The 104,510-nt window shown below is 39.7% G+C and overlaps 6 protein-coding genes, 1 long non-coding RNA gene and 1 pseudogene across 14 annotated transcripts in view; 4 read left to right on the top strand and 4 right to left on the bottom strand.

Annotated features, from left to right (window-relative positions):
- Nucleotides 1-9,157: 9,157 nt before the first annotated feature.
- gcnt4a (glucosaminyl (N-acetyl) transferase 4a) lies at nucleotides 9,158-12,527 on the top strand. 2 transcript variants are annotated; one of them, XM_088336212.1, is made up of 3 exons: nucleotides 9,158-9,300; nucleotides 9,383-10,414; nucleotides 10,504-12,527. In XM_088336212.1, the coding sequence occupies exons 1-3, from the start codon at nucleotides 9,269-9,271 to the stop codon at nucleotides 10,562-10,564; spliced, it is 1,125 nt and encodes a 374-aa protein (XP_088192338.1). In that variant the 5' UTR covers nucleotides 9,158-9,268; the 3' UTR covers nucleotides 10,565-12,527. The 2 variants fall into 2 exon arrangements, with proteins under 2 accessions (XP_088192338.1, XP_088192337.1); XM_088336211.1 differs by having other exon boundaries at nucleotides 9,383-12,527.
- An 11,729-nt stretch (nucleotides 12,528-24,256) lies between these two features.
- Nucleotides 24,257-30,726, bottom strand: LOC148365779 (perforin-1-like). Of its 3 annotated transcripts, none has more exons than XM_088336219.1 (3): nucleotides 30,424-30,726; nucleotides 25,010-25,189; nucleotides 24,257-24,805 (listed from the first exon to the last, which is right to left on the bottom strand). In XM_088336219.1, exons 2-3 carry the CDS (start codon nucleotides 25,017-25,019, stop codon nucleotides 24,405-24,407), a joined length of 411 nt encoding a protein of 136 aa, XP_088192345.1. In that variant the 5' UTR covers nucleotides 25,020-25,189; nucleotides 30,424-30,726; the 3' UTR covers nucleotides 24,257-24,404. The 3 variants fall into 3 exon arrangements, with proteins under 3 accessions (XP_088192345.1, XP_088192346.1, XP_088192347.1); XM_088336220.1 differs by lacking the exon at nucleotides 30,424-30,726 and adding an exon at nucleotides 25,753-25,884; XM_088336221.1 differs by lacking the exons at nucleotides 25,010-25,189; nucleotides 30,424-30,726 and adding an exon at nucleotides 25,753-25,777.
- Nucleotides 30,354-32,455, top strand: LOC148365778 (myosin light polypeptide 6 pseudogene; annotated as a pseudogene).
- Nucleotides 32,456-32,616: 161 nt separating this feature from the next.
- On the top strand, nucleotides 32,617-51,600 carry LOC148365777 (protein FAM151B-like). 3 transcript variants are annotated; one of them, XM_088336218.1, is made up of 5 exons: nucleotides 32,617-33,199; nucleotides 44,638-44,797; nucleotides 44,857-45,074; nucleotides 46,560-46,695; nucleotides 50,680-51,600. In XM_088336218.1, exons 2-5 carry the CDS (start codon nucleotides 44,649-44,651, stop codon nucleotides 50,831-50,833), a joined length of 657 nt encoding a protein of 218 aa, XP_088192344.1. In that variant the 5' UTR covers nucleotides 32,617-33,199; nucleotides 44,638-44,648; the 3' UTR covers nucleotides 50,834-51,600. The 3 variants fall into 3 exon arrangements, with proteins under 3 accessions (XP_088192344.1, XP_088192342.1, XP_088192343.1); XM_088336217.1 differs by lacking the exon at nucleotides 32,617-33,199 and adding an exon at nucleotides 35,772-36,052; XM_088336216.1 differs by lacking the exons at nucleotides 32,617-33,199; nucleotides 44,638-44,797; nucleotides 44,857-45,074; nucleotides 46,560-46,695; nucleotides 50,680-51,600 and adding exons at nucleotides 35,693-36,052; nucleotides 38,166-38,298; nucleotides 38,458-41,170.
- A 2,018-nt stretch (nucleotides 51,601-53,618) lies between these two features.
- Nucleotides 53,619-61,354, bottom strand: LOC148365776 (ankyrin repeat domain-containing protein 34B-like). The gene is made up of 3 exons (XM_088335096.1): nucleotides 61,245-61,354; nucleotides 57,729-57,938; nucleotides 53,619-57,649 (listed from the first exon to the last, which is right to left on the bottom strand). Exons 2-3 carry the CDS (start codon nucleotides 57,932-57,934, stop codon nucleotides 56,272-56,274), a joined length of 1,584 nt encoding a protein of 527 aa, XP_088191222.1. The 5' UTR covers nucleotides 57,935-57,938; nucleotides 61,245-61,354; the 3' UTR covers nucleotides 53,619-56,271.
- A 3,303-nt stretch (nucleotides 61,355-64,657) lies between these two features.
- Nucleotides 64,658-93,057, bottom strand: zfr (zinc finger RNA binding protein). Of its 2 annotated transcripts, XM_088336204.1 has the most exons (20): nucleotides 92,954-93,057; nucleotides 92,724-92,805; nucleotides 90,011-90,296; nucleotides 88,474-88,615; nucleotides 85,968-86,183; nucleotides 83,846-84,081; nucleotides 83,432-83,638; nucleotides 82,910-83,198; nucleotides 82,082-82,254; nucleotides 80,923-81,042; nucleotides 79,075-79,220; nucleotides 78,419-78,581; nucleotides 76,209-76,429; nucleotides 74,099-74,249; nucleotides 73,767-73,908; nucleotides 71,520-71,617; nucleotides 70,716-70,811; nucleotides 68,920-69,031; nucleotides 68,488-68,585; nucleotides 64,658-66,030 (listed from the first exon to the last, which is right to left on the bottom strand). In XM_088336204.1, exons 1-20 carry the CDS (start codon nucleotides 92,988-92,990, stop codon nucleotides 65,848-65,850), a joined length of 3,198 nt encoding a protein of 1,065 aa, XP_088192330.1. In that variant the 5' UTR covers nucleotides 92,991-93,057; the 3' UTR covers nucleotides 64,658-65,847. The 2 variants fall into 2 exon arrangements, 1 of the variants encoding a protein (XP_088192330.1); XR_015850507.1 differs by lacking the exons at nucleotides 64,658-66,030; nucleotides 68,488-68,585; nucleotides 71,520-71,617 and having other exon boundaries at nucleotides 68,980-69,031.
- A 4,825-nt stretch (nucleotides 93,058-97,882) lies between these two features.
- Nucleotides 97,883-100,849, top strand: gpx8 (glutathione peroxidase 8 (putative)). 2 transcript variants are annotated; one of them, XM_088335095.1, is made up of 3 exons: nucleotides 97,883-98,138; nucleotides 98,411-98,546; nucleotides 100,402-100,849. In XM_088335095.1, exons 1-3 carry the CDS (start codon nucleotides 97,932-97,934, stop codon nucleotides 100,563-100,565), a joined length of 507 nt encoding a protein of 168 aa, XP_088191221.1. In that variant the 5' UTR covers nucleotides 97,883-97,931; the 3' UTR covers nucleotides 100,566-100,849. The 2 variants fall into 2 exon arrangements, with proteins under 2 accessions (XP_088191221.1, XP_088191220.1); XM_088335094.1 differs by having other exon boundaries at nucleotides 97,885-98,138; nucleotides 98,285-98,546.
- A 3,356-nt stretch (nucleotides 100,850-104,205) lies between these two features.
- Nucleotides 104,206-104,510, bottom strand: part of LOC148365773 (uncharacterized) — a 2,561-nt gene continuing 2,256 nt past the window's right edge. Inside the window, exon 2 of the long non-coding RNA XR_015850426.1 lies at nucleotides 104,206-104,510. This exon is cut by the window's right edge and continues 388 nt beyond it. This is a non-coding gene — a long non-coding RNA (uncharacterized LOC148365773).

The raw sequence follows: 104,510 nt of genomic DNA, 5'->3' as shown, positions 1-104,510 counted from the left end.
TTCACAAATAAAAGGACAACAACACAGAATCCATATTGACCAATGTTTTGAAGGGAGCCGGCTCCTGTTCGTCACTTCAAAGAGCCGTCTCATAGAGCCTTTGCGTTCGTGAACGACACTACAATACTGATAAGTCAAGTCAAGTCAAGTCATTTTTATTTGTATAGCACTAAATCACGAAGAGTCTCAAAGGGCTTCACAGATTATTACACTATATTACACAGACTGTTTTTGGACCAATGACTAACATTTCGGTCTTTTCAGAGTTAAGACGCAAGAAATTGAGTGACATCCACTCTTTTATCTCAATGAGGCAGGCCTCCAAATTTCCACATTTTAGTGTGGGAGATTCCTCCAACGGAAGATATAGTTGAGTGTCGTCTGCGTAGCAGTGGAAGCTGATATTGTACTTGCGAATAATATCACCTAATGAAGCATGTAAATGCTGAAAAGAAGGGGGCCAAGCACTGAACCCTGCGGAACACCACAGGTAACATTAAAGGGCTCAGATGTCATTTCGCCATATTTATCACAGTGCGTCCTATCTGAGAGGTAGGATCTGAACCACGAGAGGACGGTTCCTGAAAGACCAATCCATTTTTCCAACCGTTCTAGTAGGAAATTGTGGTGCACTGTGTCAAAAGCAGCACTAAGATCCAGCAGCAGCAAAAGTGATGAAGCGCCAGAATCCATTGCCAGTAGGAGATCATTTGTTACCTTGATCAGAGCTGTCTCAGTAGAGTGGTTAGCCTTGAATCCTGATTGCATGGATTCAAAAAGGTTATTCTCGGATATGAAATCATTCAGCTGCTGTGCCACTACTTTTTCAAGTACTTTAGAAAGGAAAGATAGGTTTGACACAGGTCTATAATTACATAAGATTTCTGGATCAAGGTTGGGTCGTTTCAGTGTGGGTTTAATAACGGGGGACTTAAAAGCTGCTGGAACTACACCTGAGGAGAGTGATATGTTTATAATATTTAGAACTGAAGGTCCAAGGACGCCAAAAAGACTTTGAATAAGTGAACCTGGGAGCGGGTCGAACTGGCAAGTTGTCGGTTTGGCCGCATTCACCACCTGTTTGAGATCATCAAGTGACAGTTCACTAAAACTGGACAAATTCCCTGGACAGCCACCCTGTCGTGCATCTGTAGATTTCAGCCCTTTAATATGTGTGGTATTAATAATGTCTTTAGCAATTTCTTCCTTTATGCATTGAATCTTCTTAGTAAAGAAGACCATTAAGTCATGAGCAGAGTGTGTCGAACTATCTGCGACAGTCTGTTGCCTTGTAAGCGATGCTACAGTGTAAAAAAGGACTTTGGGATTGTTCTTTTGTGACGCAATCACCTTCGAAATGTAGGCCGATTTTGCAGAGGCAAGGGCCACTTTATACTTTAACAAGCTGTCACACCAGGTTTGATGGAAAACCTCAAGCTTGGTTGCGCGCCATTTTCTTTCCAATTTCCTGCATTCTTGCTAAGGGTTCTAGTTTCATCAGTAAACCAAGGCGTGCGTCTTATAGGACGTGATTTAAGCTTGATGGGCGCTATTGAATCCAGGACACTAGCCAGGGTAGTATTGAACTCATTCATGAGTGAGTCAATCGAGCCATTGTATGAAGGAAAGGACGCAACTGCTCCAGGAAGGAGTTCAAAGAGCTCAGAAACTGTGCCAGTGCTTTTATTGCGTCTGCTAAATCCTTCAGCTTTTTTAGTACTACATTTAGCTAGCACCTCAAATGTAACTGAGTAATGATCCGAGATAACGGTAGTACACGGCAACACCATAATGTTTGAGGTTAAAACTCCTCGAGTCAGAACCAAGTCGAGCGTGTTTCCATCTTTATGGGTTGGCAAATCAACCAGTTGATGAAAACCAAATACATCAATTAGAGACCGAAAGAGGCGCGCATGGATGCTGCGGCTAGTTGCTCTCCAGCTATTCTTCTATTTATTACCGTTCTCTTGTCTTTTTTGCTTTCTTTTTTGGACACATGCGTGGCAAAAAATACTTACAGTAGGGACGAACTTATTCGGTTGGGTGGGCGTCTAAATTTCGACTTTTCGGGCACTTTTTACACCGCCTATGATATACCGAATGAGCTTCAAAGAGATCTGGCATCCTTGTGGACAACTATTCCTCCTAATAAACGACGACAACGGCGCCGTAAAGACAGAAAACAGAAGCGTGGTTGCCGTGCGGGTAAATGTGTGAAGCGTGCGAAGTCGAAGGAGTAAGAAGGAAGCGAGGATGAAATGAAATGAAATGAAATGAAATGATCTGCATTTTATATAGCGCTTTTCAAGTCAATGACTTCTCAAAGCGCTTTACAATGTGCTCCACATTTCCCAATAGCGGCCTTGCAGCCATGTAAGGCGCTAACCTGCTTATTGGGGGTATCAGGGGTTCAGTGTCTTACCCAAGGACACTTCGACATGTAACACGGACGAGCCGGGATTCGAACTGGGATCCCTTGATCCCAAGACGAGCGCTCTACCTCCTGAGCTACTGCCGCCCCGTGACTAATTCCACCATTCATTCCTCGCCGGACAACCGACGCTTTAAACTCAACGCTCACGAACGGCGACATCTTGTGACGATCTCTACAAAGACTACAAAGACTTCAGCTAAGTCAAATGATTCAGCAAAGCTAAAATTTGGTCTTTTAAATATTAGATCGCTTGCTCCTAAAGCTTTACTTGTTGATAACATTATTCGTGATTATAAACTTAACTGTGTCGGTTACCAGACGTCTCAATCTTGCCCAACTTCCAACAGGGGGCCCGTTAGGGCCTGCGATCACGTTTTTACTCATTAAATTAAATCAACAAAATGTAATGTTAACCGCAGTATAGGCAATATTTGTAGCGAGAAAAAAAAAAAATCACCATTTCACCAGATAATGGCAGTAGCCCTATGGGCACCTTCCCCTTATCTTTCTGTGAGAATGTGAGCCCACCCCATTTCGACTGTAAATAAAAAAGGAAAGTTAACTGTGAGAGTTGCCCCCTCCAGGATGAGTGGATGTTGCTTTAAGATCAGATAATGGTGTGATTGTAATCTTGTGCAGTCCTTTGAGACATTTTTGTGATTAAGAGCTATATAAATGTGACTTGACTTGATATTGGAGATTTGTTTTCCCTAAAATCCGAAACAACTGCCTGTGGCTCTTTTCAAAGAATATAATATGAAGAGGCACTGCCAGATAAAACATGCTGACTACAAAAAACTAACTTGAAACAAATCCTGTGAAAAGGTGAAGCAAGTGGAAGCTGTTTAACTACGCTTTTTCACGAGATTCCGCAAGTCAAATGAAAATACTACAAGGACGAGCTCCGAGGACGCGACGCTGATCTCCAAGCATTGCAAACCTTTCACAGAAGGTGAATTTTTAAAAGACTTTTAAAAGAATGCCAGGCCCTCACACATTTTCAGCTTACCAAATCTGGCCCACCTTCTCAAATTAGCCAAATTAATGGGGGGAAATCCAATACCTTAGCAATACATGAGAAAAAATATAAAAATATAAATAGGCCAAAGCATTTTTCTTGTTTCCATTTACCAGCACATGTTTATTCAAAGATGTCTTTGCTGACTCTAAAAACACCTATCTCCATTTATACAGTGGTGGGCCATGAGGGCCTGAAAGGCCTTCTCTTCTGGTCTAAAATATATCATATGTGAAGGTAATTATGTTTTGTCCATGGATACTTATTAAATAATTCCAATAATAATAATAATTCCACACTGCAACCGCCAGGTAGTTAGTAACTGTATCCGATTACATGTTTTAAATTAACCCTCCTGATGCTGCTTATCAGTAATTCTACCATAAAGGAAATACTGTAAATACATAGGATTCACCTCAAAGGCTAAAGGATTTATTTTTTTTTATTTCATTTTTTTATTAAGTATGAAGGATATTGTAAATCTTTTTGGGCAGTCTTCAGTGACTTGAAAAGCGCTATATAAATGCAGACAGTTACCATTACTATTAATCACCCTCAAAATGGGAACTGTCTGATTATCTGTCCTCAAACGTCAGCCCAGCATTTTTGGACGGATGACACTAAGACCAACCTGTACAAGAATAATAAGAGGAATGGCATTTGGAGAAGTACTCAAACAGCTCATGTTTGAATGGATGAATGAATGAATGATATTTTTTTTTCTAACATGATGAAAACAAAAACAATGTTAACAAACATATCTGAAAATGAATAGGATGAAGCATATGCTTATTTAATCCTACCCCCTGTCTTCCTTAATAATTATGTTTTACAGCTAAATCTCTCGTGTATTTACAGTGGCTTGTGAAACTATTTGCCCCCTTTGAAATCTGTGATCTTTTGCCACATTGCAGACTTCAAACATAAATATATAAAACTGCAATTTCTTGTGAATCAACAATAAGTGGGACACGATCATGAAGTGGAACACACTTTATTGGATATTTTAAACTTTTTTACCAAATAAAAAACGAAAAAGTGGGTGTGCGAAATTATTCAGCCCCTTTACTTTCAGTGCAGCAAACTCTGTCCAGAAGTTCAGTGAGGATCTCTGAATGATTCAATGTTGATCTTAATGACTAACGATGATAAATGGAATCCACCTGTGTGTAATCAAGTATCTGTATGAATGCACCTGCACTGTGATAGTCTCATAGGTCTATTTAAAGCGCGGAGAGCATCATGAAGAACGAGGAACACACCAGGCAGGTCCGAGATACTGTTCTGGAGAAGTTTAAAGCTGGATTTGCATATAAAAAAAGACTTCCCAAGCTTTAAATATCCCAAGGAGCACTGTGCAAGCAATAATATTGAAATGGAAGGAGTATCAGACCACTAAAAAAAGGCAAGGCGAGGCATTCTGGTACCGTGTTGTGGGAAAGCGCCATTCGTGAACTGGTGACTGTTTCCATTTTTAAATAAAAGAATGATCTTGACAATTTTCATAAGTTCAGAAAATTGTCCCGTGGTAAATGATAAATTACAGATGAAGGTTGTCCAATTACTTTTGAACCCCTAAAATTGGGCATACTTGCAATGAATACTTGAATAAAAACAACTCATACATGCTCAATAATATGCTTCTGTGGAACCCCCCAAATGAAACCTCAAAGTCTGTTTATTAAATCCTGTTTTACTCATTTATTTTAAATGCAATCTGGTGGCGTGCTAAGTCCAGATCACACAGAGTGTGTCATTGTCCAAATATTTGGGAACCTAACTCTCCAAAAAAGGGCTCAATCAAGATGCTGGGTGGCTGTCTAAATATACAGTTCTAGTTCTGCTCAGGAAATGCTGACAGCAAGTCTGCAATCCTTATCTGCTGACATGTTAGATTTTGATTGCTTCACTCACTAACTGTCGCTGCTTCCTTTTTAGGACTCCAAAGATTGAGATATTAATATTCTTAGTGTTAAAGGAAGTCTGCCCTGTGCAGAACAACTGAAGCATCTGTACGCCGGGTAGAGTTCCACTGACGCGCTCGAGTAATTACCTGAAGTAACTGGAGAGATAATAATTGGCGGCATCGAGTAATCTAAAGTAAGGACGCCTGGAGCAGCCTTCTGGTTAATTAAACAGTTGTCTTTAGTCTGTCTTAATCTCCTAAAAATGCAGAATACAACAGAAATACGAGTCCAAGAAATAAGGCAAGGCAAGGCAAGGCAAGTTTATTTGTATAGCACAATTCATAAACAAGGCAATTCAAAGTGCTTTACAGAAATGGCAGACAGGTTAAAAACACACAATAAAAGATATTGAAAATTTAAAATGTGTTTTTTAAAATGCATTAAACCACAGATAAAACATAATAAAATCAACAAATTAAAATAAGGTAAAAGTGAAGAGTGCAGATAGAACCCTTTCGGTTGTATGCACAGTTGAACAGAGCTGTTTTCAGCCTGGACTTAAACATTGTCAGAGTAGACGCCTGTCTGATGTCATCAGAAAGACTATTCCAGAGTTTAGCTGCATGGAACTGAAACGCAGCTTCACCCTGTTTAGTCCTGGCCATGAGCACCAGCAGAAGGCCTGTCCCTGAGATTCTCAGGGTCCGAGATGGTTCGTATGGGACCAACATGTCACAGATATAGCTAGACCATGAAGAGACTTATACACCAGCAGAGCTGTTTTAAAGTATATTCTCTGAGCGACAGGAAGCCAGTGCAGAGACTTGAGCACAAGACTAATATGGTCGTACTTCCTGGTTCTGGTCAGGACCCGAGCAGCAGCGTTCTGGATGTTCTGCAGCTGTCTTACAGCTCGTTTAGAAAGTCCAGTCAGAAGGCCGTTACAGTAGTCTAACCTGCTAGAGATAAATGCATGGATAAGTTTCTCTAAGTCTGGTTTAGACAACAACAAACTAACTTAACGATGTAGCCTCGCGTAAGGTAGCATAAGGTGGCGAAAGGTAGTGTAAGGAAGCGAGTGTAAGGTAGCATAAAGAAGCGCAAGGTACTGTAAGGTAGCATAAGGTAGCATAAGGTAGCATAAGGTAGTGTAAGGTAGCGCAAGGTAGCAAAAGGTAGCGTAAGGTAGCGTAAGGTAGCATAAGGTAGCGTAAGGTACCTCAAGGTGGCGTAAGGTAGCAAGGTAGCGTAAGGTAGTGCAAGGTAGCGTATCGTAGCATGAGGTAGCGTGAGGTAGCGTAAGGTAGCAAGGTAGCGTAAGGTAGAGTAAGGTAGGCCGAGCGGTCAAAACAATTAGCCCTTCCGGGGTCAGATACCTGACTGACAACAGAAACGTTCCTACCTTTATACCTACAGCAATTAATGTGCGCCACCCTGTGGACAAAATAGACTAACAATGAATGACAAAAATGCATACATTTTAGCTCCTACACATAATAATATACTAAGACACAGGTGTCAAACAGGCGGCCCGCGGGCCGGATCAGGCCCGCTAAGGGGTTGAACACGGCCCGCAAGACAACACTCAGAGAAGCACAACAGAAAAACAAGCTGCAGGTTGAAATACTTCAACTTGATGTTGCCAAAGCCAGGTGCCTCTCACAAAGACACTGTACTTGTATTAATTTCTCTGTCTCTGTCTCTGTCTCTGTCTCTGTCTCTGTCTCTGTCTCTGTCTCTGTCTCTGTCTCTGTCTCTCTCTCTCGCTCTCTCTCTCTTCCACTCTCTGTGTCTTTTTAACTTCTTTTGCTCTAACTTCTTTTTTTCTTTTTCTCTCTTTTCTCTTTCTCTCTTCCTACCCTTTGCACTTTCTTTTCTCTTTTCTCTGCTTCTGTCTTTCTATTTCTCTTTGGATTTCTTTGTTCTTCTCCCTTTCTCTCCCCCTCTCTCACGAATTATCTTTTTATCTTTTGTTTCTCATGCTCTCTCCCTCTCTCTTTCTTTTTCCCGCTCTCTCTCTTCTCCCCCCCTCTTTATCTTATTTCTTTATCTTTTTTTTATTTTTCTTTAATCTACTAGTCCGACCCCCGAAAGAATGTTTGTTCTATCGTGTGGCCCCCGAGTTAAAATGAGTTTGACACCCCTGTACTAAGATAACAGTTAAGGATTTCTGTTGTTATCATTGCAACATAAATCGGATTTCAGTATCGCACATCTTATTCATGTTAATCTTGTAAAAGTTGGATAAGTTGTGACAATTTCAATTCATAGTTATGAATGTCTCTTGTGTTTTGTGCTATCAAGCAGTAATTCTGGAAACAATGTAAACCAAGACAATTTATTTAGTAGCAGATGAAGAACTGGTACCAAAACTGTACTTGATACCTTCAGATGAAGGTTTATACAGAACAATTCAGTGATATGAATGATAGTTTTTACTGTGTCCACATTTGAATTTGAGGTTTCTTATTGAATCTGCGTGACTTTGGATTTGTTCTCCACCTCTTATTTTTTATTACTACTTAATATTTGAGATTCTGCTAGGTTTGTGTCTCTAATCTATCTAATCTGTCCATGCATTTTCTGTATCGCTTATCCTCACTAGGGTTACAGGGAAGCAGTCATCTTCTGGCAGTGGACACGCTGACCTGGTTGCCAGCCAGTCGCAAGGCACACAGAGACAGACAACCATTCAGGCGTTCACTCATGCCAAGGGGACAATTTACATGTGCCAATCAACCCGCCATGCATGTTTTTGGAATGTGGGAGGAAACCGGTGTGCCCGGAGGAAACCGGCGGGGGATGCCGGTAGCTGATAATGAACCCTGGACATCTGCACCATGGAGCAGCGCTCTAACCACCCATCCACCCCCATGCCGCCCTATTGATAATACAAATATTAGATACAGTGTTTTTGCCAACTGTGGAAATTAAACAATATCTATTCCCAACTACTTTTGGAATTGTATTTTTAACTTGTCCTACACGGGTGTACCTAATGCTTTCTAGTCTTGCCTCTACAGCAACATCTAAATGGACACTTGGATCAGTGACATAAATAATCGATGTGCAGTTGATAATAATGAAAGACTTAAAGGGACGTTGTGTATTATTTAGTGCCCCCTAGTTGTTAAAAAAAAACTTTATTCATTAAAACTATATGTGTATATATATATATATTTAGCAAAAATACATGAACTTTGATATTTTTTTTTCGTATATAAACAATACTCATAGGTCAAGCAAATTATATCAATTTTACATAACATGAGGTTCCCCTAAAATGTCCCATTTTGCAGCTATGGGTACACCCAAAAACCAAAAACCTTGTGAAAGGCGGGGCAAAAAAAATGAAAAGAAAAGAAAATGTTCAAAAATTTGATCACTTTGCGTCTCTTTGTTTTGTATTCTTCCTGGCAGCACTTGTTTTCGCTCGCACCACACAATACAACGACGTATATTGGTCAAATATCACACAATGTCCCTATAAGCCAGCAGAATCTTATAATACTAGATTTTCACTTGGATCAATACACAAATACACTTTTGAAATCTAATAAATGACTGCAGTAAAAAGGAAACTAAATAACTGTCAGTTAACAACACACACCAAACCCAAATTGGTTGTGGGATGGGACGTACTTTTTGTAGTTTACTTGGGTAGAATCTGCGTGGTGAATGTGGAGTAATAGTGTGATTTTGTGAGTCAGTGGGCGGATTCTTCTCGGACTTCTTTCCACCTCCCCCGACTCAGTTCCCCAACCCTCGTAACCCCATCACTCTGCCCTAGAGAGCCTCCAGGCAACAATGGAGCTGCAAGCGTAGGGGACAGGACAGGACACACACTAGGCCAGTCCTGTGTGAAACTTCTTTGCAGATGGGGAACTATTTCTGCTGGTTCACCTACCAATGTGCTGTCATGCCAATAGACATCGTTTAAGGTAACAGTACAAGATCTTTCAGTAAGTTTGCTTACCTGCCTCTTAAAGTTTCTGACTTTTTCGCTCTTTTATTTTTTTCTAGGATGACAATAAGATGTGGCTGCTACATATATAGATTGAGACACAAGTGCTTCCTGTTTCTTGTGTCTCTAGTGGCAGTGTGCTTGCTAAAGCTGGTGTACCTCAAAGTGACAGTGTGGCAAAGCATCTTCATCAACCCCAGTGGAACTTCAGGGAAGTCCACCGGAGATGGCAGATATGATGTCAACTGCACCGCTATCTATGAGCTTGATCCAGTGGAAATAAGCAAAGCTCTTGATCTTAAACAAAAAGCTCTTGTTACTGAAGATGACGAAAGCACTGTGAGACTGACCTTGGATTGTGCGACTTACATGAAAACAAGACGTTACGATCGAATTGTTATATCGGAATCGGAGCGTAATTTTCCACTGGCGTACTCCATGGTGGTGCATAAAAATGCACCGATGGTGGAGCGCATTCTTAACGCCATCTACGCACCTAACAACATCTACTGCATTCACTATGACCAAAAGTCTTCTCCTGCATTTATCAAGGCCATGGATAACCTTGCACGATGTGTGCCGAATGTGTTCCTTTCCTCCACTCTGGAATCCGTCAAATATGCACATATCAGCAGACTTTATGCTGATATCAACTGCCTTGCTGACCTCCTGAAGTCAGAGGTAAAGTGGAAATATGTCGTTAATCTCTGCGGGCAAGACTTTCCTCTCAAGTCCAACCATGACCTAGTGAGAGAGCTGAGGCAACTAAATGGCAGCAACATGCTGGAGTCCAGTCGCCCCAGTGTACTTAAGAAACAACGCTTTAGCTTTCATCACGAACTGAAGAATGTACCTTATGAGTACCACAGTATTCCCGTCAAAACCGCTATTGCCAAAGACGCCCCTCCGCATGGAATCATGGTGTTTATTGGCAGTGCCTATTTTGTCCTTTCACGGGAGTTTGTGAATCACATAAGCAGCAGCAAAGTGGTGAAGGACTTTCTGTCATGGTCGATCGATACTTACTCACCAGATGAACACTTCTGGGCCACCCTTGTAAGGATGCCAGGAGTACCAGGGCATATTTCCAGGTCAGAACCCGATGTTACAGACTTAAAGAGTAAGACAAGGCTTGTCAAATGGAACTATTTAGAAGGACGTTTATATCCCCCTTGCACAGGTACACACATGAGAAGTGTTTGCATCTACGGAGCTCCAGAACTCCGTTGGCTCCTCAATGATGGTCACTGGTTCGCAAACAAATTTGATCCTAAGGTTGACCCAGTCTTGATAAATTGTTTGGAGGAGAAGCTGATGGAAAGGCGGCACTATAAAAAATAACACTGAACTTGACGGCTCAGTGGAGGTGTACCTTTTAGAAATACTTTAACTATGGTATTAATTTATCATTGTCATATGAGGTAAAATAAATAAATAGGCATTGCAAAATAAGAGTTTCTAATGCAGGCTTCTGCGTGTTGTTTAGTAAATATTTCATTGACGAAAACATGCAACAAGTCATATGCAGGACATTTCGAATCTGGGCAACCATTTTAATAGAACGCTCCCCCCCTTTTCACAGTGTCAGTCAAATATCATCAGATCCTCCTCTCTTTCCATCTTCTTTTATTCTTTTGTCATGTTTTATCAATTATTTTTGAGTGTGTCTCTATTGAACTACAAACGACCTCTATACTGGAGAGAATATCCCAGTTTGAATTGTGTGTGTATAGCCAAATTTTAGATTATGAGATGGATTACGAGGTTTGTCAGCTGTTTTCCTGATAAAAATATCTAAAAACTGCTATGGTGCTTGAATAGGTGCGAAATACTTTGTACAAACTCTTCCAATTAATTAGTCAATGTATTATTTATTAAAATAATGTATTGGCCACATAAATACACTGTATACTTTAACTTAAATCTGAAAGAGAAACATTTTGTTATTGTTGGCCCTAATTTTAGCCGGATATCCCGTTTAGATATTATAAAATCCAAATTAGCAAAAAGTATTGATAAGATGCAGATAATACATTTGACAATTGGATTACAGTGGAAAGATTTCAGGATTGTGCATAATGCCGGGTATGAAGAACATACGAACAAAAAATTGTTAAAATCCAACAATTGTAAACCTCAAGATTTAGTTAAACTTAGATCTAAATTTTCGTTATACAAAGCAAGTAAACATCAACTCCCAACAAATATTCAGGAGTTGTTTCTCTACAGGGAAGACAATCATCATCTAAAGGGAATCCTTAACCTCAAAGTCCAGTATAAAGGGTAGACCCAAACGCGTAACGTTTCTCAAAAATTTATTGAGATATAGAAAGAGTAAGGGCAGCGCCTGCAATCCGGCGCTCACTGGACGCGGGAAGCAAGTCGCTCTCGCAATCGGATCGTGATCCGAACACGGAAGTGGGTCTTCCGTGGCGGGAGATGGCGGTGTCAGAGACGGAAAAAAAGGGTCGACAGCCGGGACAGGAGAGCAAAAACGTGGTCAGGATCAGAAACGGGGCGTAAACCGGGACGGGAGAGCAGACGTGGTCAGGATCAAAACGGGTCATAGCCGGAGACAAACGGGCAGATCAGGAAAGGACAGGTGGAAAAACGGGAGCAAAAACGGGACAGGCGGGAGTCAGGGTCAAAAAGGCTTGTCTTGTAACAACACAGGTTCGCAGACGGACTGACAACAGGAGATTGACAGGACCGGGCTTAAAAAGGGACAGGGAGCCAATCAGATAGCCCGCAGTGGTTGCTGGCGCCAAATGAGCGGGCACAGGTGAAATCAATGAGTAATCATGACACAAAGTCCATTATTCACGTACCATACTGAAAAGCCATTGCGCCACCTGAAAAGGAGTTAATTTATGAAATAATTTAGAAACCTTAGAAATATCCCTAATTTATAACTGTACATATTTTAGATAAATATAATAATGAGGATTAATATATTGAGAGTTTATTTGGGCATTATTTGTTCACGGAGTCAGTAACGGTTTTGTATAGTAGGTTTGAAATGTCATTACTTCGTTTTCTAATTTCCCTTTTGGGGTGTAGGGTTCTTTTTTCTTTTTGATTTTGAATATGTCTTCCCCACAAGGAAAACATAGAATAGGGGTAGGCACTTAAAAGCTTTAGCTTCAGCCTACTCTTTTTAGGCATTATATTATTGGTTATTAAAGCTGTTTTGTGCAAATATTCTATTGTTTCCTTTTGTTAATTAGTGCTCGTCTTTTTTAAGGAGTGCGCTCCAGTAAAAAGCCACAAACAATTCTGGAAGTACTTGGTAATGAGAGCTTTATGCCACAGCTCATGAATTGAGAGGGATTTTAATAAATGATGTTGAGCGGTGGAATACAAGGAACGGTTTGTGTTGGGTGGCTACTCAAATAGACGCGTTCTCCCATCCTGACTCCTGGGCCACTCATAAACCAGCTCATATTTCTACAGCCAGTAAAGAAGTTGCACCCTGTGCCCTAAACAGCTTTAAAGTTCTCACTTGTACTTGGATTTATTCTTGCAATATAATTTAGACTCATCAAAAAGAATGACTGAGCAGAATGATTACATCATGAATGAATCATCTCAGTAGACGTGAAGCTTGCCACCTATTGAGTCTTGTTTTGAAAATTGTTCTTACAATAAACTCAATTCATGGGCATGATGGGGGTAATGGAAAAGCAAGTGAAATCTGAATACATTTGACCCAACCCTACCCCCACCCCGGCCACTTTTTTTCCCCCCGCAGGTATAAAATGAACAATCACCATCATTCATTCGCTGTAGTCTGGTATTTTGGAACACTTCCTAGCTTTTTTTCTTTCATATTGGATGAAGTGTTTTAAAGTTGGTAAATATAATTTGTAATTATTCCAATGGGACCCCAAGGGGCAGTGTGAATTATTTGACCACTACATGTCGCTTTATTGTGTAGTGAAACCAAAAAAGAGTGCTAAAAAGCATAAAAAGAATGCAAACTATGAACACACAAAGTGACCAAAACACACTTAATCACTTCTTGTATTTTTTCGCAGCCTTTTTGAGGTTTTTCCGTATCCGTAGCAGCAAGATGGCGGACAATAAAGTAAACTCCCACCAAGTGAGGTTGATGTTATGTAAAATAAAAAAAGTTTCTCGACCTGCAAAATAATTTAAAAAATGTGCATTTGTGTGAAAGCTCATGAGTTTTTTTTAATCTTTCTTTGTGTATGGGTTGGCGTTTGGCCTCAACTTGAAGCAGGCCTTTCCTTACTTTCACTATTTCCATGCAACGCAGGGACGAGCATGACGTCATTTGCAGCACTCCCCCCACCTACTGTGTTCTACCTCAAACAGATTTGCTAAAAGATAAAAGCAGATAGGCGCAGTGCAAAATAAAGCATAATGACTTTTACACATAATTATTATATTCTATCCTCAACATTGAAAAGATTGTCGTTACAACACGTAAAATACAATATGATTTTCTATACTTTATCGATATCACTGGTTGTCCAGTGGGGAGAGTTTAGTGCTCTTACTGCTGCAACATGGGTTCAAAACCGACCCCAAAAGATGCAACAAGAGTTATTTTTAAGGTAAAAAGAACCTCATAAAAACACTCTCGGGTATTTTACCGGGGACCAAGGGGAAGGCCGCGATTGACGTGGATGGATGGTGTTATGAGTGCACTGCAAGAAAGAGGTCTAAATATAGTGGAAGCTAGATATCTTGTTGGTGATTGGAATGAGTGGAGAGGTGTTGTGAAAGGATAGTTGGATATTTGGACGCGTTCTAAGGGATGTGCAGGGCACCTGTATGATGCGGCAGGGGTAAACCAGTGAAAGCTGTTGGGCCCTGCTGTTGAACAGAAGAGTGTGTTGTGTTACCTTGACGCAAGTGACACGGCCGCTTTCTTGTGTACCGTTTCATCTGGAGGGACGAAAGCATGACCAAATTGGGTGCCGAGGTTATTAACTTGTTTGGGTATTTGGGTCACCCATGGTCCCAAAAAATTTGTGAGTGTTTTTAGCTACATTTTCCCTTTTTTATTTTCTTTGTTTTGGTATGTGTTTGTCTAGCTGTCAGTCACCCCTCTCAAGGGATATGACCAGGTTAGGTAGATTGATAGATTTTACCAGGGGCTGCTCAAAAAGGCCTGAGAGAAATCATATGTTGAAAAGGGGTTCTTAAAACTAATAGAACTGCAGATCAACAATTATGATGATTAAATGATTTTAACAAAATATATTACAAGTTATTTTCACAAAATGGCATTTTTGCTGTTTCTGCACATGAATTGACAGTCAACCCATCTTGGGTCTATAGTAGCACCTATCACCCAGAGCAAACTGACTGCCAGCAGATCGCACGTGACTTAAGTGACGATAAGAAAATAAACAGACTATGAACATTGGTAAGTTTCATACTAAAAAGACCCAAGACATATGAGTGTCATGTTTACATGAGCAAGATTAGCAACCTTAATAAATGAGTAAAAAAGTGCCCATGAACTTGTACTGTCAAAGCACGAAGGTGGCTTTGTCTTTGCAGACAGCTCCTTTTACCAACCAGTGTCTCACTAGATTAGCTAACAGACGGCAATCACAAAACACTCTACTGTTGTTGATCATTTCCTACATTTCTCCTTTGGATTAATATTACATGTAAAAATGACACACTGTGCAAAATTGATCAGTCAGGGTAGAGAATGAATGATCATTTAAGTCTAACGACAAAAATATAATCACAGCAAGTCAAACTTTGGACCTAAAGTACATCTGCAAATTTTGTGAAATAAGAACTAATTATTGGGAGGTAGAAACCTTTCTATTTGAAGAATTGTTATACAATTAATATTCCATCATTTATATTCTATAGGCTATGAATGACCTATATTTCATGTTGACAATATCTGTGTATTGTTTGTTATTGCAACATCCATTGCAGCCTGGTCCTCCTGGAAGGGGGATTACCTCATGTGCGGTACCTTCGCAAGTTTTCTTCATTTACCTCATGTTAAAAGTTTGAGTTTTTCCTTGCCCTCACGTAGGTTTTAGATTAGGGGATGGTTTAACAATAGTCTGTAGTTTGCAATAGTTTGTGGTCATTGCAGCCCTTTGAAACTCCTTGTGATAAAAGGCTTTACAAATAAACATTATGTCACGACCGGTACAAGCAGGGGACCCAATTGCTTAACGTTTCATACAATGCTTTATTAAGGGATATTCAAAGTCAAGGTGAGAGGAAAATGATAGCAATCTGGTGCTCAATGGGCAGGAGGAACGGGAAGCACTCGCGAACGAAGCGTGGTCGGAGATCAGAACAAGTCGGGCAGCCGGGGCAGGAGACAGAGCTTGGTCGGAGATCGGAACAAGTCGGGCAGCCGGGATGGGAGACAGAACCTGGTCGGAGATCGGATAGTCAGGTAGCCGGGATGAGCGGGAAGCCAGGGATCGGGGATCGATACAGGAAACGGGTGGCCGGGACAGGAAAACGGAGCTTAGATCGGGCAAGAGAGAGAGAGAGAGAGAGAGAGAGACAGAGAGAGAGAGAGAGAGAGATACTTTATTCATCCCCGCAGGGTAATTCACAAGAGAGTAAAAGGGCAAGAGAGAAAGACAGAGAGAGCGAGAGCGAAACAGAGAGAGGGAGGACGAAAGAGAGAAGGAGAGGGGTAGAGAGCAAGGAAGATGGAAGGGGAGAAAGAGCAAGAGAAAGACAGAGAGTCAGAAAGAGCGCAAAAAGGGTGAGAGAAGGAAGATCGAGAGCAGGGAGAAGGGGGTTCAGGCGAGGGAGAGAAAGGGCAATCCTTTGGAGCAAGGAGGAAATGACCCCAGTGCTTCTTAGATTATGGTCATTTCATCAATTTTATTTTATACAAAAAAATACAACTTGTAAGTATTGTAAAAACATTCAAGGTACTGTGCTACAGAAATTATCCTCTGCCCAGAAAAAACCCAAACCCCATGAATGGCTGTGCAAAAATATGTGAAGAAAAATTGCATGGTTGATCACTTTTTTTTCAATCATCCTCATTTTCAGTTGTATTACACAATACAACGACATCTAGTGGTCACGTATGACACAGGAGTAAATTGTTCTAAGAGGGGAAAGACTCTCCCTACAAAAATATATCACAAAGCTCACACAAACACACAACTGACTCAGAAAGTTAGTGTACATTTATAAAGTTCTTTGTTTTCTGTAATGTCATTAAAAAAAACACACAAATGTAAAACATTGTAAATTAATTACAAATTAACTGTAATATTGCAAGTTTTTTATTGCTTGTATATGCTAATTATGTTTAAAACTCATATATCCATCTCAAAATATCAGAATGTCATGAAATATTATCCTAGGAAAGCTGTAAACCATTCTCTTTTTATTGTGAAGCCACCCCTAGGGCAGAAAACCCTGCATCATTCAGCCTGCCAACCACATCCTCCCACCAGTGTGGAGGGGACAAACTTGTGTCTCTTAGCTTTGACCTTACTTGGACTTTTAGACATCAATATTAGCTGGAACAAGGTTTCTCGCCAGTGTGGGTGGTTATGTATTTTTTATTTTTAAGTATAACATGTCTGAGAACTTTTGACCACACACAGTCCGGGAAGAAGTTTCTCACCAGTGTGTGTGGGCCAGCACTGTGACTGGCTGGCAACCAATTCAGGGTGTCTCCTGCCCACTGAAGATGCCTGGGATGGGCTCCAGCACTCCCAAACCCTACTAAGGGGCCGGTCACACAGACATTTGCGGCTGAATCACGGCCAGAAATTTCTGCCTTTGAGGCGGACGCTATAGGACGCATTGAGATCGCAATTCAGACGAGATACGGCAGTGCATAACACGGAGTCGGAAATTCGCGCGCGGGTGGCAGCGCGAAAAAATTTTGCGCTGTTCAATTCTTGAGAGCGCGGGAGCACAGTCTTTCACGAGTTTATCGAGGCTGGACCACGGCCGTAAACTTCAGGCCATGGAGCAGATGTCGTTGGGCGCTGTTGGACGTTTAGAGACCGCCATATACACGAGATAGAGCAGTGCTTTACTCGCGGTCGGAAATTTTCACGTGGTTGGCCGCTTTCAAAACTTTTGAGCTGCTCAAAAGTTTGAGCACGTGTTAAACCGCGTGCCGCACACGTGGTCAACACTAGGTAATGACGCGGAAATGACGCGGAACGACGTGCTCTGGCCGCGGCCAGGGCGTAGTTACACATGGGTAGGACGGGAAATTTCAGCGGGTAATCGTGGGTGGAGCATGGTAATAGCATGTTCTGCGCCTGTATCGCGGTGTTATTACGTGAAATTAGCGTGTTACGCGTGTGACAGTCAAACGCCTTTCTCCGCGTATATACAGCGCGATTTGCCGAGCACACAGTTGTGCTCGTGACGTCAAGGGGGTGAACATGGATCACCGTCAGCGTAGTTTCTCTTCATTTCGAATAAATCTTTCGGTGAATTCTCAATGGTCACAGCAAGGCTTTGATGCTAGGTCCTTAGCTTCGCCTTTTGGCCGAGAGTAAGAGTCCCAGCTCCTAAGCTTTGCAAATTATTATGATCTGATCGATAATGGATAATGAGTAAAAACGATAAAACAAATACCCTCAACAAACCCCTCTCCCCTCCCCGTCAGCGTAGTGATCTCGTTTTAACTCAAATTATTTCTTGACATTTCTTTTCAAGATAATAAAATAAAAATGATGCCATAGCTTGAAATCTAGATTTTCACGGGACTGAATCCAGAGCGTTTATGATTTCTACAACCCGCGAAATGCATCCCTGCCGAGATTTGCATCTCCTCGCTTCTCCAACCACTTCTACCTCGTTTTATCTCACTTTTAAGGAATGTAATGGCGAGCATATAACCAAATCCACTTCGTCTTGCATTCGTTGTGAATGTACTACATCATAATCCATTCCGTCTTTGTTTTTGTTGTGAACGTAATCGAACGGTAAATCCTCCCCCCCTCGCGTCAACGCGCATTCTGCTGCGCTTCCATCAAAAGCGATCGTATTCTATATAAAACGCTTATTAAAACAATAAAGCGAGCTAATTATAATAATTGGGAGATACTAGTCTATATAACGCGTTTATTTAAACAATAAAGTGCAATAAAGTGCGATCGTATTTTACAAAATGCGTTTGTTAACGCGGATGAAAAGGTCAAAAGCGATCGCAGCAGAATGCGCGTTCACGCGAGGGTGTGGGGGGGAGGTTGTGTTGCGTAGGAGTCGGATTTGGGCACAACACCGGCTCAGGAGCTTTTATACCCATGTTCCACACGAGAAAATGACGCAGAAATGACGCGATGAGGAAGCGGAACAGTCGCCGGCGTGTTTTGCGGGCATACCACCGATGAACAGCGGGTTAGCCAATTTTGCGCATTTTCCATAGCGGGCAACCACGGGCAAAAAAAAAACGCAAAATTTTAGCCGTGATTCAGCCGCAAATGTCTGGGTGACCGGCCCCTAAGGATAAGCGGTGCAGATAATGGATGGATGGATGGGTGTGTGGGTCATTATGTGGCTTTTAAGGCTTTCTTTGCGTCCATACTTCTTACCGCAAACTGAGCAGGAAAAACGTTTGACACCAGTATGTGTTGTGGTATGTTTTTTTAAGCTTCCCGCGTTTACAAACAGTTCACTGCAAACTGAGCAAGCAAAAGGTTTCTCACTGGTGTGGGTCTTTACATGTTTTTTTAGGCTACCGTTTTCTGAAAATTTCTGACCGCAAAGTAAGCAGGAAAAGGGTTTTTCCCCAGTGTGGGTCCGAATGTGGTTTTTCAAGTGCCACTTCCGAGAAAACTTTTGACCACAAAATGAGCAGGCAAAGGGTTTATCACCAGTGTGTGTTCTTGTGTGGTGTTTTAGGCTTCCCTTATCTGAGAACCGTAGGCCGCAAACTGAGCAAGCAAACGGTTTCTCTCCAGTGTGGGTTCTTCCATGCTTTTCTAAATTTCCCTTTTGAGAAAATTTTTGACCACAAACTATGCAGGCAAAAGGTTTCTCACCTGTGTGAGTTCTGGTATGTATGTTTAGGTGTCCCATCCGAGCAAATTTTTGACCACAAATTGAGCAAGCCAAAGCTTTCTTACCAGTGTGGACAATCATATGCTGCTTTAAAAAAGAGATGAATTGAAATGTTTTTCCACACTTGGAACATTTCCAGCAATTCCTGTCAGTGTTACTTGCCGTATCCTCATCGGACTGTCCGCCGCCTTCAGTGCAATGAGAGTGGGAGGTTTCTATACAATCTGACATTGGCGCTAACCGGCTTTCTTCACAGTATTCACCATCACCTTTTACCATTATGATATTTTTTGGACTGCTGCTTGAAGGCTCCGTCCATGTTTTTCCTTCATATTCACTTTGCTCTTCATTCTTTACATGAGGTCTTGTCACAAGCAACTCTGTGAACTCTTCCTCCTCTTGAATGGTTGGTGGAAGCTGCTGCTCCTCTTTGATTCTATAAAGCTCCAAGTCCTTCTCCTCCTTAATGCAAGACATTTCTGCCTTCAGCCAACCATGAGGATGAAATTTTTCAGTGACGTCTGCAGGCACAAAACACACATGGCTTTGTCAAAGGTATTTCCCAATTCCTAAACATGCAAAATGTGAGAAAAACATGTGTTTTGCATTAAATCGATGCACATTTCATCAGTATATTCCAATTATTTTCACAGATAATGCATTTTGAAGACAGCATGTTTCGGCTTTGTCATCCTGAGTTGTGACGTCATCGGAGGAACACCAGCACCCTAACTAGCCACTCGCTATATTGTTTTACGTGTCTAGTATTTTCACGACCATAGGGCGTAGCTTCTTCTGTTTCTATTTCTCCATTTAACACGTACACGTGGCGCGTGCACGAAAGGGCACGGGTTCCCTCTTGCTGCCGCTGCTGTTGGGCCTAAATCAGACTTCCCTTCGAATGAACTATGCTTCTCAGCCCTGCGGTGTTGGTGACATTTGCATACGTCCTAATAAACTCATTATATAGACTACGATCACTCATCATCATTAATCATTGTCAGACAATATTTTGCCAGCCCAAGAACGCCATTAATCATGTTTATGATTTTTCTAAATTTAATACCAATATAAAAAATAATAATGAGTGTAAATTTAGAGGCCCTTGTGACCTCACACCAAGATCACATTCCTTCATTTTCCGAACTGCTTATCCTAACGAAGGTCGGAGGCAATGTTCCCTCTAATTTTCCGCGGGTCTGAGCGTTCACACAAAGTCGGTTACCGACGCTCGAAACAACAGTGAGCAACCATAATCCCAAGTGTGGCAACTAAATCATTATCAAACATATCCGAAACTTTACATCAAGTTACATTTTGCTGAGTTTCCGGCAATGCAAAATTATTTTTCATTTTGAATGAATTGACTCATGTTCTATTTCAAAGGTTGTACGGCCTACAAACGTCGTTTGTTTTTACAATTCATGTTATATGGTCTCTGTTGCATCGTCTTGACTTTGGGATCCATGTGTCCTTCAACTCCATCCATCCATCCATTATCTGTACCGCTTATCCTCAGTAGGGTCGCAGGGGTACTGAAGCCCATCCCAGCTATCTTCGGGCAGTGGGCAGGGGACACCCTGAACTGGTTGCCAGCCAGTCGCAGGGCACACAGGGACAGACAATTCGCCCGCTCAGTCACCTAAGGACAATTTGGACCGTCCCATTAACCTGGCATGCATGTTTTTGGAAAGTGGGAGGAAACCGGAGTCCGCGGAAACCCACGCAAGCACGGGGAGAACATGCAAACTCCACACAGGAGGTTTGATCTCACGACCTCAGAACTGTGCCGCACACGCGTTAACCACTGCGCCGCCGTGCTGCCCCGTCCTTTAACTCCATTACCAAAAATGTTTCCACAGCGACAAGGTTGTTTACAATCTTTCTAGCATGATGTAGGCGGCTGCAGTTTACTATTTTCCACGATTATTGGCCATAAGCACAAAAGTTTGATTTGAAGTTATTTAACAAAAAAATGGACAATGTTAGGTTGTTTTATCGTGACTATAGAGTAACTCAAGGGGGAAATGTTCAATTATTCAATGATCATGACATTTCAAATATATGTATCAGATTGGTATCGGTTGATACTACTATAGATCTACTGTACTTGTATTGGATCGATACTACAATTCTCGCCTACCCCAAAGGAGGGCGCTATCCTCTGTGAGTCACGTCACCATGACATCGAGCTGACTTAAAATTCTTCTGCTTAAGTTTTCAAGACAGTCATTCTGGAGTCCAAGATCATGTCAGGGGTTTGCATTTGTCATTTATTTTGTTCTTTATGACTTCATATTTAACTGACGCAGTATTATATTTGGTATTTGTTATTTCGTCGTTGGGAGTTAATAAGGAAGTGGACTCGCTTCCGGAGGGGGAAAAATGAATAGTATAAATATTCAATATAACTTCACACAGAGTTTGAACAAAAATACAAATGACAAACCTGATCTGTTCAACACAACTCGAGGCTGCTTGTTGAGCAGTTGTTGTTGTAGCAGGGTCTTATCTTGCATCGACCAAAGGTCCTCTTCGTACTTGACTTTAGTTCTTGCTGCACACATTTTTACGCGATGAGTAGGCCCAGATAGAATAAAATAAGAAGTAGAAAAGTTTTGAAACTTTCCATAAATAGTTTATCCTGGAAAGGATACCATAAATATGTTTGTCTGAGAGTGGGCGGAATGGCGACTGACGGGGGGGGGGGGGGGGAAGTACTACGCATGCGCAGAGGTCATTCCTCTCGCTGAAAAAATACTATTCGAAGGTAAGATAACTACAGTACTGCATACCTGTCAATATACTGTATACGTTTTCCTCCTATTTAATGTTTTTGATTATTTTGTTTACGCCATATAACAACTTTTTTACGAAAATTAAAGAAAAAAACTCACTCTGAAGCAGTCTCCTTTGTTCTTGCCTTTTATTGTATTAGGAACGCCCTAGTTTACATAAGGTCTCTTCTGCTAAAGGGGGGAGTAAAAAAAAAACAGTTGAAACCTGTTTTCACTCACAACAACATGTTATCGTATCAACAATATTACTACTATTGAACTAGGCGAGAATGGCACACTAAGCAAGAATAGCACACAGTATGCAAAGAAGATAAGCAACAGTAGAATAACATATTTACAGTATAAATCCATCAGACCGATCCCATCTTGCCTATTTTGGCTCTAATCCGGATCGTCTCGGTCACTGTAAGCAGATGACAATATCGTCGCAGTGTTTTAATAGAGTTTGAATAGTTTAATAAAGTAAATATTTGCTGTATTGTTTGTAGGGTTTATTTTCGCTTAATGAGGGGAATTGCAATCATTAATAAGGGAAGCTAGAGGCTCTGAGATTGCTATTTACTCCCAGCAAGACAGACCATGTACAATAAAAACAAAGGCAATCTGTGTAAACAAGTTTATATACCAAGTAAACAACACAAACAATTTTAGAATGTTTCTTATTTCCAGTGGCGGGCTGTGCGTTTCACACCTAGGCCTTCAGTTGTGTAAAATTTAAAAAAAAAATCGTCACTATTGAAGTTATCATGTTTAAAGCACGTTACATTCACTCACACAGTCAGATTAGGAGAGTAGAAAAAGAGTTCAGTCATGCATTCGTAATATTTATTCGTTGATGTTTTTATTGATTCATTTTACAGGAAAAAAAACAAACTAAATTCCAATTTATAGGTTTTATGAAACGAATGAGCAAAAATGAGCTGTTTTTCTTAGCTATCTGGCTACCTTTTTAGCTTTGCAGCCAGCTACCTTCCTACCCTTTTTAGCTATTTAGTAAGCTGTTTAGCTACCTTTTTACTTTTTGGCATGCTATCTAGCTAACATTTTACCCTTTTTGTCAGTTATCGAGCTAAAATTTGGCCTACTTTTTAGCTAGCTATCTAGCTTTTTTTGCCTTCTATCTGGGTATTTAGATGGCTTTTTACTATTTTAGAAAGCTATCCAGCTGCCGTTTAGTTTTTTTTTTTTACCTGTTTACTTTTCTAGCTAACGGTCGCACTTCGTGTTAGTTATTTAGCTAGCATTCTAGCTAAGTTGCTATTTTAGAAATGTATATCAAAGTGGGTGCCCTTTGCGCTAATTAGTAACAAAAGGTAGCTTGATGCTTAAGAAAGGTTGGAGACCCCTGATCTACAGCAATGGTTGGCAACTTTTCTGTACCACAGACAAGTTTAATGTCTGACTAGATTCTCGCCCAATAATAACATTGCTAATAATAACAATAATTATAATGATAAGCTCAAATCCACTGTGTAATATTAGACCAATAGCAATCAAAATGAAAAAGTAAAAAGCATTAGATTTGATTTGTACTTGTACGACATGGAAACGTGAGTAAAAATTGAGTGATGATGTAATAAAATCGAATGCCTTTTCCTTTGTCATCTACAATCCCAGTGGCGTAGTGGTTAAGATTAGGCGCTCTCTGGATTCTGGATTCTGGATTCGACTGCTCTCACCGCCACAATCTGCATCTAATGCTGACCAAATGAGATCAGTGATATTTGTCGACTGTACTGAAAAAACAATGCCATTATGTAACGGCATTAATCATAGAGGTGTTATTTTCAACACTGTTAAGCACAGAGCCAAAGAGAAAGAGTGTTAAAATAGTGACACTCTTGTGACTGTAGCTGTGAAGAGGAAAATTGAACCTTGCCAAATTACATACTACCTTAATACCTCGGTATCACACGCACCCAAACTTTGAGTTTATGCAACGTTATAGGCAGAAAATAAGGCTTTTTTTCCCGTGCGGCCCGCTACCAAATGACTCACGGTCCGGTATCGTGACGGGACCTTGCGTTTGCCGACCACTCATCTACAGTACCTCTCAAATTGTGTTGCTCCTAATTTCATAATATCTCATATGGTTTGAAACATTCATTTTGCGCCATTGAATAATTGTATGGTTGGATCAGGTTTTATTTGGTCTTGACAGCATTTAAAACAGCAAAACAAGCAATATTATAGTCTATCTTTGAGAACCAAATGATTGGATTCAAAAGTATATCACATGATCATTTCTTAACAGAAAAAGAGGAAACATTTATTGCTTTTGTTGGCCAAGAGTGTAGACATAATGAAGAGTGCCGCCTTTTTTCAAAAAGCAGTCATGCTCGTGGGTACCGTATCGGATCTGTCTCTGACAGACTCCCAGCAGGTCATCAAATATCAAATCGCTGTCATAAACCTCCAGCCTCAACACATCACCTTCCTGGGCCTTGAAATAGGAGAATCTCTCCTCCCACCAAGGGTTGATGGTGTTTTTGCGGACTGCTGTTTTTCCCAGACTGCCGGAGCCACAGAACACTTTGACGTAACCATCAGTGGTCCCCAAAATGTCAGAGGGAAGATGGCTGGCACGCAAATTAAACACATTGATCTGGGATTGGGCTACGGGCAGCGCACACAGCACCAGAAGAATGAGCGACAAACTTGAGGCCATGACTGTGAAGACAAACAGAAAAAAACAGGAGAGGTATTTGGGAATTATTGTTTTATATAACATTGTTTTTGAGCATGATAAAATATTGTCTATGTACTAAGGCCAACTGGTTTGTTTCATTAACAAGCAGTACAAGCAAGTTATAATACTCAAAACAAACACTATGAAGCGGGGCATAGTTTAGCAAGGGAATACTTCATTCTTACCTGTGTTCATAGTGTCCTGTGTCTAATGTCTCTGAGACCTTCAGTGTATTTAAACGCCAGGCGGGCTCCCTATCAGTTTGATAACGCTGTTCCTAAAATTTCCAGGCGGCGCAACCTGCTTGATTCTCAGCATTTCGTAACACAAAGCATGATGTATCGGAGCCAGTGTTTGGCGCATAACTGAAAACATAATAAAAAATAGACAAAAATTTGAACACCAACTTGTGGAAGCAGTGCACCCTTCACATTTCTTGGCTTGTACAATCTCGACGGCTTGCAAACCAACACTAAGCCGAGACGCTCCATATCCATTTTGTCTCTGGGTTTAAAATCTGGGCATGTAGTATTGCAAAATTATTCTTACTAAAACTATTTACCAGGATTCAGCATATTTTTACTGTAGATTTTGTGCTTACGTTCGCCCCATTGTTGTTCCTGTTTAAACCATACACCACTCCGCATGCACTGCCTACCATTGCTCCTGGTGACACACTACCAAATATGTGCTTACTCCATGATTTCAGAATTTTAGAGTTGTAAATTTGGCTTAGGTGTGAGTACGAATTTTACAGGTTCTACTACACTGGAAACTGTGTGGATGTGAAAGAATTCCTCACTATTGAATTTATCATGTTTAAAGCACGTTATATTCGCTCACACAGTCAGATTCCCGGTTGAAACAAGAGGTTGTCTGTTTACTTTAGCAGAAATTATCATGTGTAAAGCACGTTATATTCACTCACACAGTCAGATGTCTCGTCGAAACAAGAGGTTGTCTGTTTACTTTAGCGAAAATGAAACTAGACTGACACTTAACGCAGCTGCATCTGAAAACTCTGTAAAATTCCATTGTGACGTATTTTCGCTTGCTTTGCAATAAAAGGCTTACGAGGGGGAGTGCACTTGGGCAGTTTGCGAGAGCGCGCACTTGGGTGGGTTGCTCTGCTACCCCTCACGGGTGACAAAGACAATCTTGGTTGGTCTGAATTCACTTTAATCACAGTCCTCGGGCTTGTCACAGTTGTTTTGAAGAAACTTCTTTGACATTGGACAAGCAAGGCAAGAGTTTAATTGTGCAGGGAATCGTGGTTCTTTACTGTGCATATGACAATAAACACTTTGAATTGAATTGAAATTCAGCACTTTGTACTCTGAGACAACCATTATACCTGTATTTAGTTGTATGTTGTAGGTAAATATTAACACCCTTTTTGTCATGATTACCAATGTGAATCACCTGTGCCCGCTCCTTTGGCGCAAACTGCCTCGGACTCTGATTGGCTCCCTGTCCCTGTTTAAACCCACTCCTATCTGCCCCCTCTGGTCAGTCTGTCTGCGAACCTCAGTGTCCTAGGCAAGTCTTTTTAGACCCTGACTCCCACCTGTCCTGTGGGGAGCACCCGTCTGTCTCCAGCTACGACCCTCTTTGATTTTGACCACGTCTGCTCTCCCGTCCCAACTTACGACCCATTTTTGACCCCGACCACGTTTTTGCTCTCCTGTCCCGGCTATCGACCTGTTTTTCCGTCCTTGACACCGCCATCTCTCGCTACGGAAGATCCCCTTTCGTGTTTGGATCACAAACTGAGTACGAGAGTGACTTGCTTCCCGTGCCTAGCGAACGCTGGATAATGGGTCCAGCCCTTCCTCTTTCCCTTAATAAAGCTGGTGAGAAACGTAACGCAATTGGATTCTGTTTCCGTTCTGGTCCTTACGCTTTTACTGGATTTAGGTATGTATGTAACAATGTTAGTGAAGCAAGATTATTCAACAATCAGAGGACACTATAACTAATGATTTGCATATATAAAGTATCCGGATAATGCTGTAACGCACCATGGAGTAACGAAAGTGGAGTTACAAAGTTTTATTAGTAACGCATTACAGTGCTCCTTTGTAGCGCATTAGTCCCAACACTGACCAGGTCTGACGCCAATAGTGGAATACCACAAAGAACAAGTACTTCCTCTCAATACATATAAGTTATTGTTCATGAATCTGTACCTGGTTAATAAGGTATACCTTTTACGTTTTATTTCACCAACAGTGAAATGAAGGCACAGCACAAAAAAAATCAACACTGACCACAATAAAGACTCAAAAGGAAACAACAAAATATTTGCAAAAAAAAACAAACAGCTGTACTGTACAATCCAATAATATGATGAATAAACGTGCCCAAACTAAAGGGAGTAAGCTAAAGACGAAGCTTTTCAGTCTTGGACACAGTATTTTGAACAAAAAGATAAAACTGATGGGAAAATATGACACTGGATTGTATGAAGTGTGTCATAAGGAAGAGTCAGTAGCATATCATATTGAACTGCAGGTAGACGCTGCCCTACTTACAAACGAGACGATTGTTCGTAATGTGAATTTGTTTGTAAGTTGCTTCAGTGTTATCTTTTGTATGTTTAAGGATTATATAAGTATGTTTTAGGCTTGTATAAGTCAGCTCTTATCTTATCACACAACCTTCAAAATACAGCTGCATCCAGTTTAACAAAGGTCTCCTGTGAACATGTGACTTCCTAACTTTGTTAGAAAAATCCCATCCTAGTAAGTTTAATTTTCCATGCTGTCAAATCCATGCCTTTTTTTAGTATCAAAGGGAGAGACATTTTCTTGCTTTTTGGAAGGAGAACACTCTCCTGAACTATTGGTCCAGAGAGCACTCTGTTTTATTTTACTTTGTATCCTTGTAATAAAAGTTCTCAACTGAACTGCTCTTTTCTGCCTTATTTTTTCTTTGTCCAAATACTCGGTCTGGTCCCGGAAGTTGAACACGCAACGAGACATGGAATTTTTGAGGAGTAAAGTAAGACTTTTTAAAAAAAATTGAGAAGTGGAACAGTGACGAGAATCCGTGATGATAGGTAAGGGGTGTGTGGATCGATCCAAATTTCGATATTATTGATACTAAGCAACGATTTTGATCAGATTGATACTATTGAAGCGCCACCCCTCCTCCAATTTCCTCAAAGTGACGCGTATATATTTGGATAAAAAAGTCCTCTCACCCAGCGCCCTCTGCCCCTCTGGTTTTTTGACTTACAGGTTTGTAGCGTATTATGAACTGACCGATAACGGATAATGGATAATGAATAACGAAGATAGATCAATAACCCTTAAAAAAAACCCTCTCTGGATTCTGGATTCTGGATTCGACTGCTCTCACCGCCACAATCTGCATCTAATGCTGACCAAATGAGATCAGTGATATTTGTCGACTGTACTGAAAAAACAATGCCATTATGTACGGCATTAATCATAGAGGTGTTATTTTCAACACTGTTAAGCACAGAGCCAAAGAGAAAGAGTGTTAAAATAGTGACACTCTTGTGACTGTAGCTGTGAAGAGGAAAATTGAACCTTGCCAAATTACATACTACCTTAATACCTCGGTGTTCTGAGACAGTATAATTTTTATACTATTGAAGTTTGAATTGTAGTTACAAAAATAAAACATTTTTAGTGCCTAAAATATTTGTGTTGTGTTTATCATGAATATAATCTAACTCAAGGGGGAATGTTCAATTATTCATAGATCATGACATTTTCAAGCAAATAGTATTGCTATTGGATCTGTGTTGATTGATACTTCCATGTTAAGACCCTAGGCTTCTTGACTGATATGCATTGATGTCCACGCATGTGTATGCCAGGTCTTATGGATCAATACTAAAATTCCCAGTTTTACCCATACCTAGTAATAATGGACTGCAGGAAGTACAACGTGTAGAGGGAGGAGATGAAGAAGGGCTTGGTAGAAGAAGGAATAAAGGAGTTATCACCAAAAGGATTGCTGGACTCAGAGGATGGACCTCAATGAAGGATTCTATTACAATTTTGAGGAGTAACAGATCCCCTGGCCACCTGGGTCGTCGGGGCACTACGTCCTGTGGTGTGTCTTGAGCAGGTAAAGCATGGCGGCACTCAGACCGTTTTTTTGGGGTTGGGGTTTGATCGTCCAAATTAAACACATGGTTTCACACTGGTTCCCATGGTTACTAGAAGCAGGAAAAGCATACTGATCTGACTCAGATACAGCATCATGTCAAGTCAAGTCATGTTTATTTGTATAGCCCTTTATCACAAAGAGTCTCAAAGGGCTCCACAGACCACAGTTTATTGCAAACGACAGACTACCATAACACCATCCCCTGATCTAAAACCTACATGAGACCAAGGAAAAACTCAAAAACATGTAGTTGCCCTTTTTTTGGGTGTAAATAACGACGGGCGGCGACATGTGGTTTGAACAAATTTATTGACACTAATAACAGCAAACAAACAATGTGAGGTTTTAACAACCCTTCTCGGCAATCTTAACAGCAATCAAGCATATTCACAATTTCGTTATGTAACATCTTTGATAGTGTCAATAGATCCGTCCGGTTTGAACAAATTCATTGAGACTAATAACAGCAAACAAACAATGTGAGGTTTGAACAACCCTTCTCGACAATCTTAACAGCAATCAAGCATATTCAAAATTTCGTGAGGGTACTAATACTATATCCTAATTCCCTGGGGAAAAAACTTTTGAGTATCATATTGTGCAAGACGTGGCTTTCATATTTTTGTTCAAAAACAAACGTTGTGGCGATGACATTACATACTTTTGTTTTAGTGACACATTAAAGGCTTTTTATTCTTTGATTTTAGGCTTTCGAAAAACACACTTTGTGACGATGACGTTACGTCCTTATGCTTTTGTGGCGATTACGTTACGTCCTTATGCTTTTGTGACATAGTACTGACACCAGATCTTAAATTACTTTGGCAAAAAACTATTTCGTTCCGAAATTTAGATGAGGCTTGTTTTGTTTAAAAAAACGTTGTAAAATTCATAATGCATTGTTTTCTGTTATTAGTGTCAATAAATTTGTTCAAACCAAAAAAACATTCATATTTTTCTTGAAAAACAAACTTTGTGGGGCTGACGGTCCTTTGCTTTTGTAACAAATTAAAGGCTTAAAGGTTCTTAGTAAAGGACTCTCATGTTTTTTCTATCTATATTCACATAATTTATGTATTTAAATATAACTAGATGAATAAAAAATGAAATCGCTCTTTCAAAAAAAAATTAAATGATGGATGTTACATCATATAAAAAGGTAAAATTACAATACTATTTGAAATATTTTTAAAGCGATAAATCACACAAATATTAAATCACTTTGTCAAGTTGTCAGGATTGTGGCCAAAAGTAAGCCCTTTCTCAGCCATTACAGGACATTTTAATAGAATTTGAGAGGTGAAATAATGACGAGAATCTGTGATGATAGGGGGCGGTATTGCACGGAAATCGTGGTGACAACCGCCGTTAACTTGAGGTAGAAGTAGAAGAAGAAGTAGTAGAAGAAGAAAAAGAAGACGAAAAATAAAAAACGAAGGGGAAGAAACAGCACCTCAGCCTTCGACATGACGGACTTCTCGGACGACCAAATCCAGGAGTTTAAGGAGGTCTTCCTTCTGTTTGATAAAACGGGGGAAGGGATGATCCACTACAGCCAGTGTGGGGACGTCATGCGTTCTTTGGGACAGAACCCGGTCACATCCGAAGTCCTCAAAGTCTTGGGGAACCCCAAAGCTGAGGACATGAACACCAAGATGCTGGACTTCGAGAGGTTCTTGCCCATGCTCCAAACCATCGCCAAGAATAAAGATCAGGATTCCGTGGAAGACTTTGTGGAGGGACTCCGCGTCTTCGACAAGGAAGGCGACGGCACCGTCATGGGGGCCGAGCTGCGTCATGTCCTCACCACGCTCGGTGAGAAAATGACGGAGGAAGAAGTGGAGACTCTCCTGGCGGGACACGAAGACGCCAACGGATCCATCAACTACGAAGAACTGGTCAAGATGGTCCTGAACGGTTGAGGAGTCACTCCGATTTTTGCCGTGGTTCCTCTTTTTGCTATCGACTTTCTTCATCCCACAACTGTGGAGGCCTAATTCTTCCATGAATAGAAATAAATGTGTATAGATAGTTCAGGGTGTCCCCTGCCCATTGCCTGAAGTTGGCTGGGGATGGGCTCCAGCACCCCGCGGCCCTCCTGAGGATAAGTGGTCCAGAACATACATGAATTAAATAATACCCACAAATAGATGAACACATACATAAAAAACCTTAAACCAAAATATCCGACATAAATGCACTGTCATTATTTATATATTTGTTTGGTTGTAGTATTTTTTTTAGTCTTGGTTATACTTTGCAGGCATAAAATCTCTCACAGTTAAGAGAAAATCACCGTTTTGGTGGCCTATGCGAATGATGTAGATCCAAGGAGAAAATAGGGAATAATGTGAGATTTCCCAGAGTAAATCAATGTCTAAGGTTGTGGATTTGAATTCAAATCTGTGTCGTTCGCACAGGCGCTAGTCCTGTATTTGTGTGTAACGAGCATTTGATTTGATCTCATCGCACTATTTAAAATCACATTACCAGAGATGAATGCTAGAGATTGGAGAAACAGAAAATTGTCCTGAAAGATATAAATACACACAACAAAGGAAACAACTCTTTGTGGTATCTGATGATGAGTCAGATTTGAAGGACATTAAATGAATACATTTTAAATATTGTGTTAGTATTGTGTTCTCCGCTTCGAGATCGTGTAGAAACATTTGTGGGCCTGCAGAGGGAAGGGCGCCACCAGGTTGTACTCTCCCAAGACACACCACGGTTAAATGGTGTCCCTGCAACCGTCAAGGTTAAGGGAGCCATTGTGTTCAAAGTTAACAAGTCATTTTAAACATAGCCGCATGTATTTAGCAAAGTCGAACACATTTTTTTACTGTTTTATAATAAGAAAATTAAGGGTGCGGGTTATTCACAAATGAATACGGTGTTTTCTCCACACTTTTTGAGCCCTAACCCATTTTCATCACTCTATTTTGTCGTCATTGAATTTTGTTATGGTAGTTTGTCTTCGCAGTATTTTATCGTTAATGTAATTTGTCGTCAACGTATTTTGTGGTTTACCTATTATCACCTTGTTGAATTTTGTCACAACAAAATGTTATTCAAACGAGGGAGCTGTTACACTGGCTAAGCTTTTCTGCCCCCTCATTTGAACACCATTTTTCGTGACAAAAGACAACAAAGTACTACGAAAAAATATACAGCGAAATAAATGACAAAATGCATAAATAAATGAATGAATTGCACTTTTGAATTATTTAGGTATTTCGTGATTTATTTGTTCATTTATTTGCATGTCATAATTGTGGATAAAATAGTGAGATCAAATCTAACGTCTTTTCTTATGTCATATCACTTGTTGTGGTTTGGGTTTCTATAAATTCTACTCCCGGCAGGATCGGTCCTCCATACACAACGTCCTCGCAGTGAATTGGATTTAAAGACTTTTTGACTGAGAATGAGACTTTAAACTTGCTTTGGCACATTCCATCCAATAAATATCATATTCTGTCTCACCAGGGGCCACAATTGTCATAATTGCTGCTATTCGTGTGTCAGTTTACGATGAGGAATACTATTTATGATGTCATCAACCGTAAGCTATTCCTTATGATATTTCAGATCAAAGCAATAGTAGAGGTATATGCTTTTATTTTCACTCTTTTTTTGCATTTGAATAAAAGTGTCCAAAACAAAGGAAATCAAAGACAAAAAAAGACTTCAAAGTTCGGTAGCAACGTTTTAAACGCGCGGTCGTCCTGGCGTTTAATTATGGTCTCAGGCAATAGATGGTTCGTTCGCGAACGAAATGGCTTTGTGAACCATCTCTTTGAACGGTTCTACGAGAGCCCGGCTTTCTTTCGAATCCCCCTCCACCATCTTTTTATCTATATTTCACTGTTTTTCATTCTCTGTCTCTCTTTACCTTTATCTCTTTCTAAATATCTCCTTTTAGTTTATTTCTCTATATTTCTTTATATGTATTTTTCTCTTTCTCTCTGTTTTCCTCTATCTTTCTCTACCTCTCGCTTTCTCATTTTTGCTCCCCATCCATTTCTCTCCTTATCACTCTCTCTTACTTTCATTTGATCTTATCTTTCTTTCTATCTCCCTTCCCCTGGGTTTCTTTCTCCTTCCATTCTCTCTCACTCTCTTGAAGGCGCCCGCCCGTCACTGGCCAATGAGTAATATAATCTCTGCAGGGTTTGTAAGGGTGCTTGAAATCCTTGAGAATGCTTGAAGAACTTCCAAGTGAAAATGTAAGCTACATATTGTTTTTTACACCCAACACATAAAACTTATAAAGATATACACATGTATTGTTCAGATCATTCAGCCAATGGGAGTGGGCGCGGATGAGAAGCTTGTCCCATTGGCCAGACAGTGAGAGGACAGACAACTTGATTGAAAAATCCACCTCAGACAATGACACCGATGACCTGAGAGAAATCCCTAGAGTAAATTAAAAGATATACTTTTACTTGAGTGCTTCTCAAAGCAAGGGCTGGGGATCCCTAAGGGTCTATCATTGTAACTCTAAAATACTTTGTAACTAGTCATAAAGTACTGCATTTATTTGTGTATAACGCGCACCTCCAACTTTGTATCCAAAATGGGTATATTTTTTGGTTTCGCTCTTTCTAAGCACAAATTAAGCATTGTCAACGTTGTTGAATTTATGCATTCATGATTAAAATAATGGCAACGTAAAGAACACAATACCATCATAAAATTCACAGTGTAGTCATTTAATGTCCTCCAAAGTCAGATTCACCATTTAAGACACCAGAGTTGTTTTTCTTCCCTTGCATTTTCTTGCGTTTATATCTTTCAAGACCACTTTGTTTTTTTTCTATTCTCTCATATTCGTCTCTGCAACCTTGAATAAAAATAAGGTGTAAATGAGATCAAGTCTAATGCCTTTTCATATGTCATTTATATCATTTGTCATCTAGTGGTTTGGCGCTTCGACCACTGCCACCCGGGTTCAATTCCCATTGCATCTAATCTTTTGCGATGAGAGTTGACAAGATTTCTCATCTTATCAATCTTTGCACAAATTACTATAATACTACTGTAAAACTTCATGTATAACGCGGCCCCAAATTTTGGAGTTATTTTTTAGGTACATTTTTTAAAAACTAATTGCACATAATACACAAGTAAATATGCTAAAACTACATACAGGAATAGCCACACCAATGAAATATTGTATTATGATTACTAACTTACATTTACTTCTTTTTATTTTATTTGTATGAGATTAGGTAGAGGGTGTTTTGTTTTAAGACAAAGGGGTGAAGTGTTATATAAAATGTTCAATTCTTTTAAATAAATATACATATATATTTTTTTCAAAGACTATTGTGCGATTTTAATTTATACAAGCATCCTTTTCACAGTAAAATGAATACTAATTTAATAGATTTGGCATTTTGTGACCATTGTGATTTTATATAATGTATACATCTCACAAATCTGATTTTATCATTGTAACACTGAGACTTTTTGTCCCAAATCTTGTTTTTTTTTGCACGGATGGCTCCTTCAAATAACCATAGGACTTATGGAAAAAAATCTGAACAAATAGTGTGTGAGTGTATGACACTGTATGTGAATGTGTCGTGAACCAGAACAGGATCAGGACCCAAACGCGTGACGTTACTCACACAAGCCTTTTATTTTACGGGAAATGGGGAGTCATGCATGTTAGGCAGCAGTCTGGCGTGGAATGATTGGAAGCCAGAGGCCGACGAAATTGAAACCAATTGCCCGGATGATGTCGGACAGATGGGGTCGATACCGGACAGGATGGGACAGACAGGATAGGTAATGAAACAGGATATCGAAAATAAACAGAACAAACTAGACGGGAACAAAAACTGGAGAGAATAATAAACAGGACAAAAATAGACAGGAACGAAACTGGAAACCGGTATTAAACAGGACAAAAATAAACGGGAAAAATACCAGACAAGGAATACCAACAGGAAACAGGAAGTCAAAACTCACATCTTGCGGGGCAGAGGTTCGTTGACGGACTAACAAAGGAAAAATAAGAGTATTGAGCTTAAATAGACGGAAAGCCAATCTGTCAATGAGCCGCAGCTGGTGCCATACGGGCCAATTGGGCGCCATGGCAACCGTGACATAATGGGTAAGTATGAAGCACATTGTAAAGCACTTAGGGAGGTCTTCAGTGACTTGAAAAGCCCTGCATATATGCAGACCATTTATCCACAAATATAATTGCGGTTTACTCAAGATCTGACAATCATGTGTCTAGATAAATACACACGAGAAAATAAAGATTGCTTATGTAAATCACAGATTTATTTGTGGCTCTGCAAAATACATGATTAACACCGGATATTTTATTTTAAAAAGTGCTTAAATCTGGCCATGAAAGGTGCACGAACCCTGTCCTCGTTGTTGTTGTTAGTATTAACAATTGTAAAGTATAAATAAGGTAAAAGTTCACTGTACTGAATCAATAAGGGCTATAATAATAATAATATAATATAATAATACATTTTCAAAATTGATTAATTTGGTTCATAATGTTTCATTATTATTAGTAATGTAAACAACAAACCTTAAGAGCCGTTTGGAAGACAAAAGAGCCAGCTCTTTTCAGGGAGCCGAGCTTAAAGATTCGATTCTATAAAAAGAGTTGGAATTCCCATCACTATCAGGCACTTGTCGCTAATCTATTTCCGTATCCGTCAGGACAGATCCATTCCGTTCAGCGAAAGGGGTGAAGTGTAATCAGAATATTTCTTTATTATTAGTTGTTAAACGAACCAAAACAAAGATACCAATTCAACGTCTAGATAATAATTGCGCTGGATGCTCTTGTAAATGCCACCTAAATACTTCTTTCCGTGTTTGTTAAGTTAAACCCGTCAATCATTTGTAGCCATTGGAATAGCCCGGGACGCACTTCTTGCTCAGCGCCATTTTAATGGATTTTTTATTATCTCATTTGTTAAAAGATATGTGTGAACAGGTGGTTGAGTATTTTCGGGGTCAAATCGGGAAAAGGGATGCCGCTGAAATTAAATGGTCACACGCGGTGAACAGTCGGAGCAAACTGGCTAAGGCTCTCCAAGGTGGGACACTTTTTTGAAAAAATACTCATATCGCAGACAATATAAGTGAATGTACACATATTCGGATTAGACGCCAATTTAACCCTCATGTCACATTGTATACATTTTCGGCAATATTTTATCTTTAAACCAAAGGAAAAAAATATCTTTTAGAAAAAAAAACAGAATGCTCTCATTTTAAAAAATCTCCTGAATTTCAAAATGCCACCTGTTCTCCATTCTTGTACCCTAGGCACTCGTTATAATTCAGATTTTTTAATAAATCAAAAACCGATGGAGCAAAACGAGTATTTCCTTAAATTACTACGTCGATTGCTTTACTTGTACAGACGTTTGCGTGCCAATTTTTTGTGATGAGAGCATTTACACCTCTTCGCCGTTAGGCAGCGCCAGAGGCTCACTGATTCATACTCCTGACAGCGTTCGTTAACCACGCTTACCTTAGTTACTGTATCCATGTTTTAGAACCGGAGCAAATATGGCGCCTGAATCTTTGGTCGATATTCCAGATAGCACAGCTGTATCATTTCTTCCTTATTATGCAAACTTATCTAAAGGTTAGTAGAAAAGGGTCTCCATCAATGTTCCCTCTATTTTTCCACGGGTCTGAGCGTTCACACAAAGTCGGTGAGCAACGCTTGAAACAACAGTGAGCCACCATAATCCCAAGTGTGGCAAGATAATTAATTATCAAACATGTCCAAAACTTGACATCAAGTTACATTTTGCTGAGTTTTCGGCAACGCAATTTTTTTTTCCACTTTTGAATGAATTGACTAATGTACGATTGCAAAGGTTGTAAGGCCTACAAACGTCATTTGTTTTTACATCAATTCTTTCACAGGATTTCCATTTCTTTTTTTTCCTGGTATCTTTTGTCGCATAACACTAACATTTTTGGGGGCCTATTTAGTCGGTTGCACGATGCACAACTGTATTTAATCACATTTTTGAGTGGAAGTGCAATGTTGGCAACAAGATTGACTTGGTATAATTGGAAATTATTTGAATGCAACACAAACTTTTTATTATTTTTTCGGTGTTTTTTTTCTACTTTTTTTTTTAAATTCCTTTAAAAAATCTCATTGTGTTTATTTTTTCCGAGCTGTTACTTTTTTCTTTTTGTTCTCTATTTACTTTTTCCTACATTTCTTTCTTTGCTTTTTTTCTGGCTTTTTTCTAAATTTTTGCTTCTTTTTTCTCTTCCTTTTGTTTCTTTTTTTCTCAGCTTTTCAGTACTTTTTCATTTTGGTATTTTTTTCTTTTTTGTTCTATTCCCCCCCTTCCTTTAAGTCATTTTGTGCATAATTTTACTTAATATTTGGTCATGTTGGAATTAAAGAAGCAAAAACAACCTGAAGAGCCGTTTAGGACCCGAAACAGCCGGTTCTTTAGTGAGCCGAGCCGAAGAAGCCGGTTCTCGACATACTCTACTAACTTTACTCAACTTCGTTCGACTTCAAAATACCGCATTTAGGACACAACGTCAGGGGAACGCGTGTATTTTTACCTTCATGCACTGTAACTTTGACTTAAGTCGCTTCTTAATTAGTAATTTTGAGCCCTCATTTTTGTGCGCTGGCTAGATTTTCTTGTGCGCTGAGAATGTGCGAGCAGTGCGCAATTGCGCACGCGCGCCGCTTAGAGGGAACACTGGTCTCCATTATTGTATGCAGAATTATATTACTGTAATGACATCAAGGTGTTAAAGGCGATAACCTTGTAAGGGGTTTTAACAAACTTTATTCACACAAACACACTCCAACAACTTGGCCCAATTTAGAGATTACAAACATTGCTTATTCAAACATCAGTACTAATGTTTCAATGAAAGAAATAATTGTGGCAGGATAACAAGGTTACCATGACAAATGAACAAGTAAGAGGGGGGAGACAAAATCGCAGGCAGAGAAAAACGATCCGGAAATGGAACCCGCTGGAAAATAAAAACAACCAATGTGTACAAGAACAGATTTTTCTTGGCTTGCACAACCCTCACTGACACCTCCAACAGCAATCAAACACACCCACAACCCCACCACATCACACTCCAACAACATGTTGGAAAATAAGAAAAAAAGACCAATGTGTACAGGGCAATACTATTGTGCAGGGCCACAGCTCTGTCTTCTCAAGTGGGATTTCAAGCAGCGGCAGTGGCTCAGGAGGTAGAGCGCTCGTCTTGGGATCAAGAGTTCGGCGTTCGAATCCCGGCTCCTCTGTGTTACATGTCGAAGTGTACTTTGGTAAGACACTGAATCCCTAATACCCCCAATATGCAGGTTAGCGCCTTACATGGCTGCACGGCCGCTATTGGGAAATGTGAAGCACATTGTAAAGCGCTTTGGGAAGTCTTGACTTGAAAAGCACTATATAAATGCAGATCATTTCATTTCATCCTCCAGTTCTCTGCCCGGGATGCTCAGATGGGTCCTCTCCCTTCTTGCTTCTACTTTCCACAACCACCCGAATAGCCAGGCCGTTGCTGCCGGGACTCCCACAGTGTGCTCCGGTTCCCTCCTCCGGGTGGGCGCAGACGACTCTTCTTTATGGCTGCGTCCTAGGCTTGTGGCTCGCAGATTGTATGGTATTTGCAGCCATTCGGAGCACAGCCACGGGGGGATCTGTCTGCACCTCCTTACCAACAGGTTTATGGAGGTCCAGATGGCGTCTTTGATGGCGGCGAGAGTGAGCCAGTCCTTGGCAAAGTCGTTCTTTGACCTTTTTGACCGACTCACCCCGTAAAGCACGTACTGTGTGTCCGGGAATTTTCCTAGGTGGCAGGCCATTGCCCACAGGTCCTCGACAGCGCTGCACTCCCAAAAAAGGTGCCTCACCGACTCCTGGGCGCCACAGCCAGGTCGAGGGCAGGTCGAAATCGCTGACATTCCTCGGTATTGCATGACGACTCTGACTGGGAGAACCTCATGAGCCACCATCCATGAAAGGTCCCGTAATCTGTTTGGGAGGGCAGGATGATTGGATGCAAAATGTTGGCGATCTATGAGGAAATCATAAGCCCTGTACCAACTACACATATAAATAGATTCATATTTGTGAGAGATAATGGTAAATAGAGGTTATACAATGAGTGATACAATATTTTAAATCTATGAAACGCATGGTTAAATTTCCATTTGTTTTGGCATGAAAAATAGCTGCACAACTGCAACACTGCTATACCCCTGCACACCTGATGCCGTTTTCAGTTCTGCTCAAAGTCTTTTACATCATGTGACCATTTAAGATGGCGATTATAGAGACACGTACATATTTACTACGGCGCTGAAAGAGAACGCGAATGAGGGCCTCTTCGCCCATTACAGGGGTCAGCAATAAATGATTGGTGAAAAATTAATGCCATTAATTGCGAAAAATTAATGGAATGGTTGCTTAAATTCATAAATCCATTTATTGCAAAATTTAAATAATTAGCAATTATTGCGAGTTTGCGACCCATTAATTGCGAAAATATTCGGGTTTTTTGTTAGTCGATTGCGTCAACAAACGTGCAAATTTTCTCGCCGCGCGAGCATTTCGTATGCGGTCAAGGGCACATACACGCACAATCGGGACAGTGCATGCATACGCGTAAGCTACCGTGTTTCCCCCATTATAAGGCCCAGCTTTTTATGAGAAATGAAATTCAACCTTCCTGCAAATAAGAGGCTCATATTACCTATGAAAACCGTAGATATCAACGTTATTTAACAACGGCAATGCTTTTCTAAGAAATTTTTAGCGAAAATTTATTACTTTTGCACATATTTTTATTTCAAAACCTCAATTTTTGACGATGATTTTGAAGTAAGGCCGGCCTTATATTCGGGGAAACACGGTAGCTGTACGTACATAGTGTGGTTGCAAAGCAGCTTTTTATTGGTCGGGACAAAATCGGGCTTGTTGATTAGCTCACGTTTTGCCTCAAGCACGTACGTCGTGGATGCACATACGCACATGTTGTACACCACTACTATTACGCTGTATTAATTGTAATCTTCGCACGGTTATGGGACCGAAGGAAAAAATGGTTAGAGAGTACTTCACACAGATTGATGTCGTCAACGGCAAATGGCGCTGCTCATGTGGCGCCGAGCGCATCCAACGGCGCAACACCGGTTGGAGCAATTTGGAAAGCCACATTAAAAGTCAGCACTTGCAGAAAGAAAGTGATGCAAAGAAGCAGGAGTCATCCAATCCTGGATCGATAGAAAATTTCCTGTCGTCACCTTCAACCGTTTGCCGAAAAGGAATACGAATCTTCAAGTGGCTGCGGTTGGTTTGTATCGACCTGGAGCCTTTCAATGTTGTTGATCGGCCTACCATCAGGGACATCAGCAATACGGAGCCAATCTGCACAAACACCTTAAAGAAGTATTTGGCCTTGGTGACACAGGGTGTGCGACAGAAAATCACCTTCGATCTGCCATCCCGATTCGCGGTGGTATTCGACGGATGGACTTGTTCTTCCGATTATTACGTTGGCGTTTTCGCCTCGTATATAAGCCCACGCGGTCGGGAAAGTGCTCTCCTCGGCTTCTCAACACTTTTGGATCCCAAGGCACAGACGGCTGAAAACCACCTGGTGTTCATCGAAGACATCCTTAGCAGGTACGGCAAGTCTATGGCCAACGTGGTGGCGCTTTGTGGCGACAACTGCAAGGTGAACAAAGCCATTGCAAAGCAGTGCAATGTTCCTCTGGTCGGCTGCACCTCCCATCGCTTCAACCTCGCTGTCAAAGAACTCTTGAAGCCCTACGAAAAGGTGAACTTCTTTTCTATGCTGCTTACTTATATCTCACAATATCTATATTGAAGACAGAGTGCACTCTGTCACAGCGGTTCCACAATATTTTTTTCACATACCCCACGCGGCCACGCCTTCTATCAAAGGAATTTTACGCAAGGCGATTTTAAGCTGCTCAAATTTAGCATATTTCTTATTTCCTGCTTTTACTTTTTTAAGGTACTCTGTAAGTTGAACTCCTTGATGGCTCGCCTGAGATACAGCACGCTTAGTGCACTACTGGATGAGTACACAGACCTTCGACCGTTGACGAGAAATGAGACACGGTGGTCAAGCACGGCAAAGATGGTGCGCAGGTTCTTCGAGCTGCAGAAAATTCTTGCAAAAGAAGTTTTCACCACCGACCCAAGGGTGATGGATTTACTTCTCAACGCAGCGGATGTTCATAAACTCACTCAACTCAACGGTGATTTGGCCAAGTTGGATTCTTTGACGCTTACTTTGCAGCAAGAAGATCTGACAGTCGCAGAGGCGAGGTACCTCTTTGATGTTGCAATGTCGTCCCATCCTGCCATGGCCCATCACCTCAGCCCCGACGGCAAAATCGTTCAAGCGCCTATGTTTGAGAGGGCTATTGTGAAAATTCAAAACCAAAAACATGGTCAACTTACGACAAAAGAGCGTCAAGCAGTGGAGGCTCTCAAAGTCACCGAAACTGCACCGGTCGATGAAAGTCCAATAGATGAGTCATCGGATATGGCCTTCGGCCAAAATTTGATAAAACGGCGCCGCCTGAACATGATGCTGCCCACCTCTGATCAATTTATCGATACAACATTTATACTGCCAACTTCCAACATAGTAGAACGCTTTTTCAGTGCTGCCGGACGTGCCTATGCGGATGAACGGTACAACTTGTCAACAAATTGCCTAGAAGCCCAACTTTTTTTGTTTTCTAACAACCGCTTCTGGGACAGCGAATTTGTTTCCCACATCGTTTCATCTAATGAAAATCTCTAACATTTTCACTATCTCCGATGTTTCTATGTTGTACACATTTTTGTTCATAAATGAATGTGTAATAAATAGCAAAACCTCTTATTACTAAGGTGTCTTACTGCGCATGATAATGTTGGCGTGAATGTTCTATCATTCACTGTTCATCTAACCTCAGTTAGTGTTCCGACAATTCGCATATTAACTTAGGAGGAATCGACAAATTATAATTATAAAACAAGCCCCAACATGACGGTAGCTGATGTGATCACCAATAACTCAGAAGATATTTTTTGTACTAAAAGTAAAGATTAAAGGGACCAGTTTGTTCGACCATATTGACACGGCTAGTATACCATTAAATTACCAATTAATGGCTAGAAATCCAATAAATACCCATTAATTGGCCTTGCCGCAAAAAAATTAATTTTAATTTTTTCGCACTTAAATATTAATTTTTTTTCCAAAAATCAATTAATGATGACCCCTGCTTGAGCTCTATATTTTTGGACGACAGCTCCAGGGCAACCATATTGCGGAGAATAGTGCCAGATTGCAACACGAACGTGGAAGACGTGTTATTGTATTGGAATTGTTGGTTTCTGTGGTACCGGACTTGATTGCATTTGCTTGTAATTGTTCCTTGGGGATTAAAAGGAACGTTAGCGACCTGACACCAATAAGACATAAATAAAACTGTGGCATTTTTGATTGGTAACTTCAACTGCTGTTTAATTCGGATGTATAAATTGAGGACTTGATTTGTGGGTGAAAAAGTTGAATTATGAGTGTGTTGTAAGTATTGAACAAAGTACTGTCACACCTCCCCTATTGCTCCTGTTGTGTATTTTATGAATAATGTTGTCAAAACCATGGATTAATTTTTTGGGAGAAGATTCATAAATGTTTTCAAACGTCACTGAAGAATTTTGTGTTTAAAGCACATGTTTTGTGGAAACCAGTAGCTCGCCGTTTTTTCGATGCTGCCACAAAAGAGAAAAAAACACTCCATATTTGAATCTGTATGTTTAAAATGTCGCAAAAAATTAGTGGGTTGTATCCAGAATTTATTGTAGTTGGTAACTTATTATTATTCGATTAGGTATATGACTGCAACAACTAATCAATAAAATCAATTCTTACAATCGTTGGCCACAAATTTTATCATTGTTTTTTCAAGCGATTTAAGATCCACTTAGCACGTTAAATCGATGCAATAAGAGTGCATTGGATTTCGTTGTGACGATGAGGGTTGTAGTACTACTTTAGTCCAGCAGAGACAGGTTTGTTTTTCCAAAAAGCCATTTATTGACCATTTCATCATTACAAATGTAGAGCAAATAAGCCCGGGACAAAATTGACTCCCACATTTTTTGTTTCAGGTAATTTAGAACTTTGGAATAGATGGAACGACTGCGTCCCTTTTTGGACGGTTTCCGGTCGTACTAATTCACCATGTGCCATAATAAAATCTGATAACATGAAGTTTTGAATGTAATTAAAACATCCAAGCCTATGTATTGATAAAATAATGTTCTCAGCGTATTTAATTATTTCGACTGGAGGGGCATTCTCAAGTACAGAACATTACGCAAATTTCTCACCTCTTTGGCTTTCAAACAAGTTTAGCAAGTTCAAACACCGTCATCCGATCCAGGTGGTCTCAATTATCTGAGGCAACGCCCAAAGAGTCATGATCTGGTCAAGCGTCCCTGGTCCATGTAAAAAAAGCAGTTGATCAATAGCTCGCGCTCTTTTTTACTACCTCGCATGACGGCAGTTTGAGGCGGCCGTGCGGGCCTGCACTGCGGAAGTTCAGCACATGGGCCACACATTGAGACCACATAAAACATGGGACAAAATCTCTCAGAAACAACAAGTATGAGGACGGTTTCAGATTTAATGCCATGTTTGCTGGTTCTTGGGAATTAGCTTTTTTTCTGTATAGGGGAATTTCCCCAAATCAACAGGCATTATAGCAGGAAACTTTCTTTTTGTGCTAGTAACTTTGACTCTTAGCGGTCGAAAACTCCCCTAATCTCCGGCGCCTTCCCCTCCCCATTTCCCCCATCATTAATTCTCTGTGTTAATAAATTGTTTGTTCTATTTCAATCAACCTGGTTCATTGAATCAATTTTCTTGGGATTAGTAATTCATATCAGAACTCAAAGTAAAAATGCAATTTACATTTTTAACCAAAAGATAAATTCATTGACAAAATTATGGGGAATGGGTTTATGTTTTTTACATTTTAGTGGATATTTGCTCCATATCAAATTTAATGTATTGTTCTTTTTTGTTTCGTATAAGTCCAAATGAAATGATCTGCATTTATATAGCGCTTTTCAAGTCAATGAAGACTTCCCAAAGCGCTTTACAATGTGCTACAGATTTACCCATTCACACACACACTCACACACCAATAGCAGCCATGCAAGGCGCCAACCTGCTTATTGGGGGCATTAAGCGTTCAGTGTCTTACCCAAGGACACTTCGACATGTAACACGGAGGAGCCGGGATTCAAACTGCGATCACTTGATCCTAAGATGAGCGCTCTACCTATAGAGTATCTTACATATTTACAGGTTTACAGCATATATTTGTATGTATTTTTCTTCATTGTTGAGTTAATTGACAAACGTTTTATCTTTTGTATTGTTTTATATCCTAGAGTATTATTCTGGTCACTACTTTGATATCTGTCCAAGACTTCAATATTCAAATAAAGAGGGAAAAAAAATTACAAATGTGTTTTTAAAAAATCTCAACCAATTGATTGATTATTCAAATAATCCTGAGTTGGAGCCCTAAAATTCTGACCTTACGTATTTTCGATGAAAGATTCCACTCATATGCTTGAGGCTGATGTCATCGTGAGAGGCCATCAGCCCAAGGAGCCAATCATGGGCCATCCTCCCGAGACGGACAGTGACATCACACTGAAGGAGTGGCTCCAAGGCGTCAAGGTGCACAAAAAGGGGATCAAGCTTGACTTCAAGAGGTGAGATTGGGTGCGTCGGATTCGCTCAAGCTTTCAACTGACGCGGTGCGTCCTTCCAGCCTGGAGGCCGCTTCTCTCTCTGTGCCCGTCTTGAGGGAGGTGCTGCCTAAAATGAGCGCCCCCGTGTGGGTCAATGCTGATGTCCTTCCGGGACCTGAGAGTCAGGACCTACCGCTGGGGCATCAAGCTTTCTTGGGCCTCGCGAAGACGCTTCCCAATACTGTCGTTCTCTCCCTTGGCTGGACCACAAAGTGGACGGCTGGGACGGATAATCCGGGTGAGGTATCGTCGCCCGCTCTAGTTTACGTACTTTCTCTCTGTCTTTGCAGCAGTTTTTTTTAAATACTTTTCAGTACTATGTTGGCATTCTTTGAATGTTTCTGTACTTTTCAGTACTTTTTTGCACCTTTCTTCTTTTCACTACTTTTCTTGTCCTTTTCGTATTTTCCAGTGCTTTTTTTATACTTTTCAGTACTTTTTCAAGCGTTTTAGTACCTTTTTCCGAAATTATCACTAGTTTTCATAATTTTTACTACTTTTCACTACTTTTCTGTACTTTTGAATATTTTTAACCGCCTTATTTGTAATTTTTGTATTTTCCAGTTCTTTTTGTTATACTTTTCAGTACTTTTTCAAGCGTTTCAGTACATTTTCCAAAAATATCACTTTTTTTTCATCATTTGTACCACTTTTCATACTTTTCAGTACTTTTGTATATTTAACCGCCTTATTTGAAATTTTTTAGTACTTTTTTATACTTTTCAGTATTTTTTCAAACGTTTCAGTACCTTATTCGAAATTATCAATTTTTTTTATAATTTTTACTACTTTTCATTCTTTTCTGTACTTTTGAATACTTTTAACCGCTTTATTTGTCATTTTTTTTGTCAGTACTTTTTTATACTTTTCAGTACATTTTGTACTTTGTTATAGTTTTTAGAATCTTTTTCCTTCATTTTTTGTTACTCTTTATATCTTTCATTACTTTATCACCATTTCTTTGTATTTTTTAATACATGCCAGGACCTTTTCCCACCTTTCAGTACTTTTTACTAGTTTCTCTACTTTTCCTACTTTTCACTAGTTTTTCCATACTTTTTACTACTTGTCAGTACATTTTGATAAAAATGTTTATCGAACAATTTCATACTTTTTCAGTATATGTTGTATTTTTTATATTTCCAGTAAACCTTCCTTCTCTTCAGTACATTGTCATACTTTTCATTGCTTCTTCATATGTTTCTTCATTTTTAGTGTTTTTCAATACTTTTTCTAAATTTTCAGTACACTTTTCTGCTTTTCAGTACTTTTTAGTTTTGATACTTTTTAATACTTTTTTTGTACTTTTACATACTTTTTTTTTAGTACACTACTTCTTTTGTAATTGTTTTGTATTTATTTTAAATCTGTATTCATAAGTTTCACCACTTTCAATACTTTATGGTACTTTTCACTTATTTATTTTTTTACTTTTCAGTACGTTTTGTATATTTTCAGTACTGCTCAATAGTTCTTTTTAGTCCTTTTAATACATTCAGTACACCTTACAGTACATATTTTGTACTTTTTTGTATCTTTAAAATATGTATGAACTTTTTTTGTCTTGCTGAAATTATATTTCAATTTTCTTTCTTTAAGTCTTTTGTGTAAAATCCTCAACTTCTTCCAAATAATTCCACTTCATTCCCAACAATTCCAACACTTCATTTGAAATATTTCAGCCTTTTTGCCTGCTTAGTGTGTGACTTACGGTATTTTTTAGGTTACAGTTGGGACATGGTGCATGCGATGCAGGACATTTGTGGAGGTCTGAAACATCATGTCACTTTCCCGGTCCGGGCAGTTCTTTTGGCCCAGTCTGTTTCGCAGCTTACGTGGCTGCTGCAACAGTCGGACAGGTGAGGCAGGCACACCACAATTCTATCATTTCCAATAACCACCAGGGACCTAAAGAGAGATTAATACAGACGCTCCCCTACTTACGACCATTCGACTTACGAAAAATGGTTGATACGAACATGTGAGAGGTCACCCAACATCCACCTCGAAGAAGAAATCCCCTTCCTCTTCCTAGTTCGTGTGTAAACATGCGTGCTGGAGATTCAGTACAATAAAAACTTTGACGTTTTTATTGTTTAATACCATTCAAAATTGTTTGGTGTGAATCGTAAAGAAGAGGCAAGCCGTTTCTTTTGAAATAAAAGTGGAGTAAGAAAGCATGATAGGGTGGAGAAAATTGTTGGATCGCTTTTTTTTTCCGTCCATGCTCTACCACAGAGAAGGACCTCTTGAAGCCCATCTTCCAAAAGTGAGTTAAACTCAACTTTATGTTTATAGAGCATATTATTTTAGGAAATGTTTATTTTTTAGTACAAAACAATAAAGGTTACTTATACAAGCCTTAAACATACTTATTTAAACCTTAAACATACAAAATCTAGCACTGAAGCAATTTACGAACAAATTAAATTTAGGAACGATCGTCCGTAGTCTGTAATCTGATATTTGACTTTGGAATAAATACCAAACATATTTCTTAGTGCCTGTTTTATTCTATTGATGATTAAAATGTAGATCTCGGTTCTAGAACACACCTGCTTAACTAGAGGCAGCCAGTGCCTGAAAAAGTATTATTTAATTCTGATAAGAGAAGTTGTCAACCGTTACTATGAATGTTTCTATAAATTCCAGACTACCTGCCGCTACTTTTTAGCCTACATTTTAAACACTCTGGTTTTAAAATAAGGTGTCGTTTATTCTTTTTTTTCTGTGGCAGTACCGGAAAAAGTGGCTGGCTGCTCTTTTCCACAATGCATGCCCTCGAAAAACAAAACGCCGTGGTGACGTGTGGAAACATTTATGACGCCCTTCTTGAGGAGAAATCAGTCGATGGTCTTGCCAAAATTATTTATATAAATCATCACAGGAGCAAAGCGGGATGTGTGAATGTAGTTTATTGAATATTTACACTGTACTTAAAATTTACAACATATTTGAAAAATTTAAAACCATTTATCCATGAAACAAGTCCTCAATTTATACATCCGAGTTGAACAGTATACTGTCCACTATAGTGGAAATTACCTATCAAAAACACTACACTTCCCTTTCTGGAACTCTAACATTGATGTCAAGTCGCTAGAGTTTCCTTTCATCCTCGAGGACCGATAACAAGCAAATGGAATTTAGTCCTTTACTGCGAAATCCACTAAGGACAAAGACACGAAAAGATCCGATTGTGTTGCAATCTGGCACTATTCTCCAGATTACGGTATCTCTGGCGCTGTCGTCTAGAAATATAGGGCTAACATCTTGCCCAATGTAGCCATCATTCGCTTTTTCTTTCGGCGGAATCGTAAATGTGTTCTTGTCTTCGTATTCGCCATATCGAAAGGTCACATTATCCGAAAACACATGAAAACGACGCAGCTGAAAATTATGTTAGGTGTCATGACGCCAAAATCCTCACGCGGTTGGGCACCAGGCTTATAATGTTGGAGATGGACGTGAATAAGTTCATTTTATGGCTGTTTAAGCCTGAATCTTAAAATCCCATGCAGCCTGTACAAAAACAAAAATGAGTTTCGTTCCTTTAATAGAGCATGCGGCTTTTAATCAGGTGTCCTCTGCAGCTATTTTTTTATTATTTAGTGTGTAAAGCACTCAGCAAAGACACTTTTACCCACACGAAGCCTTTACAAACGTCAAGTGAGCAAGTAGGACAACATGGCCCCCACAGAATGTGTGGGCGACAAACTTGAATTGCGCCTCTCTTTGTGATGTGCAGCAGCATTACGTGCTGAAGGTGAATAAAGAGAAGAGGCTGCCATGATTCATTCAATCAGTCACCGTTTACAAGCAGCTCATTTTTTCCATTCAAACTCCACGGGAACACGGCTCATCATAGGCACACCGAGGGACGGGTGTTAAATCATCCTGCCGCCATCCAAAACAGAAGGGCATTTGTTGCCCTTCGCGGGGCCCATTATACCAAAAGGGAATCTAAAGCCCCCCGCACACTCAGCGATGACACTGGCGATCTGCTTTTTGGCTTCAGATGTGCAGGGGGGCTCTATTTGCAGCGCCTATAGTGTAGAGCAGGGGTCTCCAACGTGGTGCCTGCGGGAACCAGCGTGCCCCCTAAGGACAGCTCTGGTGCCCGCGGACCTGTTCTGAAAATAACTCACCAGTGCTGGGTCGTTATTATGTGGTTTTTAGGGGTTTTGGAGAACAAGTGTTTGAGGAGTATGTTAGGAGTGACAAGATTGGATAGATTGAGAAATGAAGTTGTGAGAGACAGAACTGGAGTAGTTCTAGAACTGAGCAAGTGTGTGGATAAGAGAGTACTCGGTTGGTTTGGACACATGAAGAGGATGGATGAGGAGCGAATGTTGAAGAGGATCTACAGAGCAGAAGTAAATAGAAGGAGACCAAGAGGAAGGCCGCGATTGACGTGGATGGATGGTGTTATGAGTGCACTGTAAGAAAGAGGTCTAAATATAGTGGAAGCTCAAGCTCTTGTTGGTGTTAGCAATTAGTGGAGAGGTGTTGTGAAAGGATAGTGGGATGTTTGGACGCGTTCTTAAGGACGGGCAGGGCACCTGTATGATGCGGCAGCGGTAAACCAGTGAAAGCTGTCGGGCCCTGCTGTCGAACAGAAGGGTGTGTTGTGTCACCCTGACCCGAGTGGCACGGCCGCTTTCTTTTGTCCTGTTTCATCTGGAGGGACGAAAGCATGACCAACTTGGGTGCCGAGGTGCTTAACTTGTTTGGGTGTTCGAGCATTTGGTTGGCCATGGTCCAAAAAATTTTGGTTATGTTTTTTGCTCCTTTTAACCTTTTTATTTTCTTTGTTTTTGTATGTGTTTGTCTTGCTGTTGGTCACCCCTCCCAAGGGATATGACCAGGGTAGATGTTTTTTTTGTTTGTTTTAGTGGTTGACTTCGTCTATTTAACTCCATCATCCTGAGGGCCAGTATTGGCCCCTTGGCTGCGAGTTTGACAACCCTCTTTAAAAGTCATGACACTCACAGTTCTCTCTTGTAGTCTACAGCAGTGTTTCTCAACTGGTCTGACTTGAGGACCCACCATTTAAGTCTAATTACAATCAGCAACCAGAATTAAATATATGACGAATAAAACGATTGTGCAGTTCAAGGCAGAGATCGTACAACACATTCACATTCTTTTTTTAAACTGTTTCCTTTGAAAAAAATGACCGACGCAACCAAAACAACTTCAAGTACAGTATATACAGTACTCGCATATAAACCTACATTGCATATAAGCAACTCCCTGAAACTGCATTAAAATAGCCACATATTAAAAAAAGTTGGTGCACAAAATATCACAAAATTGTGTACCTCAACGACGATAATTACTTCATTGTGTAGATAGTAAAGATCACAGGTATAAAAAAAAGCTAGAAATATAAGAATTTACTGTACCTTTAAGCAGTGCTTCAAACAGCAGACACTTTTCATATGTTGCAATTATTTCCTTCGTCAACTCGCTTGTTTTTCTCATGGTTTTCCACTCTTCCCTCCCCTTATCATTAACTTTTTGGGACCCATTGTTATGGACAGAGAATAAAATAAAACCAACCAAATGACATTAAAAAAAAGATGTGGTCTCTCTCAAACACAATTGGGACAGCGCCAATTGACTGAACAGGAAGAAGAGATCGAGCAGGCCATTAGACAGCTACTATGTAATTGACCCTCTGTTTTTCTTCTTAGCATTCATTTGCTATGGCATTGGCCTGCGGCCCACTGAAAACTGGTCCAGTTGAGAAACACTGGTCTACAGCATGCGGTCTAAACTCAAGATCTTGGAAAAAACTCTAAGGTCTGAAAGCCATTTTACACTTGTGTCATGTGCAGATATTCTTTAACGGTGTGGACCGGCCAGACTGACGAATTCAACGTGAAGGAGCTGCTTCCTTACAGAACACTTGTTGACGTCTGCAGAATCTGCTACGATCTGCCAGAAGCGCTTCGGACACAGCTGACAAAAAATACACAAGATAACACGTGAACAAATATTTGTCATGCTAAGAACCTTCGGATGCTTACTGGTTCATGTACAGTTCTTCCTCGTTTTTTGCGGGGGATCGCGTTCTAAAAAGGCCCTGCAACAGTCAAGACCTGGGAAGTAGAAACATTTATTTATTGAATACATATTCTTTGAAATCAAAGAACAAACACAAATTACATGCTCAAGCATTTGCTTTACCAATAAAAGTACTGTACTTTTTTTTTTTTACTAATAAACTTCTATACTGTCAAATTATTATTTAAAAGAAAAGCTTTTGGTGCTTTTTGGAGCGTTTTGTTGACTTTTAGAGAAACTTAAAAATCAAAAAAGATTTGCATGTCCCTAATCTAAGATAGTTCAGCTTTGTTACCTATATGTACAACTTAGCCTCCAATGGTATTGACACACAGGAAACAAAGGAGCGGGGCGACTGTTTAGCCCAGTAGTCGGGTTACAAGCCATATAAGGCTTTTTTGATGAGTACATATGGCTCGGAGATAAAATTGAGTTTGTGCTATACTTGTATATTTGTCATAAGCAGGCCTGATGGTTGCACAAGCGAAGCCGATACAAGGTTGTTGCAAAAAGGGTCCAGTCCAGTATATATAGGAGACAATTTTAATACAGTTTACAGTCAAGGTGTCACACCAACAAACCCCGTTTTGGCTGTCAATTGCTAAATAATCATTTACACGGACGCTCATTAAACAATCTATGTTCATTAGTGAGACACTTTATGATGAAAAACCACAGAATAAACTTTAACACAAACGCTGATCGGAGCTGTGGCCGCAAGGTAGTCGGTGCCTGCCGCGGTGGCAACCCTCAGACCCGTTGGTGGTCACCGGCGGTGAGGGATGCCGTCAAGCTGAAGAAGGAGTCTTATCGGGCCTTCCTGACCTGTGGGACTCTGGAAGCAGCTGGCAGGTATCGGCTGGCCAAGCGGAATGCGGCTTTGGCGGTTGCCGAGGCAAAAACTCGGGCATGGGAGGAGTTTGGCGAGGCCATGGAAGCCGACTTCCGAACGGCTTCGAGGAAATTCTGGTCCACCATCCGACGTCTTGGGGGGAGGAAGCGGTGTGCCATCGACACTGTGTATAGTGCCGATGGGGCGCTGCTGACCTCGACCCGGGACGTTGTGAATCGGTGGGCGGAGTACTTCGAAGACCTCCTCAATTCCACCGGCACGTCTTCCTCTGGGGAAGCAGAGCCTGAGGACTCTGGGTTGGGCTCTCGTATCACTGGGGTTGAAGTCACCGAGGTTGTCAAAAAACTCCTCGGTGGCAGGGCCCCGGGGGTCGATGAGATCCGCCCAGACTTCATTAAGGCTCTGGATGTTGTGGGCGTGTCATGGTTGACGCGCCTCTGCAACATCGCGTGGACATCGGGGACAGTGCCTCTGGACTGGCAGACTGGGGTGGTGGTTCCCGTCTTTAAGAAGGGGGACCGGAGAGTGTGTTCCAACTACAGGGGAATCACACTTCTCAGCCTCCCTGGTAAGGTCTATTCAGGGGTACTGGAGAGGAGGGTCCGCCAGGAAGTCGAATCTCGGATTCAGGAGGAACAGTGTGGTTTTCGTCCTGGCCGTGGAACACTGGACCAGCTCTATACACTCTTCAGGGTCCTTGAGGGTGCATGGGAATTTGCCTGTCCGGTCTACATGTGTTTTGTGGACTTGGAGAAGGCATTCGACCGTGTTCCTCGGGAGGCCCTGTGGGGGGTGCTTCGGGAGTATGGGGTACCGCACAGTCTTATCCGGGCTGTGCGGTCCCTGTATGCCCGGTGCCAGAGTCTGGTCCGCATTGCCGGCAATAAGTCGGATTCGTTCCCGGTGAGGGTTGGGCTCCACCAGGGCTGCCCTTTGTCACCGATTCTGTTCATAACTTTTATGGACAGAATTTCTAGGCGCAGCCTTGGCGGGGATGGAGTCCGGTTTGGGGGCCTCAGTATTGCGTCACTGCTTTTTGCAGATGACGTGGTGCTGTTGGCTTCCTCAGCCCGTGATCTTCAGCTCTCGCTGGAGCGATTCGCAACCGAGTGTGAAGCGGCCGGGATGGGGATCAGCACCTCCAAGTCCGAGGCCATGGTTCTCAGTCGGAAAAGGGTGGTATGCTCCCTCCGTGTCTGGGAGGAGGTCTTGCCCCAAGTGGAGGAGTTCAAGTATCTTGGGGTCTTGTTCACGAGTGAGGGTAGGATGGAACGGGAGATCGACAGACGGGTCGGTGCAGCGTCTGCCGTCATTCGGACCTTGTACCGGTCTGTCGTGGTGAAGAGGGAGCTGAGCCGAAAGGCAAAGCTCTCGATCTACCAGTCCATCTACGTTCCTACCCTCACCTATGGTCATGAACTTTGGGTCATGACCGAAAGAACTCGATCCCGGATACAAGCGGCCGAAATGAGTTTCCTCCGCAGGGTGGCTGGGTTCTCCCTTAGAGATAGGGTGAGAAGCTCAGTCATCCGGGAGGGACTCGGAGTAGAGCCACTGCTCCTCCGCGTTGAGAGGAGCCAGTTGAGGTGGCTCGGGCATCTAATAAGGATGCCTCCTGGACGCCTCCCTCGGGAGGTGTTCCGGGCATGTCCCACCGGCAGGAGGCCCCGGGGGCGGCCCAGGACACGTTGGAGAGACTATGTCTCTCGGCTGGCTTGGGAACGCCTCGGGGTCCCGTCGGATGAGCTGGAGGAAGTGGCTGGGGATAGGGACGTCTGGGCTTCCCTTTTAACGCTGCTGCCCCCGCGACCCGACCTCGGATAAGCGGAAGACAATGGATGGATGGATGGACAAACGTTTTACCCAAAAGCTCTAGCAAAGCACCTAGAGCAATTTGACTGGGTGAGTGGTAGGAATGGGTGGAGCTATACTCTTTCCTCTAGCCCAGTGCCGTCTGCACTGAAGGTAATAACATTAGTAACTTCGTTTACAGTATTTTGTAATATTTATCCAAGTGAAGTCATGTTTTTTTGTATAGTCCAAGAGATTCCCAATTATCAAAGACCACTACAGACTGTATTACACCACCTGATCTAAAACCTACATGAGAAAAATGAAGGAATCTTGAGAAAGGAGTGAAAGGTATATAAATGGACTTTTACCAAAATTGTGGTTTTTATTCGTATTTAAATAGTTAGACTAAACCTCAAATGTATCGGTAACTGCTCACGAAACTAGTATGAAGGTCTCTAGAATTGATTTGATCCATTTAGGCCATTGTTGTTTTACGATGCGAAAAAAGAACAAAACTGGTTCAAAAAGGTTCCTGAACCCTACATTAGCCAAACAGCATTCAGATCACAATGCATGATGAAAATCGCGAAGTAGCGAAAAGTAAACCGCAATACAGCGAGGGATTATAAAATAAATACATTTACAACAAACGTGTTGAAGAAATATACAATATTTGAATATTCGAGTCCTGTTGCTTTGACGGCATTCATGGTATTCGTTTTGGCACCGCAAAAGAACTTGATTAGAAAAATACCTGTAAGGTCTGGTGCACCTTCTTCCACCAGGTGGCGCTGAGGGGGTTTGAAACTGGACAAAGGTGTGTTCAGTGTCAATACACCTGTCCTTAATTATCCTCACCCCTTATAAGGATATTTTAGACAGACCGATTTATTTTCATTCCACTGCCATGCCAGGTTTGTTTTTCTTTGTTTTTAGCTTCTTCTTTGAATAATTTGTTAGTGTTTTAGTGCAGTTTGTTACTTTATTCCTTGCATTTTTAATTTCCGGTTGCAGTCTTTGTTTCTGGTTTGGACTTTGTCAGGTTTGGTTTTGTTTGGTTGTTTTGTGAATCCTTGTTTGTTTCTTTTTCATTTTTGTATTAAACACCACCCCTCTTTTAGAGGACCCTGCTTCCCCCACATGGGTCCATCACTCCAAAAACTTAACAGTACTCATAATTGTTATGTGTCAGTTGTTGTTTTGCTTGATAATTTTGCACATTTTCATTATTTTTTTCTAATTTTACCTATTTTATTCCTTTTCCTCAATGTTTATACTCGGTAAGAATCCAGATTATAATTTTAGGAAAATAATGAAAAAGATGAGAATTATAATAAATGAGAAAAAGTAATTAGAAAAAGGATATGCCAAAGAACAGTTTTTTTAAACAGTTTTGCAGTGTGTGTAAAGGAGTCAAACTGTACAAACTTCTCTTCAAGATCATCCCAATTTCGGGGGCAATTCTACAAATGTAGACCAATTCGGTTGAGATAGAACAGTTTTGAGTATTCGGTTTGTGCTCAGGCCACTAAATTGTCTGTTGAATACAATGTTTGTTGACTTTTTAATGTTTTTTTTTTACTTGTGATAAGTTTATTCTGTTTTTAGCATTGGAGGATGCCAGTTTAAGTTTTTGACTATTATTCACTGTTGAAATCTTTGATTTCCCTACGCTCTAGGCCGGATCGGCCTTTTGTGACCTTAATAAAAAGAAAGTGCTTTTAGAAAATGTTGGAATATCCGATCTGAGGTCCGGGTTCTCCCCTGTTCGCCTTGCCAGTTCAAAATCCAGTGATGTCTTTTGTCCATTTTTTGGAGTGTATACTAAACTATAAAGCTAATAACTTGCTTCATACGTTCTTTTCCTCTTCAATTGTTATTCAAATCTTCACACAGCGAAATCTTACAAAGAGCTGTGTTTTCGATTTTCGGACTTCAGTAAAACTATACCTAAAACCAATTCGCCATCAGATAATTGGCCTGGCCTCCCGTTTATCAGAAGCACATTACTCTCTTCAGACGGCTTTTTATTCAAATTGCCGATTCGTAAGCATGTGTGCTTGAAGTAAGAACTGTACTGTGTGTTCAGAAGGAAAACGGGTTGCCGCTAGCAACGGTAGCACTCAACCTTGACCCCTTAACCATATTAAGTATTGTACCACTTTAATTTGAAGAAAGTAGCTATTGAGAAAAAAACAATGTTCAGTATGACTAAAGTGGGAACATAGTCCGGATGATAAAACCAATCTTTGACTGATATTTTAAAACACATAATCCATTCGGCCTGAAATAATAACGGACTGGTATTCATTTTCTGAGTAAAATGAATGGTCCACATTAGAGGCGGGCAACCCGGTCCTTTCTAGGTTTCTCTTTTTCTACTCTGGTGATTCAAATGATCAGCTCATGAGCAAACTGGTAGGGGCTTTTAACAATCCTGATGATTTGAAATCAACAGTAAAGGAAATGAAAACCCCAAAACATGCGGGTTGGCCACTTCTGGCCTGCACGATGTAAAGTAGGTCATCTCCAAGTCATGCTAGAAATGTTTTCATGTTTGATACATTTTGTTTTCATACAGATGCCCAAATCGTGAGGAGTCAGTTACCCACGCCGCATACCTTTAATACCTAAAATTCCCTTCCATCTCAGGAGAAGACCAAGGAAAACAAGGAATTACTGAAGTCAAAAAAGGAAAACGAAGCCAAAAAAAAGACTAGTTAGTCAACTTCTCTTCAAAGTTGGAAAGCTGCTTTATCTGTTCACTCTGCATAGAGTGGCGCCTCCAGAGCATCTTACCAGTTTCCGCAACCTTGGGGAAAACTGGTGCACAGGGCAGTACGGGTTTGGTTCCTTGACCAAAAATATTAAGTGTTTTATGACTAGAGCTAAGCGGGCACTGAGAGTCACCGATAGCTGGAATTGGGGCATACAGGTTCAGAGGTGGGAGATATCCTGGCCGAGTGGAAGAGATATGATCCTGGAGAAGGGCCCCCGAGCCTCTTCGTTCCAGTCCAAGGCCAACCCGTCCCCTGAGAAAACTCTCCAGTGACTCCCTGGAGCCTGACAGAGTAGATTGGCTGTTTGCCAGCTTGGGCCTATGTGTCTTTTTTTCCAGGCAGCGTGAGTTTTGGTCTTTGCTGCCAATCTGTGTTAACTGAGAATCGGAACTGTAATGTTCAACGCCGATCTTACGTCGACGGATAACTTCTTGCAGATTGGAACTGTTTAACTCGCCAAGACTGTCGGCTGCGTCCCTGTTGGGAGGACTATATCCATCGTGAAAGATCAGATTGTTTTCGTGATGAAGATTTGAGTCACTGTCGTTTGACATATTTTGGGCAAAGGCTCCTCCATCCTGTCTCCTGTTGTCATTTCCTGCTATATTGTCTGATGCCTTGAGGAGCCCTTCTTTCATGCCTATATGATGGTGTCGCAAACCACCCGCAGGCCGATTTTCAAAACCGTCAGTTTTCTCCTCAGCCAACGGTGAGTTCTGGCCCTTGTGGAGAAGCAGGCGCGGAGATTTGAACCACTTCTGTGTGGAGAATTTCGGGAGATTACGTTGCTTATCCCCATTTGGATGTCGAATCGGAGATCCTGACTCAGAAAGATTGGAGCTAACCCATAAACCAGGACTCTTAATGTTTCTGAGATGGAGAAGGGGGCTTTCAGGTCGAGGATTCCCACTCGTCAAGGAACACTGCAGGGGGACTTGTTGTTTGTCGTACATGAGAGATGAGCTGGTTGGTGTGCGACATGACCGCTCTTCAAAGTCCAGGGGTGGGGGGACATTGTGGTACTGCTTCGTGGTCTGATGTCCAGACGGGAGCCTGTTTGTGGTGATGATAATGACCTCTTTCCCTTTAGCTTTACAAGCATCCAGGAGGATCTTGAGGATGCCCCTGTTTCCCGAATTGACGGCATAAGCGAGAGCAGACAAGCCCTTGTGATCCTCCAGGGTTGGATCGGCACCACTGCTTAAAAGCACGGATGCCATTTCCGTTCCGTCCTGTCCGTGGCATGCATGCATCAAGGCGGTTTTCCCGCTCTTGTCTTGGATGTTTGGATCTGCGCCGTTTTCCAACAGATATCTGGTACAATCCAGGCAACAAGTGGAATATGCGTAATGAAGCAATGAGTACTCAGCATTTAGAGATAAGCGGTACTTACTGGATTATTTTGTGTTTGGGGACACTCTGTGTATCGGAGTGACGTGTCTTGCAGGCCACCATAAGCGGCGTCTCGCCGTTTTCGTTGCTCTCGTTGACGTAGGCCCCGCCCTGGAGAAGCAGACGAATCAGGCGCAGACGACTCCAGTAGACAGCCTTCAGCAGGGAATTGCCGTCTGTTCGAACCTCGTTTGGCTCCTCCATCATGTTGCTGGCAAAAATAGGCAGTTTTACCGCAAAGCTTCCACTTGTGTTAGAATACTGTAAAACATTACTGCATATATAGTCTTAATTAATCGGACCTCCTGTGTGGAATTTGCATGTTCTCCCCGTGCTTGCATGGGTTTCCTCCGGGCACTCCGGTTTCCTCCCACATTGCAAAAACATGCATGTCAGGTTAATTGGCCGGTTCAAATTGTCCCTAAGTGTGAATGAGCGGGTGAGTTGTCTGTCCCTGTGTGCCCTGCGACTGGCTGGCAACCAGTTCAGAGTGTCCCCTGCCCACTGCCCGAAGATAGCTGGGATGGGCTCCAGCACACCCGCGACCCTACTGAGGATAAGCAGTGCAGATAATGGATGGATAGTCTTACTTATAGGAGTTTTCCAGTTATATCCGTTTGAATATTTACATTATTACATTATCTGGTTGTAGTTAATTATATAAATAACTTTGAAGTGTATTTACTAAAATATTTACTTTTGGATGTGTTTTGAGTGAAACATTTACTTATGAGTCTGGACCCTTGCCAGCCAAAACACTTTCAAATTCTAATGAGTCATCTTATCCGGCCCGCAACTGAATCAAAGCTTTCTTGGAAAAGTTCCACTACACACAGAGACTCATCTTTCAAACCACACCAACGTCTCGTGAGTTTTTTGAGGCTTTTTTTTCTGGAAAACATGCCCTTTTTAACAAGCCCAGGGTATGAGAAAATATTCCGTCTTTTTTTGTTTAATTTGTACTTTGTTTGATTTTAATAAATGATTTTAACTGAACTACTGTTTTAGCGTCAGCATGTGTTTCAACACGTATGTAGATGAGGGATGCACGTAGGACAAAAATGTCCACTTGCTTCAAAATAGTTGAACACGCTGAGAAAAATACTAGTTACCTTTACTTCTCAAACATCTTGGCCTGCATTGTTTTAGATAAGATTGATGTGAATAATGTGAATTAACTGTGAATGATGTTGTTTTTATGCCTCACATTCACTGTAAATGCAGCCGTTAATGGAACACTGTTCTGCTGCAGTATGCTCCAGACTGCATTGATGACAAGGATGCAATACAAAAACCGGCAAAATTAAGGACAAACCTAAAATAAATTTATAAAATGTGAATCAAGTTTTACTATGTTGTAATCCATTTAAAATGATTTGAAATGTAGCCAATATTTGATTGGTTAGAATTGTTAAGAGATTGGTAAACTACAGCAAAATACGGCTTTTTAGTCAATGACAAACTTTCCAAAAATAAGTATATTAAAAAAATGCATATTTGAAGTGTCATTATTTCCCAAACCTTGTGGTATCAATCGTTCTTGGATAGTGTTGTAAATTTTGGAAGCTGTGGTGGAAGAAAAACAAAGTGATAATACCATTTCTAGAACCTATGAAGTTATCTTAGGTACCAATAGATTAAGTCATTTGGCATAATCTGTATTTAAACAGCAAGACTATTGTTGAGGTATTTAAAACATCACCTGAAAATTCATCTTTCTCAACCTTCTAGCACAGGGATAGGCAAACTATGCCCCGCGGGGCACATGCAGCCCACCAGGTTTTTTTAATTTAGCCCACCCAAAGACTAAAAATAAAATGGGAACATGTATAAAATGATTAAACAAAAAGCGCTATTAATACAAATGTGTCAATTTGGTGTCAAGCTTGTCCCCGGAGTCCCAACATTCAATTAGGGGGCTACATTTTTCTTTAATTGCTATTCTTTTTTTTTTATTCATGTATTGATTATAATTACCAAGATATTTATCTAATTTAATGAAAGACCTTCTGAATTAGCTGAGCTAGCTAGTTTTTCAATGCATATTATCAATGTTCGAAATGAATGTTTGAAAACAAACATGGGTTAAATTGTCTGTTTGTACATCGCTTTCTCATATAATTGCTGCTTATTCTAAAGAAAATAATTTTTTGCATGAATGTTTGCACGGGAAAAAAGGGCAAAAATTATTTTATATTTTTGGGGCCAGCAAAGAAGGCCTTGCAGGCCCTCGTGGTCCACGACTATTTTATATTCATTCATGCAGTAAATATATTGCTGTCAGGCCATGTATTATGTTATTTTTATCAAAAATTACCTACTACTCAGTATTTCCGACGTATCAAATTTGAGAACGTATCAGCAAATCAAAAACAATATCAAAATTGATTTAAATGAATGAAAATGGAATAATTTGTTTTCCTCCTGCCAAATATGCAGCCCACAAATCAGTTTTCCCACCCTTGTTCAAGCAGAAAGTCCTTATTTTCCCAACCTTTCATGCGGAAAGGGTGAATGATGAGACGTGTGGAAAATGTATCCTGTGTAGGTCACTTAAAAGGACGGGGTGTATTAATTAGCGCCCCTAGTGGTGACATATTTCATTCATCAAAATTTTATTGATGAGAATAATAAGAAAAAAATCATGAACTATCACATGAGCATGTATTTTTTAAAAATATTTTTAGGTCGATAATTCTGGATTCATTTGCTACACCATGAGCCTTACCTAGAGAAAACTAACATCATTGGCCGCCAACTTGCTGCTACGGCTACCTCAAACCATCAAAAAGGTTCAGCAAGAAAAAGGCGATGTAAAATGGTGCTGTTTGGTCACTCTAAGTCTACGTCGTTTGCATTCTTTCTTGTGCTTTTTAGCTCTCGTTTTCAGTTGCGTGGCACAATGCAGCGACATCTAGTGGGCAAATAATATGCATTGTCCCTTCATATAGCTTCAGTGTGAAGAAGGTAAATGGGTAAAAATACACTTTTTTAACACAAATATTCCCTTGAAAAAGAGGACACACTGTATATGAGCTGATGCCTGATTCAAATTAGTCTCATCTCATTTGCTGCACCGCTTATCCTCAGTAGGGTCGCGGGGGTGCTGGAGCCTATCCCAGCAATCATCGGGCAGTGGGCAGGGGACACCCTGAACTGGTTGCCAGCCAATCGCAGGGCACACGGGGACAGACAACTCGCTCGCTCATTCACACCTAGGGATAATTTGGACTGGCCAATCCACCTGAAACGCATGTGTTTGGAATGTGGGAGCAAACCGGAGTGCTCGGAGGAAACCCACTTAAGCACGGGGAGAACATACAAACTCCGCACAGGAAGTCCTGTAGCTGGATTTGAACCCACACAGGAGGTCCCTGAGACCTTAGAACTGTGCTGCACACGCGCTAACCACTGCCCCGCCGTGCTGCGATTCAGATTAGTAGTTAAAAAAAAAAAAGAAAAGAAAAAAAAAATAGACACACAAATAGTGGAAGCCCGTCAGCCGGCCGGGACCTACCTCAAAAAATGATCCTGATCCTTTTTTTTGGGATGGGGTCAGCATCAAGAGGCAGGAGAATCCAGCCGGTAGAGCGTCAATCCATGCATAGGGAGAACTGCAGAATTGAGGCAGTCAAACACTCATATATTCTTCTATGAAGCATGTGAGTGTCGGCAGTGGGAGGCACGTAGCCAATGACAGCACTTTGCATAGTGCGCTCACTCTTGGTAAAGATTATGCGCAGGTACCAATTCTTTCCTTTGTGAGTTACAACAAAAGGGACCTCAACGTCATGCGGAGGTTCGAGGTGGCAGGCAGGTATTGTTTTAGTCCAGGCTTAGTCATTCTCAAGTGTTAGCTTAGTGCGACAAAAGCAATTTCTTTTGAAAACATCCTCTCGAGTGATGTTCGCATATTCCACACGTGCCAAAGTCAAGGTCCCCACGCCGCATCCTGCTCCAAGAAAGTTGTCTCCGGCCCCTAAGATGATCTTGATTCATTATTGGAGGGCTGCAACAAACGATTGTTTTCATCATCGATGAATGGGGTCAATCATTTTCGATGAATCGGATTTCTTGAAGACATTTTGAATTTACTCCTCTTGATTCATTTGTTGAGGTTTTGGACGGATGGGAAAAAAAGTTCACAAAACAACTGAATATTTTCTAACATAAAACAATAGAATCTATTCCAAGTGTTAGTCAATTAACTTGACAAAAAAAAATACATCATATGTATGCAATCGACCTGATGCAGAAGATGCAGTATTCTTTTCCTACTACCTTTTCCAAACACATATATATTTCATCTTATCATACAAAACAAGAGAAATACATTTAATTTAATGTGTAGCAAAAAAAATGTAACTACAAAAAAATGTTGTTTTACATTTTTTATATTTTTCAAAATCTGGTCAACAAATTTGTTGGTTGAATATTTGTATATGATCAACATTCCTTTTATGAAAATGATATGTGATATGCTTAAGAATCTGGCCCTTGTGTAAAGCTAAACGTGACATTATTATTCTTATTTTGATTTACCTATTTACTTCGACAGCCCTTTCTGTTCCCTTGAAAATTGTTCACTTTGTTTCATGATGAAACAATCACTACGAAGGTGACATTTTCACGCCAATTTTGTTCAAAAAAGAGAAAGAAAAAATGTGAGCTAACTTTTTATAAAAACGGTCTTGCCACTCTCTGCCAGACCAAAGAGGTACTAAAACTCTCAACGTGTCAACAGAATTGTGCGCATTCTTATTTGCATTGATTTAACGTACTTAGCAGCTCGTAAATCACATAATACAACAAATCGATTATCTAATTAGTTTCCAACGCGTTTCATATTTGATTAGTTGTTGCAGCCCTGCGTTACTGTATCATACACCGGGTGGGTATTCCACAAAAGTGGAATAAAAAAACACAGATTAACCGAACAGTCGTTTTGAAATCAAAATGAGTGACCAATGTGAATCATGTAGATCCAAGGAGAAAACTTTGTGCAGGGGATCAGTGGAGCAGCAACAATTACTTGCAGTTTTAAATATGTCCGCTTGATGTCTCCCCAAGCTGTATTTGCTACCATTAATCAACCTAACTCAGTAGTTCTAAAATACAACGGGAACTTCGACAACCTGGACGAGTTTGACCTCGTGTGTTCATCTTGGGGGCGCGAGAGGATTTCTTCTTCCGAGGAGGGACGCAACAAAAAGTAATTGAGAAACACTGACCTAACTGAACAAGTGCTGAATGCAACTATGTTCTATTTGTGTCTGCTCTCAGTGGTTAAATGATAGCCTTTTTGCTTGCTGTGCGGGAGACTCCGGTTCGATACCCGGCCAATATAACAAACACGAATGTTTGCCTATTTAACTGGATATTGTGTTTCATTTTGTTTTTTTTTCTTTTAAGGCTTTTATCATTTATCCTGGGGTGCCGCTTATTAACTACTTCACTATGTTGTTATGACAATAAGTACAATTTAAATTAATTTCCATTTAACAATTTCTATTTTTTACTATATTTCATATATCCCTTATACAGAACAAGCTTTTCTTTAACGAGGGACCAGATGACAGAGTTCACCGATAGGCTACTGCATTATCTTAGTCAAAGATTTCCCTTTTGGTCACCTTTTAGAATCTCAAAAACAATACTAAACATATTTAACAAAACTGACAAGCATTGGTATAATAATGAAACACAATTATTCACTTGGAAAGAGGGAAGTTATACGTTAAAGGGCTGTAGTAAATTCAAAATCCCATCGGAGAGAACCACCAGGAAATGTATGTGTGTGTCCATGTGCTGAGTCAAACTTTGGAACAATTTACAATACGAGATCAAACGATGTCCCAATATTCGCCTGTTCAAATCCAGATACAAAGAAACACTATTGCAGAATACAGAGATGAAGAAAATGGGGTATGAGTGATACTAGAGATTAGAAATACTGCTTTTACGAACTATAGTTCACCTTGTTGTTATTGTTACTATTGTTATATCATAACAGTTATATTATTATTGCTATTGTTATTATCATTGGTGTCGTAATGATGTTTGGTGACTAGTGGCATTAGATAGAGATAGATAATTCATTATGACATTGAGGGAGGGTACTACGATTAGTGTATAAAATATGTGACTATTGTTATGATTATTGATATCAGACTTATGTAATATGTATATCCGTGAGATTTTGTTATATTTAGACACAAAAGAGGAGCTAGCTGTAAAATGTAACTAATAGGGAAGATGAAGGGGTAGGGAAAATAAGTGTCTGCTTCTTACTACCCTTTTTCGAACATGTTAACATTATTTTGTTGCTTGTTGAGTCATTGTTTTTGTCCTGTTTTTATTTATAATGTTCGAAATAAAGTTTTCATTCATTCATATGACCTGACAGCAATAGATTTACTACATGAGTGATAATAAAACAGAGGTGGGCCGTCAGGGCCGGCAAGGCCTTCTCTGCTGGCCCAAAAAAGATCTGGAACATGGATTAAATGTAATTAACATGACATCAAAATGTATTAAATAGTTCCAAATTTTCTGTCAGCTTCCTTTCATAGCTACTCCCTGGTTGAGCTGCTTCCAGACGTGTGCTTTCATATTCAATTATTTCACCCATCTCATCTCGGCACAACCTACTTGCAGGTGGACTGCTGATGAAAGGATGCAGACTTTTGCAGGTGGAGGTGCTGAAAAGGGTTCATGAAGGTCACTAGGGCATCTCAAAGGGCATCTCAAAGTGCATCACCAGAGCACAAGAGTCCAAGTCCAGGTCTATCAAAGCAGATAACGGTAAAAGTGGAACATTGTGCAAATCGTGCCAAGGAGGCGCATAACTTCCCAGAACCGCTGATGACGACACGGCTGCCCGCTAATTTTAAAAGACAATAAAAACATAAAAATAAAAACACACATCTCTTTTTTTAGTTTGGAAATGAAGTTTATTCTGCTACTGGAATTAAACGACAGAAAGCATGTAAACAAGAATTGAGAAACAGAGCAGTAAGTGACTGCTTCCCTATCCCAGCAGAATATGCATTACAGGATAGCACCTGGCCAAAAATGTCCAATGTAAAAAAACATTTCCAATTTCAATATGGGATGCATTCCAAATCTAACCATGCTTTTCTCAAACTAAATCCTAGTTTATCCATTTCAAGATTATAATTTTCAATATCAACACCCTTATTAGGAGTAATTTAGCTAAATTTAACCATCTCAGTAGCAGAATCGCAGTCATGGAATATTAGAACGGAACTATACAGATTAATGAACGCGCGGACATTGATCACTGCTTGCTTCCTGGTCTAGAATAGAACAAGTGATTATTTTCCTACCACGTCAAAGCAAGCAAGGAAAACAGTAGCGGGTTGTTAAGGAAGCCAATATCACAAACACTTAATAATATCACAGAACATATTCATATAACTGCAGGCATGTCAAAGATACGGCCCGCGGGTCGGATCCGGTCAAAAAAAAGCAAGACTAAGTCATTATCGTCAAAAATTAGGATTTTTTTTTCTTAAAAGAAATGCAAACAAAATGTTCCCTTAAGCCTTTAGAGGGTAGTGTAGAGTTTTTATAGCATGGTGAGTTGGTTCAGGTGAAAAACTGTATTCAGTGAACTGTTAAAATGAATCAGTGAACACATTTAATGCCAAACAAGAAAATCTTTTTCCCCATTGTTTGTGAATAAATGTGATGTGTTTATAAGAGATCCATTGTAATTATAGTACGTAGGGAAGGTTACTAATGATAAAGCATAATAATGAAAAACAGCTAAAAACTTGGAGTTTACATAATATTTACTGACCCGGCCCAAATCAGAACAGAAAATCTGGATCCGGCCTAAGAGCCTAACTGAGTTTGACATCCCTGGCTAGGCGGTTTTAAAAAAAAAAATGCTTCAACTTGTACTGATGGATCCCAACAATTTAGAAATCTACAACTAAAACACAGCTTCTTTTACTAGTGAAGCGACGATAAACTTCAAAACTACATCTAGGTTTAAAAAAACAAAGAAAAACTTAAGATTGACTTTGGAGCTAAGCCAGTACACACAAGTGATGGTGGACCCCATTTCAAACACGTTAGTACATTGTGGTTGGTTACAAAACTTCATAATCTTTCTTATCCTTTTTGCCTTCGCCTTCGAAGTTGTCTGCCCCGTCAGTGTTCTCGTGGCGGCGTTTGCGGCTGCTGTTGACACCGAAACGAGGGTTCGTCTGTGGCAGGGGGTCCATACCCAAAACCTTGTAAATATGACGGAATGCCAACAGCCTCAGCGCAAACTGAAAGGGCAAGAGAGAACACATCCAACCATAGTTAGTATTTGGTTTGATTCATGTTCAAAGTCAAACCCCAAATTCCCGTCGGGAAACTAGGCCGATGGTTAAAAGGTGAGAAATGTGTGGAGAAGATCTGTTCTGGTACATTATAGAACCAAACAAAATATCGAGCTATGTCAACCCACACTGTGTTTCAGTTAAGTTTTTGACAAGGGTAATATATCTAGTTCCAATTGCCATGCATCTGTTCCCTTGACAAGAGAGAGAAGTTAGCTCTTTAAGAAGGGTCACTTGAATACAACTAAAAGAAAAATAACAAGAACTCAAATTAGAATTTGCAAACATCAACCGATGAAGCCAAAATACGCTGGTCTAAGTAGTTTCAGTTAGCCTGGATTTCTTTATTCCAATTTAGTGCAATGCCCCGTAAACTCCACACCAAGTCCCTGCAACATCTCGTGGTTGCTATTGAAATCCACGTGTGGAGAAAAAAAAAATACTAAATAATCAAAAAAAATCAAAGTGTGTATGTGTTAGAGGTAAGACTTTGGGCACGAAATGTTAATCATTAAGTCAGGCCAGGCCGGGCTTTTCACTCGCCTTTTTTTTTTTTTTTTTTTTTTTTTTTTTTTTTTTTTTTTTTTTTAGATGACTGCTTTTTACTTCGACTTGAGTAATGTTTCTGAAGTAACACTAATTTTGCTGCAGGTCGATGCCGAAATATACACTAAGGTGCCAAAGCTATATTATTAAGGGAAATATCTGTGTATTATTTGTTATTGCAACATCCATCGCAGCCTGGTCATCCTGGAAGGGGGATTAACTCATGTGCTGTCCCTTCTCGAAGTTTCTTCATTTTCCTTATGTTGAGGATTTTTCTTGCCCTCATATAGGTTTTAGATCAGGGGATGGTGTAATAAAAGTCTGTAATAATAGTCTGTGGTTTGCAATAATCTGTGCAGCCCTTTGAGACTCTTTGTGATTAAGGGCCATACAAATAAACTTAAAATTTGACTTGCCTTGACATAACTATCATAACGAACATGCTTACCAAACCATCAGTTTAACTCCAAACCACTAAATCACCTTTAAGGAAGTTTCATCCTCGATGCCACGGTACATGGCTTCCTCTTTCCACCGCTACGTCCCTTACGTCAGACGTCTTTTTCACTTCTCGCCAATAGCTTAAAAGCCTAACATAATTTCTTTCTGCTTTCCAGCCAAATGTTTCACTATTTGCATCTTGTGATCAGCAGAATACGATTTCTTTTTGGTGCCATTTTGTTCAGTTTTTTTCCGCTGCACTTCGCCGCCTAAGTTTTCATTTTGGCGTTGCACTTTGAAGTGCACACTTGATTTGAGGGGCTCGGCCTGAGGTAAACCCGGATTTGCGTCCTTCGGCCAAAGCGGGCAATTTAGTGTCCGCTTCAGATCATCCAGCATATCCAGGAACCTGAACTACCGTATTTATTCAAGAGTAAGGCGGACCCAGTTATTTTAGATTTTAAATAGGTATAAAATTCCGTTTCATCTTTTATTGGCTCAAATTAAGCATTGTAAGTGACAAACGTTGAAAACATGCGGGTGTTATAAAAAAATTGACGACTTACACTATGAACACAAAACCAAAATAAAATTTATATTTATTAAAAGGCCCTTCAAACTCTATCATCCTATGGTGTGCTTTCAGGGCCTAAAAGGCCTTCTCTGCTGGCCTAAAATATTTAAATCATGTCATGTCATTTGTAATTTGTCCATCAATACTTATCAAATGATTCCAAATAGTCTAACAGGTCCTTGTCATTGAGTCTTTCTGTTTATGCTGCTTCCAAATGTGTGCATTCACATTTCAGCCATTACTTGTTGCTTTGTTCAGTAATCCACTCAGAGGTATACAACATCAGTGTTCGGGAAGGCTGTTGGTTTAGCCAATCAGATTCCAAGTTGGCACCTGAGGGTCTGCTAGCGGGCTTTGCGGGTCAGGCCAAACTTCTCTCTCGCTGAGCATGCAACTTTTGTTTAGATGAATACCCAAATAAATCAAATGTGCTCTATAGTCTGGAATTCACAGTATTTCATATTTTGGGGGGAGTTATTTTCTGGGTTTTTTTCATAAAGATTTATAACAGTGGATTGTGAAATAAGAACTCTTCTTAAGAAAAATCTTATCATGGCCACCTCACTCGGACCCTGGGTCCATAAGCCCCCAGGTAAATTGAGTCTGAAGGCCCCTAAAGTATTTTACTGTCAGAAGTGAGGCCACATAAACATTCTGGTATGCCAAACTGTGAGCTAGCTTTGTCCAGCATTGACGGCATATGCAAATTTGATTATCTCTGAAACCTGCCCCCCTTCGCACCCTGCAGCTGCATCAATGTCATGTACATCTTTATTGCAAGTGTTTTAATGTATTTAATTTCACAATTTAAAAATGCAAAAAAAAAAAAAAAAAAGTCGTACTTGGGCACTATGGGTTATGTCCTCTCTCTCTTGCGCTCCAAGAGTTGTCAGGGTATCAACAGGAATCTTTTCACAAGGATCCATCAATCCCGGCCCAACTGTTAAAACACAAATACATCATAAGTCATCTTCTCAAACATGTTATTGGAAAAGCATGCCTAATAAAATGTTTGCATTTGAAGGTAACTCAAAGTGTAAGGACTTAAACAGCGATGAGAAGTACATTAGCAAAAGTGGGTCTCTACTTTTTGGGTACGTGACAATATTGTTAATGTGTTGATGACTGTATAGAATTTAGCCTTGAACGCCGTCAAACAGGGAAGGCCAAAAGATACTATAAACATAATGTCTGTAATCTCAACAATAACGACTCAAAAAAAAAAAAAAAAAAAAAAAAAAAGTGTCATGGAATGAAAAATAGTAAAATCTTACCAGAGTGTAAAATCCCGGAGGAAATGCATTCGAACACACGCCTCAGTGCATCACCTGGGCTTAGGGGTACAGAAGCACTACTGATGGCTTTTTCAACAAGCAGCTCCATGGCCTAGAAGGTGATAAGGATTAGCAGATTTAGAATTTTGACTGTTTATTGTTTAAACAATGGGCATGCAGTGTTAAATATAGTAATCAAGCAACTTGCCCCTAGCCAAGGCACTTCACTTAAAATAGGTGTTTGCAATTCTGATCCAGACACAAATAAATTCAATAAATGATTATAATTTAAAACTGCAGTTAAAAGAAAATGTTCTTGTCTGAATTAAATATTAATGTCTTGAAGTCTCCTTTAACTTCCTAGAATGCAAATTTACTTTTCTCACTAACGAGGACTGTAACGTGTTAATAAATGTTTTGTGGCTTATACAGGAGCGACAAACCAACAGAAATAAATGGGGCAAATGTAAGCACAGAATTTACAGTAAACGTGTTCTGAATTTTGGTCTCGAATTTGTAAAATTATTTTTGGAATACATCATCCCTGGAAAAAAAGAAAACATCCTGGACAGTACTCAGCAATGGAGGAGGAAATCTTTGAGTGATTTTAAACCCATTGACAAAATGTATACGCGGTGTCTGTGCTAAGTGTTCGTTTTGCAAGCTTTCAAGATTACACAACAAATATGAAGGCTTCACCGCTTCCACAGGTTGGTGTACTTCTTTTTTCCTTTTATTATGTCGCTATTTTTAGCAGTTTAGGTGGTTGGCTTCAATGCGAGTATTTACTGTTACTCTGAAAGTAACTAACAAATCAAAAAGTAACATGCTACTTTTGGGTTTTTGTAGTCTGTGGGTTTACACAATTAATTTTTAAATGTAGTCACTAAATTGTTTTATTTTGCCCAACACTGATAACAAAAAAGCAGCTGGTGTTGAGAAAAGTGTAGGGGTGCTCAGATTCTATCCACTACTGTTGTTGAGAAGCCGGCTGAGATGGCCATGCATTTGTGGGTCCATCTCCCAGTCAGGATGCGTCATGCTATGGACACAAAGGGAAATTCTTGCCCTTGCTCTAGCGGCATGAGACAAACAAAGAGGGGTTCCAGCTACCCGCTGACATAACAAGTACAGTGCACAAACAATCCGAATAAGTCTCCTCTCTTGACAATCGTTTTGGTGCTACATATGGTGGTGCTTATTTGACAGTACTTGTTTCCCACTTCAATAAACAAACTAGCCAGATAGACTGCCATTGCTGTACTTGTATGATCCAAATACACGACGCAGTGCTCCACAAACCGCAATGGTCAATCTTTTTTCATTGCTGCATATTTGTTTTCATGATTGTGTCTTGCATCCACCTCCTCTCGTTTCAGAAATGGGACGTAGGTGGGTGATGTTTTACCCTTCTCTACACTGATTGACTTTTGCCTCTAGAAAAGCACAACAAGCTTATTTTAATGCTCCCGCAGAACAGGACTCTTGGATGCCCCACACGAGCTATGCAACCATTCGTGCTAACCAACACAAAACACAATGACAATTCAAACGTGGTACCCCAAACACCTAAAAGGCATTTGGTGTGTCTGAAGCATAAGGGACCACCTATCACAATCTGGAGGGACTACGTCTCCAGGCAAACAGAAGATAGCTTTGGATTCTGCCAGAGCATCGAGACACAGCAGCTACGTGCTGGCAGCAGAACCTGACTAACTTTATGGATGGATTCAAAATGAGAAATCGGTCTATACACTTTTTATACATGTCATCTTGTTACTTAAGTTGACACTCACCCATCCTGGGAAAGCCGACCAGGTTGGAGCTCGCTGACAGAGGTCTCGTAGTATCCTAATGATGATCACGCAAGACTGCAGTCCATTTGCTCTAGCCTTGTGACATAATAAAAGTTAAATGTATATGACAAAATCAAGGGTGAAAAATGGGCAGTCAATCAATTCTTAGAGGTCCAACAACTACTGTACATAATGGAAGCTTTTAAGCCTTTAATATGCCATCAAACTTTGCCATCAGCTGCCATTGGCAGTAGTCTTGTACCTCAGAGTTAGTATGAGAGTTCAAAGTTTGCAAGATGCACAAGAAATGAGGACTTTCCTTGCCATCTTCTAAACCCTGACCCAAGATTTATCAAAGGTACAAACAAACATATTTCAAAGTACAAGAGTTCGACTTGAAAAGAATAGAGACTGAAGGAGCACAGGAAATCTGCAATAATGTACCTTTGATTTAAACAGAAAGCAGCATCATAGGTAGTTATCAGCTTTTCCTTTGTCTCTCAATCTCCATTTAATAAATGTGTATGTAGAAAAAATACAAACTCTGTTGCACAACTTAGTGCATGTTATCATGCAGCCTTATGGAATCCTTTGCAAATAAATTGATAAGAACAAAAAATATAATGCCAATTTTGAGAAATTATGTTTAGTACTACATGAAATCCTCAATCATTGAATTATTTAACACTCTCCTTTTTTGTGCATAATGTCCTCAATAGTAGATTAAATAAGTACAAACTAAATAAATTACAAAAAAATGCATCTCATAAGGCTACAATAATCAAGTAAAATGATGTTCCGAACCTGGAACCACTTAGCGTGGCGCAGAGCAGCCAGAGCGTCAAGGCATTTTTGCCTGTCCAAGACGTCCGCTGGGTCTTTCACCAAACCCGAAGTTACATCTAAAAATGAATTTGAATTGTCAAAATGTTGTCGAGGAATGGGTGTTTGACCAGGTCAGAAGGGCTGGCAAAGACGACAAACACATTGCCACACATACCAAGAATTCTTTACAAAGCAACCCACATTTTGTTTTTCCTTTTGATTCCTCAACAAAGGGGCAGTGCAAATATAAGTATACAACATTGAAGCTAACTTTTTGGATAGATACACACTGGCAATGTATTGTTTGACGTAGTTTCTTGTTGACTTTATATTGTAGATTGCTTTATATGGAAACCACCCTAGTCTAGTCCACTACTAGTTTAGGATGACACTATTTACAGCCTTTACCATTTTATCAGGCAATAGATTTATTAGGAGGGAAAAACTAAGTATCATGATAACTTTAGAACTTTAACAAAACGCAGAAAAATATTATAGATTTGGATGACCATTAAAAGGTTTTGTACAGGCATGGAAATTGGTCGATGGGTAAAAAGGTGAGAAGGGTGTCGTGGAGATGTTTTCCCGTAACACCGTACAACCAAACAAAATATTGATGTTATCTTGGCTAAATTTAGCTTTAAGTCGGTTGCATAAAAGCAAGTTTAAGTTAGCTCGTTTCAGTTACTGTGGTGATTTATTCTCTACTGCTAACCTACTCCTGACCAGGCTAACCGCCAGGCAAAGATTATCCCGAAAGATACAACTGGCACCTCTACTGTCTGACAACAGTTCCCAACAAATAATTTTCTCTTGGATTTACACAATTTACCTAGGTCATCCTTTTTTACTTCAAAATTGTGCATTTCTCAGAAAGGTGAGATATTTCCATGCCTGTTTGTAAGACAAAGTAAAAAACAAGACCTATAACAGCCTCCTGATAAAAAAAGCGGGGTGGCAATGGTAGGTGTGGCAATATTTTTGGGCTGTGGGAAAACCTTGGTCAAAAATCCTTCCGGGAAATGTTGGACTACTAAATCACTGATGGGAGAAATAAAAAAAATGTTTTAATTTTGGTTAAAGCAGTAAATTGGGTCCATTTGTTGAAAACATCACAAATACAATAAAATAAAGGCGCAATGAGTGCTGAAAAGGAGGAAAAGAATGTCAGCAGTCAAAAAGGTTAGGACATCACTGCATGCATAACTGGCATCAGTGGGCTGGAATAAGACCTCAACAGACAATGCATGTCAAAGGCTGTACTCGGGTCCAACCAACCAGTCTACTAAAGCCTTTATACCTTAGCATAATTATACTCCCCCAAGAAAACAGTTCATGTATCTAATTTCAAATATTGTTTAGCTCATGGCTGCGGTCACAAGGCATAGTTGCATACATCTTGCATTACTGCACGTATCCTTATATATATTGAGCCATATGTTAAATTCAAAATATGTCTATCTACTCAGGGGAGCATGTTTGATCAAGAGGTTGCATGGTGAACGAAATAATATTATTTCTTTCCTCTTCAGAAAAGAACATAATTTTATAGTTTGCTGTGGTGGGGATTCTGATCTACCATAGGCCAAATGGTAATTTAAATACCGGGTTGTAAAACTGCAACCCAAGAAGCAAAGTAATAAACAAAGCTAATAAACAAAACAAAAAAACATTTAAGCTTTTATTTCTTGAAAATAAACAAAAAAAACTTTTTGGGGGATATTAATGTCTTTTCAAATACCAAAATTTTAAAGTTTAACTATGAAACACCACCAGAATCCCTGAAATCACAGGAAACACGTTTTCATCAGGGTATAACTGGACTTATCACAATGCAAACACTGATCATGCTTTGCTTTAAGGGATAGCATCCGAGAAGAGTTATAGTGGAAAAACTAAAGAGTAATACTGCTGGCACCCTTAATTGCTTAACAATCCAAATCATGTTTTTAACATGTGTCAATTTTTTTAAATCACGTAGTGCAAATTATGTAAACCATCATTGTGCTTTCCCAAGTGTTTTGTATAAACAAAGCCTAAGAGAAATGATTTAATCCTTTAGCCTGACATGAGAGAACATGTTGCGATAATGCTTCTTTCATGCCCCAAATCATATTTGAATATGCCAGCAGCACAGAACTCTCAATGTAAACCAATGTATTTGAAATGGTTTCATCAGGAGACAATAGAACGGGCTATAACATAAGCTTTTATAGCTTTCCCAACCTCCATCTCGGACATTTTCCTCCCTGATGACAGGTGAAGTCAAAGTGATGGTCACTTGCATCTTTGGCTCAGTGCAGGATGTAAGAATGATGGCTGCATCTTGTAGAGAACCTTTAACATCATATTTTTCCAGCGCTACTATCTAGAAATAAAATAGTGCATGTGAAATAATCATAACAAAGATAGCATAATATATAATCAATCACATTTGTTTCCAGAAAATGAAACAAATATATTATGGGGAAGTGCATAAAGCAAAGTTAAACTAAATTTATTATTTAATTCAAATTAAGATAAGAAATAAATAAAATGGAAATTGTAAAAGACAGTACTTTTAGTTGTTTAGGCAGCAGCTCCAAAATTCGTGAAAGGAGACTTTTGGTGGGAGTTTCAGAGCAGAGCAGGACTAAGTCTACATTTTTGTCACCGCGAAGAAGCAACCCTTTTGCCAGGACTCCGACTCTCATCACACCTTTCAAGGACCTAAAGGAAAGCAAAAGGAGGACTGTAGTTGTAACAACAACGACATAATATTTAGGACTGTATGTGCGATTAAGAGTGTTGGGAGTAAATTGTTACAAAGGAACACGTTACTGGAACAAAATTTATTTTCTCCGTGATGAGTAGTGTAACATGTTATTGATAAAATGTTGTAACTCAACTGTCGTTACAACATGGTGCCTTACTACACTACTTTCTACAATCAGATCATATTTTTCTGCTGTCGGAACTGTTACTTTAATCGCTCTCAAAGTGTCATACGATCCTGAAGCCGCCAGAAACACAACACTGAACACGACTAACAGAAAGGGTGCGCGGTTTTTATCTCTACAGAATACAATAAATATAGTTATGGTGGTGCCGTTTCAAGCAGAATACACAGATGCGTAATTTAGCCATACAGATATTCTCCTTACTGTATATACTCACATCCAAGCTGTGCTTACAACTATAAAATAATAAAAAACTGAAATTAGGGGGTCAGTTTATATGTGCATATGAAGTAGGAGGTCACCAGTAGCAAATAGTAAGCACGCAGGGAGGGGGCGTGGCAAAATAATGAGGCAAAGGTGGGCGCAGTATTTACGGTAAGAGAGTGCTGAATATAGGTATTTTTCTTTATAAAATTTTCAAAATACACTATGCCTGGAGAAAGCAAATACTATTAAAATGGAGCAACTAGTAACTGTAACCATTTTATTTTCAGAAACATGCCAAACAATATTAATGATCAATAACTTTCAAAAACAATCATCAAAAACTGTAAAAGATATTTCACAATCATTCCAAACTGCCTTGAAAGTTGCCTCTGCACCATAGAAAGATGGCAACCAGGAGCAAAAGATGCACGCTCATCGGCTGGAGGTAGGAGTGGGAAATGACTACACAGAATTCACGCATCTGAGCACATATTTGACAGTGCTGGTTTGTTGCTATACATTGCATTCAATTGAGAGAATTTTAATACTCTGGTAACTTGCTTTTGTGATATTTTTGCTCAAAAATAAACAGTTAAAAGTGCAAACACGAAGAAAAAAAAAAGATCTGCTTTAAGGGTAATTGAACTCAATTTTAAGGCCTCAATTACGCATGCGTGGGCACACACACAAACACAATTGACTGAAACGACATGCGATTTAAGCTATAAATAGCCCTCACATTTGGCTGTTGGAGGAAACTATACATTTGGAATGGAAACTACAGATGCTTCCCTACTTACGACCATTCGACCTATTTAAAACGGTAGATACGAACATTTTTTTCGGGATATCGAAAAATATCCGGACATTGCTGTAAGTTAGATTTTGTATTGTGTGCACCTTTTTCCGAGTACACGACATTACTGTAGTGCTTCTTTCCGCCGCTACTGGCGAGTGGTGGCACTTTGAGAGCTCACCCAGCATCCACCCTAAAGAAATCTGGCTTCCTCTTCCTAGTTCATGTGTAAACATTCTATACTGTATCTCCAGCGCGCTAAGAACTTTGACAAGTTTATTGTATAATATCTTGTGCATAAATTCGATATGGTTGGCGTGAAGTGTAAAAAAAGAGGCATGCCGTTTAATTTGAAATGAATGTGGAATAAGAAAACTGCAGTTGAGGAAATGGTTGCATCGTTTTTTGGCCACTTTTTAGCTTGGAGGAGGAAGTCGCCTAACTCTTGAAGCCTATCTTCCACAAGTAAGTTAAACTTCACTTTATTTATCTTTATAGAGCACATTATTTTATTAAATGTTTATTTTTTTAGTATGAAACAATACAGGTTACTTATACAAGCGTTAAACATACTTATATAAACCTTAAACATACAAAATATAGCACTGAAGCAACTTACGAAACAATTTTAACTTACGAACGATTGTCCAGAAACTATCTTGTTCGTAAGTTGGGCAGCGTCTGTATTTGAATCACACCATTACGTCTCATATCATAAAAACATACCTGTCAATGTCAGACACATCTTTCGATGGTTCTTTCTTTTCTTTCTCATCATCTTCCTTCCCCTTATCTTCGTCTGTTATTATGTCCGATACCAGTTTAAGGGCACGCTCTGTGATTGACACAATTTTCTGAATTGACTGCAACTCCTCCTCCGAGGGATAGATCGAAGCATGCTTAGTCATGACGTAGCGGTCATCTGAAGAGTCCGGTCGGCGTGGAGGCTGCAGAGCACAAAAAATCTTAAATTCAATACAATGATGTCAAGTTTGGTATTTTGCCGCCAAGCAAGTCAAGGCAGGACACCCCTGGTTAATCCAGGTAAAAATACTATTGCTCCACAAAGTCAATAATATAATATTTTCATAATTGGATATTTAATGCACACCTGAGGCACAGAGAATTTAAATTCTTAACAGTAAGTTCTGCATTGACTTTCTCTACTGCTCCGTAAAGCACCGCTGCACTTATCAAAGTCGAACGTGTCATGCTTGGATACCTTTTAAACTTATTAGACATACAGAGTTGTTTCATACAACAAACAATTTGATTGTGTGTGCATTACAAACATGGTTTGTGGCAAGACAAGACGGGAGGGTATACTGGACGGATTTAAATCGTGTAAATGCATAACATAGTCCTCGTCTCCTGGGATGTATGTGGTGCTTGCAGGTAAAAATTCGATTTAGAACTTCTATTAACAATAAAAACAGACATCTGTATTATACAAGAAACTGATCTTCATTATGCAGCAGTTGACCGGTAGGTGTTGCAAGGAGGTTCTTCCCATTACAATTTACCAGAGGGGAAACACTACCTTTATTATATTGCATGGCCCAAAATAAATGTCCATAACTTATACATAATCCTTGCACTAATACACATTTCATAGAACAATGTTTAGGTGTACCATGCACTTGTCCTCTTGGGTACGAGCCAGTAGGGGGAGATGACGCTCTATTGGACAATGCCATACAAACTAATGTCAGTTGATCACAAGGGAAGGAGAAATGCAATGCCACCAGAGAGTGGTGTTGGAGTCATTTTTAAGCAGACTTGCTGAGAAACATGACAACAATTTCAAGCACTTTTCAATGTGAGACAATAGCTTGAAGCCTTACCTGGTACCTTGACAAAAATTATCACAATTTTAAAAACTAAACAATGTATTTTACACATTTTTCCAAGTGTATGTTTAGGCATTTCCAAAAGTAGCCATTTGGAGACGACAAGTTTTCAACACTAAACCATTTGCAAACGCATATTTTACTTTGGTAATTTTTCTAAACATTGTGAAAGAGTTGTAAATGCTTGAATTCTCTTTCCACTCCTGTATAGCCACTGTGCACACTTGCGCATAAAAATGTATCACAAGTGGCGTTTTGCACACTTATTTCAGGGTGTAATTTGAATACAATAGTGACATTTTCATACTGATTTATTCAGAACTGTATTAGCTAACCAATGAGTCAGTCATCATTTGAGACGGTCACTATTGGCTAAAGTAATTCAATGGTAAAGGAGGCGGGTCCTTTTTAGCAATACAGGTCCATATAGGCTAATGCAGGGCTTGGACTGTGAAACAAAGCCTGCAATTGGACGAAAACGATGTCAATCAAAATATCAGAGGCTAACAGGAAAATAATTTTACTAGTCAGTCCATTTGTAAATGAGAATTATGGGACTAACCAGACAGCTAGCAACGAGGAACGTCCATCGATGGAGAGATGCTATACGGCGGACTTTTTTTTATCCGTCGGCGTCATCGTGTGCTTTGTAGTACATTATTTACATGGTTGGGCTCCCTGGACTCTCGCGGATGTAAGGTGGCCATAGTTGCGTACTATCATTGATTGTGATGGCTGCAAGACTACGTCTTTTGTGAGCTACCCCATCTTTATAGTTTTCGGGTGTCTTGTTTCAGATTGATCGGGATGTTTCTGTGATTACATTTCTAAATGGTCATCATCTTGAATTCTAAGAAGTTAAGTTTTCCAATGATTTGTGGAATGACACATTTCAGTGACTGGTGACATCGCACAGACATGTGTTTGCTTCTGAACAGTTAAGGGGTTAAACCCACTCACTGTTAATTGGCCACATTTGAGTGATTTGGTTGCAATGTTAAGCTCTGCCTGAAATAAAGTTATAGCACAAATTAAAAATCAATACATAGACAATTTTTTTTTTTTCTGAAATTTCTTTGACCTTACCAGCGGACCCTGTGGTTGTAAACCTGGGATACCAGGTCGGACACCAAGCAGCCCTGGTGGGCCAGGCGGGCCTTGAGGATACCCTCCATCTGGTCCATGTCGACGCTCATCCCAGTGGTGTTCTTCCTCCATGCGTCTCCAGTACATGTCCTCTTCATATCGCCTGAAGTATCAGTTTAAATTAAATGCATGCGTCCTTTAGGGAGTACATATATTAGGGCAATCGTATTTGCGCTCACTACTTAAGTTCGTATTTTATAGGTGCACACACTTGTGGGGTTAGTCGCCGCAAAACGATTAACCATGACCTCATATACTGTACCCAAGTTAAATTTGACAGTGCAACGTGAAATACAGGAATGCCAAAATGTATCGAAACTAAGTACAGGCTTTTCAATGCAGTATGCCACTGTATGTTGCAGGAAAAGCGACATGTGAAAAAGTACTGCTGTATGCAACATCTGAAAATTATGGAAGCTCTGAATCAAGTTGAGGATTTTGCCCCTCTTTATCAGCCCTCTAAAGTTAAGCAATATTTTCTTAAGTATCTATGCTATTGAATTTGGCACCGTTCTTGGAGAATAATAGTAGGTTTAGTGCTGTAAAGATCTTATTGTATTCTCCAAATTATAGATCTAGAAAATTTTAGGTCATACCGCATTTCCATTCTCCAACGTTCCTCTTCCTCCCGTCTTCTCCAATATTCCTCTTTTTGCATCTGCTTTCTCATCTTTTCTTCTTGAATCTTTCTTGCTCTAATGCTTGGTTTCACCTCTACTTGCAGATCAGGGTTCACCTTTTTCTAATTGTTTGAAAATACATAGCAGAAAGAGTATCATGACTTTTTTTATTCAATGAAATACAATTCTATTTTTGTTGCAGGACAGATTCGAGCATAATTTATCCAGTGCATAATTCTGGGGAAAAGAGGTGGTAGTAGAGTGATCAACAGCTTAAATACTTGTACAAAAGTGTTACAAATTATTAAATATATGTTTTGACATTATGAAGCTCCAGCCTCATCTGAAATGTTGTCCCCAGCACAATAATGTTTGTCCTTACACCATCTGATCCAGCCAGATTATTTATTCTACATATGCGTGTGTTAAAAACAAAAATTAAAAAACACATTTATCTCTGAGATATGTTATTATACTGGTAAATGAAATGATCTGCATTTATATAGCGCTTTTCAAGTCCAGACTTGCCAAAGCGCTTTACAGTGTGCTTCACATTTCCCAATAGCGGCCGTGCTGCCATGTAAGGCGCTAACCTGCATATTGGGGGTATTAGGGGTTCAGTGTCTTGCCCAAGGACCCTTCGACATGTAACACAGAGGAGCCGGGATTCGAACTTGAAGATGAGAACACAACTGGATTCTTTTTAAAAGCAATCTTGCCTAGAATCAACACAGTAGAGTTGGTGAAAGGTTTATTCTGTTTTCAATTGTGGACACCTGGCATAAGATGTCAGTTCGTTATTTTGACTATTATTGAGCTCTGTTTGTTGTTTTGACTATTACGTATTTCTTACATCATTGTCACTATTGGCCAATAATGTTGATGGTTTTTTTTTTTTCAACACCCTTCAGGGTGGATGTGCTTTTGTAACCTAGGTGATTTGATAAAAGGAAAGGACGCAGGGGAGGGCTTTAGAAACAGGTTGGGAGATCTTAACGAAGGTTTGGTGTCTCTCCCCTGTCCTCCCTGCAAGTTCAAATTCCATTAATGTCTTCTCTCCTTATTTTTATTTGAGTGTCTACTAAACTTGGAACTCAACAGTTAGCCTAATATATGAAGTTAGCGGCCTTAATGCTTGGCGTTAATGTTCGGGAATGCTAATGGATAATGGTACCATCTGCAGTGCTAGTAGCTAATCTAGCAATCGAGCTGGCGAGAATATGCGCTGAACCTATGACGGCGACTGCCGGGAACTCAAGGAAGAAATAACCATTAATACCAATAGCCTGACTGTGCTATTGCTAGTAACTGGGGGGAGTAGCATCTACAGAAATACATGAGGGCCAAGCTAAAGAGCCAATGACAAAATTTTCATAAAATAAAAAATATGATGTGTGGGGTAGGTATTGTGGCCAATGGGAGTTTGTTTGAATGAAACATTTCATAAATTTGCATCTTAATGCTTTAATTATAATTCCTTAACACTGTGACATTGTGGTATATTGCTTGTGATTTTTAAAAGTCAAAATCTTCTACTGGCTAACATCTATGAAGTCAATAACTTTTCATACTTTTTCACCTTAACATAATCGCTACACTAGCGCCAAGTATTAATATATTTCAATCAATACAAAATGTTTTATTGCTTTTGAGAATGCATGTTAGTGTACAAAAAGAGTTGGGACAAAACAATGTAAAATGAGCCAGCTGTGTAATCTTATCCAGCATGTGTATTCACTTAATTAAATTAGTTGCCCCATAAATGTACAGGTTTTGAAGAGAGTGTAACAAAAAAAAAACAACAAAAAAAAAAACCCAACCAACCTTGTATTGCAGGCGATGTCGACGTCCCTTTAGATGCATTTCTTTTGCATTTGGATCATTGAAACTACATTCACAGAGCTTGCAATGGAAGCGGATGACTTTGCCTTCATCATTTCGGACCTAGGAATCAGTTTCACACAAGCAGAAAAGTTCATAGCAGAAACGTAAAAACACAGTAAATTACACATTTAATTCCGCTTTCGTCATTAAAACAAGTTTAATTTTAACATATTTTGGTGTTAATGATACAGATAAAAGAATACTCACAAACAGGAGGATTTTTTTTTAATTACCTTCTCCAAAGCCTACTTTCTTATCCCAGTGTTCACACGAAGGACCTTTTAATTGGTAAGCTTCCCATTAAAACATGTAGAAGATGCTATTAATTCCTCCAGAAAGAATATAATCTGAGAATAACGGAAACAATTGTAGACAGCTTTGCCTGTGCCATTTAGATTCGTTTTAAGTAATCTGAATATTATTAAGACTTACTATAAAGGGTTTAACTATCAAAATTCTCGAAACACTGATTTCATACCTAGGCATTTTTCCCCTGTTTGGAAGTATGTTAAAATTGATTGTCCATTTGGAAGTTCTATTTGCACCCAAGTTTTAACTTTCTTGCTGATATCTTGCGTATTATTTCAGCGTTTGCAGACTGGCCCACACATAATCAAAAACGATTTTTCAGTTAGGGTTCAAAAGGTGATGTGCATTATGGTCAAGTTCACAAATTAGTTTTGCCAGGCCACACCATACTATTTCATTGTGTTTTTTGAAGAAGTGGGTGTTTGTCCTTAGTGCAATCCCATTCAGCCCATGTCTACCTAATACAGATATAATCAAGACTCGTTTATCGTGGGGGTTACATCCCAAAAATAACCCATGGTAGAATCTACTTCAGGAATTTCATGTTATTATTTTACCAATCATTGTACTATTACTCCATCGTACACTGAAACCATAAAACAAATCATTTTTACAAGCACAAACATTTGCTTAAAAAAAAAAAAAACTACTGTATTAACGGTTTGTTTTTTACAAAAAGCTACTGTACCTAAACTATCGTGCAGGTTCACCAACAAGGCTCATCTTTTCACTTTTGATTTCTACTTGGTTTCCCCTCTACGTATCCATGCAGAGTTCCAAAAAGACTAACCTCTTCAACATAGTCATGGCCAACAGGTTGGACGTCATTCTGCAGTGCAGCAAGGGTGGATATTGAGTCGGAAACCTCGCTTTTGGCATCTCCAGCACCCGAGGAGGATACTGCAGTCTTGGATGTTTCAACTTTGCATAGATCAGCTTTCGTTATTTGCAATTTATTTCCACCTGAATACAAAACATAAATAGGGATTGTTTTAAATAAAGTCACAAAAATATAGAAAGATCTGATTTACAGTAAGTTGCATTTTACTTGAAAAATATTTTTCCTCAGAAAAAGTAAACAGCATTTACGGTAAATGAGAACTGTACTATTCATTGAATAAATTACACTGGTCATTTCATTTTTTTGCCCACACGGACAGAAACCAGCTTGGCCTCATCAGCTACTTTTAGAATACATATCTCTATTCATTTTGGACAATTTTTGATAACTAACAACACTGTCAGAGACCCGGTTTCACCATAAAAAGTGGGTCTCCCCCACCATGCTGCATTTAAGCCTCAGCACACACTGTTCAAAAACTGTTACGGAAAGAATGCTGAGCTGTAGCCTAACTCTCCCCCCTTCGTTGTTCACTTGGAGATCACAATTATTGTTGGGGAATGGATGGGCCTCCTTACAACAACAATCTGACAATGTTTGATTTTCAAAATAACAATCTAATTTGAATCCAGAGGAGTCTAATATCATCAACCATATAGTTACGGTAGTCATAATTAAAATCTTGACTTTATATGATACTATTTTGGTTAGATATTGCGCAGTCGCATAACAAACTTTGTCAAAGCTGAAGGATTAGCATTCCTTTTTTTGACTCACCAAGGAAATTGATCTTTGCTGTTCCGACTTTCTTTCCAAGTGTAGTAGACAAATTGCTGGCCATTTCATTCTTGACACCCGTTACGCTACCACTGACAAGGCTGACAGGTTTTACGTAGGGACTATTGGATGAAATGGCATTCCCCCCAATTGAGCTGTTAGAGGAGCTAGTCAAGGTTGAGGTGAGGGCTTTGCTTGGGGCAGATGTGCTGGAAGATGAAGTCTGAGTTAGCATGCTTGGTTCAGTAGAGGGGATGGGCTTTCCCAGTTTGGTATGAAGCTTCAAAACCTGTAAGAAAAAACAATGATCAGAAACAATAGTTGTAGGTTGGAAAATAAACATCAACTCATGCATTGTAACATCTTAGGAGGATGGGCTTTGGAACTGAAAAATGGCGCTGTGAATCGCTGCCCGCAAGTATCAACTGAAATCGGTCAAACCACCATAGAACAGTTCTTGAGAATTAGCTCTGGCTGAGAATTCATAAAGTAATCCAATTTTTGATATAAATATTCACATACCTTCTGGTGTTTGGCTCCCCGAATATGGGCAGCATATGCATCTGCACCGGTGCAAGAAACATCACAGAGCTCACAGCGAAGTTGGTTCTGAGAATTTCTGGCAAGCAATCCACCACCACTACCACTGCTGCTGTTACTGTTCTGAGAAACCTTAAGTGCAGCTTCCTTTTTCTTATGCTTCTGGCCTTCCAGGTGCTCTTTGTAAGTCTGGAACATTTACAGAAAAATGAAATATTGCTTTACTATAGTGATATGTAAAAAATAAAAATTACATCATAATTCCTTAAAATAATATCACACTATCTTAATGAAATAATTTCTTTTTTTAACTTATTTTTAAGACCCAATAACAGGCATAAAATTGTTTTGTTAATCAACTTTATAAATGTGCAGAAATTGTTTATTTCGACTCACCTGAGGGCCAGCACAGCTGATCTTGCAAACATCACAGTAGTGGATCTGCGGAGGTTTTGGTGGCTGCTTGGGTCGGAGCTGCTTATTCTGAAAAGGTTTTTTTGTAAAAGTGTTTCCAGTCCATGCTGCAGTTGCAGCCACAGCCGCCACTGCCTGTTTCTGGTGCTGCTGTTGCTGTTGGTAATAATTTGAGGCTGCTGAATATACTGCGGCTTCATACCCCGAATAGGAGGATCCTATAAAATGAAATGAGATTCAAAAAAACAATTCAGAGTTGTATCAACATTTTAGGAGGTGTACCATCAAGTTAAGAGCTGCAAAAATCATTTGTATGTCAACCATCCTTTGTGCAATAGGGAACTTTTTTTTTGTTTTTAGTGGAAAGAATACAAAAAAAAACGCTTTGCCCAACTTTTAAAAGAATCACACGACTCTAGTAATGATTTCTCCAAGATAAATAAGAACTTAATAGCAGAGATGGCTTCGATCCAACCTCTGTTGGTCAGAAAAACTGCCTTTTAGTCTCCAGAGCGTGCCCTATGTGGCTTATTGGCGTCAGTTGAGAAGTGTTGGGGCGATCCAAAACTAAGTAAATCAGAAAACAAACAAAACTTTGAACAAAATAAATATTACAAAGTCTCAGCATTTTTAAATGGCAAAGTCATTGCAGCGAAGGACGACACTCTATGAACGAGGATCGCAGTGGAAATGGCGTTGTTGTGATGTAAAAACCTCCATTAGCAAGAACCCCTAGACTTAGGTGCGCACAAGTCAGTAAGAAAAGAGAAAAGGTGAGACCTTGCCAAACCTAATAACAATGTAATTTTTGCTGGTGTATACAAATCAAGCACGTCGCGATTTGTTTACATACTTTATTTTACATTTCCTAATTGGAATGTGGCATCATAAACAATCTGAAAATAATTATACATTAACATGTCATCAAAATGTTCTGTGCAGTGACATTACCTCGTTGTTTGGCAAATAGCTTTGTACACAATAATAAGTATTTTTTTTTAATCTTGTTTATTGTTTAGTGTGACTTTTAAGATGTGGAAAATAATGTAGTTCGATTTCAAACGTAATGGGTTGGTAGGCACTAAAAAAAAAAAAAAAAACGATTATATAGCGTACATAAAATAAGTAAAAATCAAGTGTAATGGTGCAATAGATACTCAGGTAGCTGTGATCTGTTCGGAACACAGCGTGATCTGCTGATTGCCTTAAGAAAAAAAAATGCAACATTTAGGGTGCATGTACAGGTCTCATGTAGAATGAGCATAGTGAGCAGAAACTCAGAAAATCCCACGACATTTGAATAACAAGTGTGGGTGCATTTTGGCTTCCCTGTCAAATAAGGAGCAAAGTTCATGGTAGAAACCAGGAACCTTGTGTTGGCAATATTATTCAAGAAAGCCATGTGAGAGTGGGTTCATGCAACACATTTGTAGCGACTTCAGATTGGTGTTCTGCTGACTGGAGTTATAATGCTTCTGAATGTTTATGAGTAGGAAGACAAAATTGAGGCTGAGTTATTGTGAAAGGGTGATCTTTCAGAAAAACCATAAGCTAGGTAATAATGACTTTTTTTTCATCAGAGCAGACTGGTGGATTCTATATAGACTATGCTCTATATAGACCAGTTTTACAAGGTCTAATTATCAGGGGAGCATCCGCAGCACAGAAGCAAAAGTGCATGACCTGGCCTTTACTTGTGGTAACGAAGGCAAAAATGCTGTCCATACGCAGTGCCCTGTGTAGTCAAAAAGATTGCTTTGCAATTGTCACTTAATCCCTGGTAAAGCGCTTTGATTCTACATTGTTAAATTAAGACTTATTGTCTGAAGAACAGGCTTTAACCTTGTGTACATGTACTTTGAGTGACAATATCGGTTTTTACTAATGTTTGCAAACAATAAACTGCTCTTTATTTGCATGATCCCAGTTCAGGTTGATTTTTTTATAATTTTTCATTTATTAAGTGTTTTGCAAAATAAGGTTGAAGACGTTCTTTTGTTTTACTGTTTTCCCCCTCCTTTTTTCTGATGCAAAAAAATATTAATAACTACAGTATGTGATGTTAGATAAACGTCGATCATACTTTACAGAGATGGACACTTACCAGAGTAAGTGACAGCATTCGTGCTGTAAGTCGGTTGGGAATACGATGGTACCACAGATGCGGGAGCAGCTAATGGTTGGACAGTGGATGTCACAGGGTAGATGGAAAAAGAGGAGGTTGCAGGACTGGGTGCGGCTGGCTTTATCACCGTCACCTGGCGAGCCTGTTGGGTCTGAGTGTAAGATGTTACACCCTGACTATACCCTGATTTTGGAGCTGGTGACAAAAAAAGAATAGTTATAGTTTATTTATTATAATGATTATATATATATATATATATATATATATATATATATATATATATATATATATATATATATATACATACACGCAAGTTTATTTTTTTTTTTTTCAATAAGCCCAGGCAGCAACGTTGCAAAGTGTTACAAATAAAAAAGTTATGTTTAGTTGAATTTATAAAGTTACTGTAGTAATGTGTTTAGCCCTCATGGCATGCAGGTACATAGTGTGTACATTTTTATGATTTTTGTATTATCATTTAAAGTGACCGCATTGAGAAGAAAACACTCAAATTTTCCCCGAGTTGTGAAAACATGTAGTGGTTCAAAATGGCATTTTGCTGTGATTCTTATATTATTGCATTTGGGAGCCAACCACATACTTTATCCTAAACCTCCTATGTACAATATTTGGAAATATAAACATCATCTTTGATTTATCATACGCGTAATGTATTTCAATGCATTTAATGCAAGGCATCATCTGAACCTGCTGCATCGGTCAAGATTTGGGAACAGGAAGCTGTTAACTGGACATTACGTCATTTCCTATATTTCATGTTGATAATGTCTGTATCATCTGTTGATGCCCTTGTAACATCCATTGTAGCCTGGTCATCCTGGAAAGGGGAGTACTCATGTGCGGCCCCTTTACATAGTTTCTTAATTTACCTCATGCTGAGGTTTTTGAGTTTTTCTATGCCTGCATGTAAGTTTCAGATCAGGGGATGGTGCTACGATGGTCAGTCCTTTGAGACTTTTGTGATTAAGGGCTATACAATTAAACATGACTTGGCCAGATGGTGGCTCCAGAGCCCAAACCACTACACTGCAGGATTGTAGTGTGACTGCAGCCCCCTGACGCTTGACGGTGATTGTTGGTATTGCGAACTGTGTAGTGTACAATGCATGCGTGGATGCGCATCACGCGCAACAATTGTTATTCATTGCTTTACAAAAACTTTAACAAAAAATTATGTGTTTGAATAGGTCTTATGTCACTGAACTGTTTGAGTGGTTCAAAGTCAAAATATATTCATAAATGGCTAAGTTATCACACTTTAAGTTCATGTCCAAATAATGTACAGTGACATGCATTGTGTCATCCCCACCCTCTACAAAAACACAAGCAACAATGATTAGGAGAAACAAAGACAAGACAAATTATGTATCAGTTCGAAAATATTTCACACTTAACAATTTCACTCAAAAAAGAAAGCAGAATCAATGACTAGGAATGCGGGTTAACTGTTTGCCTTTTTGTTTTATATATGTATTTGCTTGTTTAACACTACTTTGTGTTTTTGAAAAGGCCTAAAAGCATAAGAAATGTATTCACCTGGAATACTCTTCCTGTAGTTTTAGTTTTTTCTTAATTTTTCTAGAGTTTCTTCAATGAAATGGATCAGAATAAACACAAATGAGTCATAGCTGTTTTAGAGTTTCCTGATTTTTTGAGCCATTTGTGTTAGAGTTTTTCAGTTATGATAACCATGATAAAACAATGTCATGAGGACTTTAAAGTGTGAGAAAAAGACAAAGTGACAGTGATTTTCTTTTTTACATTACACTGGCATTTTCCAGCTCCTGATTTCAACAAGCATTGAAGTTTACAAACATTCCCCTGGTAAAGGCAGCTTCGCAAGGCTTTTCTCATGTTTGACGTGAAAATGATAGCATCCTCAGTTTTTTGGAGCCTTTTTCTTTGTTTAAAGTGCTCTATGAAATATCCAACTTCTTTAATCGCTGATGCCATTTTCTGGCTATGGTCATTACAGTAGCCCGTGTCATGCTTCTTATGTTGTGCGTGTTAGTACGTGCATTACCAAGATGCGCTCAAATAAACTTTTTTTTAACCTTTTTTGGGGTTGCGTTTGGACTATTCGAAACAAGCCTTTTCTTATTTTTACATTTTTTATGCTACACTGACAAAAAACTGGGGTGACAAGGATAAAATAATTCTTCACCACCTCCCATTCCCCCCATTCTAATGACCGAACAGCTTTGCTAAAAGTAAGATAAATCCAGATAGACGCGGTGGAAAAGAAATTATAAGGGCTCTTTGAAATCAATTGGGCTGCTTTAACACATGATTAATAGAAAAAATATTCTATTTTAAACTTTTTAAGGACACCTCAAACAATGCAACCCAACTCTAAGATATATTTTGTTTTTCAATCTTATTGGGTTCAAATATTCAATAAACTTGGGTGAACACACATTTAAAATACAGAAAATATCCAATATACTGTAGAGTTTACCTATACCTGTTTGGTAGTAGGACTCTGCAACCGTTGGTTGTGGCTGAGCAGCAGCTGCAACCACTGCCGTTGCTGTTGGCTGCTGGTAGTACTGCTTGCTGTCATATGCTACACCTGTAGCTGTAGACCGTACATAAGAGTAGGAGTCCTGAAACGTAAACAAATACAAGTTATAATCATGCTTTTGTAATTTTTTCGAAACAACTCACATGAGTCTTTTATTCAAAGTGTCCCTTGTATGCCTCCACACTTTTGCAAGCAAGGTTGTTTTTTAAAGTTCTGGTAATAATTACTAAAAACCCATTATAAAAACCATAATAAAAACGTGTTTTTCAGGTCACAAAACAAAATGTTTATTATAGCAATAATTATTTATTGGAGTTGAGGGCCGAACACTGCATCAGGATCTTCAGGTAAGTGCTTCTGTGCCAATTTCAAAATCATCTTTATTATTATCCTATTTCTACAACGAAATTATAGTTGTCAAAACGATATATATGAAGTATTCACATCTGAAATAAAAAAAACATACACTACTGGGAGAGTGCACTTAAAAGGAACAAGGCAACATGATAGAATTGAAATACCCTCCATTTGCAAAAAGTTACTGTAATTAAATCAAATGTAAATTAAGTACAAAGTACAATGTAATAACAGCAAAAAAATAAAATCAAGCAAAAATATTTATTCTGCAAAAAAAAAATTCCCGAACTGTTTCAGAACCATAATAGTCAAGAACATCTAAAAAAAATCCTCTTGCCAAAACAATAATGAGTTAATGCAACATTCTAACAAACCTTATATGCATTCAAAACAACATATTACTATTGTAATTAGACTTTATTGCCCAGTCACACATCAGGAATTACACCCCCACACAAAATGTTTTCACCTTATTTTAAACATTTTTGATCATTTGAATTGTGTACGCGATAAATGTGACATTAAAAATATTCATCGTCACACGTTTGGATGGAAAAAAGCCAATTTGATGTAGTGTAGGTCACGAATTTGAGGGGTAACATGGATATGACTTTGTAATGGAAAAGGAGGGTCGTAAAGTACTTAGTACCTGAGGCGAGGAGAGCTGGAACCATGTCGTGGAAAAGAGGCAAAAACACTCCAAATACTCTACAAGCTTAAAGGAAGCTCAGTTTTAAACAGTAGCTTCTCTACCCAGCTAAATTGTTTTCAGTTGTGCTAACATCATTGCACAACAGTTTGTTTAATCCATTAGCCTTCTAACACAAATAGCAAACACAATGCACGATTGGAACTCGGGTGCTGGATGCCGGAAATGAGTCTTTATACACCTATGTAAGTATTGCATTAAAAAAATGATATTTGCAGCTAAAATAGTCATTTACCACTCTAACACTGTAAGGTGTGTATTTCTGATTGCTTTCATATTATCTTTGTTGGAAAAAAATGCTTTTCCTTCAAAATAAAGGACATTTCCAAGCAACCCAGACCTTTTGAACGGTAGTGTAGTTGTCTGGCATTGTACCCGTGATATACATGACCATAGAATAAATTAGCGTACCTGGTAGTTTTGTGAGGTGACTGGTGGTGGTGGAGGAGGAACTTCAGGCTGCCGCTGAGTGTAGCCATAGTCGGCTGTAGCATGGGTTGGCTGGTATCCACCATAAGCTGCAGCAGTAGCAGCAGCAGCAGCCACAGCTACAGGTGCAGGCCGAGCAACCGCTACAGTGGCTGCAGTGGGGGCATAAGCTGCTGCCACAGTGTGGGCTGCCACAGGAGCTTGATGAACTGTATAACTGGCCACTGTTGTGGGATGGGTATATGCTACACCGGCAGCTGGCTGCTGACTGTCAGGAGAATATTAAAATCAGTTTTTAGTTGGGTGTTGTATCTTTAATAGTAATGAAGCTTATTAAAAAGATAAAAAGAGCCCCAAAAACTTGTTTAACACTGTAGCAGTTGCAGCTCTCACAAGGCAACAGATTATTTCAGATGGTTTGACGAATTCAGCTCATAAATTTGTGGTCATCTTTAAAAAGAAGATTCACCGCATCCGGGAAGAGATTTGGAATGACCATGTAATCACATGACATGTAAAAGATCTGGAAATTATAAGAGATGCATGTGAAAGGTGGTTGTCCAGTGATTTTTTTTATCCCGTTTTAGTGATTTGTCACCTGATAATCTTACACCTGCTAGTGAGGGGGGGGCAAACCGACTACTTGCGAATTTTCAGCGCAGAACATTTTTCTGCAGAAAAATGACCAAAACATTAGTTCTTAATTTTGCCATAAGAAAACTTAGAAAAAAGGTGCAGGAAAAAAAATGAGATTACGTCATACTTAAAATCAGCACCACTTTATACGCCAGTCGGTTATACAGCAGTATCTCGTTACATGAGCACCTCTAGGAATTTCGATATACAAGTTTTTTTGGGGGGGAAATGCAGGTTACAAGCATTCCAGGGGCCTACCACTAGAGATCGCTCACCGCTTGCGAATGCTCACGGCCAGCATCAGCTGGTTCCAGTTCGTGCATGCAAAGTACTACAAGCAATAAAAAAGTAAAATAGTGCTCTGAAAAAATGTGTGTGTACATTCATTTAAAGCTACAGAAGTTTAATTTTAAGTGTACAGTACCTCAGCCAACTTCTCCCTGTATTAATGGTTGCAATTCCTCTAATTAAGTGATAATAAACACAAAACATCACCTATTTACTCACCGTAGGACATACTATGTAGAATAACGCAGCAACTAAAACAATCCGGATTAGAGACGAAATAGGCAAAAAAATGAGTTTTTTGAAAATATTCTGTACAAACGTTTTCCTACAGTATACGCAGTTTGAAATAATCAACAACGTATAAAATACAGGGAAAATATATAGATTGACAGGTATATGGTTTCAGTAGCTCCTACCGGACCCTAATCACACTAATTCCTTTGCGCCCCACTTTTTGAGAAACACTGGGCTGGCTGGACATTATAGACCTCAATATAGTAAACTATCCTGTGAACTATGTGTGTGCCTATACTCATGACTAGAGGTAAGATTGGGCCAAAAAAATCCAGCACAACCCGCAGGAATTAAGACCCAGCTCAGACCGAGCCCAGCAAATCACATTGATTAGAGGGACAGAGCCTGAAAAAAATGAATTTGAATATTTCATTTGTAAGGACGAGGGAAAGGACGGAGGAGGTTAGTGTGACTTTGGCCGACGAGTGCACGCGTTATATAATTTTGACACCCGGTCACAAACTTCTGCCCGAGTGCAAGGCACAGAGGAAAACGTTGCCGTCTGCCAATTTCCCTGATCGAAACAGTGTTTCGCTAATAGGGCATTGCCTCTGTGGGGCTTCATGGAACTGATTGTTTCAATAAACGGTGAAGTGTAATGCAACAAATGAATCACACTTGCATATTTAAACATTCAACAAAATATTGCCGCACAATGCTCGTAGCTCAGTGGCAGCCAATCTACTTTGGGGAAGAAGAAACTAAATGTCACTGAAACTGAAGTGTTGATGAACCAAAACATTTGAGCTGAAAGTAAGTTTGGTATTGTTAGCATATGGACATAGAAGTGAGTCTTTTGGCTGAAACAATTGAGCCAATGTTTTACTGGCTTTTGAGACCTCACGTTGCCCATCACTAACTGTCATAATAAGAAGGCGTATGTTGTCAGCTCTGCAGAGCAATGGAAAGCGAACTCACAAACTCTGAAGGAAACCCCGTTTTAATGTTTTTCTTTTCTGTTTGCTAGCAAAACTCATCGCACATACTTACGTCTTTCTTAGGTTTCGCGCAGCGACTATTCACGTTGCTGAGAGCATTTGCAGGGAATGGTACTGTACCATACTTAAGTCATCCACTCCCACGAGAGCCGTGCTCGGAACGATTGCCCTCACATCGCCATTAATATCCGGACAGTACAATGAATCGAATGTGAGTGCACCCTTAGAGAACGGAAATAGCGACTTTTTCGGATCAGCTGCTTCTGCCGGACAAAATGTCAACAAGAGCATCGTTCTTCCGTGGAAACATCGCAAACCCATATGCTGTCACAACCACAGTGGAAAAACACATTTCTTCATTGGATTGAGTAATTTAAATCCCTGCGCTCACCCAACTGGAGCAGATAATACTATAGCGTCCCCTCCCCCAGGAATTAACGATGGCTACAGTAGAAATGATTCAATCATCACGTAAACAAATACGGTGAGGGGCAATGTACTCGATGATTTAAAAGCTTACATTGAGGCGATCGTCTTACCTGTACTGCGCGGCAGCACCATGAGTGAAGCCAAAGTAATTGCCGGTAGCCATTTTGGCATCTTCACCAAGCCGGCTGGGCACTGCGGAGAACCGATATACAGGGTTGCGTTAAGCTAACACTTAGCAACAAGCTAAACGCAGTTCTCCCAAGGACAAATATGCTTCGAACGTCAATGCAATGTCTACATCTTTATGAACGGTATATAAATATACTGTATTAATACATACCATAGGTGAAGGATACAACAGGACATATGGGAATCATTGGTTTCGTATATTCTGTCGACGATCGAGTAGGTCAGCGTATTTGTATTACATGTCGTAAACGGAAATGACGCAATTGCCTGCGTAAAACCAACACAAACATAAGGTCTCTGACTAATTGAAAAAAAAAAAATTATAATCAATTATTTTCTGCCATTAAGATGGGTGTTTAGCGTACTGGTATAATTTGCCTTTTCCGATTCGTGGTTCTCTAAAAAAAAATTCGAGTGAGCACAATGGGTTATTTTTTATGTTGTTGTTATTACCATACCTGTCAACCTCCACGGCTCCATGCCCGTACAAACTGTCGTATTTTCCCGTACAAAATACAAAATAATCGTACACCATATATATATATATATATATATATATATATATATATATATATATATATATATATATATATATATATAATTTCTTTTTTTTCAGAATAGTGCATGATGGGAAATCCCCTGGCGGCAGACGCATGCGCACACTAGCATCAAAAGGCTCGCTTCGTTTGCAACGAAAAAAAAACGATACCGAGATAGAGGCTTCCGCAGTGAACTCCTTTGATTTGATTGATTTGCCGTTTCGTGATGGTCGGTGTATGCCGCATGGTACCCATCATTGACAAATTTGCGTCTTTCTATACAGATTTCCTTGTACGTCATACTGGGCTTAAAATGTATAAAAAAACGTACTTAGTACGGCAAAACCGTACAGGTTGACAGGTATGTATTACCGTTAAATGTCAGGTAAGCACACTACCTGAAATGTAAACTGTTTTTGTTCCTGCAGTTATACCCCTGGTGCACATATTTACCCCCAAGCCATGGTTTCACCAAAAGTTATTATGCGTCTAATCAAAAACCTCAATGTATACCATTTATTCAACCCACGTGGTTCTGCTCGATTGGATTTGACATGGCATTCCATTCATGGAACATTGGCCTGAAATAATAGAAATATCCTTATTTGTGGTATGGCATATAATATTATCCAGAGGCGTCGTTGCTGTAATGCACTTCTTGGACATATTTCAGCACATTACCTATTATTTTCTTTTATTGATGTTCACTATGTTTTGTCTATAGTTACCCACTGCTAAATCTATTGCACCCCGGTCATCCTGGAAGGGGGGTTACCACTTGTGAGCCCCTTTGTCAAGGTTTCTAATTTTCCTCGTGCTGAGGTTTTGAGTTTTTCCTTGCCCGCATGTTGGTTTAAGATCAGGGGATGGTGTTATTGTAATCCTGTGCAGTCCTTTGAGACATTTTGTGATTAAGGGCTATACAAATAAATGTGACTTGACTTGACTTTACATCTTATCAATTGAGTTAAGTTAATCCGAAGACATTCCAGCCTGTAAAAAAGTACCCAAATGTTCCACTGGATGTTGTTCCAATTGCTCATTTACATGTATGTGGCGCAGTCTGGGTGTAATTCAGGATTGGCTTTCACAATTACTAAAATAAAATGTTCATATGTATAGTGAAATGTTTTTTGATCCATAAACATAGGTAAATACTAACCTTCACCCATAAACCATATTCGAATGCTCTAAACACTGGTCTAATGCTTCCGTAAATACATGTCAAATGCTTACATAAATATGTTAAATTGTTCTATACACACAGGTCAAATTCAAATTAAGTCCTGTTTATTTGTATAGCCCTTAATCATAAGGAGTCTCAAAGGGTTGCACAGACCACAGATTATTGATTATTATTACACCATCCCCTGATCTAAAACCTACATGAAGGCAAGGAAAAACTCGAAAACCTCAACATGCGCAAAATAAAGAAACCTTGAGAAGAGACTGCACCCCAAAGGTTTACACACATGCTGGTAACATATTTGTGCCTAGTCATCATGTTTGATCCCAATTTGGGGCCAAGTCGTGAAAATATTGTTGGGCATCAAACTGGTTGGTGATACAGAAAAAGCAGAGGCCCCCTACTATAAAAGATTCTTTCACCCAGTATTGTGCAGGCATGGCGAAAACCCCAGGTATTTGAAATCTAACAGAGAATCCTCAGGTCGTCAAGAAGTCTTAAAGAGGGGAACAACTGGTACAATCAGCACTAATAAGATCTGCCTTGTTTTCTCCATATGCCATAGCAAGCACACTGTATGTCATGGGTTTTGAGTTTTTGTATTTTTTAGACAACAGTTATAGGTCAAAACAGCACGATTTCCCGTGCAAATATATTGATTCATCTACTACCTTATTGCCATCATGGCGGCACATCTTAGATCTAGATTAGTGCCAAAAATATGAAATCAGTGAAAGGCTTCTATATAGTGTTGAGGAATGTTTTTTATCCTCGGCGTTTTCGTTGGCTGCGGATATATGGAGATGGCAGGTTTTCAAAATAAATGTTGAAAACGGATGAGCAGTTCCTTCAATTTTTTTGTTGAAGAGTTTATTCGGTGCGTAAATGAGTTAGCAGACAATGGCTGGACCAATTCACTTTTACCATCACTCGAATACAAGAAGGGAAGACCAAAAGCTGATTTAAAATCTATTACAGTACAAGTTAAACAAACATTTTAATGGAGCACTATCCAATTGAGGATCGCATCATCATTTTGGGGAAAATCTTTGTCAGGCCGGTCAACACTTATTGAGGAACATCAATTGTATTTTGTCACAATGGACAAAAGCTGGACTTTACATAAGGTGATATACTCAGGAATGTTCTATTTTAAACATCTCCTCGTGAACTGAAACGCAACTGAAGTTACATCCTTACCGCTAAATAAATTGAGAAGTTATAAATCAAGAAAGTACATAATCATGACTTAATATAGTGAGTGACAAATATTAATGTTACAACAATATATTCTATACTCACAGTTTCGGAATAGCTCAAAAGGGACTGTGTGTATTATTTAGTGCCTCCTAGTGGTAACAAAAATTCATACATTCAAAAAATTAATATTGATCTAAATAATTACCAAAAATACACACAAAGTGAATTGGCCGGTCAGAATTGTCCCTAGGTGTGAATGAGCGAGTGAGTTGTCTGTCCCCGTGTGTCCTGCGATTGGCTGCAACCTGTTCAGGGTGTCCCCTGCCCACTGCCCGATGATTGCTGGGATGGGCTCCAGCACCCCCGCGACCCTACTGAGGATAAGCGGTGCAGCTAATAAGATGAGATGAGATGAGACACACAACGTATGTTTAAAATACACAAATTGATACAATTAGGAACGTTACAGGTTGACGGTTCATGGATCCTTTAACTGCATGGTACGTCAGGGCACCAATGAGGACGTAACTCTGGACGGCTCTCTCCACTGCTTACATTTCCTGGCCAGGGTTCGGTTGTCGCAAAGTTGGCACCAGTCCCTGCACCCTTGGACTGTGCCCTGGAAAATTATTTGGTCCTGATGATCAGCTTTGCTAAAAGCAAATAGGCAAGGTGGGGGGAAAAAGCACATAGGCTCTTTAAATTCACTTGGGAATTGTTAACAAAAGAGAAAATATCTTATAAAATATTTACCTTTCAACCATTTTTAAAAACACCTCAAACGATGCACCCCACATTTAACATCAGACTCACATAAAAACACACGTGTACTGTAGCTTAGCAAGTTTTATGAGCAAGAGACATATTTCCGCTCTCCTTTTCAACCTCTTTTTTTCCAATGTTTTGCTTTCCTTTTCAATCTCCATATATCACTTATTAATCGATTTATTAATTTCCCTGTATATATTTTATCAGTGAGATGACAGATGGTTAATAAATAGTCAGAATTACCCTGCAATCAAATTTCATTAGTAGTATAGATTATTCCCTTCAATGTGTTATTTCACTTGGGTTTTTCTTTTGTTTCTTCAGTCGCATTGTGCCATAAACTCATATCTCCCAACACAACTGCTTTACCCGTAAGATTACCACTTTTCTCCCCTTAAAATACCTACAAATTAAAAAAAGAAATTTACCGCTTTTTCAAAATTTAAACAACCTCAAAATGTCTTGACTTGAGTCCGAGAGCGTAGGTTTGGTCCTGGCATCGGTGGAGACATGTCTCCTCAGTCTATGTCAAAATTGCTTCAAACTCATATTTAAGTCCATGGCTGTTTCATTTTCAAGCAAAACTAAGTCTTTGTACATGAATAAACCTCTCCATCGATTGCATAAGATTTTGTTTTGATAAAAGTTTTCTAATTCTGGTTTCAAACAAGCACAATATTCTGGAGGCCAATTGTGTTTTGTGCGTAAAGATAGAGTCCCTAATAACATCTACCGCTTTTTAATGTCAAAGGTTGGCAAATATGATAAATGTCCCTTTGAAGAAACACAGCAGTGTTGCTTTTGCACAAAGATACACTGCCTATCATTTATAAATCCCAGTTCACGGATCCCTGAACAACCTGGGTTGTAGGAGCACCACTTCTTGTAGAGTGTCTTGGGCAAGTACGGCATGGTGGCGCCCATCCCTCTCCAGGCTGTTTTCTTGGAGTAGGGGTTTGATCCTCCACATGAAAAAGATAGTACTGACTTCCATGGTATACCATGGTTACCTCCTGATCTGACTCAGATACAGCACTTTTATCTTCTGGTTGCTATTGTTTGTCGGTGTAAAGCGTCATCCCGCCCTTAGGAGATGAGCCAGATCGCACTATTGACTGGCAGCGGCGTGTGACAATACTGATAATGTGGAAACTATATCTAAGGTTTTAAATACGAGAGTGGCGCATCAGCTAGCTATGTAAGCATACTCCGTCAAACTGATGAAGCATTTCGCCGTTTTTGTAGTAAATGATTTATTTTTAAACCATTTTTAAAAACATTATTGACTTTCGAATTTGTTACGCAGGTGGTCTTATTTTGAAAGATGCCCACACATCCTCACGTTTTTGCATTTCCGGTTATCCTTAGTATCCTTATTCTTGCTAGCTTCACCACTTCCCTCCCTCCCACTGGGCTCCCTTCTTCCCTCCTCCAAGATGGAGGCCTTAGGAGGCTATCCCGCAAAGTCCTCCAGGCTTAAAGTGAGAAAGTTGACGGTTCTTTTTAGTATGACAGTCGGCATAGGCTGCTTGCTCCTTCTCCAGACGCAGCTACTGAAACCCCGAAATCAGGCAGACTTTTATTCTTTTGAGGTCAAAGACGCCAAAGGGAAGACTGTGTCTCTGGAGAAGTACCGAGGAAAAGTAAGTCCACATCACCAACTGGTTTAAAGGGGAACTTGAGCAAATTATGAATCGGTTGAAAATTATTTGTTCATTTTGTGGATTGTTTTCACGTTTTGTGTCTGTGTTCAACAAATGTTTGTTTTGAAACCTGTCACTCCGCGCAGGCTTCGCTGGTTGTCAACGTGGCGAGCAATAGCGAGCAAACTGAGGCAGCCTATGGTTCTCTTCAGGAGCTCCACAGGGATCTGGGCACGTCCCACTTTAATGTCCTCGCCTTTCCCTGTGGACAGTTTGGTGATACAGAGACAGGAAGCAGCGGTTACATCGAAGCGTTTGCCAAGTCAACTTACGGTGTCACCTTTCCCTTCTTCGGAAAGATCAAAATAATAGGCTCTGAGGCTGAACCTGCCTTTAAATTCCTCACAGGTACGAGAACGTAGATGCAACCTATTTAAATGTTGTGGTTAAAACAATCATGAGTACATCTTCACTTGAATTGGGACTGTGTGTGTTGCTTAACACCTACTCATGCACGTTTGTCAAACTCCTGGCCAGCATGCCAAACATCATTTTATGTGGCCTGAGAGAGCTTATATGTCAGAGTCTCTAAGAAAAACGTGTCATGGGAGTGCTTTGACCAAAAACACATTTCCCAAAATGTGCCAATAAGTGGAATTGAGAAGACACGATCCTAAAAATGTCCACGAAGAATTTGTTATTCAGTGATATCTCTTGATGCAAAATTAATTAAATCCCGGATCATGCTTGTATCTAAAATTGCATCCAAGTAAACCCTACATAGCTATAAAACACATCTTTCTGATTACTATTAATACATTCAAATAGTCATTGAACATTAAAATACATTGATGAGATTATGAAAAAAAAATGACTTTGAATCCTAGTCTCTAATGTTAATGTCTGGAAAATCTCATTACTTGGCTTTTCTCTCGTTTGTCGGGAAATGCTTTTGCTTGAAATACGTCCCGTGACTCGAATTACTCGTAGCTCAGTTAGCTCTTATGTAAAGCTATTTTCTATGCAATTGATTCAAAAAGTTCATAAATTAAGATTTATTTTACACAAAGGATAAGTTACATTTATTTTACATACAAATAAATTACATTTGGTTACAATTATGAATGAAGTCAGGCGATTTTGGCAGCAATTGCACTAATGTGGCCCTCTGAAAAAACAAGTCCTAGTGGTTAAAACCCGAGTTTGGTCAGTTTGAGTATCCGTAGATTCTATTCTTCCTCATGCTTTCAAGCCCTTCTTTTTGCATGCACTACACAATACTGCAGCATCGAGTGGTCAAATATTACACAGCGTCCTTTTAAAACAACCAATACAATTGTCTCTTAAAAAAAAAAAAAAAACACGCACGCGCACACACACAATTGCAACGCCTGTGTATAGGGCAGCACGATTAACCAAAATCGAATCGATATCGCAATGTGATGTAGTGCGATAGTGTAACTGCAAAACCCAGGGTTTTTTAAGGATTTCTAGGTCCAGTTTGTTATTTGAATAATTGAGTGTTTGGCCAACAAGAATTGCACATTTCGTGGTTTAACAGTGCCGGCCAATCAGAAGCAGGTTTTAATGACACCAGCCAATACAGGCGAGGCAAAGTTTGCAAGACGTTTGTGCACAACTTTGATAGGCTGGTGTAAGCTGCCAGTTAGTCAGACAGCCCTTGCATAAATGGCCACCAAAACAAAAGCCACAGCTCGTAGCAATAATGGCTCGTTACATTGAAAATAAATTCATTAATTAAATCAGACTGTGACTGAGGCAACACCGGAAGGAAAAGCTAACAGCTAAGCTAACAACTCTTAACGCCGGATCCATTACCAAATGAAAAAGACTACTTGAAGCTACTACACATGGAAAACCGCTACATTTGTGACTCTTGTGTTTTTAATCATCAAAAAGACCTTGCAGAAGTCATGGTTACCAGACACAAGTGTAGCTAGCCAGCCGCTCTCTAAATTGTTCTTTTACACTGCAAGGCGTAGCCCTCCCAATTTCGTCGTACTTTTTTATAATGACAATAAAGTCATACTGTCGGGCCCACCCAATACACACACACACCCCTTCGCCCAGGAATCGCATTTGCTCTTGGTTGTCTGCTGCACAACGAATGAATGATGAAAAACCCAAAGTAGCTATACCGTGATACAGCAAGGGATAACTGTGATCCACTATAAAACCTTTAGTACAGCAGTAACTAAAATCCAGTAAAGGCTAAAGGATACAATGTCTACTTATTTTTCAGACTCTGTCCAAAAAATTCCCAAATGGAACTTCTGGAAGTTTCTGGTGAACCCCGAAGGCAAAGTAGTGCGCTTCTGGCGAACAGATGAATCCATGGAGAGCGTTCGGCAAGAGGTGGCGGCGCTGGTACGCGAGATCATTGTCAAAAAGCGTGCGGAGCTTTGATTGCTTGGATTTGGATTTACAGATTGGACTCACAGCCTTATCTTGTCCTGAGTTTGACAACCAGGACTTGAAGAACTGAACTATTTGGCCAAATTGAGCGTGTCTGCACAATGTCTCGAAACAGTGGGCTGAGCCGCCATTCGCATCTAATGAAATGTGCGAGTTCACGTAAGCAGCCTTTTCATTGGAGGAGGCGGGCTGATGATGTATTTTTCTACACCACGGATGAGTTTCAAACCACTGTTTTTATGTCTTGATTAAAATACAGTTTAACATGAATGCAATTATTGTGACTTGTATGTTCCTTAAAGCAATATTGATGTAGAATAATTTATATGCTAACAAGAACATAGCAGTGCAATCAAACATCAGACTCTTGCAAGTGATGTTTACTTCCATCTTCCTCAACGCTAGTGAAACCTGGTCTCCCACACAAAGCTGTAATAGAAAATCCAGTGCATGAAGATGCTTTGCTTAAGAAAATATCTAGGCATGTGCTAGCAGTGTTGGGAGGAAATTGATGTAAAGAAACATGTTCCTGGAACGCAATTACTTTTCTTGAGAACGAGTTCTGTAACACGTTAAGAAAATTTCGTAAGTCAAGAAACACACCGCTAACTTTTAAAAGCATACCATAATTCAGAATGATTTTAATAGTTCCTCCTCCGCTCACAAAGTGATATACAATTTTCCATCCACAAGCTTCTATCTGCCAGTAATACTACATTGTAAAATGCAACAACAGATGAGACGCTCGGGCTTAGTTATAAGTACCTACAAAATACAACTGAATTACACTTACAGTGGCACCGTCCCAAGCACAGTGTACGAGAATGCGAAATTACTTCCTACTGATATTCTTATATTCCCCAAACCATATACAGTGCATCCGGAAAGTATTCACAGCGCTTCACTTTTTCCACATTTTGTTATGTTACAGCCTCATTCCAAATTGTATTAATTTAATCTCTTATCTCAAAATTCTACACAAAATCCTCCATTATGACAATGTGAAATTTTTTTTTTTTTAACTTTTTTTTGAATTCATTAAAAATAGAACACTAAGCTGTGAATACTTTCCGGATGCACTGTACACTCAAGTTTAAACCACATTCACAACTGTAAAATAAAATACTGAAATCAGAATGTCAATTTATATGCGCATTTTTTTGGTTGTGTGTCATTGGTAGCGAATGGTAGAAAGCGCGTGTGGATGGGAGTGGCTTATAAGGTAATACCTAAATAAATGGAGTTAACGTGACCACAGAATATATAGTAAACGAGTGCTGAATTTTGGTATTTTCTATCTGTCAAGTTATTTTTGCTATACACCATGCCTGGAGAATAAAAAAACATCTTGAAATGGAGAAATAAATCTCAGAGTGGTTTAAAGTCAAGACACAAAATTGATATGGAGTGTCTCAGCTGTGTTTGTTTGCAAGCTCTCAAAATTACACAAGCCAAGAAATATAAGAGCTTTACCGTTTCTACTGGTTGATGTTCATGTTTTCATTTATGTGGCTATTTTAAGTAGTTTTAGAGGGTTGGCCTCAATGTGACATATGCATACAGTAAATTGTAACTCCTGTGTGTAGATGCTTTCAGAGTAACGTACTACTTTTGTAATCTGGGAGAACGAATTACTCTTTTTCATTAATACGTCCAAGACTACGACGCCTATGTGACAAACCAAACTGCACAACACCATCAGAGGTCTCAGTGGACACTACGAAGAACTGCTTTCAACTGCGGGAAAATAAAAACTGCAGTGGTATGGTCATGTAACAATATCATCAGGACTGGCCAAGATCAGTGTCCATTTCAAGGGGGCAGAAGGAGAGGAAGACTGAAAAAGAAATGGACTGACAACATCCAGGAAGTGACAATTTTGCCACAACCCGAACTCGGGCCAACGACCGTCGGCAGTGGAGAGAGCTGTCCAGAGTTGTGTCCTCAGTTATGCCCCAACAATCCAAGCAGTAAAGGATCTCTGAGTCAAGTCAAGTCATTTTTATTTGTATAGCCCTAAATCACGAAGAGTCTCAAAGGGCTTCACAGATTATTACACTATATTACACAGACTATTTTTCAGCCGACAAGAAGAGTAGGTTATTCATATGCTATGGAGTAGAAGTGAGTTTTAAGTTTAGATTTAAACATTTCCACTGAGGTTGCAGATCGGATCTCAGGGGGAAGAGCATTCCACAGCACCGGTGCCCGGATGGAGAACGCTCTCGAACCAGCAGAACACTTCTTTGCTCTTGGGATCACCAGAAGACCGGCACTCTCAGATCGTAGGCTTCGGACCGGGACATAGGGGCAAATCAGATCTGAAAGATAAGAGGGAGCAAGTCCATGTATGATTTTGTATAATACTAAGAGAACCTTGAAATCACATCTAAGGCTAACTGGGAGCCAATGCAGGTTAGCCAAAATCGGTGTTATGTGATCGTACTTTTTTGTCCTAGTTAAAAGCCTCGCTGAGGCATTTTGTACCAGCTGAAGAGACTTGATTCTAGACTTCGGGAGACCAGAGAGTAGTGCATTACAGTAATCGAGACGGGAGGTAACAAATGCATGAATTATAATTTCCGCATCCGACTGAGACAGTATTGAACGGATTTTAGCAATGTTACGAAGATGGAAGAAAGCGGTTCTACTAATTTTCTTTACATGCATTTCAAAGGATAGATCAGGGTCAAATATGACACCTAAATTTTTAACTGAGTCACTCTGTGTGATGTGACATTTGTCAATGTTCACAGCAGTTTTTGAGAATAAGTCACGGCATTTAGATGGACCAATGACTAACATTTCGGTCTTTTCAGAGTTAAGACGCAAGAAATTGAGTGACATCCACTCTTTTATCCCAATGAGGCAGGCCCCCAAATTCCCACAGTTTAGTGTGGGAGATTCCTCCAACGGAAGATATAGTTGAGTGTCGTCTGCGTAGCAGTGGAAGCTGATATTGTACTTGCGAATAATATCACCTAATGGAAGCATGTAAATGCTGAAAAGAAGGGGGCCAAGCACTGAACCCTGCGGAACACCGCAGGTAACATTAAAGGGCTCAGATGTCATTTCACCATATTTAACACAGTGCGTCCTATCTGAGAGGTAGGATCTGAACCACGAGAGGACGGTTCCTGAGAGACCAATCCATTTTTCCAACCGTTCTAGTAGGAAATTGTGGTGCACTGTGTCAAAAGCAGCACTAAGATCCAGCAGCAGCAAAAGTGATGAAGCGCCAGAATCCATTGCCAGTAGGAGATCATTTGTTACCAAAAAGTCATGACACTATGTGAGTGACTAGATCGTACATGCTACTACAGTACTAATGTTATAAATTACACATCCCAAAATCTAAAAATGAGGGCTTTTTCTAATATCTCGCCATTGTAGAAGCTGATAACATGAAGCTCCAGGGGTTAATTTAGCTAGATCCTGAAGCAAAGTCTCAAAATCAAACTGCTTAAACAAAATTACTGCAACGCTTCCTTTCACTGCCAATCCTGCAAAAAAGACATGTTTCCTAACTAGCATATCATTTTGTTTGTTTTACGTTTTGTAGTTAATATTTTACTAAATTGTTTTTTCCCAATAAAAATATTCTTTAAAATGAGCATAAATATGAGATGAATAGAATAGAAGGTAGTCTTTATTGTCATCGATAACGGCGTAGTGAAAATTGTTTGCAAACAAATTAGACATAGCATTTCAGGATAAACCAGATTAAAACATAATAAAGACTGAAAAGAGATAATTTGGGCAAAACATTTACAAAATAGTAAAGACTGGCCGAAAATGTGAGTGCAATTTCCTTTCTCTATCAAAGTGCATTGTAACAATAGTAGAATGAAAAGTAGTGCAGTTACATTCACAGCAAACCCATTTTTTCAATATAACTGGTAAGAATATATTTTTCACAGTCTTGCGTGCATGTTG

This window comes from Urocampus carinirostris, chromosome 5 (assembly GCF_059441175.1).
Source record: "Urocampus carinirostris isolate Australia breed hairy pipefish chromosome 5, RoL_Ucar_1.0, whole genome shotgun sequence".
NCBI classification, from domain to species: Eukaryota; Metazoa; Chordata; class Actinopteri; order Syngnathiformes; family Syngnathidae; genus Urocampus; species Urocampus carinirostris.
The sequence above is the reverse complement of the archived record's forward strand: the minus strand, read 5'-3'. Positions and strand labels throughout refer to the sequence as shown.

Bases quoted from the DNA above. Each gene is read 5' to 3' on its own strand.
- gcnt4a (XM_088336211.1), top strand. From the start codon at position 9,269: ATGTGCTGTCATGCCAATAGACATCGTTTAAG. The intron at 9,301-9,382 runs GTAACAGTACAA...ATTTTTTTCTAG, and splicing joins GCCAATAGACATCGTTTAAG to GATGACAATAAGATGTGGCT.
- LOC148365777 (XM_088336216.1), top strand. From the start codon at position 39,996: ATGCACATACGCACATGTTGTACACCACTACTATTACGCTGTATTAAT.
- LOC148365776 (XM_088335096.1), bottom strand. From the start codon at position 57,934: ATGATGGAGGAGCCAAACGAGGTTCGAACAGACGGCAATTCCCTGCTG. The intron at 57,650-57,728 runs GTAAGTACCGCT...GGATTGTACCAG, and splicing joins CCCAAACACAAAATAATCCA to ATATCTGTTGGAAAACGGCG.
- zfr (XM_088336204.1), bottom strand. From the start codon at position 92,990: ATGATTCCCATATGTCCTGTTGTATCCTTCACCTATG. The intron at 84,082-85,967 runs GTAAGTGTCCAT...TTCATTTTATAG, and splicing joins GAATGCTGTCACTTACTCTG to GATCCTCCTATTCGGGGTAT. The intron at 76,430-78,418 runs GTAAGGTCAAAG...TGTGCTCTGCAG, and splicing joins TACAACCACAGGGTCCGCTG to CCTCCACGCCGACCGGACTC.
- gpx8 (XM_088335094.1), top strand. From the start codon at position 97,932: ATGGAGGCCTTAGGAGGCTATCCCGCAAAGTCCTCCAGGCTTAAAGTG. The intron at 98,139-98,284 runs GTAAGTCCACAT...CACTCCGCGCAG, and splicing joins TGGAGAAGTACCGAGGAAAA to GCTTCGCTGGTTGTCAACGT. The intron at 98,547-100,401 runs GTACGAGAACGT...CTTATTTTTCAG, and splicing joins TGCCTTTAAATTCCTCACAG to ACTCTGTCCAAAAAATTCCC.